Source organism: Stomoxys calcitrans, chromosome 3 (genome assembly GCF_963082655.1).
Source record: "Stomoxys calcitrans chromosome 3, idStoCalc2.1, whole genome shotgun sequence".
NCBI classification, from domain to species: Eukaryota; Metazoa; Arthropoda; class Insecta; order Diptera; family Muscidae; genus Stomoxys; species Stomoxys calcitrans.
Window position 1 is genome coordinate 115,765,562 of NC_081554.1, and position 122,102 is coordinate 115,887,663.

Genomic DNA, 122,102 nt, shown 5'->3' on the forward strand with positions numbered 1-122,102 from the left:
TTTTATGAAGATTTTTTCATAAGTAATGAGGATTATTATTTGCTGAGGAAACAGCCAGCAAATAATAATTGTTTAAAAATATTTTTCATTAATGCTATCAGTTATATTGTAAATGCGAACGTTGCAATGCGGAGATATTTTAGGTCTTGCTTTGGAAAAGAGGAAAACACGGCGAGTAAGACAAGTAATGTTATTTCAAAGCCATCTGTGTCAATTATTTTCCAATTTTAGGAAGATTTGTACATGAAACCTCCTTCACGAACTATTACTTAACGAAAAATTAATGCCAATGCAAATTTTCACAAATCATAAGGTGCAATCCGCCATCTTTCCATGAAGCTGATTGACGTTTTGCCCACACACATAAAGAAATTTGTGTCCGTGTGTGTATACGTGTCCGTACATGAACACAAAATATGCGAGAATGAAGATAACAACAAAGAGTATTTTAACAAAAAATCTGTGATCTTAATTTCGTCAAAGCTAGCCGGCTGCTAACAGCCGTTCGCGTGAGACTACCTTTTTAAATCTGACTAGATTGTTAACATGAAAAGTGCACTTCGCGAGAAAAAATTGTACTCACTAATTGTAATTATGTCATGGTACTTGGAAATTATGTCATGTGCCAGATAAAGAAACTATTGACGCACTTATAGAAAAATCCCTTAACGGCGGCGCCATCATTTCAATTAACTACAAAGACAAAACTGTACTGTACAATAATTTTACTTATTTTATGCCAAAGAAGTTTAGCGACGTCTGCCCATAATGTAGCTAAGTTATGCGGCACGCAAGTTGTTTACCAACACGCAAGTGAATTTACAATTACTGACTTAGGGCTTTGCTCAATGAAATGTTGTTGTTGTTGTTGTAGCAGTTTATTGTGTTCTATCTTTCGTCTGCTTGATTCTGTTGAGTGTCAAGACCCAGGAACTCTGCGACTAAGATGGGGTGCGTCCACAGGGATCTGGGTCTGAGTCAAGTGGGTCTGGCCGGGCAGTTAAACAGGTGACGTGTATCGTGCGGTCCCTGGTTACAATCGGGACATACATCTTGCACGTCGGCATCAATCCTAGCTCTGTGGGAATTGAGGCGGCTGCATCTGCCGGAACGTAATTGAGCCAGAACTACTCTGGTTTGCCGGGGGAGGTCGATTTCTTCGGGTGCAATGGGTGGCGGTCGTTCTCCAAGGAATACGTTCACCCGGTAGCCAATTACCGCGTCTGCTACCGTGTCTGCATGAATGTTGTTCAGACCCGCTTGATATGCCGCTTGATCTAGAGGTTCTCTCTTGTAGCGCTGAACCTCACGCTCTAGATCGTGTAGATCTACCTTAAGGCTTCTGGGCGGTGGGTATCTATCCACGAGATGTTGATTTGGATGGTTTCTGCGATAACAGCCCAAAAGGTATTGCTTAGACAGCATGTAGTTATGTCTTCGCACTGGTAGGATCTTTGTCTCCTGATGGAAGTGGTCCACATGAGAACTGAGGAGACAGCCCGTCGCAGCTTGGAGGGCGGCATTTTGACAGATCTGAATATTATTCCACTGCGGGTCACAAAGTTGACGTGACCACACTGGCGCTGCATAACTTACCACAGACCGGCCAATTGCTTTGTACGTGGTCAACAAGGATTCTTTGTCTGCACCCCAAGTGCTGCCAGCGAGTGACTTGAGGACCTTGTTCCTACTTTTGACTTTATTGCAGATTGCTGTGGCATGTGAGGAGAATGTGTAAGAGCTGTCAAATGTGACGCCAAGTATTTTGGGACACTTGATGGTCGGAACATTTCTCCATCGACCATCACAGTCAGCTCAGTATTCACCTCACGCGTATTTGTAGTAAACAGTGTGGCGGATATCTTCAGATTTCTTGCAGCGAAATATGAGGCAAGCTCGTTGAGGTAGACGTTCAACCTATCGCAGATGTCATCAATGGGTGGGGGGCCTGATGCCATGATCGCACAATCGTCCGCATATGATACGATCTCTATGCCGTCTGGAGGGAGTGGAATGGAGGATAGGTAGAGGTTAAACAGTGCCGGAGATATCACCCCACCTTGGGGAACTCCCTGTTTCACACTACGGTGTTTCGACTTCTTTTCCCTAAATTCCACAAATGACTGGCGACCACACAGATAATTCGCGACCCATTGTTTCAGGCCAGGCTGGAGGGACGTGTTGGCGATATCCTCAAATAATTTGGCATGGTTGACCGTGTCGAATGCCTTCGATAGGTCCAGTGCCACGAGGACCGTCCTATCACATGGCCTGGGTTAATTGAAGCCACGGCAAATGTGTGTAGTGATGGCATGCGAAGCTGTTGTTGCGCTGTGCAGTTTCCGAAATCCATATTGATGCTCAGCGAATGGAAATTCTCCTACGAGGCTCGGGAGGAGTAATGCCTTAAGCGTCTTTGCCACTGGTGAGAGAAGGGAGATCGGTATGTACGACTCCCCCAAACTCGGGTCTTTTCCAGGCTTCAGTAGCGGGATCACTCTGCCCATTTTCCAGACATCGGGAACTATAAGAGTGTTCAATGACAGGTTGAGGACAGTGGTAAGGTACTCAACTCCAGGTGAATCCAGTTTCTTCAGCATCAATGTAGAGATTCCGTAGGGGCCCAACGCCTTGGAGGATTTGGCGTTACGGATGACATTCGTAACTTCGCCCACGGTAAATTGTGATGGCTGTTCATCGGCTCGGAGACCACGAATACGGCGAATGGCTCTCCTCTTTGCCCTGTCTCTCTCGGGATGCACAATAAATTGACGGTTGAACAACCTGGCGCATCTCTTGGGATCAGTCACGGTTATCTCGCCAAAAGTGACTGAGGTCCTGTCGTCCCGTCTACCGGGGTTCGAGAGTGACTTAACAGTGGCCCACAGTTTGCCTACACCGGTGCCTAAGTTACATTGCTCCAAGTGTTCCAGCCACAAATTTCGCTTATGTTCGTTGACTACCCTGTTTATTTCCAGATTCAGCTCGCTGATTCTGTGGTTAGCAGGGTCCATAGCACGAATCTCATCACGCTCGTCTGCGAGTACCACTGCTTTCGCCGGGAAATTGGGTCGCACTTGGGGTATTGGACCGGCTGGTATAAAGCGTGCGGCTGCTAAGTTAATGATGTCTCGGAATTTCCTGTTGGCCACAAGCACATCCGAGGGGGTGGCAGTTTACTGATGCGGCGATTGGTATACTCTCTGAAGCCAGTCCAATCGGCCTTCTTATAATTGATAAACGTCCGGCGTTCAGAGGTTATGAAGTCGGGTGGTCGGTCGATGGTGAGAATTATGGGGAGGTGGCCTGACCCCAAAGAGATGACGGCTTGCCAGGATACGTCACTCAGGAGATCAGGGATGCAATTGAGATGTCATGAGGCGAGCTGCTGAACCTCCTCGTAATCCTAGTGGGGGAATCCTCATTTACCGTGCTCTGCCAAAGCTATGCCACGCTGGTCGTTACCTAGGGGAGAATGCCATGACGTGTGATGCGCATTAATATTAATATCCCCCAGAACCAGACGATTATGGCCAGATAGCAACCCACTAATGTCGGGGTTGTAAGCCTGGCCATTAATCGGGACACAGCTACCAACCGGCGGTATATACACGTTGTATATCTCTATCTCGGCAGTACAAGACCTGACTGCTACCCCCATACATTCCATGTAGGAGTCACTAGCGTCAAGCGCAGGCGAAATAGGTCTATACTGCACGGAAGGCCAATCCCCCACCTCCATTCCTTGAGCGATCCTTACGTAGCACATTGTAACCGTGATAACTGTGCAAGCTGCAGGTGTTGGTCAGCTTTGTCTCCTGGATCGCTGCGACGAATATGCTCTTCCGACTCATGAAGTCTACGATCTCATCGATCTTGCCACGCAGTCCGTTGCAATTTAACTGCAAGAACGATACAATTCCCGGCACTGGCCTGGCAATAGTAGGGCTAGGATGCTGTCGTTGCATAAATTGCCGTTCGGGAGAGGTCAGGGGGGTCACATAGTCCGACGACGACGACGCTTGTGACCCACTGCTGGCTATGTTCGCACAGAACCTTGCGACATAGCCAATATGACTACATATACTCCCGTAATGAAGTTGGGCCAGAGCAAGAACATGCACCGGTTACACCTCACCGACACCGACCGATGGTGAAGGCGGTTCTGGCAAACTGAACAGAACCAGGGTCCGGGGTTCTTTTCAATCCCGCCACGGACCAGAAGCGTGCGGAGAAGGCACTCCGGGATGTGCCTCTCCCATGACGAAATAAGACGAACACGTACACTGAGGCGGCAGCCCTTGCCGATGAGGATTCCATCGGGTCAATCCGGTACGTACAACCGGCTGCCATGGGATTGCTCAATGAAATGTCAAAATTAGCTGTGGTTTTAAAAATCTTACCAGCCCTTGACCTACTCAAAAAAAAATTATTCACCACACATAACGTGATATTTTTACTATTTCTACAACTTTGCTACCATTCGACACACAGCCTTAGATTTAAAATTAAAATTAAAAAAATTGTACTCAGCTGCTCGCATGACCTCACCTTATAAGTGCATCCTGATACTGCTGAAGCAATGTTTCCATGTTTCCACTAGAGCTCAAATCCACTTGATTGGAAATAATCTCCAAAACCCGTTTCCACTACGATTTATGCGTTTTTTTATCAACAGTGAATTTTTCGACAGCGTTTTTATTGTGATTAGCATTTTTATTGTGTTCAGCATATAAATAGCGGTTAAATTTTCGAAACGATTTCATTAAATTACTACTAAATTTTATAAACTAAATTTTATAATTTCAATAAGAAATTGTCAGATGTTAAGAAAAAGTGCTGCCCGAAAATCCCAATAATAGCCGGTATTCAATGCAAACGCAGTGTTGCATTTAAATTTAAAAGGAGATTTGCTGCAAATCTCCTGAAATAAGTAGATTTGCTCACATGTGAACAACATGAAAATGTTGGAAAACACGAGATCTCCGAAATCTCGTCGCAAATCTAGATTTGCCCCAAGTGGAAACATGGTATTAGGCTATAATAAGTTTTTGAATACGGCCGACTATCTTACCGTATCGTGTTTTGGCGACATTTTTTCGTGATCACTTTATTTAGATAATAGATTTTGAAGGAAAAAAACTTGCTGATTTTATTCAGTAGGACATTCCCTCATTACTTACCATGGCGAAACAATTAAAGGTGGTTTCATTTGTACAACAAACACAATTCATATAGTACAATCCGCCATGTTGCCATCAAGCTGATCGACGTTTTACCAACACACGCAAAGAAATTTGTGTGAGTGTGTGCATACTTGTGCGTAAGTGAACAGACAATATGCAAGAAAATAGATAACAACAAAGATAATATTATTAAAAACCTGTCATCTTAATACCGTCAAACCTGGTCGGCAGTTAACAGTTGTTCGCGTGAGGCCACTTTTTATTGAGATTTTTGTAGTGTTTCACAAAAGTAACCGTGTGTGTAAAAGTAACCTGTGTGTGTTTTTAACCATGGCATAATTACCAGGTAGTGTACCGTGAACAGTTCAGTAAATTTTTTTTCGTGAAGTGCACTATCTTTCAGCGGTTTTTGGTTGTGTGTGTGTGTATTATAGGGACCATTACAACCACAAATAACGAAAAATGACGCGAAATGTAAAATACACAAAATCAGAGTTGCAATATTTTGTTGTTCGGCAACTGCCACTACCCAGTATGCACTTATAAGGCGAGGTCATGCGAACAGCTGAGTAAAATTTTTTTATTTTTGTTTTGATGTTGCAGTAAATCTAAATGTCAAAGGCTAAATAAAAGAGGTGTGATTTTTTTCTAAAATCTTAAAAATATGTTCTATTTGATCCGATATTCCACACATAAGCAATAAAACAGTGTTACATTGATGGAAATACAAATATGAAACACGTTTGAAGAAGATCAGTTGTAAAACAAAGTTTATTTCTAAAACTAGTTTGGCATTTCAATTTACGGCATTCGCCATTCGAGGTAATTTCGTTGAGAGTATAGTTTTGATGTTGTGCTAATGACACTTCCTCTTGATTGTACCATGGTCACTACCTGTAAATGAATAAAACGCCGTTTACACTGCTCATCAAATCTGGATTTAAGGCTCTCGTCAGCTGATTTTATTATGGCAAAACAGATGATGGTGCATTAAATTTGGATTTAAAGAGCGGTGTAAACGGGGTTTAAATCTTGGTACCAGCCATAATCATTGAAAATCGATGACTCATTTTTGTAATCGATTGTTTGAATTTTTATCTACTAAAAGTCGACGTCAACGTGTTCATACATAATCGAATTTGGATCTCTAACCAAAACTAAAATAATAAATAACTAAATATGTCCTTGAAACTTTTGAAACAAAGCGTCGATATTGTAGAAGAAGAAATAAATAGTATTAATGGTAAGACAACCATTTGGTTAATGATAGACCTTAAGGTAGATCTACACGATCTAGAGCGTGAGGTTCAGCGCTACAAGAGAGAACCTCTAGATCAAGCGGCATATTAAGCGGGTCTGAACAACATTCATGCAGACACGGAGCAGACGCGTTAATTGGCTACCGGGGGAATGTAGTCCTTGGAGAACGACCGCCGCCCATTGCACCCGAAGAAATCGACCTCCCCTGGCAAACCAGAGTAGTTCTGGCTCAATTACGTTCCGGCAGATGCAGCCGCCTCAATTCGCACAGAGCTAGGATTGATGCCGACTTGCAAGATGTATGTCCCGATTGTAACCAGGGACCGCACGATACACGTCACGTGTTTAACTGCCCGGCCAGACCCACTCGACTCAGACCCAGATCCCTGTGGACGCACCCCATCTTAGTCGCGGAGTTCCTGGGTCTTGACACTCAACAAAATCAAGCAGACGAAAGATAGAACACAATAAACTGCTACAACAACAATAACAACAACCGAGGACCTGCGTTATTTGTCATAATTACATATTTTTCCCAGAGTTATCAACATCGGGTGCAACAGTGATGATACAGGGTCATCATTTTATCTGCCTTTCGACTCTTCGACACCGCCAACCACGTCGGAGCTGCAACAGCTGGTTAGGAAGGCAAAATAGACAGAAGATGAGGTACCAATAGGATGCGATGCGAACTCTCACCACATTTCGCGGGGTAGTACCAACACAAATATAAGCGGGGCCAAGCCCTGGCGAAATTCTTGAATACTTGCGACCTAATAACACTTTATATTTTTAATAGGTAGGGAGGAGGTTTTAAATGTGACAATATGTGCGGAAAATCTAATCGATGTGGTTCATGTGGAGGGTCTCTATGGAACAATCCTCTTACCACTGCTACATTAGGTTTAGAATGGGAAGGCGCCTTGCCGATAAGCTTTTATAATAAGTTGAAAAACAACTGGCCAAAATTCGGAAGAAGAAGACTTGGGCAAGATAATTTAGATTGTCCAAGCCTAGAAGAAATTGACGACAATGTCAACAGGATTACGACAGCACTAGTGGAGACTTTCGATGGTAGTTGTCCTCTTCGAGAAAGGAAATCAGCGCAAGGACGACCGGGGGGATTCGCAACATTGGGAAAGAGGTCCTCAGATTTTATAAAAGAGCACGTCGTAAAAAAGCGAAGGTATATTTGGATGTGTATTACACATTGCTCATGGAAGCTTTTCTGTGACAAGGTCGATAGCGTCAATGACGCCGCCAAGATAAGAAAGTTTCTCTCAAAACCCATGCCCGAACTGAATCGTTAATTAACAACATGGGCGTGAGAGCAGAGACAACGGAGGACATGTTGAGGCTTTTAATAAAAACTCATTTTTCATATGATACGACGGGACTTACGGAGACACCGGAATCTGGGAATAATGAGATTGATTAAAGGCTTATCATTACAGAATTTATGGTAAAGGAAGCCTTGAAAAGCTTCAAACCGTTTAAGTCACACGGAGCTGACCGGACCTATCGAAGGCATTCGACAGGGCCGACCCTGGCAAACTATTTAAGGACATCGCCAACACGTCCCTCCAATCAGGTCTGAAACGCTGGTTCGCGAATTATCAGTGTGTTCGCCAGTCATTTGCGGAATTTAGGGATAAGAAGTCGAAGCACCGTAGAGTGAAACAGGGAGTTCCCCAAGGCGGGATGGTATATCCGCCACTGTTTAACCTTTACCTATCCTCCATCCCACCCCCTCGAGCAGGCATAAAGATCGTATCATATGCGGACGATTGTACGATCATGGCATCAGGCCTCCCACCCATCGATGAATTCTGCGATAGGATGAAATCTGAAGATATCTGCCACCAAATCTTCAGCCACATTGTTCACTACAAATACGCGTGAGGTGAATACTGAGCTGACTGTGATGGTCGATGGAGAAATGATTCCGACCATCAAGTGTCCCAAAATACTTGGCGTCACATTTGACAGCTCTTATACATTCCCCACACATGCCACAGCAATTTGCGATCAAAAGTAGAAACAAGGTCCTCAAGTCACTCGCTGGCAGCACTTGGGGTGCAGACAAAGAAACCTTGTTGACCACGTACAAAGCAATTGGCCGGTCTGTGGTAAGTTATGCAGCGCCAGTGTGGTCACGTCAGCTTTGTGACACGCAGTGGAATAATATTCAGATCTGTCAGAATGCCGCCCTCCGAACTGCGACGGGCTGCCTCCTTAGTTCTCATGTGGACCACCTCCACCAGGAGACAAAGATCCTACCAGTGCGAAGACATAACTACATGCTGTCTAAGCAATACCTTTTGGGCTGTTATCGCAGAAATCATCCAAATCATCATCTTGTGGATAGATACCCACCGCCCAGAAGCCTTAAGGTAGATCTACATGATCTAGAGCGTGAGGTCCAGCGCTACAAGAGAGAACCTCTAGATCAAGCGGCATATCAAGCGGGTCTGAACAACATTCATGCAGACACGGTAGCAGACGCGTTAACTGGCTACCGGGTGAATGTAGTCCTTGGAGAACGACCGCCACCCATTGCACCCGAAGAAATCGACCTCCCCCGGCAAACCAGAGTGATTCTGGCTCAATTACGTTCCGGCAGATGCAGCCGCCTCAATTCCCATAGAGCTAGGATTGATGCCGATGTGCAAGATGTATGTCCCGACTGTAACCAGGGACCGCACGATACACGTCACCTGTTTAACTGCCCGGCCAGACCCACTCGACTCAGACCCAGATCCCTGTGGACGCACCCCATCTTAGTCGCGGAGTTCCTGGGTCTTGACACTCAACAGAATCAAGCAGACGAAAGATAGTACACAATAAACTGCTACAACAACAACAACAACAACAAAGATCCTACCAGTGCGAAGACAAGCAATACCACCAATTCCTTAAGCGATCCTTACGTATCACATTGTATACGTTTCAACTGTGCAAACTGCAGGTGTAGGTCAGCTCTCTTTGCTGGATCGCTGCAACCAATATGTTCTTCCGACTCATAAAATGCACAATCTCGTCGATCTTGCCTCGGGGACCGTTGCAATTCAACTGCAAAAATGATACATATCCCGGCACTGGCCTTCTGGCAAACCGAACAGAACAAGGGTCTGGTGTTCTTTTCAATCTCGGCACTCCGGGATGTGCCTCTCCCATGACGAAAAAAAGGACGAACACGTACTCTGAGGCGGCAGCCCTTTCCGATGAAGGATTTCATCGGGTTAAACCGGTGCGTACAACTGGCTGCCATGGGATTGATCCCAGACATCTGTGCCAAATATGATTCCAATCGGTCTGTATCTTAATGTAGCCCCCAAATAGACCCATAAATAGCGTATTTATTTCACGATTTTGCTGAAATTAAGTAGAGTGAGCTATGTTGAACCCCCTACACAGCATCCCCAAATATGGTGCAGATCGGATTAGTATTGGATATAGCTATATAAGAATCTTTTATTACCAGATTTTGCTGAAATTTTGAACAGTGAGTTGTGGCAAGTTTGGTCCAAATCGGACCATGTTGTTGTAGCAGTGTTATACACTAAGGCGACTTGAGATCGGAACATAATTCTATAAAGTTACTTTTGGTTCAGAATCGGTAGTTTTTACCGGATTTTAACGAAATGTTGTTTATTTAACGCCGAAAAGGTGGGTATTCAAAGTGCGGCCAGGCGGAACTTAATTCCTTTTTACTTGTTTTAATTATTATCATTAAAATGGTTTAATAATTTTGTTGTTCGTTCTTTGTTTTGCTGATCTACCTGTGCCAATATTTCTCCAAAATCTTGCAAGTTTTCTTCTTATCTCCAAACCAATATCTCACCAAAATGAGCCAATTTGCATTTACAATTGTAAATCGTTTTGAAGACTACTAACCTGCCGCCACGAAAAGTCTTTTCGCAGCATCTTTTCGCTACTTATTATTGCTATGACTCTTGTTTAAAGATGTAATTAAAGATATTTTCATTTCCTTACAGAAAAAAACACAATAAAGTTCTTTTAAACAATTGCCATATTTATTCATGATTTATTTTTTGAAAATAGAATTTCGCTAGGAAAAGCGAACTTAATATCAACATACGCCGAAAAATAATAATAAAAATAAAATAAATTTTAATACTTTTTTCAGAAAGCAAGAAACGTTCCTGCTCAAGAAATACAAATTCTTCGTTGAAATTCGTCTCGGAACATCAAACTCGAAAGCAGCACAAAAAGAAGTTGCAGGGTGTTCGTAGTCAGCTGATAAGTAACGATGCGAAGTCTGAGGAGAATATAAAACGACTTTTGGCGCTATCTATGAATCATATCAACATAAAAGATGCCGAAAAGGTACCAGCTATTGTTAAGTATTTAGCGAGATGTCATTGTTACTAATAGTATCGTCGTATATCTTTTCAGATTGTCCAAAGAGCCCATAAAGGTCGATATGTTGATAAAATTATACCTAAAGTTGAACAAGAGTCCATATTTACCGAAGAAGACTTCCGTAAATTTGAGGAGGAATATTTTAATTCATAGTACTATTTAAATGCGTTTCCTTACGGCAAAAACTTGAAAAAACAGTGACAAAGGTTCTAAACAAGACTGCAAAACATTTATTTTGCGTTATATCAAGGATGGTGACAAGTAAATGTTAATTTTTTGTACGATTGTATTTGATTTCAAAAAGTACGTCTTAAACAAAAATCTATTAGCAACAAAAATAGTACATTTAATCATTAAAATTTCTTTGAATTAACGATGCATATCTTTAAGCCATAATTTAAGTAGAAACCGACCACACTACTTTGATTAAAAGTCAAAATGGATATTTGTAATATATACTTGCAATTTTATTTTAAAGTTATTTAAAAAAAAAGGTTAATTCGTTGGACCATTATCATGATTTCGACGGGCATGGCTAATTCGACTATGAATGTCAAGGTACGTTTATCAATAATTTGAGGTGTTTCGAACCGAATGACGAGATATGTGTTCAGCGTTCTATATTGCGTATACTGAACCACCTATCGGGTGTGTTCGGAGACTTACTTTAGCAGGTGAAACGAAAACTTTTCACTTTGAGTTGTTCCTTGGCCCTTTTCCCCCTGAAAAATGTGAAAAATTTTCACACATTTTTTGTTAGGGAATGCAAACCAAATTGCTTTAATTTACGATGAAAAACAAATGTAAAAACAAATAAACACTTAATTACCAATTGTTGGTATGTTTATTATTTGTTTCAGCTATATTTTTACAATAACATCACTTTTATGTCACACTAAATCTAATTTCTTCAACATTTGGATGATTTTTGTTTAGTTAGAGGTGGTATTTAAAATGCAAATTTTGCCCATGAACATTCCACTAAGGAACAGGGGCAAACTTCTCACATATCAATGAGTGCAGACCGATTCAAGTTTAAGCTCAATGACAAGAGGCCTCTCTTTTATAGCCGAGTCCGAACGGCATGTCGACACCTCTTTGGGGAGAAGTATTACTTGGCATAGTACCTCACAAATGTTGCCAACATTAGGAGGGGAAAACCACCGCTGGAAATTTTTTTCTGATGGTCTCACCAGGATTCGAACCCAGGTGTTTAGCGTCATAGGCGGACATGCTCTGCACTACGGTGGCCTCCGGTGGTATTTAAACCGCCGGTTGGTAGCTGTGTCCCGATTAATGGCCAGGCTTACAACCCCGACATAAGTGGGTTGCTATCTGGCCATAGTCGTCTGGTTCTGGGGGATTTTAATGCACATCACACGTCATGGCATTCTCCCCTAGGTAACGACCAGCGTGGCATAGCTTTGGCAGAGTAGATAGATAGCTCCACGTTTTGCACGGTGAATGAGGATGCCCCACTAGGATTACGAGGAGGTGCAGCAGCTCGCCTCATGACATCTCAATTGCATCCCCTGATCTCCTGAGTGACGTATCCTGGCAAGCCGTCATCTCTTTGGGGTCAGGCCACCTCCCCATAATTCTCACCATCGACCGACCACCCGACTTCATAACCTCTGAGCGCCGGACGTTCATCAAATATAAGAAGGCCGATTGGACTGGCTTCAGAGAGTATACCAATCGCCGCTTCAATGAACTGCCACCTCCCTCTGATGTGCTTGTGGCCGAGATGAAATTCCGAGACATCATCAACGCAGCAGCCGCTCGCTTTATACCAGCCGAATACCACAGTCGAATACCATAAGTGCGACCCAATTTCCCAGCGCAAGCAGTGGTACTCGCAGACGAGCGTGATGGGATTCGTGCTATGGACCCCGCTAACCCCAGAATCAGCGAGCTGAATCTGGAAATAAACAGGGTAGTCAACGAACATAAGCGGAATTTGTGGCTGGAACACTTGGAGCAATGTTAGTTAGGCACCGGTGCAGGCAAACTGTGGGCCACTGTTAAGTCTCTCTCGAACCCCGGTAGACGGGACGACAGGACCTCAGTCACTTTTGGCGAGATAACCGTGACTGATCCGAAGAGATGCGCCAGGTTGTTCAACCGTCAATTTATGGTGCATCCCGAGAGAGACAGGGCAAGGAGGAGAGCCATTCGCCGTATTCGTGGTCTCCGAGCCGATGAACAGCCATCACAATTTACCGTGGGCGAAGTTACGAATGTCATCCGTGGCGCCAAATCTTCCAAGGCGTTGGGCCCCGACGGAATTTCTACATTGATGCTGAAGAATCTGGATTTACCTGGAGTTGAGTACCTTACCACTGTCCTTAACCTGTCATTGAACACTCTTATAGTTCCCGACGTCTGGAAAATGGGCAGAGTGATCCCGCTACTGAAGCCTGGAAAAGACCCGAGTTTAGGGAAGTCGTACAGACCGATCTCCCTTCTCTCACCAGTGGCAAAGACGCTTGAGGCATTACTCCTCCCGAGCCTCGTAGGAGAATTTCCATTCGCCGAGCATTAACATGGATTTCGGAGACGGCACAGCACAACAACAGCTTTGCATGCCATCACCACACACATTTGCCGTGGCTTCAATCAACCCAGGACATGCGATAGGACGGTCCTCGTGGCACTGGACCTATCGAAGGCATTCGACACGGTCAGCCATGCCAAATTATTTGAGGACATCGCCAACACGTCCCTCCAGCCAGGCCTGAAACGTTGGGTCGCGCATTATCTGTGTGGCCGCCAGTCATTTGTGGAATTTAGGGATAAGAAGTCGAAACACCGTAGAGTGAAACAGGGAGTTCCCCAAGGTGGGGTGATATCTCCGGCTCTGTTTAACCTCTACCTATCCTCCATCCCACCCCCTCCAGACGGCATAGAGATCGTATCATATGCGGACGATTGTACGATCATGGCATCAGGCTCCCCACCCATTGATGACATCTGCGATAGGTTGAACGTCTACCTCAACGAGCTTGCCTCATATTTCGCTGCAAGAAATCTGAAGATATCCGCCACCAAATCTTCAGCCACACTGTTCACTACAAATACGCGTGAGGTGAATACTGAGCTAACTGTGTTGGTCGATGGAGAAATGATTCCGACCATCAAGTGTCCCAAAATACTTGGCGTCACATTTGACAGCTCCTACACTTTCTCCCCACATGCCACAGCAATCTGCAATAGAGTCAAAAGTAGAAACAAGGTCCTCAAGTCATTCGCTGGCAGCACTTGGGGTGCGGACAAAGAAACCTTGTTGACCACGTACAAAGCAATTGGACGGTCTGTGATAAGTTATGCAGCGCCAGTGTGGTCACGTCAACTTTGTGACACGCAGTGGAATAATATTCAGATCTGTCAGAATGCCGCCCTCCGAACTGCGACGGGCTGTTTCCTCAGTTCTCATGTGGACCACCTCCATCAGGAGACAAAGATCCTACCAGTGCAAAGACATAACTACATGCTGTCTAAGCAATACCTTTTGGGCTGTTATCGCAGAAATCATCCAAATCATCATCTTGTGGATAGATACCCACCGCCCAGAAGCCTTAAGGTAGATCTACACGGTTCAGCGCTACAAGAGAGAACCTCTAGATCAAGCGGGTCTGAACAACATTCATGCAGACACGGTAGCAGACGCGTTAATTGGCTACCGGGTGAATGTAGTCCTTGGAGAACGACCGCCACCCATTGCACCCGAAGAAATCGACCTCCCCCGGCAAACCAGAGTGGTTCTGGCTCAATTAGGTTCCGGCAGATGCAGCCGCCTCAATTCCCACAGAGCTAGGATTGATGCCGACGTGCAAGATGTATGTCCCGATTGTAACCAGGGGCCGCACGATACACGTCACCTGTTTAACTGCCCGGCCAGACCCACTCGACTCAGACCCAGATCCCTGTGGACGCACCCCATCTTAGTCGCGGAGTTCCTGGGTCTTGACACTTAACAGAATCAAGCAGACGAAAGATAGAACACAATAAACTGCTACAACAACAACAACATTTTTTTTTATTTTTTGTTTTTTTTGAAAAAAGGTCCACTGTTGCGTTTAAAAGCAATGTTTGTATATATTGCAGTCTGCAAATCATATGACTTTACTACAAAAATCAAGATTTCATCTTTCAAACGGGAATTCGAAAAATTGACTTTCTGTATGATCAAATCTCAGCTCCTTTTCTCTAGGCATGACCTAATACTTCTTTCCTATAACTTGAATTTTAGAGACGAAGAGGTACAAATATGTACTTTTCGTGATTTTAGAAGCTTGAATTATACCGAATTAGAGCAGAAATTTGTCGAAATTAATTTAGAATGATTTGTATGACTTGATTTCTATTGACTGAACTTTACAATTCAACAGTTCCTCTAGTGACTAAGAGCGCCAGACATGTATAGACGCTAGGGATAGGGCATATGCCAGATGGAAGCGATATAAGACGCCTGAACTGAACGATGAATTTTGCTCGGCAAGAAGAAGGGCGAACAATTGCATGAAATCGGCCAAGACTCGGTATTATATGGGTCGTTTCAGTACTGTCATTGGCTCTAGGAGTACATGGAAGACTATAAAAGATTTGGGCGTTGGGAAATGTAAAGACGTTTCTTTTTCTCATGGCGATGCGGATGAACTAAATGAACGGTTGAGGCAGATCTCTCTTTCTATTACTCAGCGCCTGGTGATATTAGTGCCGGTGATTTTGAATTCCGATGCATCGCTCCCAAGGAGGTACTCAATTGCTTTGGATAAGGTACATCTAATGCCATTGGTACAGATAAAGTGGATCTGAAGTTTGTTCTTATTATGTCTTTAGAATATCCTATCACGTTATTTACAGGTTACCAGCAACGCAAATAAATAAAAAACAAGTAAAAGCGTGCTAAGTTCGGCCGGGTCGAATCTTATATACCCTCCACCATAAATTGCATTTGTCGAGTTCTTTTCCCGATATTTCATTTTAGGCAAACAACGGATAAAAGAAAATAATTGATTTAATATTGGAGCTATATCAAGTTATAGTCCGATTCGGACTACTAGCGTATTTCTCAAAAATGTCGTTACAATTGATAATAATCTACTTATATATTTTCTTACTCATACCAAATTATTGCTTAAATTTTAGTTTATATGTTTTAAAGTATTATTATACCCTCCACCCCCCAGGGTATATTAATTTCGTCATTCTGTTTGTAGCACTTCTATATATGCGTTTGAGACCCCATAAAGTATATATATTCTTGATCGTCATGTCATTTGAAGTCGATCTAGCCATGTCGGTCCATTTTTTGATATAGCTGCCATATAAACCGATCTTGGGTCTTGACTTCTTGAGCCTCTAGAGGGCGCATTTCCTATCCGATTTGACTGAAATTTTGCACGTAGTGGTTTGGTGTCTTTTCCAATAACTGTGTTATGTATGATGCAAATCGATTCATAATCTGGTATAGCTGTCATATAAACCAATCGTGGATCTTGACTTCTTGAGCCTCTAGAGGGCCCAATTTTCATACGATTTGGAAGAAATTTTGTACAACGGCTTCTCTCATGACCTTCAACACACGTGTCTAATATGGTGTGAATCGATCAATAGTTTGATACAGGTCCCACATAAACTGATCTCCCGATTTTGCTTCTTGAGCCCCTACAAGGCGCAATTCTTATCCGAACGAACTGAAATATTACACAATAGCACATACTTATTCAATATTCTTTGTTTGCCTAAAAAGGAGACTGCGCATAGAACTCGATGCGTTACGCCGGCGATGTTATAATACATCTCAGAGGTAAGAATCCGAACCAGCTATGCAGAAGAGCCGAAAGGGTCCTGTAGATGGCATATGACTGGGCTAGACCTAGGGGTTTCAATGTTAACCCAGAAAGACCGAAATCTGCTTGCTCACGAGGAAGACCAAGGTGGGTCAATTTAACGCACCACGTTTCCTCAATAGAACAATTTCTATATTTGACAATGTCAAATACTTAGGAGTGATCTTGGATAGGAAACTGAATTGGAAGTGTCACATTCAGGAGCGTAATCAGAAGGCTCACATATGTTGGGCACTCTGTAGACGGGTCGTAGTTTCGGAATGGGGTCGAGGATAGCCCACTGGCTCTACAGGAGCGTGATTGGACCAATACTTACATACGCCTCAGGAGTTTGGTGGACTGCTTTAGAGAAGAAGTGCAAAGTGAGGATAGTACAACAGGTTGAGAGAATATGTTGTCTTGACATAGCGATGAGGACCACGCCCACTAGGGCACTGGAGACTATTCTAGATATCCGACCCATAGACATACAGATTAAGTGCGAGGCAGCCACTGCGGCTATGAGACTTATGGCGATGGGAGAATGGATTGAGGATAGAAGCAACTCAAACCATCGCGGTATATTCGAGGCGACGATAGGAAATCTGGAAGGAATGGACGAGGTTTCCGATCGGGTACCTTAGACAACACTTGAGGTCAAGTGTGTGGAACCCTAGTATTGCCATCTGGAAGATCATGTCACACGGATCAAAGCTAGAGGACAGAGTGGATCTGGAGATCTACATTGAGAACCCAGGAACTGGGATTTGTTTTAGACTGGCTGACCATAATAAGGTCTCGCAGGCGAAGATTTGGGCGATCACCGAATACGTTGTTGTTGTAGCAGTGTGTTGTACGCTGAGGCGGCAGCCCTTGCTGATGAAAGACTCCATTGGACCAATCCGGTACGTACAACCGGCTGCAATGGGATTGATACGGAATGCGATAGGTGGTGCGGTGTTAACGCAAGGATGTCGAGTATGAACATCCTTATGGACAGTAAACAAGCCATAAGGGCAATGACAACCAGGACGGAGGGATCACGAACAGTCTTGCAATGTAAGAAGGAGATTAACTCCTTCTCTTAGGATGGCACGATCCGCATCGTTTGGGTGCCGGGCCATAGTCGAGTAACTGGAAATAAGAAAGCAAACGATTTGGCAGTGAAGGCCAGAGAACTGCCGTCAATAAACTTGTTTAACCCGAAGCCTTTCGGGTCGACGGAGTTCGAGTTAAGGGCGTGAGTGACATATGCGCATGTAACCCTGTGGAATAGCGAAACGGTAGGACAGGGAAAATCCTATGGGGAGATCCAGAACAGATACCGGCACTTAAGTGAGGACACAATGCCAAACATGAAAAAACTTAGGGGCTTGGCATGGAAAAATATTAAGGATTTTGTTAGTAGCACGAAATTCCTAACATATATTTTCTTTTTCGAAGTTACTTTTTTAGTACTAAGAGCTCACGACAAGCCGATTGCAGTCTTAGGTGTATGTCCATAGTGGCACGTGCGAATTGATAGCCGCACCCTCTTTTCAACCTAACCTAATTGCAATGGTCTTACGACGACGAGATAATGGATTTTATGAGTCGAAAGAACATATTGGTTGCAGCGATCCAGAAGACAAAGCTGACCAACACCTGCAGCTTGTACAGTTGTCATGGATACAATGTGCTACGTAAGGATCGCTTAAGGAATGGAGGTGGGGATTGACCTTCGTAATACATCATTTCGTGCAGTATAGACCTATCTCGCCTGCGTCTGGTGCTAGTGACCCTAACATGGATTGCATGGGGATTGCAGTTAGGTCCGGTACTGTCGAGATAGAGCTATACAACGTGCACCTACGGCCGGTTGGGAGTTTGGTACTCAGTTGATGGCCAATCTTACAAGACCGACATAAGTGGGTTACTGTCTGGCCGATTAGGTCAGCTTCAGAGAGAACACCAATTGCTGCTTTAGTGAACTGACACCCCGCTTAAATGTGTTAGTTGCCGAGAGGAAATTCCGAGACATCATTAACGCAGCAGCTGCTCGGTTTATACCCGTGTGGACCATTTTCCCGTCGCAGGCAGTGGTACTCGCAGGCGAGCGTTGTGGGATTCGTTGCACGGACCCCACTAACCCCAGAATCAGCGAGCTGAACGAACGTTAGAGGAATTTGTGGCTGGAACACTTGGAGCAATGGATTCTGGCAAGCTGTGGTCTTCTGTCAAGTCATTCCCGAACCCCGGTAGTTATTAGTTATTATTTGGGAGTAATGAAAATCTTCTTATATATAAAAATCAATTTGTGTTTGTTTGTAGGCTTGTTTGTTTGTTTGTGTGTTCCTTATAGAATCAGAAACGGATGAACCGATTTTCTTGAAATTTTCACAGAAGGTGCATAATGATCCCGTAAAAATAGGGTACTAGATTTTTTGATATCTGAAGGTGGGGGGGACCCTACCCCTTACCCTTATTTTCAGAAACGCCAGATCTAGGATATGGGTGGTGGGATTTAAGCGAAATTTTGTGTGGTCTCATATAGTAACCTAAAAATAAAAATTTGGTATCCAAATTTCGGATGGGGTACCTAGGGGACCGCCCCACTCTTAAACCTACCAAACATATATTTAGACCAATTACGACAATATGGGACTCAAATGAAAGGTATTTAGGATAAGAAAACGTATCTGATATCCAATTGTCGGACCAAGTGCTAGAGGACCACCCCAAGCCCCAAAACACCCCTAATCGGAAATATTTACCGACCATGGCAATATGGGACTCAAATGAAAGGTATTTGCGAGTAGAATACGAATCTGATATCCAAATGTGGGACCACGTTTCTGGGGGTCCCCCCCTTCCCCAAAACACCCCCCAAACTGGACTTATTTGGAATTTGGAACTGACCATGGGAATATGGGGCTTAAATAAAAAGGTATTTGAGTGTAGAATTAGAATCTGATATCCAAATATGGGACCAAGTGTTTGGGAGGACGCCTCTCCCCAAAAAGATCCTAAAGGGAATAAATTTACGGGGACAAATTTACGACCATAGCAATATGGGGCTCAAATGAATGGTCTTTGGGAGTAAAGCATGGATCTGATATCAATATTCGAGAAAAGTGTCTATGGGGCCACCCCACCCCTATAACACCATCCAAATAGTTTGATGACTATTCCAATATGAGGCTCAAATAAGAGGGTTTTTAGAGTGGAATCCGATATATATTTTCAAGGCCAACTCACTGAGTGGCCGCCCATCCCCCAAAATACCCCCCCAGGCCGGTATTGTTTGCCGACTATGGAAATATGGGGCTCAAATTAAAGGTAGACCACGTATCTGATATCAACATTGGGGACCAACAGTCTAGGGAGCGTCTCACCACCATAACAACCCCCAAATAGGACGTATTTGCTCACCAAGACAATTTGGGTCTTAAAGAGAGTGGAACTAAATATTGATAGTTTTTAGGGCCAATACCCCAAAGCGGACATATTTGCTGACTTTTCCAATAAGGATTTTAAATGAGATTAGAAAACGAATTTGATATCCAATTTTGAGGCCAATGGCAATATGGGGTTCAAATAAATGATATATGTTAATGGAGCACGTTGCTGATATATTTTCCGGGCTTAGTGTTTGGGGGACCACCCCAATCCCCAAAACACCCCTAAATCGCGCATATTTACCTATCATGTCAATGTGGAGCTTAAATGAAAGGTAGGGGGGTAGAGCAAGAATTGATACCCACTTTCGGAATCAATTTTCTGGGGTCTACCCCTTTCCCAAAAATACCTCACAAACAGCAATTTTTTAGTGACCATCGTAATATGAGGCTCAAATAAAGGCATTTTCGAGTAGAATACGAATTTGATGTCCACATTTAGGACCATGTATTTAGGGCATCATGCCCTCCCCAAAACACCCCCCAAAGGGTAAAAATTTTTCGACCATGCCAATAAGTGGCTCAAATAAAAGGTATTTGAGATAAGAAAAAGAATTTGATAACCTATTTTGGGGCCATGTGTCTGGGGGACGCCTCATCGTGTAAACTCCCCTAAACCAATGACAATATGGGGTTTAAATAAATGGCATTTAAAAGAAGAGCACTATGCTGATATTTTTTCAGGGCCAAGTGTCTGGGGGACTATATCACCCCCGAAAACACCCCTAAATCAGAGAAAACATGAAATAAAGTATTTTAAGAATGGAGTACACCTTACATCCAAACTTAAATTCGTAGACCAATAAAGATCATATGGTATATAAATAAAGGTACTTACTTATATTTTTAAACTGTTGGTCAAGCGATATTTTATTTTCGTAGCATGGTATTTCACTAAAAGCTCTTTAATTGTTGAAAATAAATGTCACAAGGAAACTTTTGTTCCATATAAAGTAAAAGTAGGCGCAGCGTTGCGGGCCCGGGTCAGCTAGTATGTTATAAAGTTGGGGGTCTCAGCTTTGAGTTTTGAGAACTCGAAGGGTTTTCCCAGTTTTTTTGTTAAAAAATGCCAAAATTGTACTTCACAGTTCTCCTATTAGAGTTAACACAATTTATAAAAATTACCCTTAAAACGCATCTACATTAAGACTTCTTTATAAAATTGCAAAATTGATAGTGCTGGGCCAAGTTTTCTGTATAGAGACGAAACAATAAAATTACCTTTTTTACAAAAAAATGCCAAAAATTGACTTTTTTCACTTTTTTTGATTTGTAATTGGCATACCTTTTGACTGAAGAATCTTACCTTAGCAAATATCGCGACAAAAAAAGTAAATTTTATTAGCTTTCCAAATCAGTTTTTGCGCTTTTGACAGCCCGAACAAAATTTTGTAGTGCTGAAGTGACCAAGTTTTAAGGCCCACAAATGGGCCCCTCGGACTTCTAAAATTTCATGAAGTTATCTCTATCCGTTCCAAAATGACAGACTTATTTCCAACTATTTTTTTCTCCATCCCACTGTGTGTCGTTCAATCGTCGTATGTAGAGCATGTTACAATTAAGAGGTAGGGTCATTAGCCAACAACGAAAATCTACCCTCTAAGAAACTATCTTGAGTGGCAAATGCCATAAATTGAAATGTCAAAGTGCAGTGGTTAGCATGTCCGCCTATGACGCTGAACGCCTGGGTTCGAATCCTAGCGAGACCATCAGAAAAAATTTTCAGCGGTGGTTTTCCCCTCCTAATGCTGGCAACATTTGTGAGGTACTATGAGGTACCATGTAAACTTCTCTCCCAAGAAGTGTCGCACTGCAGCCGCCATTCGGACTCGGCTATAATCGGACTGCACTCATTGATATGTGAAAAGTTTGCACCTGTTCCTCAGTGGAATGTTCATGAGCAAAATTTGCAATTGCAAAGTGGTTCCAGAAATAAGCTTTATTTTGCAACTTATCTTCTACAAATGTGTTTTATATTTGTATTTTCATCATAAGAACACTGTTTTGTTGCTTATATGTGGAATATCGGATCTAATAGAACATGTTTTTAAAGTTTTAGAAATATATCACAGCTGTGATATTAAGCCTTTGACATTTGAAAAATAATGTACTCAGCTGCTCGCATGTCTTCACCTTATTAGTGCATCGCGCATGTAGAGAATCAATATAGACAAAACGAACATGTCCAAAAATTAAAAAAAAAAAACAAACAAAATACATAAATAGTAGGAAATAAGTGGTAGTATAAGAGAATTTCTCAGAGTGAAGTAAATAAAAGGTTTTTGGTCATTAAATATGAAAGAGTAGTTTTAAAATCTTTAATAAAGATGTTTAATTTACCTATTAACGTTTACCTGGCTACATTTTTTAATCTCAAATACCTTTTATTTGAGGCACATATTGGCATTGTCCGTATATGTCTACGCTTTGAGAGGTGTTTTGGGGAAGGGGCGTTGCCCCAAATACATGGTCCCACATTTCATATCAGATTCGTATTCTACTCCCATATACCTTTATTTGAGCCCCATATTGCGATGGCCAGTAAATAATTCCTGTTCGTGGGATGTTTTGGAAAAGGGGTAGACCCCCAGAAAATTGGTCCCGAAAGTGGGTATCAATTTAGTGCTCTACTCCCCAATACCTTTCATTTCAGCTGAGCGGTTGATATGGCCGGAAAATATGCCCGATTTAGTGGTGTTTTGGGGAGTGGAGTGGTCCTCCGAATGCTTAGACTTGAAAATATATCAGCATAGTGCTCTAGGCTCATATATCTTTATATAATTTGTTTGAACACCATATTGCCATTGGCCTCGAAATTGGATATCAAATTCGTTTTCGAATCTTAAATACCTTTCATTTAAACCCCTTATTGCAACAGTCAGCAAATATGTCCAGTTTAGAGTATGGGCCCTAAAAAATATCAATATCGAGATCCACAGTCTTTAAGACCCAAATTATCTTGGTGAGCAAATACGCCCTATTTGGGGGTTGTTATGGTGGTGGGACGTCGTCTAGTTAGTTGGTCCCGAATGTTGATATCAGATTCGTCGTCTACTCCCAAATAACTTTCTTTTGAGTCCCATATTTGGCAAACATGACCGGTTTGGGGGTGTTTTGGGAATGGGCGGCCACTCAGTGACATGGCCTTGAAAATATATATCAGATTCGCATTCTACTCTAAAATACCGCTCATTTGAGCCCCATATTGCAATGGTCAGCAAACACTTTCTATTTGGGTGGTGTTGTGGGGGTGGGGAGGCCCATACACTTTTTTCCGAATATTGATATCAGATTCGTGCTTTACTCCGAGAGATCTTCCATTTGAGCCCCATATTGCTATGGTCGTAAATTTGTCCTTTTTGTGGAATGTTTTTGGGTAGGGGCGGCCCCCCCAAATACTTGGACCCAAATTTGGATATCATATTCGTATTCTACACTCAAATACCTTTCATTTAAGCCCCATATTGCCATGGGCAGTAAATAAGTCCTATTTGGGGAGTGTTTGGGGGAAGGGGTGGAACCCCAGAAACTTGGTCCCACATTTGGACATCAGATTCGTATTCTACTCGCAAATACCTTTCATTTGAGTGCCATATTGTGATGGTCGGTAAATGGGCGCCCCGGTAGCCGAGTTGGTAGCGTGCTTGGATTACCAGTTCAGGGGTCGTGGGTTGGATTCCCGCCAGAAGCATTGGTCTGTCTCTACTGTGGTATCACAATAGACTTACAATTGTCTAAGTGACTCTGTAAAGAACTGCCACTCTTACATAACCTAACCTACGGTCGGTAAATATGTCCGATTTAGCGGTGTTTTGTGGGTTGTGGTGGTCCGCCAAACACTTGGTCCCACATTTGGATATCAGATTCGTATTATACTCGCAAATACTTTTTGAGTATCATATTGTCGTGATTGGTCTATAAATATATTTGGTGGGTTTTGGGGGAGTGACGGCCTCCCTAGGTACCCCATCCGAAATTTGGATACTAAATTTTTTTATAGGCTACTATAAGAATGCCTAGAAAATTTCATCCATCTCCGAGATGTGGCGTTTCTGAAAATAAGGGTAAGGGGGAGGGTCCGCCCCCTTCAGATATCGAAAAATGTAGTATCTTACTTTCACCACGGGATCATTATGCACCATAAGTAAAAATTTCATAAAAATCAATTCAGCCATTTTTGAGTCTATAAGGAATACACAAACAAACAAATCGCGAAACAAACACAAATTGATTTTTATACCCTCCACCATAGGATGGGGGGTATACTAATTTCGTCATTCTGCTTGTAACTATTCGAAATATTCGTCTGAGAATATCGTTGCGACATTTTATGTCGATCTAGCCATGTCCATCCGTCTGTCCGTCCGTCCGTCCGTCCGTCTGTCTGTCGAAAGCACGCTAACTTCCGAAGGAGTAAAGCTAGCCGCTTGAAATTTTTTCTTATTAGTGTAGGCCAGTTGATATTGCAAATGGCCCATATCGGTCCATGTTTTGATATAGCTGCCATATAACCGATTCTTGAACCTCTAGAGTGCGCAAATCTTATCCGATTGGAATGAAATTTTGCACGACGTGTTTTGTTATGATATCCAACAACTGTGTCAAGTATGGTTAAAATCGGTTAATAACCTGATATAGCTATCTTATAAACCTGTCAAGGGTCTTGACTTCCTGAGCCTCTAGAGGGCGCAATTCTTATCAGATTTGAATGAATTTTTGCACAAAGTATATTGTTATGATATCCAACAATTGTGCTAAGTATGACTCAAATTGAGCATCTAGAGGGCGCAATTCCTATCCGATTTGGCTAAAATTTTGCATGACGTATTTTATTCTTACTGTCAACAACTGTGCCAAATAAGGTTCAAATCGGTTCATAACCTGATATAGCTGCTATATAAACCGATCTGGGATCTTGACTTCTTGAGCCTCTAGAGGTCGCAATTATTATCCGATTTGGTTGAAATTATGTATGACGGATATTCTCATGACCATCATTATACGTGTTTATTATGGTCTGGATCGGTCTATAGCCCGATACAGCTCCCATATAAATCGATTTCTCTACTTTACTTCTTGAGCCCCGAAAGGGCACAATTCTTATTCGAATTGGCTGACATTTTACACATTTCTTAAACATATAATTTAATTGTGGTCCAAACCGTACCATATCTTGATATCGCTCTAATAGCAGAGCAAATTTTTCTTATATCCTTTTTTGCCTAAGAAGAGATGCCGGGAAAAAAAACTCGACAAATGCGATCCAAGGTGGAGGGTATATAAGATTCGGCCCGGCAGAACTTAGCACGCTTTTACTTGTTATATATAAGATTACTGCCACAGCATCCAGAGCAATCAACGGATTTGTGAGGAGGTGGAAAAAGTTAAAAACATTTTTTATATATTAATAACGCCACAATATTTCCCTCCTAGTACTATTAAGTGGTGTCGCTTTGCGGCAAGCCATTCGGACTCGCCAATAAAATGGAAGTCCATTATCATTGAGCTTAACCTTGTAACGGACATCACTCATGGGTATGAGATAATTTTGGCCTCAGTTTCTTAATGGCATTTTTTATCAATACCAAGGTTATAATAATGATTTTTTTCTATTATTACAAATAAGTGCTTATTCTAGAGCTTCATCGAATGTTGTATGTAATGACAATTGTACTACCGGTAAAATAGATGGTATTCCTGTTGATAACTCGTTATATTTTAGCAGCTAGTAAATCTAAGGATAATGAGCTATCCATTATTTTACATGCCAAAAATAATGAGATGTACTTACAAGTTTTTGCTGGGAAGAGAGTTTTTCAAGTTTTTGATAAAACACATTTTTTCAAAATCGACAATTGCCAAAATTCTTCTGTTACTGTGAAATTGGTCAAGACACCTCAAACTTTTTTTGAAATTGTTGTCGCTGCTGGGTGCAGGAACTGGCCAATCGCCAGTGACATTTGGTTAAAGTCACCGGCAGTGACATTTGGTTAAAGTTTGTACTGCTTGCCAACTCACTATTTATAGGCCGATTCTAATCTTTCAAAGCCTTCAAAATGTGGTAGGCTTAGTTTTATGGTGATAGTTTTGGCGAATCACCTTCAGTTTTTTGATGAAATTTTTTCTTTTGAGCTGATTTTAGTTTTAAGATTTCAACAGATGATTGTGTCGTTCAATTGGTTATAAATGACTTTTATTTGCATAAAACTTTACGCAAACAAATTGAAAAAAATCATCAACTATAAATTTTAAATATATCAAAAAATAAATAAATTCGTACCAATTTTTATGACGAGCCATCTACGTTCTGCTTAATTGATGTCGCTTATTTCTCCTCCGAACTTTATTAAAATCGATCGAAAATTCGTTTTTGATGGAAAAGATGTCCGGTAAAAATTGCATCCAAGAGATTTCTGGAATTCATTTTAGTATCTTGTTATTTAAAAAATGGTTGAATGGTTAAAAAAATAAATTAAATTAAAATGTCAATGTAGTTAAGTCCACCTTTCTTCGCTACATGATTATGAAATAATGAAAAAAAATGTTTATTTTTATTTTCGTTGTGTAAACAATCTATTGTGGCTTAGGGAGTAAAAAAAAATTTTATTTTTTCAATTTTTTTTTAATCTTCTTTAAAATTTTTGTTGATTAAAATTTTCGACAAAAATGACTACGTCAATATATTGGGTTGCCCAAAAAGTAATTGCGGATTTTTCATGTAGTCGGTGTTGACAAATTGTTTACAGCTTATGACTCTGTAATTGCATTCTTTCTTCTGTCAGTTATCAGCTGCTACTTTTAGCTTGCTTTAGAAAAAAAGTGTAAAAAAAGTATATTTGATTAAAATTCATTCTAAGTTTTATTAAAAATGCATTTACTTTCTTTTAAAAAATCCGCAATTACTTTTTGGGCAACCCAATAATTACGCCCTCTAGAGGCTCAAGAAGTCAAGATCCAAGATCGGTTAATATGTTAAAAGGGGGATATACTAATTAGGTTAAAATTAGTATACCCCCAACCAATAGTGGAGGGTATAAAAAATAAATGTTTTTTTCATAACAAGCAATTGCCAACGCTAAGAAGGAGAAGACCCATTGATAAGTATACCGATCGACTCGGAATCACTTTCCGATTTGATATACGACCTTGTAATCACATTACAGGTCGTATTTGTTGTCGTAAGGAAATTAAGCACATGGCTTTTTTGGCTCGAGGACGAACGCTATGATTTTTGTAAAAATTGGTTCAGATTTAGATATAGCTCCCATATATATGTATCGCTCGATTTGCACTTTAATGGCTGTAGTAACTACAATTTTCAACCGATCTGCACAAAATTTGGTAGGGATTGTTTTGATAGCGATCTGAACATATCCGCAACATTTCAACGAAATCGGTTCAGATTTGGATATAGCTCCCATATATATGTGTCGCCCGATTTGCACTTGAATGACCATAGTAACTACAATTTTCAATCGATCTGCACAAAATTTGGAGATATTGTTTTGTTTTTAATCTTAACATATCTGCAAGATTTCAATAAAATCGGTTCATATTTGGATATAGCTCCCATATATGTATATGTATCGCCCGATTTGCACTTTAATCGTTGTAGTAACTAAAATTTTCAAGAACACAAAATGTGGCTTGGATTGTTCAGTTACCGATCTTAACATATCTGCAAGATTTCATCAATATTGGATCAGATTTGGATATAGCTCCCATATATATTTATCGCCCGATTTGCACTTAAATGTCCATAGTGACTACAATTTTCAACCGATCTGCACAAAATTTAGCAGGGATTGTTTTGTTACTGGTCTGAACTTATCTGCAAGATTTCATCAAAATCAGTTCAGATTTAGATATAACTCCGATATGTATCGCCCGATTTGCACTGAAATGGCCGTAGTTACTACAATTTTCAAACGATCCGTTCAAAAAAGTCGGTTCCGATTTAGATATAGCTCTCATATACAAATGTCTATTGACCGAATGTATAATTTTAGGGTAAGTGTAGGTTTCTCTTACAGGTTATTTGTACAAATAAAAGCTGAATTCATTTCTTTTTTTAAAAGTTTTGTTTTTCATTATTTATTAATTTCAAAGGGGTGGGTTTGGGTTTGGTGGGTGGTTGAAATTGCAACAACATATATGAAATTTTGAACCCAACGGGCCGCGTAGTCAAGACGTATTAAACGACGGGTGCATGACCATGTTTAATCGTTGAAGACACATAGACGAAAGCCCATTTACATCGTTGATGACATTTTCTATAGTTGTCGCGAAAATTGTGAAGGAGAATGTCATCGATGAATACATAGAAGACAGAATCCCTTATATTTTCGTTAATGACAATATTCCAAAATTTCTTCAGGTTTGTCTTCGATATCAAAAAAGAGGAAAGATCCACAAAACTGTTAATGATGAATTCATTAATTTTTAAAATTATATTTATACCCAAGAAAAAATTTATATGTTTATAAGATGAGGGATGGTTTTAGGTTAATGTAAGTGTGCCAACAAAATTTGGCAAAATCGCCCTACCCATCTCCGAGATCTTGTGTTTTTGAAAAGTATTGTTCAGGCCCGTCTTAGAGTGGGAAAGTTAAAAAATAATACCGCAAACAACCGCAACGAAGTCATAACGAAGATAAATGCTGTATGATCAACTTTGACCCCTCTGCCCTCTTTCTGTTCATGTTGGCTTCTCCAAATTTGCGCCATCTACTGGATGTTTTCAATTGAATCAACTGATGGGTCTTCTAGCCAGTAGATGAAGCTAATTTAAATGTTAGTGCCACTCGCTTGGAGTGGCTTAACGCCTATAACATTGATCATCATGTGGTAGTTGTCTATAAATGACTATATGCCTACATATTAAATAGTCACCATTTAGTCATTTTTAAATCGAATCAAATCAAATTGCCATATTAAATGATTTCCTGTGGTAAAGAACTAATTTGCCAGTCTTTATATTTAGTGCGGTGGCGATAGTTCTTACTATTAAACCATGTAAAACTTTTGAACAAAAAGTGTTGCCTAGCAGCACGTCGTTTGGACTTGTCTATCGATGAGCTAAAAATGGTAGCAATCTTACCGTTAAGGTTTGCAACTTCTCCTATCCTATCAGAAGGCTCCCCTGCACCTTCTTTAACTCTTTAATATCTTTTTAGGGTGGGGACACTTCGCCTTGAATGGGTATATCGTATTCATGCCATTGTAGCCTATGACGCCGAACGCGTTCGAATCCTGGTGAGAAAATCGGACAAAGCGGTGCTTATCCCTTCTTAATGTTGGCGACATTTGCAAGGTGCAATGTCATGCATGGTCATTTAAAAAACTTTCCGCAAAGAGGTGTCGCACTGCGGGACGTCGTTCGGACTCGGCTATAAAAAATGGTTCCTTATCATTGAGTTTAAACTTGAATCGGAAAGCACTCATTGATGTGGGAGAATTGCCCCTTCTCGGTTCCTGGTGGTAATGTTCTTCCTTAGGGTAATGTTCTCATTAGGGGAGGGATGGACCTCAGACATTTCGACGAAAATATGGATATCAAATTCGTGCTATACTTTTAAATCCATTTAATTTGTACCCCATATTGCCATGTACCGGTAAATATGAAATGTTTGGAGGGTGTTTTGGTGTTGGGGCGGCCACCGGCACATTGCACTGAAATTAGATATCAAATTCGTTCTTTATTCCCAATGGAAATTATGTTCAGTTTAGAGGGTGCTTTAGAGCGTACCCCAAAAGAATTGGCTCCAAAATTGGATATCAAACTTATTTTCTACTCTCAAATACCTTTCATTTGAGTCCCATATTGTCCTAATGGGTTAAATAAACCATTTGATGTATCTTTAGAAGGAAAAGCGCCACCTAGACTTAAACGCAAATTTTAATGTCATATTCGTTTTATGGTCTCCAATACCTTTCACTTGATACCCTTATTGTGCCCATTGGACCACTTTCGGGTATGGGTGGTGTTATTTGGGTAAGGGGAAGGGTCCGCCTCCACCCGATATCTAAAAATTATATAGCCTATTTTTACTTCCAGACACACGTACATAATCTATGAACATTTTAAGAAAATCGGGTACTTAGACTCAAATTTTAATACCATATTTGTTATATACGGAACGAACAAACAAACATACAGACACAAATTGAATTTTATATATAAGATATCCAGTTTGAAGTGAAATTATAAAAATTTTACAAAATTTAGGATTCTACGATTGAAATAAGGGGCCAAAAAAGGTTGTCTATAACAATTTACGGCAATCCCATGGCAGCCGGTTGGCCTTCATCGGTAAGAGCTGCCGCCTCAGTGTAAAACACATTGCCACATCAACAATAACAATTTGAGGACATCTCACTCTTTGGACACAAATTTGAGCTTCTAGGAGCTCCAAAAATAAAATGGTTTCCTTTGTGGCTAGAGGTTGTTGTTATTGTGGTCACATGTCTGTAAGTGGAGGTGGCGATCCTCGTCAAGTTCCATAGATGAGCAAGCTCGTTCTGGGATCGCCGCGGGAACAAAATGGTCATTGGTTATTTAAATTCTCCAATAACTCGCTTTGTTATGTCGAGCATCATTGGCACTCAGTATTTATGCCAGAGCCGGTGCCATTCGGCCCCTTATTGAGACTCTCCTCTCGGTACCGCTGGCTGTCCGCGACTGTAGTTGCAGCTAATCCGTATGAAGCACTCCACTATCCGCAACCTGTGGATGCGGCAAAGTTGGAGCTCAAAGTAATAGCCTGTGTGGTGCTTATATTTATCTCGTGCCGGGTGTGGGCTCCTCCTCACCCGTCAAAAAAGTAAACGCCAGTGGTTGATTCCATTTGTTTTTTTGAACACATCTCATTTTGTATACCCAGCACCATAGGATGGGAGTATACTAATCTAGTCATTCCGTTTGTAACACCTCGAAATATTGACCTAAGACCCTATAACGTGTATATATTTTTGATCGTCTCGACATTTTAAGTCGATCTAGCCATGTCTGTCCGCCCGTCAGTCTGTCGAAATCCAATAGCGGTCGAATATGTAAAGCTAGACCCTTGAAATTTTGCACAGATACTTCTAGTTGATATAGGTCTTTGGGGATTGCAATTGGACCATATCGGTTCAGATTTAGTTCCCATAGTTCCCATATAAACCAATTACCCGATTTGACTTCTTGAGCCCTTTGAAGCAGCAATTTGTGTTCGATTTGGCTGAAATTTTGCGTGTAGTGTTCTGTTATGACTTCCAATAACTGTGCCTAGTACGGTCCAAATCGGTCTATAACCTTATATAGCTTCCATATAAATCGATCTCCCGATTTGACTTTTTGAACCCCTGGAACCGCACGTTCAAATCGGTCAATAACCTGATTTAGCCCCCATATAAACCGATCTCCCAATTTGTCTTCTTGAACCCTTCCTAGCCGCAACTTTTGTCCGATATGGCTGAAATTTAGACGTGGTGTTCCGTTGTCTTCCAACATTTGTGCCAAGTACGGTCCAAATCGGTTCGAAACCTGATATAGCATCCATATTAAACGATCTCCCGATTTGACTTCTTGAGCCCTTACAAGCAGCAATTTTGTCCGATTTGGCTGAAATTTTGCATGCAGTGTACTGTTACGGCTTACCACAAATGTGCCAAATACGGTCCAAATAAGTCTATAACCTGGTATAGCTCCCATGTAAAGCGGTCTCTCGATCATCTTTGTTCGGTTCCTAGAAGCTTTAATTTTTGCTGGTTTGACAGAAGTTTGGTATGTAGAATAAAATTATGCCCTTCAACTAAATTTATTGTGTATAAATTTTTTGCAGAATCCACGGAGGTGGGTTCCCAAGATTCGGCCCGTCCGAACTTAGCACGCTTTTATTTTTTATACCCTCCACCATAGGATGGGGGTATACTAATTTCGTCATTCTGGGTCTCAGACGAATATTTCATTTGTCTCGAAATATTCGTCTGAGACCCCATAAAGTCGATCTAGGCATGTCCGTCTGTCTGTCGAAAGCACGCTAATTGTCAAAGGAGTAAAGCTAGCCGCTTAAAATTTTGCACAAATACTTCTTACTAGTGTAGGTTGGGATTGTAAGTGGGCTATTTTGGTCAATGTTCTGATATAGCTGCCATATAAACCGATCTTGGGTCTTGACTTCTTGAGCCTCTAGAGGGCGCAATTCTTATCCGATTGGAATGAAATTTTGCACAACGTGTTTTACTACATGGCGATTGCCAATGAATGGCACTCCAAAATGTTGGCAAGGGGTAGTAGATTAGGAGAAATCGAAAAAACACCTCCATGGCATTCCCAAAATCGTAAGCATGTGAAAATGAAAACAATGACTTCGATTTCAAGCGTTTGTTGTTTGTTCGTCTGGATTATTGTTCGACATCCACAATAGGAGAGATAAAAAAGCCACACTTTCTATTTTTCTTGATATTTTCTTTTTGTCTACTCACGCCTCTTTCTGTATGTATATGATAGAAGCGAGGCATATGTTTGACTCATTCTCACTTCTTTTCGCAATGAATATGAGTGAAAGGGAACACAATATAATCTTGATCAATGCACAATTTTAACTAAAAAATAACAATTAAAAATATGTTAAGCAAATACTTGCCGTGATACAAAAGAAAATCGAATTTCTATGTCAAAATTATTGAAGCAATTAACACCTTTTTTGAAAAGTTTTTTTATCAGTCAATACCATATTTAATCGGTCAAACATAAGTCTATATTTTTTCTGTGTACTTAAAATCCAGGCGTTCTGAGTATCCTCTTCATAAACATGTTCGAAATTTTGCGGGTAAAGCTTCATCTCTTATATAATCCTGTCCAGCTTCCTTCGACATTATTCGGACATATCAATTATCAACAGACGTCGAATAGTTGCATTACAGCCGTACGGTTGTTTATGATGGGCATAATGACATCTCAGGCGATTGAGCATCAATGATATTACGCATAGATTTGTTTTGATGACGTCAATGACACTTCTGGCATATTTGTTGATTTCTCTTTTGTATTACTCTCTTCGCTAACTTATTGTTTATGCATCCCCAAGAAACATAAACAAGAATACCGGCTAATTTGTCGGCTAACATATGTTTTAGACCCCCCTTATTCACGTGGTAGTCACAGATGTTGTCGTTCCAGCAGTCATGCGCACAAACAAACGTCAAACAAACCCCAAAATATCCCCAGAAGTCTCAGTCAGTTACAGTAGATTCTTCTCTCCGCTCGGTCGTCACATTTAAATCGGCAGTCCAATAGTGAATAACGGAAAATTAGTGTTGTCACCACCCGTTTGTGATAAAAGAAGGAAAAATAGCTCCAAAGAAAAAAAACACCAAGAACAAGGAAAGCATTTATACAACTTCTCATACCGCAGTGGTTGGAACTTATTTTCCTTTTTTGATCGCCACTCCATGCAGTGAGGAAACACCATTCCGGCAACGCGAAATAGTGAGGAATTAGGTAAAGTTAACAATTTCTATGGTATAACTCGGGTCGAAAAATGGCAGGACTGCACATTTTTAAGATACCACCCTCTCTTGAGTACTAATGTGTAATAATGTGCGTGTGTGTGTGTGTGATGATGAAATGGAATAATTACTTTCTTTCGAGCTAACGGTGGTAGTGGTGGTGGCGCTGTGGTAACCAATGTACTAGGTATCCGTTCGCCCATTCGACCCAATCGGTGGGTGTCATGGTTTCTCGGCCAAAAAGTGCTTTATTCGCTTGTTCGCTCGTTCGTGTTTGTTTAAAGTTTACTCCATCGATTTTTTCTCATGGAATTTTTCACAACATCCACAGCAAATGAAAAACGAAAAGAAAAATACCTGTGAAAAAAAAAACAATTTGGTTAAAATAAGTGTATTAAGAGATTTGGAAATAATGTTTAGTGAGATATACTCTCGAGTGGCATGTATAAAGCCCTATGTATGGTATATGCACATCAAATACAGATATATATATACATATATGTATATATATATACACATTTGTCCACCTATCTACTCTTCACCGTGTCATACAGTGTACAAACAAACACACATAAATAAAAGATGGGTAAAAATAGAATCTCCGAAAGAAGGAAAATCGGAATATGTAGTGCAGAAATTTTCCGCAAAGAAGTTCAATCAACTGTGGCCACACATGGGTATGAATTTGTGTGGTGTCATGAAAATGCAAAGGCAACAACGTAATACGCAGTGTACTGCTGCCACCTGCATATGTACCAATAATTTGATATTCCAAGTATTCCAAGAAAACTTTCTTCAGTTTTCGTGATGTTTGATGTGTGATTTTTTTCTCAACAATTTTTCTTACTAAAATTGTAGGTATTTGAGAGTGTTTATGCATAAAATGATAGGCGCAAGCGCACAACAAATGTTCGCTAACGGTTCGGCAAGCAAAAAATCAATGTACGAATCCTTGCAAAATTCACAACATCGTTCAAGGATAACATACTCATTAATCGTTGTGTATATGTGAAACCAGAGAGAAACAGCTAACAGAAAAAATAACAACGAGAATCAAAATGGCAAACAATGCTAATAGCTAACAATAATAATTGTTATTGTGTGTACTAATGCACATACATACGTACATATATATATGTATGAATTTAGAGGCACATAATCGGGTGTGTTCTGCAGTTTCACTTTTCCTCTTAAATCAATTTGTTATAATTACGCCAGTAAAGTGTTAAATTTTCATTAATTTTCATCATTAGCATTCCTTAATAAAACCAAAGAATTTTTTTTGCAACAAGCAATTAGTTTTGGCTTTAAAGTTTGCGTGATAATAACAAATTGATTTGAGGGGAAAAGTGAAAGTGAAATCGCAGAACACACCCGAATATTATAATGGTATCTATGGAGTAGATTGTATGACACCGATTCACATAACCGATCACCTAACCAAGCAGACAAGCATGACTTGTGTAAATAACAATCATATGCCAATCTGGGAATACTTTATGCACCACTAACGGAAGAAAGTCAATCTGTCCCACTTTCGAGCCAGTGAAATCTCTTCGCTGTTGAGAGTAGGCGAGAGCGAGTCTGATGTTTTACGGTTCAAAAGGAAGAGGAAGGAATAGCAAAACAGTGATGTCATGCTTCTCGCACCTTCCCAATATACCGCTAAGGGGTCCCTTATTTATCAAAATTATTTTCCTTACTGTTCAGAGAGGTCCTTGCGTATATTCGGTGGATTCTATACCACCACCAGAGTTGTAACGTATTAATGTATTCAATACAATAGCAATTTGGCTTAGTTACAGCTGTGATATTTAAATAAGTTTACTCCTATCTGTTGCACAACGCACACTACTTTTGGGGAGAAGCATTCTTCTTCCACACTCCGAATGTGTGAATATGTACTCTACACAGCGGTAGTGTTCATGCACTTTGAATACCTAATTTCAGGCCTTTTTAGACATTACAGAGGCCTGCTTGGCACATTGCAACTTCCTTTTCATTTCGCATAGGGTGAGCCAGGAATTCAGGTCTTATCTATGATTTCCAAACACAAAGGTCTTCACCAGCCATTCATATATAGAGACTTATACAGGCGTGTAAATAAGAACTGCTTTATAATTACTGGAAAATGAATCCGTCCAAAGCGCTTTTCAAGTTCAAATTAAAGGCATCTAAATAAAAAAAAATTATTGAAAAATGGTTTATTAAAATAGAAATACTTTGTGGATGAAAGTTTTTTTGGTCCCTCATCTTAATAAAATATATTTTTATAGACGAAAAATTTCTGAAATTAGTAAAAATATACAGCCCAATTCTGAAAACTCCCAGGGAATAAATTTCTCCCTCGAATAAAGTCCTCCTATTCTGATTGATTGGGGAGAGAAAAAAAATGGGAAAGGAAATTTCAAATTTTCGAAAACAGCTGTTTTGCTGCTTTTGTGATATTTGTTTTAATTTTGTGTTGTTGTTGCTGAAGCCACATTTTCATGTGGATGTGGCGATCCACGTCAATCTCCTGTAGGTCAGCATGCTCCTTCCGGTCCAAAGGACCTATCGCCGCGGGAACGGGTTGGCCATTGGTTATTTAAAGGCGCCATTAACTCGCCTTGTCATAGGCACTCAGTATTTGTGCAAGAGCCGGTGCCGCCCAACCTCTCACAGAGACTCTCCGCTCAAAACCGATGATTGTCCGCGGCTGCTGTTATATTTATGGATATATTTCTACTCCTGTGGAGTAAAATCTGCCAAATGTGGCGGCAAGTATTTTTGAAAAATTGGCCACGAATATTCCGTTAAGGAACACGCAGATTCTACTTTAAGCTAAATGATAAGGGACCGCCTTTTAGTATCCGACTCCGAACGGAGTGCCACTTAGCGACAACTCTTTATAAATATGGGTCTAAGAATATTGAAATATGAACCACATATGTATATTCGTATACCATTCTAGAATGCTCTTATTTTGTCAACAAAACCGAAAAACTTAACAAAACTTCTATGGTGGGTACATGACATATTTAAACCAGGAGAACCTAACAAAATTTCTACTTGATTTTGATGAAAAAGTGAAAAATAATTTCCGCACATTTTAAATTGTTCGTAAATATTTAGTACGAACTGGTACCATTTTTTTTATAAAACAATGAAATTCATTATTTTTTAACCTAACTCCCTTTTATTTGTTTGGGGGAATTTTTCCCAAGTTGTATCGTGTGATTCTTCCTTTTATTTCAATTCAGAACTTTTTTTCTTATTCGATGTTTGTTAAGAATGAGGGAGTAGGGAACAAACTCCCAGGGAATTGTTATTCAGAATAGGGCTAATAACAAAAAAAACATAAAATGGCATTACATGAGATTTTTTACAATTAAATAAAAACGTACTCATTTTTGAAAAAAAAGCGTAGCTCTGCACCAGGTTTAGCATTCAACTACAGAGATGGCATTTATTTGTCTTTAATGATGAAATATTTTGTTTTGTTTTTTTACATACGGTAAATGTATTTATCTTGTTGCTCAGATGACGCAAAACAAACTCAAATTGCATCATGTCATTATAAACACCTGATTTGAGGAAGTGAAAGGCAATGTGTATACATATTACAACCAGGGTTGCCAGGCGTGACGATTTTATGTTATTTTGACGATTTTGGACAAAATTTGGTCGTTTGACGCTTGACGATTTTTGCTTTAAATCAATTTAATTTTTGACGACTGTTTCTGACTTTGAAGATCACATAATTATTAAGGTCACCGAGTCGATATTGGAAAATATGGTTACATGTTTCGGTAAATATAGTAATAAGGTCCGAAAAATCGAAATTTCAAATCCATTTCATTTCTATAACCTATCAATCTAAAATTTTAAAGTCATAGAAAAAGCTTGGCTTTTCATAGAAATTTAGTTGTTAAGGAAATTTTCAGTAAAATTTTGCCTTTGGAGAAATTTTATAAAATGTTTGTCTCTAGAGAAGATTTTATTGATATTTTATGTTTGAACAAAATTTAATTGAAATTTAGGCTCTGAATATTATATATTATATATATATTGGTAAGTTGGCCTTCCAAAGGCCCTCCACACTCCGAAAAATTCTAAATCTAAATAAAAAAGTCGAATTTTAGCAGTGACGATTTGTATTACGTTTTATTTTAGAAAAATTAGACGATGTTTTCTAAATTTTGACGAAAAAAAAAAACTGTTAGCACTGATGACAACTTGCTTTAAGAAGTCGAAGAGAACATCTTGTGACATGCTATGTTAAGTGGCAAAAGCAAAGAAAACATGCCTAATAGGAATAAAAAAATAGAACTGGCTTAGGTCTTATAAACGGAACACATTGTCATTTAAAGAGCCATATGCTTCTCTGGCCAAATTTTCGTTACGTCATAAGCGAAAGTTTGGTTACCGATACCGTTACCGTAAATTTTGCTTGCAAGTACGCAGTTATTTGTTATTTGTAAATAAAACTTTTAATTTCAGTACAGTGTACTTTATAAGCTAAAAATGATTTAAAATCGGGCAAAATAATAAATCGGTGTTTGTCGCCATCTTGTAGTCTACACAGCTATTTTCCAGTGGAGACATAAATGTCTCGGTTGCAACGGAAAATTTCGCTAGAGGTGCATATCCAGCTTAAGGCATTAAACTGGTCTGAATTCGGTAATCACCTTCTTCACTCGACCGCTCGGTAGGGCAAATGATTTGCGATGACCAAGCCGACGGTGATAGTTTGCAACAAAAATACAGAAACCCCTTTATATAAGCTCTAAATGTTCGAAGATTAGCATGTAAACCAAAAATGAACATTGAGATATTGAACCCATATTTCAACTCAATAATAAGTGCTGTTTTGTATGTGCAAATTTGCCCATGAACTTTCCGCCAAGGAACAGTCGGAATAGTTTTCTCATAAAGGGTGATTTTTTTGAGGTTAGGATTTTCATGCATTAGTATTTGACAGATCACGTGGGATTTCAGACATGGTGTCAAAGAGAAAGATGCTCAGTATGCTTTGACATTTCATCATGAATAGACTTACTAACGAGCAACGCTTGCAAATCATTGAATTGTATTACCAAAATCAGTGTTCGGTTCGAAATGTGTTCATTCATGTGTTCAGCGATGAGGCTCATTTCTGGTTGAATGGCTACGTAAATAAGCAAAATTGCCGCATTTGGAGTGAAGAGCAACCAGAAGCCGTTCAAGAACTGCCCATGCATCCCGAAAAATGCACTGTTTGGTGTGGTTTGTACGCTGGTGGAATCATTGGACCGTATTTTTTCAAAGATGCTGTTGGACGCAACGTTACGGTGAATGAACACATTTCGAACCGAACACTGATTTTGGTAATAAAATTCAATGATTTGCAAGCGTTGCTCGTTAGTAAGTCTATTCATGATGAAATGTCAAAGCATACTGAGCATCTTTCTCTTTGACACCATGTCTGAAATCCCACGTGATCTGTCAAATACTAATGCATGAAAATCCTAACCTCAAAAAAATCACCCTTTATAAATGAGTGCCGTTCGATTCAATTTGCAGCTTCTTATTGGCAAGTGCGAACGGCGTGCCATAGGGTGGCACCACTTCGTAGGGATGGCACCACTTCGTAGGATTGTTTGTATGAATCGGTATTTATCATTTCTCATTATATGCCTTAGATATGCAATTTTCCGTGTTTTGTTTTAATTAATTGTCGGTCTGCATTCATTCTTCTAAGGACCTCGTTGTAAGTGAAGCGGTCTGTCCATGGTATTTTCTGTACAGCAATACTTCAAATGCCTCCAGTTTTTTTTCATCGGCAGCCTTTGGTACTGACCAAACTGGTTGCAACTCTCTGGTGCGCGAAAAAAGCTTCTCTCGTCTTCACTATACGTATCGTATAATTGGTCGTTTTGTAATACTCCCAAATACCTATTTTTTTTTTTACTTTTTCGATATTTGTATTGTTTATTTTGAACATTGTGTTGTCGCTGATGTATTAATTTTTCCTGCTGACGGTCACGTATTTTGTCGTTTTGGTGTCGATTCTTAGGCCATATATTTCACTTACTGATGCAAGTTTGTCTATGGCTTTTTGTAAGCCACCTATACTGCTTTCCAGCATTGTTGTGACATCTGCATATCTAATATTATTAATGAGTATTCCATTTGTCTGTATTCCAATTCTTTAATTTTCAATTGCTTCCATGAATATTCTTCGGGAGTAATTATTGAATAAAAGGGGCGAAAGGATGTATCCCTGCCTAAAGCCTCTCGCGACGACGATTTCATCGGTAAGCTCGCCGTTTACATGAATGCGTGCGGTTTGATTCCAGTATTGGTTTTTAATGCATCGTATCTCTTTTCCTTCAATACCGATTGAAACCAAATTTTCTAAGAGTTTGCTGTGTTGAATGGTATCGAATTCTTTTTTATAATCGATGATACACATGAAGACATCCTTTTGTACATCACGGCAGTTTTGGATCAGCAGTTGAATACTTATTAGTGCTTCCCGCGTACCCATTCCTTCTCTGAAGCCAAATTGTGCGGTTCCCATAACTTTTCGCGTTTTGAGTTTATTCTTTTATGAATTATTCTTAGGAATATTTTCAGTGCGTGACTCATTAAACTGATAAATCTGTATTCCTCACATTTCCTTGGATGCTTCTTTTTTTGAATGATAATAAAGGTTGATTTAAGCCAATCTAGACGAATCTCATCGGGACCTACAGCCTTTCTGTCGTTAAGCAGATTTATTACTTCCTGCACTTCACCTCTATCTATTCTTGTTCCTGACAGAGCGTATTGTCTCCTAACATAGGGCGGCCTTTCCTTATCTGTACAGCTCGTGGTTCATATGTCGCCTATATTCTCCGTTAACGCAAACTGGTCCATATATCTTACGAAGAATCTTTCTCTCTAATACTCCAAGCACTGCCTCATCTGCTTTCAAAAGTACCCATGTCTCAGAACCATATAACTACACGTGTAGTATCAGTGTCTTGTATAGTATAATCTTCGTCTGTCGATAGGTGGGCTTGTTTCTAAACTGCTTACTTAGTCCAAAGTAGCATCTGTTTGCCAGTATTATTCTTCGCTTTATTTCAAAACTGGTGTCATTCGTTTAGGTTACGGCGGTGCCGAGGTAGAAAAAGTTACTGACTATCTCCCAACTTTCTATATTTTCTTTATCTGCTCGCTTGTACAGGGTGTTTTGGGAGTTGAGACCACCCATTTCGTCCTATCTCCATTTACTGCCGGACCCATTTTCACTGACTCTCTTTCGATTCTTTCAAAGGCAGCAGTTACTACTTCCGGTGACAGACCTGTGATGTCGATGTCGTCGGCATAGGCGAGTAGCATGTGTTCTCTTCTGATTAGTGTGCCATATCTATTCACATCTGCATCTCGTATAATCTTCTCCACCAGGATATTAAAGAGATCACACGATAGGCTGTCACCTTGTCTTAAACCTTGTTTGGTATTAAATGGTTCGAAGAGATTCTATCCAATTCTTACAGAGGAACGCGTATCAGCAAGTGTCATCCTGCAGAGTCTTATTAATTTTGCAGGTATACCAAACGCAGACATGGCTTGAAATACCTTTGAACGTAAAGGAGTATCGAAAGCGGCTTTGTAGTCAACAAAGAGATGGTAGGTGTTGATTTGTCCTTCTCGGGTCTTTTCCAGGATTTGGCGCAGTGTGAATATCTGGTCCAAGGTGGATTTACCAGGTCTAAAACCGCATTGATAGGGCCCAATTATCTCATTGACTTTAGGTTTTAATCTTTCACACAGTACGCTTGAGAGTATGCGATGGGAAAGAGACTTACGGCCGGCTTCTGCTGCCTTGTAATTCTGTAGTCGGGTCACTGCTACCTGGACCTCATTCGGACTAGGAGGTAAACATTCTATACCATCATCATTGATTGGTTCTACGATACCCTCTTCGCCGCCAACGTCGGACAATAGCAGTTGGGTAAAATGTTCTTTCCATATCCTCAGCATGTTGTCTGTGTCAGTTACCAGATTTCCTTCTTTGTCTCTGCAGGAGGATGTGCACCAAATCCATCGGTTTGATGTTTAATTCTTTGGTAGAATTTCTGGACTTCTGACTCCTGTACATCTCAATTCGCTTACACTGACGTCTTTACATTTCCTTTTTCTTTCTGCGGAGTAGACGTTTCTCCTCTCTCCTTTTCTCACGATACCTCTCCTTCATCTGGCGCGTTGCTACTGATTGCAGGGTTGCTCTATATGTCGCATTCTTGGCTTCAGTAGATTCTCGACACTCTTGGTCGTACCATGGATTCCTTGGAGGAGGCTCCCGGTACCCAAATACGGATTTCGCGGCATTTTCCATGTAGTGGGCAATAGTTTGCCACTGCGCCATTATATCATCGGAACAAGGAGTGCTTTCATCAAGCAGTTGGGTCAGTCGAGTGGAGTATGCCTTTGCCATTTGTTGTTTGCAGCTTTTCAATGTCCATCTTCCGTGCAGTGTCAGATCGTAATTTCCTCGCCATGTTCAAACGGGTGCGAACCTTTGCTGCAACGAGGTAATGATCGGAATCTATATTCGCTCCACGGATCGATCGTACATGTAACACGCTGGATGAATGCCTTCCATCTATCACAACGTGATCAATTTGGTTCCTCGTGTTTTGATCGGGTGACAGCCATGCGGCTTTGTGAATATTTTTATGTTGAATTCTGGTGCTACTAACTACCATGTTTTTTGCCGCGGCGAAATCTATCAGCCTCAACCAATTACTGGACGTTATCTCGTGGAGGCTAAACTTTCCGACTGTTGGACCAAAAATGTCTTCCTTCCCCTATATTCGCATTAAAATCTCCAAGAACGATTTTAATATCATGGGCGGGGCAGCGGTCATATTCTCTCTCTAGGCGCTCGTGGAAAATATCCTTGGTCTGCTCGTCTTTGTCTTCCGTCGGGGCATGGGCGGGCACAAATAAGGCCTCTCATCCACCGGAGTAAAGCTGTAGACAAGGTGTTTTAGTCTCCGACTAACCACAAATCCACAGCCAAATCCATGCCTCGTGTTATGGGAGCTATAGTACAGTTCGTCACCTTTTGGTGTTGTAGTGACGCCATTCCCATTCCATCGCACATCCTGTAAGGCGGTAATGTCTGTCTTATACTTCTCTAATACATCCGTCAGCGTGTATACTGCACCTTATCTATAAAGAGTGAAAGGGGTCCGTTTTTTCTATTCCTTTGTTTTTCAAAGTAGTTTTCATAGTTTTCCGGGGGCGGGTTACTGGCCCAGCGCCCAACCGCATGGGTTTTGTGGGATTGCACATGTATCCCTCGTTGTGGCGAGCCACTTGCTCCGAATAAAAATGGAGCATACCACCATCCGCAACCTGTGGACGCGCCCGGTAGCGTTCAGCTAAGCTTCCCGTGAAAACGATGGACACCACACAAGTCGGAGCTCAAAGTTCCAGCCTGTGTGGTGCTCATAGTTACCCCGTGTTGGCCGGGATCTGTAAACACCATTGTTACATAATCTTTCCAAATCCGTCTTCTATCGGCTGTCTCAAACACGGCACGTTGTTTTCATCAATTAGTATATCTGGTGGAGAATTTCTATATATTCCTGATGCTTCTTTTAGTTTCTTGTGGAGGTTGTAGTCATCATGTAAGCTTTGCAGTGTTTCAACGATAACTTGTAATCCTTTCATTTTAGGTGTATCGTGCATTCGGCAATATTACTGTCAAGACTGCGAGCAATATTATTGTGGGACATTTTTACCCTCAACCGACCCTATAAAGGGGTCTTTTTGGTCCTTTTTTAAAAAAGCGTTAAAAATTAATTTAAAACGACACTGAACAACAAAAATGCGTATGTATGATATGATACAAACCGTTGAAACATAAAAATCAATTTTGGCAGAAAATACAACATAATTGCCAACTTTTTTTGCTTGAATTTCTGTCGCACTTTTTTCGAATTTGTGCATGAAAGTAAAATTTCACTTCCTTTTAGACAAATGGTCTCAAAGGCAAAAATTTTCTACATCAACTTTCACTAGAAGTTTCGAAGTGGACTATACATGTACATTTTCGCATATCATGCGAAAATTATCTGCTGACAACTTTAACTGTTATTTTAGCATGTTTTCGAAATTAGCCAAAATCTCCCACATTAATCCACTTAAGCAGCATATTAAGTTTGAAAGGAAGAAATATTCCACTTGAAATTTAACTATGAGTCGCCAATGAAATCTTTCAACACAATATATTTCACATAAGGACAGCCAGCAATAGGGGTGTTCTATTTACCCATAAAGTAGATTTTCTTGCTTATTTGGTATGGAGACAAATGCTAGGTAAGCGGATAATCTTACCGCCTCTTACTATCGCCGTTTATTAAAAGTTATGGTGTAATCATTCAATTTGAATGACAAAACTAAAAGAGGAAGAACGTAACATATTTATTCAGTGTTTAAACATTCTGAAGTGGCAAAATTGTATTTTATGATTTTAATAAAAGCACATTTTTGAACTCCGCGAAACATTACTTAATTTGTTTGCTTTGTTGATATTTAATTATTTTAGATGTGGTGTCAGTGCTGCCAACGTTAACGTATAAAGCATTAAGCGGAAAGAGCGTTTTATTTATCCATAAGCTAGTGAATCCGCTAGACTGGTAAATAAAAGACAGCAAATATATGTATAAAAAATAAAAAACAAGGACCATACATTTTGGTAGATTTGGTATTTTTTTGTATTCAATGCCAAAAAATCTTCACTATAAGAGGATGATGGCAATGAAAAAAATGTTCCAACTGCAATTTACTAGGGTTCCTGAAGAAAATAAGTCTGTATGTGTTAAATGTATTAGTAAAATATATAGAGTTTTTAATATGACTAATATTAAAAAAATACATCGGTATTTTTTTTTACAGTGTAATAATGTAATCAAGAATACACACAGTTCGTGGCTCATACGACGTCGACATTCACGAATAATCTTTCTGTCAAACACTCCAAGTACTGCCTCATCTGCTTTCACAAGAATCGTACCTCGATATTATAAAACAACACGGAGAGTATCAGTGTCTTGTATAGCGTAATTTTCGTCTGTCGGCAGGTGGCCTTGTTTCATAAATGCTTGCTTGATTCAAAGTAGCATCTGTTTGCCAATATTATTCTTCGTTTTATTTCAAAACTGGTGTCGTTCGTTTCGGTTACTGTAGAGCCGAAGTTGATGACTATCTCTAAGTTGTGTTTCCCAACTTTCTTCATTTTCTTCATCTTCTCCATTTTGTCTTACATCTATTTACTGCCAGAGCCACTTACATTGATTCTCTTTCTATTCTTTCAAATGCTGCAGTTACTATTACCGGAGATCGAACCATGACAACAATGCCTTCGGCATAGGCATGTGTTGTCTTGTGAGTAGTGTGCCGTACCTATTCACATCTGCATCTCGTATAGTATTCTCCAGCAGGATATTAAAGAGATCACATGATCTGTCTCCCTGTCTTGAACCTCGTTTGGTATTAGCTGGTTCGGATAGATTCTTTCCAATTTTCCTATTACTAAGGAACGTGTCCAGTCCTTCTAGGGTCTTTTTCAGGATTTGGCGCAGTGTACATATCTGATGGATTTATCAGGACTAAAGCCGCATTTATTTTCTACGAGCGCCTAGAGAGAGAATATGACCGCTGCCCCGCCCATGATATTAAAATCGATCTGGGAGATTTTAATGCGAAAATAGAGAAGGAAGACATTTTTGGTCCAACAGTCGGAAAGTTTAGCCTCCACGAGATAACGTCCAGTAATGGGTTGAGGCTGATAGATTTCGCAGCGGCAAAAAACATGGTAGTTAGTAGCACCAGATTTCAACATAAAAATATCCACAAAGCCACATGGCTGTCACCCGATGAAAACACGAGAAACCAAATTGATCACTTTGTGATAGATGGAAGGCATTCATCCAGCGTGTTACATGTACGATCGATCCCAGGAGCAAATATAGATTCGGATCATTACCTTGTTGCAGCAAAGGTTCGCACCCGTTTGAACATGGCGAGGAAAGTACGATCTGACACTGCACGGAAGCTGTACATTGAAAAGCTGCAGACACAACAAATGGCAGCGGCATACTCCACTCGACTCACCCAACTGCTTGATGAAAGCACTCCTTGTTCCGATGATATAATGGCGCAGTAGCAAACTATTGCCCACTCCATGGAAAATGCCGCGAAATTCGTACTGGGGTACCGAAAGCCTCCTCCAAAAAACCCATGGTACGACCAAGATTGTCGAGAATCTACTGAAGCCAAGAATGCGGCATATAGAGCAACCCTGCAATCAGTAGCAACGCGCCAGATAAAGGAGAGGTATCGTGAGAAAAGGAGAGAGGAGAAACGTCTATTCCGCAAAAAGAAAAAGGAAATGGAAAGACGTGAGTGCGAGCGAATTGAGATGTACAGGAATCAGAATGAAGTGCGAAAATTCTACCAAAGAATTAAACACCAAACCGATGGCTTTGGTGAAGGCACATCCTCCTGCAGAGACAAAGAAGGAAATCTGGTAACTGACACAGACAACATGCTGAGGATATATAAAGAACATTTTACCCAAATGCTAGTGTCCGATGTTGGCGGCGAAGAGGATACCGCAGAACCAATCCCTGATGATGGTATAGAATGTTTACCTTCTAGTCAGAATGAGGTCCAGGTAGCAGTGACCCGACTAAAGAACAACAAGGCAGCAGGAGCCGACGGGTTACCCGCTGAACTATTTAAGACCGGAGGCGACACGCTGATAAGGCGTATGCATTAGCTTATCTGCGCAATCTGGTTAGAAGAACGCATACCCGATGATTGGAATCTCAGCATACTATGTCCCGTACACAAGAAAGGAGACAAGACGGAATGTGCCAACACAGAGGAATAAGTCTCCTCCCCATCGCATACAAGATACTCTCGAGCGTACTGTGTGAAAGATTAAAACCTAAAGTCAATGAGATAATTGGGCCCTATCAATGCGGCTTTAGACCTGGTAAATCCACCCTAGACCAGATATTCACACTGCGCCAAATCCTGGAAGAGACCCGAGAAGGACAAATCAACACATACCACCTCTTTGTTGACTACAAAGCCGCCTTCGATACTCCTTTACGTTCAAAGGTATTTCAAGCCATGTCTGAGTTTGGTATCCCTGCAAAATTAATAAGACTCTGCAGGATGACACTTGCTGATACGCGTTCCTCAGTAAGAATAGGAAAGAATCTCTCGAACCATTTAATACCAAACGAGGTTTCAGACAAGGAGACAGCCTCTCGTGTGATCTCATTAATATCCCGCTGGAGAAGATTATACGAGATGCAGAAGTGAATAGATATGGCACACTAATCACAAGAGAGCACATGCTACTTGCCTATGCCGACGATATCGATATCATAGGTCGGTCACCGGAAGTAGTAACTGCAGCCTTTGAAAGAATCGAAAGAGTGAAAATGGGTCTGGCAGTAAATGGAGATAAGACGAAATGGATGGTCTCCACTCCCAAAAAGCCTTGTACAACCGAGCAGATAAAGAACATGGAGAAAGTTGGGAACCACAACTTTGAGATAGTCAGTAACTTTATCTACCTCGGCACCGCCGTAACCGAAACGAATGACACCAGTTTTGAGATAAAGCGAAGAATAATACTGGCAAACAGATGCTACTTTGGACTAAGTAAGCAGTTTAGAAATAAGGCCACCTCTCGACAGACGAAGACTACACTTTACAAGACACTGATACTACCCGTGCTGTTATATGGTTCTGAAGCATGGGTACTTGTGAAAGCAGATGAGGCAGTGCTTGGAGTATTTGAGAGAAAGATTCTTCGTAAAATATATGGACCAGTTTTCGTTAACGGAGAATATAGGCGACGTATGAACCACGAGCTGTATGAGCTGTATGACGACGATAGCATAGTTACACGCATCAAAATACAACGGCTGCGTTGGCTAGGTCATGTTGTCAGAATAGATGAAGAAGCTCCAGCAAAGTAGTCTTTTGAAGGCAAACACGGTGGTACACGCAAACTGGGAAGACCAAAAGCCCGATGGAAAGATCAAGATGTGGGAGACACCTCGAAACTTGGTGTCAGAGATTTTAGAATGAGCGCAGAAGATCGAGGCTGCTTCTTTTGGTGATTTAAATGCACAAATTGGCGAAGGACAGTTGATAGAAAACAGATTTAGAAAATAAAAGGGGTTGCCGAAGATAAAAAATAGCACTGTAAATACAAATGACAGAAAGTTGTTGCAAATTATTGAAGATATAGGTGGTATTGATATGAATGACAGAAAAATATGTTATACAGAAGGAGGCTATAGCTTTTGTGGAGTATTGGTTAGCTCTGTAATGTTCCTTCAACTTTACACTGGGAGATCAAAATACCTAATCGTTGTCAGATGAGTGACAACGATATCAAAAATATGCAATTACTACAATGGAAAGACAAGTTTAGGCTTCAGTACAAACATAACCTATAACCACTGTCCAACAATTCATATTTTTCTACAAATTTACCAGCAAACACCATGATTGACACAATCATATCTAACAACAGTAAATCAGTTTTCGAGCCGAGACAGAAATGGAGGTGTTCTTTGCTGGCGAATATGATGAACGTCTCATACACTTGTAAATTGGAACTATTTTTTTCATCTAGGGCTCAATTTCGTTCTCTATGCTATAAAAGAAACAGGAGTATTATAAAAGGTTAGGTCAGGTTAATGTGGCAGTCTGCCATCAGACTCACCTAGACGTTATCGTCCAATGTGATATCACAGGAACAGGAGAAGGAAGATGCCTTCTAGTTTCTACCGTTGAACCATCCAAATCGCTTTAAAAAGCCCAAAAACTTGCGAATGTTCACATCCGCTAAATCAGATAAGTTCTCACGGAAATGAGACCCAAAGTGGAACTGCTTCCGACTGTCAGTGCGAAACACAAACACAGCAGATGTTCTATTGTCTCTTCTTACTCGGCGTCCCCACAGCTTCTGTAAAAGTCGTTACAGGCAACCTTCAGTCTGTTAGCATGTTTTCCCATTAGACAGTGACCTGTCATGACGGCCACAATGATTGAGACGTCTGTTCTAGTCAATGACAGCAAAGCAGTAGCACTCATAGAGTCTAGTTTAGGCCACATTTTGGAATGCTCACAACCCCCGCTTTGTGACCATCTATCATTCGTTACCCATCGCTAGAGGCATACCCACATATTCAAGTTTCCCTAGAATGCGTAAGGTAGTTCATAGTCTCGCAACCTAATGCGCTTTACAATTCCCTGGCATATAAATTTTTAACTGCTCAGCCATCTCGTTGAGAGACCTGCGACGTTCTCCAGGGATTGAATGGCTGCTTGGCTGTCTGAGAAAATATTTAAGCCCTTCGTCGTTTTGACATAATATCTTAGCCTCCTGTTATCTCTGCTTGATACGCACGGCAGTGGTCGGGCAACCTTCTCGATACGACCAGTTCTAGTTCTTCAGTGTACACCCCAAACCCCACCTGGTCCTATAGTTTGGAACCATCTATATACAAGTCTATGTAAATTCTATTGCAAGCGATATCGTAGTTTCAAAGGGTTCAATCAGGAATTGTGGTACAGAACATTCTATCAAAAAACGGCTTGGGCAGGGTGCAATCCATACTGTCTGGAATATCGGACATTGTATCAATGATGACACATTGTTTGCTGCCGCCACATGACCAAAGAGAAAGCTCCCTTTGCTTTGCAGCAGTGGTCGCAGCAATTATTTAGCCGCAATGTCCAGAGGCATTAGGTGTGGCATTAAATTCAGTACATCCGATGATGTCGTCATTTTGAGCTATCAGTAAATGGTTGGCGTTGATGCCTAGAAATTCTTGCTCCTTCATTTACGTTGGTTCTACATTATTAAAAGCACCTCCAATGTCAAGAAATGTTACCATTCTATATTCCTTGACAGCGAGAGAACCCTCTATGTAGGCGACTAGGTTGTTGTAGTCACATTTCCATGTAGAGTTGGGGATCCTCGTCAAGCTCCTGTAGGTAAGCTTGTTCCGGTCTAAAGGACCGTTATTCGTTATTTAAAGGCGCCACAAACTTCCCTTGTCATATCAACTAACCATAGGCACTCAGTATTTATGCAAAAGCCTGTGCCGACAGACCTCTCACTGAGACTCTCCGCTCGATTCCGCTGATTGTCCGGGACTGCCGTTGCACCTACTCCATATGATGCATTACATTATTCACAACCTGTGGATGCGCTCGCTAGCTCGCAGCTAAGTTTCAAGTGACAACAATGAACACCACACAGATCGGACCTAAATGTTCCGGCATGTGTGGTGCTCACAGCTATCCCGTCCCGGGAGGCGACTTGGTCGTGATGGGCTATTTCAGTGGACTTGCCCTATGTTGTGTTTCTACCAACTTCTCTAGAGTCTCCAGCATAAAGGATAAAAGACTAATATGACGAAAATCTTTCTCCTTCGTGTGGTAATGTTTTACTGGTTTTGGAATGAAAATTACCTTTGTGTCCCTCCATCCCACAGGTAAATACAACATGCTGATACAAGCAGAGAATATCTTCCTAAGCCAAAGTTTGTCGTACATAGCTTGTAATTCAACCGGTGAAACATCATCAGGGTCCGAATTAGAGGAGTCGCAACTTTTTTTCGCGCAAAGGATTTTCGACTCAATCTCCCCAATAACCTCCGAAGGATGCTTATCGGTGACATCCTGGGGCCACGCTGTCCGTTGGAGAATTTCCCGGGAAATGTGTATCAACGAGTAGTTCTAGTGTTTACTCACCAGACATTTCCCGGGAAATGTGTATCAACCAGTAGTTCTAGTGTTTACTCACCATACATTGTTCATACATTCTTTGAATTCTGAATTTGACCCACCGAATTAGGTTTCGAGGATAGGATCTTCCTAAGCCTAGAAGCCTCAGATGTATACTCCACGGAGCTGTAGAATTCCGTCTAGGATTTGCTCTGAGCCTTTCTCAGCTCGCCCCTATATATTCTTAGCTCAGGCCTATATACGTCCCAATGGTGTGGTGCCTTCATGGCTTTAGCCCTGTTCAAGAGCTTTCTTAGACCAACCAGTTCTGGGGTCCACCATAGCGGTAGCTGTTTGCCCCTAGGCTTGGCACTAGGACATGCTGACATAAGCGTGTCATTCAGGGCCTTCGTGATCCACTTAACCGTTATGTCTATATCCTCCGCACTTCCTTTTTTGCTCTATAAGGGATAGACGTGCAGAATGCGTGCCGTAATTTATCCCAAATCGCCTTTCTGCTACTAAGCCAAGCCCAACTTGAGCCCAATCGAACCGGATGACCCACCCACACAGGGCTTGTCGGGTCCAGTTTTGACGCCTTCTCCTTCTGTAGCGGATTTTCAGTCTCCTGCAATCTGCCAGACTTTAGAGATGTGATTGATAGTTTCTCACACAAGTGTTCAGCCACAACTGCTGAGTCGTCTCTTAATTTCCCAACCCCACCGCTTTTATAGACCTTCGGTTTCAACTGGTTCAATCCGTAGGATACAACTCTTTCAGTCTTGTTGAGGGTTTGCGACAGCCGGAGTTTATTATGATAACTGCATGTCTATGGTCGCCATCAGCCTTATCGAATCTACCAATCTTCCTGTCAGTTGTTGAAAGATTGGGATTATAGTCCCTTAGTCTCTCAAGTATGGATTCAGGATCTGAGGGAATCTCTGGTATCCAAGCGTATGCCATTGGTCGAGAAGGAATCCTTGTTGACTAAATCAAGTGCTGCGCCTGGCTAGATCTAGCCAATCTTTTTTAGGGCGCAACGATACATTTCAATTGAGCGTTGATCCCCGAAGGCAATTAGTTTGTATCGACCCCAATACCAGTCTGCCTCGTCACAAACAGGAGGAGGCCCAGGCAATTCCGCAAGGACATCGGAGTACACAGGTGACAGTCCATTGACTATCCCACACCAACTGTTCCCAGGTATGCAGGTCTTCGTCAAAAACCCCTGGTCTGTCGGCTAGTGGAGCCTGGAGCACCCGCTCTACCAGTCCAGGTTTCAGTAGCAGACAACATGCTATGGCCTGGTACAACCACCGCAGCTGTTGGATCTTTGGAGTCCATTCCAAGCCTACTCCGGGGCTCTAGATCTGCCGCTCCACAGGAAACACACGTAGATCATCAACCGCCTAATGAATAACATCATCGTAGATCTCCTTGAATGACTTAAATATTTCTCCGAAAAAACAACATATTACGAGTTGCCGACCGAAATAACAAAACGTCCATTGCATTCAATGGTTCAACTGTGTTCTCGAGTATTTTAATAACAATCTAAGGAAACTGGACTCTATAAATTGCAGTAAAGAATGGTGGGGGCTGTCCAAATTCTATTTTATTAAATCGTATTACACGTTGGCTGGAATGTGAAAGCATTCTTAATAAATTTCAGCCTGGTTTCATGAAGAACTATTCAACAGTTGACAACATTTTAACCTTTTGAATACGGTATACCTCAATATGAACGATAATAAACCCATGAAAAGCTTTTTCGGCTTTTGACCTGATCCCTAGAAAGAGTTTTTTTTTACAAATTGTTATACCCTACACCACTACTGTGGTACAGGGTATTATAACTCATTAATCATGTGTTTGTCTTCAGAAATTATCAGAATATTGCAAGATATGTATGATGATACCAATATTAAGGTATTTTTTGTTAAACAATTTTGTATCTTCTATTCACTTTATATATGTATGTCTGAGTTAAAAAATCATTTTTGTTATATCGACAGACTTCTGTGCAAAGAAAGTACCATTTTGTATGTTTTCGTTCCTAAATACTCGAACTAGAAACAAATCTTCTAGCCGCCCAATATTTACTGATGTAACCGCATCTCAATTTTAAGCGCGTTAGTTCAATTCGTAAAGAATGTACTATTTTGTACGTTTTAGTACCTAAATATACCATTTTGAATAATCTTTTTTCTGAAATTATTCTAAAATTAATAGTCAAGGTGTACTTGTATCCTAATTTGGAGAGCTTTAGCTCACTCCATTAAGAAGTACCCCTTTGTACATTTGAGTACCTAAATATACGAAAAAAAATATATTGTTGCCCAATATATTCTTCAAGGTATCAATTACACCACAATTAGTAGGTTTTCGTCCACATGTGGTATATTTGTCAAGACAGCAATAATGTTTGGCAAATTGGTTAATTTTAGCAATACTCGTTCTCTGTAGGCGAAGATATGCTATTTCGTACTCATTTTCACCTTTTGGCACTTTTCATTCCGTTTGTAACACCTCGAAATATTGATCTGCGACCCCATAAAGCATATATATTCTAGATTGTCTCGACATTCTGAGTCGATCTAGTCATGTCCGTCCGTCTGTCTGTTGAAAGCGCGTAAAGCTAGCTACTAGTAATTTTGCACAGATCCTTCCTATTGATGTAAGTCGTTGGGGATTGTAAACGGGCCATATCGGTTCAGATTTGGATACAGCTCCCATATAAACCTATTTCCCGAGTTGACTTGACTTGAGCCCTCGAAGCCGAAATTTTTGTCCGATCTGCCTAAAACTTTGCACATAATGTTTTGTTATGACTTCCAACAACTGTGCAAAGTACGGTTCAAATCGGTGTATAACCTAATATAGCTCCCATATTTTTTTTAATTACGATCGTGTTTGAAATTTAGGAAATTTTCAATTGAAAAATTAATTGATTCTTTTTAATTGAACATGGATTTTTTTTATTTTTTAATTGAATCTGAATTTTTTTTCAATTACGATTGTGAAAGAAACTTTTGTCATTTTCGATTAAAAAAAAATTATAAATAATGAATTTCATTGAGCCGAGTGACAAAAAGAAACAAATGTTAGTGGTCTAGGCACTAAGTTTTTTCTTTAAATTTTTAATTGCCGCTCGAAATTTTGTTAAACCCTTTCTATGAATTTGTGTTTGTTTGTTTGTGGGTTTGCAAATTTGTTTGTTCCGTATAGACTCAAAAACAACTGAGCCGATTTCTTTCGAATTTTCACAGATTGTAGCGAGTGGTCCGGACGTAGCAATAGGTTAAAAAAATTTTTTGATATCTCAAGGGGGGCGGACCCTTCCCCTTACCACAAAAGTATCACCCAAAAATAAAAGTGGACGGTTCGGGGCAATATGGGACTCAAATGAAAGGTTTGCAGGAGTTGAATACAAATTTGGTATCAAAATTTGGGTCCATGTACCTAGGGGGCTGCCCAGACCCCAAAATCCCTTTAAATAGGCATATTGGACTATAATGCGATTATGGGACTCGATTGAAAGGTATTGGAGAGTAGATTACGAAAACGGTCAGGAAGGAAGAATAGGCTATATAATTTTTTGAATAGGCTATTATAATTTTTTGATTACATAGCCTATTCCTTCCCCGTTACCCCAAAAACTCCACCCAAAATCAAGGTTGACCGATCGGGACAATATGGTATCAAATGAAAGGTATCGGAGAGTAGAATACGAATATGGTATTAAAAGTTGGGTCCAAGGAAGCCAGGGGCCACTCCAACCCCAATAGTTCCCTAAACCAACATATTGGACGTACATATCAATATAGGATTCAAATGAAAGGTATTCGGGAGACGATTATGAATATGACATAAAAATTGATGTCTAATTATTTGCGGGTCGCCCCACCCCCAAAAGGCCCACCAAATGGGAATTTTACTCGATCATAGCTATAAAAGACTCAAATGAAAGGTATTTGGGAGTTGATTACGAATATTACATTAAAATTTGTGTCCAAGAATCTAGGTGGCGCTTTACCTCCAAAAATCGCCTCCGATAGATTATTTCACCAATTAAAACAATGGGTAATCAAATGATAGATATTTCTGAGTAGAGTGCATCATTCAAATATGTGCTCAAGTGGCGGATGGAGTTTGGCGCGCAACCCTCGTATAGACACCCTCCACCAAACGGCTGTATACACCAATCATGACAATATGGGGTTAAATAAAAGGTATAAGGAAGTTGACTACGAATTTGATGTCTTCATTCTGCTCATATATCTAGCTTATTAATCATAATGACCAAAAAGGACACTGTGTCATTTAATTAATTAATGTGTGGGGACACAAAAAAATATAGGCTGTCATACTCCCAAAGTTATGACGTTCAGGGTGATAGGAGAAGTTGCAAACCTTAACGTTTAGATTGCAACCATTTTTAGCTCACCGATAGACAAGTCCAAACGACGTGCTGCTAGGCAACACTTTTTGTTTAAAAGTTTTACATGGTTTAATAGAAAGAACTATCGCCACCGCATCATATATAAAGTTTGGCAAATTAGTTCTTTACCACAGAAAATCGTTTAATATCACAATTTGATTTGATTCGATTTTAAAGCCAGTAGATGGCGCTATTTTGGAGAAGCCAACATGAACAAAAAGAGGGCAGAGTGGTCAAAATTGATCATACAGCATTTATCTTCGTTATGACTTCATTGCGGTTGTTTGCGGTATTATTTTTTAACTTTCCCACTCTTAGACGGGCCTTAACAATAATTTTCAAAAACACCATATGTCGGAGATGGGTAGGGTGATTTTGCGAAATTTTGTTGGCACACTTACATTAACCTAAAACCAAAAGTTTGGTAAAAGAATCTGAGGTGGGGTGCCTAGGACCCGCCAAACGGATTTATAGACCAATCACTACAATATGGGCATCAAATTAAAGGTATTTGAGTGTAGAAAGCGAATCTGATATTCAATTGTGGGACTAAGTGTTTCGTGGGTCATCCCACCCCAAAAAAACCCCAAAAAAATCGGACATTTTTACCGACCATGGCAGTATGGATCTTGAATGAAAGGTCTTTGGGAGTAGAGCACGAAATTGACTTCCACTTTTAAGATTGAGTCTCTGGGGATCCACTACACCTTTAAAGAGGACTTTTACTTATTGGGATTTAAATAAGAGGCATTTGAGAGTAGAAAAATCCACAGGAAAATTGGAATATATTTTCAACTGAAATAAGGCAGAAATTTCCAAATTAAGAGTACTTTAATAAAAGAGCATTATCGGGCGCAACAGAGCGAGACGGGCTCAGCTAGTCTTCTTCTTATATATAAAAATCAATTTGTGTTTGTTTGTTGCTTTGTTTGCTTGTCTGATCCGTATAGACTAGCAAACGGCTAATCCGATTTTCTTGAAATTTTCACAGATGGTATATAATGATCCCGTGGTGAAAATAGGGTCCTCCTTTTTTCTATATCTGAAGGATGGGGGACCCTCCCCCCTACCCTAATTTTCAGAAACGCCAGATCTCGGAGATGGGTATGGCGATTTAAGTGAAATTTTGTGTACCCCCTTTAAGTAACCTAAAACGAAAAAATTGGTATCCAAAATTTGGATGGGGTACCCGGGGTGGCCGCCCCACCCCCAAAAATCACCAAATATATTTATAGACCAATCACGACAATATGGAACTCAAATGAACGGTTTTTGAGAGTGGAGAACGAATCTGATATTAAAATGTGGGGTCAAGTGGTTGACAGGCCGCCCCGGATATATTTACCGACCACGGCAATATGGAGCTCAAAAAAAAGGTATTGAGGAGTTGAACACGAAACTGATATCCACTTTCTGGACCAAGTTTGTGGGGTCCTCCCCTTCCCCAAAACACCCGCCAAACAGAACTTTTTTACTGACAATGGTAATATGGGGCTCAAATAAAAGATATTTGAGAGTAGAATACGAATCTGATATCCAAATATGGAACCAAGTGTTTGGGGGTGGGGGGGGGGGGGTACCCCAAAACAACCCCCAAAGAGTATAAATTTATCGACCATTGCAATATGTGGCTTAAATGAAAAGTCTTTAGGAGTAAATCATGAATCTGATATCAACATTCGGTAAAAGTTTCATGAGTTTCATGAAGAACTATTCAACAGTTGACAACATTTTAACCTTTTGAATACGGTATACCTCAATATGAACGATAATAAACCCATGAAAAGCTTTTTCGGCTTTTGACCTGATCCCTAGAAAGAGTTTTTTTTTACAAATTGTTATACCCTACACCACTACTGTGGTACAGGGTATTATAACTCATTAATCATGTGTTTGTCTTCAGAAATTATCAGAATATTGCAAGATATGTATGATGATACCAATATTAAGGTATTTTTTGTTAAACAATTTTGTATCTTCTATTCACTTTATATATGTATGTCTGAGTTAAAAAATCATTTTTGTTATATCGACAGACTTCTGTGCAAAGAAAGTACCATTTTGTATGTTTTCGTTCCTAAATACTCGAACTAGAAACAAATCTTCTAGCCGCCCAATATTTACTGATGTAACCGCATCTCAATTTTAAGCGCGTTAGTTCAATTCGTAAAGAATGTACTATTTTGTACGTTTTAGTACCTAAATATACCATTTTGAATAATCTTTTTTCTGAAATTATTCTAAAATTAATAGTCAAGGTGTACTTGTATCCTAATTTGGAGAGCTTTAGCTCACTCCATTAAGAAGTACCCCTTTGTACATTTGAGTACCTAAATATACGAAAAAAAATATATTGTTGCCCAATATATTCTTCAAGGTATCAATTACACCACAATTAGTAGGTTTTCGTCCACATGTGGTATATTTGTCAAGACAGCAATAATGTTTGGCAAATTGGTTAATTTTAGCAATACTCGTTCTCTGTAGGCGAAGATATGCTATTTCGTACTCATTTTCACCTTTTGGCACTTTTCATTCCGTTTGTAACACCTCGAAATATTGATCTGCGACCCCATAAAGCATATATATTCTAGATTGTCTCGACATTCTGAGTCGATCTAGTCATGTCCGTCCGTCTGTCTGTTGAAAGCGCGTAAAGCTAGCTACTAGTAATTTTGCACAGATCCTTCCTATTGATGTAAGTCGTTGGGGATTGTAAACGGGCCATATCGGTTCAGATTTGGATACAGCTCCCATATAAACCTATTTCCCGAGTTGACTTGACTTGAGCCCTCGAAGCCGAAATTTTTGTCCGATCTGCCTAAAACTTTGCACATAATGTTTTGTTATGACTTCCAACAACTGTGCAAAGTACGGTTCAAATCGGTGTATAACCTGATATAGCTCCCATATTTTTTTTAATTACGATCGTGTTTGAAATTTAGGAAATTTTCAATTGAAAAATTAATTGATTCTTTTTAATTGAACATGGATTTTTTTTATTTTTTAATTGAATCTGAATTTTTTTTCAATTACGATTGTGAAAGAAACTTTTGTCATTTTCGATTAAAAAAAAATTATAAATAATGAATTTCATTGAGCCGAGTGACAAAAAGAAACAAATGTTAGTGGTCTAGGCACTAAGTTTTTTCTTTAAATTTTTAATTGCCGCTCGAAATTTTGTTAAACCCTTTCTATGAATTTGTGTTTGTTTGTTTGTGGGTTTGCAAATTTGTTTGTTCCGTATAGACTCAAAAACAACTGAGCCGATTTCTTTCGAATTTTCACAGATTGTAGCGAGTGGTCCGGACGTAGCAATAGGTTAAAAAAATTTTTTGATATCTCAAGGGGGGCGGACCCTTCCCCTTACCACAAAAGTATCACCCAAAAATAAAAGTGGACGGTTCGGGGCAATATGGGACTCAAATGAAAGGTTTGCAGGAGTTGAATACAAATTTGGTATCAAAATTTGGGTCCATGTACCTAGGGGGCTGCCCAGACCCCAAAATCCCTTTAAATAGGCATATTGGACTATAATGCGATTATGGGACTCGATTGAAAGGTATTGGAGAGTAGATTACGAAAACGGTCAGGAAGGAAGAATAGGCTATATAATTTTTTGAATAGGCTATTATAATTTTTTGATTACATAGCCTATTCCTTCCCCGTTACCCCAAAAACTCCACCCAAAATCAAGGTTGACCGATCGGGACAATATGGTATCAAATGAAAGGTATCGGAGAGTAGAATACGAATATGGTATTAAAAGTTGGGTCCAAGGAAGCCAGGGGCCACTCCAACCCCAATAGTTCCCTAAACCAACATATTGGACGTACATATCAATATAGGATTCAAATGAAAGGTATTCGGGAGACGATTATGAATATGACATAAAAATTGATGTCTAATTATTTGCGGGTCGCCCCACCCCCAAAAGGCCCACCAAATGGGAATTTTACTCGATCATAGCTATAAAAGACTCAAATGAAAGGTATTTGGGAGTTGATTACGAATATTACATTAAAATTTGTGTCCAAGAATCTAGGTGGCGCTTTACCTCCAAAAATCGCCTCCGATAGATTATTTCACCAATTAAAACAATGGGTAATCAAATGATAGATATTTCTGAGTAGAGTGCATCATTCAAATATGTGCTCAAGTGGCGGATGGAGTTTGGCGCGCAACCCTCGTATAGACACCCTCCACCAAACGGCTGTATACACCAATCATGACAATATGGGGTTAAATAAAAGGTATAAGGAAGTTGACTACGAATTTGATGTCTTCATTCTGCTCATATATCTAGCTGATTAATCATAATGACCAAAAAGGACACTGTGTCATTTAATTAATTAATGTGTGGGGACACAAAAAAATATAGGCTGTCATACTCCCAAAGTTATGACGTTCAGGGTGATAGGAGAAGTTGCAAACCTTAACGTTTAGATTGCAACCATTTTTAGCTCACCGATAGACAAGTCCAAACGACGTGCTGCTAGGCAACACTTTTTGTTTAAAAGTTTTACATGGTTTAATAGAAAGAACTATCGCCACCGCATCATATATAAAGTTTGGCAAATTAGTTCTTTACCACAGAAAATCGTTTAATATCACAATTTGATTTGATTCGATTTTAAAGCCAGTAGATGGCGCTATTTTGGAGAAGCCAACATGAACAAAAAGAGGGCAGAGTGGTCAAAATTGATCATACAGCATTTATCTTCGTTATGACTTCATTGCGGTTGTTTGCGGTATTATTTTTTAACTTTCCCACTCTTAGACGGGCCTTAACAATAATTTTCAAAAACACCATATGTCGGAGATGGGTAGGGTGATTTTGCGAAATTTTGTTGGCACACTTACATTAACCTAAAACCAAAAGTTTGGTAAAAGAATCTGAGGTGGGGTGCCTAGGACCCGCCAAACGGATTTATAGACCAATCACTACAATATGGGCATCAAATTAAAGGTATTTGAGTGTAGAAAGCGAATCTGATATTCAATTGTGGGACTAAGTGTTTCGTGGGTCATCCCACCCCAAAAAAACCCCAAAAAAATCGGACATTTTTACCGACCATGGCAGTATGGATCTTGAATGAAAGGTCTTTGGGAGTAGAGCACGAAATTGACTTCCACTTTTAAGATTGAGTCTCTGGGGATCCACTACACCTTTAAAGAGGACTTTTACTTATTGGGATTTAAATAAGAGGCATTTGAGAGTAGAAAAATCCACAGGAAAATTGGAATATATTTTCAACTGAAATAAGGCAGAAATTTCCAAATTAAGAGTACTTTAATAAAAGAGCATTATCGGGCGCAACAGAGCGAGACGGGCTCAGCTAGTCTTCTTCTTATATATAAAAATCAATTTGTGTTTGTTTGTTGCTTTGTTTGTTTGTCTGATCCGTATAGACTAGCAAACGGCTAATCCGATTTTCTTGAAATTTTCACAGATGGTATATAATGATCCCGTGGTGAAAATAGGGTCCTCCTTTTTTCTATATCTGAAGGATGGGGGACCCTCCCCCCTACCCTAATTTTCAGAAACGCCAGATCTCGGAGATGGGTATGGCGATTTAAGTGAAATTTTGTGTACCCCCTTTAAGTAACCTAAAACGAAAAATTTGGTATCCAAAATTTGGATGGGGTACCCGGGGTGGCCGCCCCACCCCCAAAAATCACCAAATATATTTATAGACCAATCACGACAATATGGAACTCAAATGAACGGTTTTTGAGAGTGGAGAACGAATCTGATATTAAAATGTGGGGTCAAGTGGTTGACAGGCCGCCCCGGATATATTTACCGACCACGGCAATATGGAGCTCAAAAAAAAGGTATTGAGGAGTTGAACACGAAACTGATATCCACTTTCTGGACCAAGTTTGTGGGGTCCTCCCCTTCCCCAAAACACCCGCCAAACAGAACTTTTTTACTGACAATGGTAATATGGGGCTCAAATAAAAGATATTTGAGAGTAGAATACGAATCTGATATCCAAATATGGAACCAAGTGTTTGGGGGTGGGGGGGGTACCCCAAAACAACCTCCAAAGAGTATAAATTTATCGACCATTGCAATATGTGGCTTAAATGAAAAGTCTTTAGGAGTGAATCAAGAATCTGATATCAACATTCGGTAAAAGTGTCTATAGGGCCACCCCTTCCACACAGCACCCCCCAAGAGGACAAATAGAATACGAATGTGGCCTCTCAACCCCGAAACCATCCCCCACGGGCATGTTTGCAGACTACGGAAATATGGGGTTCAAAGTTATTTGGGAGCAGAGTACAAATCTGATATCAGAATTCGGAACTAACTGCCTAGGGGACGTCCCTACCCATAACAATAACCAACAGAACGTGGCCAAACCAGCCATATTTGCTGATTATTGCAATAAGGGGCTCAAATTAAGGTTATTTGACGGAAGAAAACGAATTTTATATCCTTTTCCCACCATCCAATACACCCTTAAATCGGACATGCATATTTACCAACCATGCCAATATGGGGCTCAAATAAAAGGTATTTGGGACCACGTTTCTGGTGGTTCATACCACCCTCTAAACCCACCAACCACTACTCTGGGAGCCTTCCTACTCCTTAAATCCCCATGATAATATCAGGCTCATATAAAGTCTTTTAAGAATGAGGTACATCTATCATCCTAACTTAAATGACCCTTAACCAAGCAACCTCATAGATCCATTAAAATCATGTGAGATTCAAAAAAACGCATACATATACCATTTCGCAGCCTGGTATTTCATTAATTGTAGAAACTATATATTCAAAGGATAATTTTGTTCCAAAAGAAGGAATATGACCCATTCGCCATCCTTAACGGCTTTCATCGATAAGAAATTTCTGTGCAAAATTTCATGCGGATACTTTTATTCGATCGAACGCTATCGTGTTTTCGATTACGATTTGCATAAATGAAATGACACTTTGCATATATCTTTGTCTATAGACATGAGTTCGAAGATAGCCTATATCGGACTATATCTTAATTTAGACTTATATAGGCCGATCTGTCGATCTAAGGTGTTAGGCCTTTCAACGCCTGGGGGTGCGTGGCACACCCCTTTGTCTCAGTATTTGATTGAAAATCTCAATGGTTTGACTGTTATAGGCCAAAATATCCAGAAAAAACGTTGCAAAAGTCTGAGAAATCAAAATATGGAGGCTCGATTTTCACCGTACACGTATGGTCTAATGGACATATTTGCTCAGTACAATCCCAAAAATCGGAAACGCGAAGGGAACATTAAGATTTTTTTTACTTCCGTAATCACCCCACCCTAGTATGTACATAAAAAAGCTAAAATTTTGCATGTAGCATATTGAGAACACCATTGACATTGGTGTAAAACATCAATAGGGAATTCAAGGGGGAACATAACCAAAATTTCTTGAAGCTCAGTTATAATGGCGAGATAACGTTAAAAACATAAAAATAAAACACTAATTTTGAATAACCTATAAAACAACTTAACATACACAAAACAACATAAAACTCAAGTCAATATTCGTTATAAATTTTGTCTATACAAATTTGATTTATTTTTGCTATTATTTTATTGCTTTCACTTCACTTTCGCACTTAACTCAAGTCTGAAAGCAACAATTACATCTTCTCTCTTTTGGTCAATCACATGTATTCTTTCGAGATGTTTAACCTCTTAAGAATTAATATATGCATATATGGTACCAAATATTAGACTTTAATTTTTTGAATTTTGACCAATGGCGGCCACTGTGCGTTGGCACCAGGTATGGTCTAGATGGGATAATATTTAGCTATAGCTGCCATATTGCTTGGGGTTGAAAAAGGCACATTTAATACCGGATTTCGTTGAAATTTAGCTCAATCGGCTATGTTACGCTCTTCGACATTCGTGCCAAATAGGTCTTTTTTGGATATTGCTGCCACATATGCCGTTCTACCGATTTAAGGACTCAGACTCATAATAGGCGTATTTATGTGCCGATTTCACTGATATATGGTACAATGCTGATTTCACTGATATATGGTACAATGTGTTGTGTTAGTCCTCTCGACATCCGTACCGAGTATGGGCTAGATGGGATTATATTTGGATATATTGCTGCTTTATATAACGATATTTCGTTTTGAAGACTTGCAAATGCAAACTTGTTCATGAACATTCCATTAAGGAACAGGGGTAAACATCTCAAATAGCAATGTTTGCAATCCGGTTCAAATTTAAGCTCAATGATAAGGGGCCTTATTTTTATAACCGAGTTCGTGCGTGCGTCATCTCTTTGGAGATAAGTTTTTACATGGCATAGGAGGGAAAACCCACCGCTGGAAATTTTTTCTGGTGTTCTCACCAGGCTTCGAATCCAGGCGTTCAGAGTCATAGGCGGACATGCCAACCTCTGCGCTACAATGGCCCCCATGTGATGGGCCTATAAAAGGCGCATTTATTTTCCAATTTCGCTGAAATTTAGCATAGATGTGCTAAGCTCTTCGAAGTCCGCGCCGGTATGTTTACAATCGGCCCATATACACAATGAAGGTCTTTCGCCAATAAAAGGCGCATTTATTGCCCGATACTAGTCAACAAACTACACATAAGCCCAGATAAATCAAAATGTATTGTCATCATCAGAAAACTTATAAACCTCCAAACCTTTCAGCATATTCTTAAATTGGGAATTACTTTCAACAATCGTTTTCCTTAGAACGATCGTTTAAACAACACGACCGGGGAAGTCTTTGAAAGCCTACGCACACCACACAAAACACACTACTATATACCGGTAAACATTCAAACTCTTATCGCAAAAACGTGTATGATTCCTGAAGTGAGTCCAGACTGCAAATTGCATATAATGCAGTCTTAGGTATGTCGACGGATTCATGAGACCTCAAAGCTTTTCAGCCTACTTTAAATCCCTATATGGAATAAGATTTCGAACTTTAATTGTTCTTCTTTGTATTATTTATACCTTTATTACGAACTACGATTTGGGAGTTTAAATCGAGATATTCTACTTATACGAATCCCTTTCAGAATTTTTTTCTCACAATTACATTTCTTTATCTATTCGTTCGACGTTGAAACTCGCTATCCAAGACCACTCATATTATAGGCATCGCAGTAGGGTCCATGGCCATGGGCGCCTTTTATTCATAATATTGGGTTGCCCAAAAAGTAATTGTCGGTAATATAGTAGTAATATAGTCGGCGTTGACAATTTTTTTCAACGGCTTGTCACTCTGTAATTGCATTCTTTCTTCTGTCAGTTATCAGCTGTTACTTTTAGCTTGCTTTAGAAAAAAACGTGCACGAAATTTTGTTTACATTTGTTTGTTTGGCGTCAATTTTAATATGGGTACCACATATATTGAAAGAAATTCATTTAACAAACCAAATCATCGCTTGTGATATGCACCTTAAATGCAATGAATTCGATCCGTTTTTAAAACGAATCATAAATGGAGATGAAAAATGGATTACAACAACGTTAGTCGAAAACGATTATGGTTCAAGCATGGTGAACCAGCTCAAACCACTTCAAAGGCTGATATCCACCAAAAGAAGGTTATGCTGTCTGTTTGGTGGGATTGAAAGGGTGTGGTATATTTTGAGCTGCTTCCAAGGAACCAAACGATTTATTCGGATGTTTACTGTCAACAATTGGACAAATTGAATACAGCCAAGGTGTCATATTCCACCAGGACAACGCTAGACCGCACACATCTTTGGTCACTCGCCAAAAACTGAGTGAGCTTGGCTGGGAACTTTTGATGCATCCACCATATAGCCCTGACCTTGCACCTGCACCATCAGACTACCATTTATTTCGATCTTTGCAGAACTCCTTAAATGGTAAAACTTTCGGCAATTATGAGGCTATAAAATCGCACTTGGTTCAGTTTTTTGCAGATAAAGGCCAGAAGTTGTATGAGCGTGGAATACTAAATTTGCCAGGAAGATGGCAAAAGGTTATCGAACAAAATGGCAATTATATATTTGATTAAAGTTCATTCTAAGTTTTATTAAAAATGCATTTACTTTCTTTTAAAAAATCCGCAATTACTTTTTAGACAACCCAATATTTATTTTTACAAGGCCACATCAGAGTGTAACGGCATACATCGGGTCAGCTAGTAAATAATAAAACAATTTCCTCACAGAGAGAGAGGAGAGAGGAGGGAAAAACAATGAATAGAAAATAGCTTAGTTAAAATGCTTTGGAAACTTTCATATAACGATGTCATTATTTCCATTTTTGTTCGATTTTCAGATTTAATTAATCGTTATGCGAGTTCCCGATATAACGTCAACAGCTGGTTACGCTGCAAATGTTTTTAATCCCATCAGCATCCGAGACAACTCAAGCACAAGCACCTTCATCTCAGCACTGGGAAACGAGCACAACAAGTTTGACAATACATCTCCAGCAGGCACTGCACACTACTACCGAGAGCCGACAACCTCAAATTACGCATCCACAGCAGATGAATTCGTGCAGAAGGCTTTAAGTTCGACGCCCACTGGATACTCGACAACTCACACGTTGAACGATAATATATCGCACTACTGCTGCGGAGCCATTCCAAAGAATCTGATCGAGAGTCAAAAGGAAGAGTTAAACGAGCACTACGACAAAGAAGCCAATGCTAGTGGCAACACCTATAAAAGCTTTAAGGAGATTTTTAACACAAACAAGAGTTTTTATGAGGACTGTGTACGAGACTTTGAGAATATAAATGTAGGTCTTTGAAGAGACTTTGGTTCCCACTATAAAATGTAAATCAAATTAAAAACGTTGTTTGTGTTTTTTTTTTAACAGTTACTGAAAAATGGGGCAGATCATTTGAACGATACTGATGTCGATCCCATCGAAGTGATAAACTCCGAAGAAAATCAAAATAGCAATAACGAATGTGCCCTGTATAGTAGTAAAAATTCCTTTGATAATGATTTCAACCAATACAGCGTTACAAAGTGTGAACATCTGGCACAGCAGCAAAACGGCGGACAAAAGTTTCACGAAACCGTAGAAAGTCTGCATTTGGCAGATGATAATGACTACGACGACCACTCTATGATCGATTTGTGCAGTGAAACTAAATCCAATTACGATAGTGATGAGAAAGGTAAGATATGCCAAACCATGCCGGTCTCCCTTGATCTCTTTGCATATAAGTGTCTTATGTTTATTTGCCCTCTTAGACGAAGAGTTTCTGACGTCGGCATCATCTTCGACGGTATCCTTGCATACGCAGAAACATTCCTTCTTCCCCCGAGGCATTATCAATCCTAACTACCCGGGATTTCAACACCTGGCCCACACTTTGTCGGAGCACTTTGTGACAAGCTCCCCCTCGGATTCCTTTGAGAGTGACATGTCAGAGTATGAAATGGATCTTAGTGCAGATAGCTTTGACAGTCTGACTGAAGACCGGTCCCAAATCGAATTGAATAATTTCAATAACAATACAACGCAGTCCATTACCATGAATCCTTCTGGATATCCTCACAACCGACACGAAAACTTCGACTACATCCATGAGGAGGAGGACGACTTTCACTTGGTGGAATGTGAAAAAGGACGTCACCCATCATTCGATGATGAAGCAAATCGCAACAGCCAACATTCCGACAATAAGCTTTTCAATATTTTGGAGTTGCAGGATGGGGTGCAGAGCAAATTGACTCTATTGGAAGAGGCTAAGCACGATGAATCACCCTTAAAAGAAAAAGAACAAAACAAAATGCAGGTGTCTACAACACCGGACATCCTAATAAAAAATCCACACAAACATATGGAGGCACAATTCAAGAAAGAAAATCGCCCCGATTTGTTGAGAGGCGTGAGTCCCCACAACGGTAAGGAACCAACACATCATCCGCCGCCCATTATGGATACTCAACATCGTCCAGCTTCCACTGGCTTTAGCGCTCGCAATACAGAGATAAGGGATGAAATGTCATTTGGCCTAACGCCCGTCGACATTATTGGGGACTTCGGGCAAGAGGTTGAAAGGGAATTCGGTCTGCTTGTCAGCGGCTATCGTCGTCTTGTGGATACTCAAGATAACACTTTGACTGCCATGGAAGAGGGCGATAAGGTAAGCTATTGGCCAAAGCGCCCAATATATGCGCCCAATCTAATGGTTTCTCTTTCCCAACTAGATCTCGGATGCGGTGCTGTCCCTGGCAAAAGACCAAATCAATTCTAGCAAATATTTAGAGGCCTTTAATAAACAATGCGAGGAAACTCACCGAGCTCAGATACTACCCGATTTAGCCGACGACAATGCTGTGGATGTACCAATGACCATGCACAGTCCCCCCGATTCACCTAAAAAACTCGAAAACCCTCTGGATCAGCAAGTGTCCGTATCCGTTCACTCTGACGGTCGTCTCAAACCAAAATACCAAAAATCTTCCTATGATGATAGACAGCTGCCTCCCGTAGCTATTGAATATAAACGTTGCCAGCTGGCATCTCGAGCTTCTAAGAAGTCTACTGCCCACAATGACAAACCTACAAAAATCCAAAAGATAATACATTCCAAGCCCAGCATTGCCAGTCGTTTGTTGCACCCCAAACGCAGCAGTAAACTGGACAAATCGGATGGTACTTCCAGTCGCAAACGCGAAGAAGCTGAAATGCACAAGTACCAGCAGCTGATCAGTGACAAGGAAGAGATCTTGAGCAACAGCAAGTATGCAAAGCTATCGTCTTGGGCTCAACATTTGAAGAATTCCGTTAAAGATCGGGGATCCCGCGGAAGTACGGATCTAATTTCACCAAGCGCTTTGGGTTAGTACCTGATGGCCCTCTGTATGAGTGAATTTATACTTAGCGCATTGTTGAATTTTACTTTCTAGAACTCTTTGATGCTTACAAAATAGGTTCAGAAATTGATATGGAGCAGTTACAGGAGCACTTGAAGATGGCAAAAGAAATCGAAAGACAGGTTTGTATAGCCAACGATTGAAATTGAACAGTGATATTAAATATTGCGAAAGAACATAGCAATGTAAACGGTTTATTATACTTCAAAAGATCGTAACTGTGTGTACTGGGGATCTTATTTGGCATTATTAGCATTTGGCTTTAATTATTTCAAATAATCGAAAAGTTAGTTTGTATTTGGTAATTTAGAGTTCGTCCACATTTTCCCTTTACTTGTGACATACTTCAGGTTATTTAAAAAAAAAGAAAACTCTTCAGTACATACATATGCCGATTGACAATCCACATATAGCAAATTTTGATTTAAGCACTAAAGACACTATAGACATTTTCCGGATTTCTACATCGATTCGCGATTCTTCATTTAAAATACGATTTGGCCAGAATTTGAAGAAGAATTTGTCGTAGGAAGCGATTAATAAGAACTTGGATTTTGCGGGTAGTCGCTTGTGTCAAGCTCCAAGTTGTACTGCCATATAATAAAATAGGTTTCACACTACTGTTGAAGATCCAGACTTTTGTATTTTGTGAGATGTAACTGCGTCTCCAAATTGCTTCCGATCCTCCGTCCTTTGTTGTATTGCTGCTGCGTAGTCCATGTCTCTAAAGAAGTTGTTTATATCCCAGCGAATGCCATAGATATTTGTCGTCTCTAAGACGGAATCTAGTAAACTTAAAGATAGCATCGGCGAGAAGATGCACCCACTTTTAACAGGAATGTGTAGGCATCTACCAGAATACAATGTGCCAAATTTCATCGAATTCGGGTAAAAAATTGATCTTTTGTGGCCTCAATACCCTGTATCTGGAGATCGGGCGGTCCATAGGGGAGCTATATCCAAATATAGTCCGATCTGAAACACACTTCTGAGGGGGTAGGGGTCTACCAGAAGTAACTGTGCCAAATTTCAATCGGAAATGAGAAATTGCCAATTTATTGACTCAAGACTTTAAGTCTGGAGATTGGTCTATATAGCGGTTATATATAACTAAAATCCGATTTCATGTTCTATATCAGAATATCAGGTTTATATACAAAGAATACGAAATCATCAAAAATTGTTTGGAAAATGTTTTTATACCCAAGATATTTTTTATTTCCTGTGACCAAATTTTAAAAACGCAATTAAAATGTTGGGAACCTTGTCCAGGTGGATGTTGTATGTTCGGGCTTTCCATAGGCATAAAATTTCTTCTGGTAATTGTGTTCGAGAAAGCTAAAAAATTCTTTGAATAGAAAGAGAAAGGGGAGATTGATTTTTACGCGATTGAGCTAAAATTTGGTACATATATATTTGAAGTAGGTTTATGTCTTCCAATATCCATAGAAAATTCCGCCTATAAACAAAGATAGCCCCCATATAAATCGATCACCGGATTTAACTTCTTGATCCCCAATAAGCATTGATTTTTACATGATTGGACTGGAATGTGGTATGTGAAAAACGTAATGACTTTCAACATTTATGCCACACATAGTTTGAATTTGCTCATTGTGTAATAATGGTCCTATCAGACCTATTTAACTTCCCAATCACCTGGACGACACAGTTCTTATTTAAATTGGTCGAAATTTTGCATGTTTAGTCCCATTGGTACTCAGAATCAGTCTCTAACCAAAATTAACCCACCTTATGATTTGACTACTTGATAGCCAACAGAGAGAAAATCTAATCCGAATACTAAACAAGTAAAATTGCGCTAAGTTCGAACGGGCCGAATCTTGGGAACCCACCACCCATGTGAACGTAAGCTACAAAATTTCTGCTATATCAGCTAAAAATTGAAGCCGTAGAAGACTAATCTGGAGATCAGTTTATATGGGAACTATATCACGTTATACAATTAGTTATACGATTAGAACCACACTTACAAAGCATATTGAAACAAAACAATACGTGAAAAATTTCAGCCGAATCGGATAACAATTGGGGCTTTCGGGGGCTTAAGATCTCAAACCGGTTTATATGGGAGCTATATTTTTATTTATTTATTTAACCTACAAAACAAGATTAAAGGCTAATATATATAGTGCAGGCTTATAAGAATAGCAAAATATGTTTCTTAAGAAATAAAAATACAATTTGAAAGAAATAAAAATTTTTGAATATCAATATAGGTTAAGTTAGGTTAACTTGAAAAGAGAGAGGGTGCAGATATTAGTCCGCCCCATGCCACTATGAACATACACCTTAGCCAATAATCGGCTTGTAGTGCACTCTAAATACAAAAAAAGTAACCTCGAAAAAGAAAATCTAAGTTAGGAATTCCGTGCTACTTACAAAATCCTTAATTGTTTTCCACGCCCTTGGCTCATGTCTGGTATAGTGTCCCCACCTTAGTGCCGGTATCTGTTAGACGCGACAGCCAGGCAATGACAAAAGAAATGCTCCAACGTCTCATCATCTTCTCCGCATGCCCTACACATGCTATCACTTGCCGCACCGATTTTACATAAATGAGCTCGTAGTCCTATGTGTCCCGTCATGATACCAATAGCTATAGTAATAGCCTCGTCTTCTTACGATCTGGATCCCCCTAAAGGATTTTCGCCGTCTTCCCGACTGTTTCGCTGTTCCACAGTGTGGCATGCGCATTCGTCGCCAATCCCCTTACTCGGACTGTGTCGACCCGAAAGGCTTCTGGTTAACCAAGTTTATTAACGGCAATCCTCTGGTCTTCACCGCCAAATAATCCATTCCCTCTTACTCCGTTATGGCCCGGCACACTAACGATGCGGATTTTGTCATACTCAAAGAAGGCGTTACTCTCCTTCTTACACTGCAAGATTGTTCGTGACCTTACCGTCTAGGTTGTTATTGCCCTTATAGAAATTTTAATGTTCGTAAAGTTGTTCACACTCGACGTCCGCGAGTTAGCACCACACCACTTCACGCATTCCGTGGGCGCCCGGATATCCGCCTGCCGGACCGAATTATGGTCAGTCAGTCTAAAACTGATCTCAGTCCCTGGTTTCTCAATGTATACACCCAGGCGCACTCTGTCCTCTAGCTTTGATCCATCCCTGTAACATGAACTTCCAGCTGGCAATACTAGTGTTCCGTCGATTAAAGACTGTGCCGTTGGCTGCAGTGCCTTGCACTCGGTCTCAAGTGTTGTCTCAGGTATCCGAGGGGAAACCTCTTCCCTTCCTTCCAGGTTTCCTATTGTCTCCTCGATTATACCACGATGGTATGAGCTGTTCCCATCCTCAATGCATTCTCCCATCGCCATAAGTCTCATAGCTATCTGTACGTCAATGGGACGGATATCTAAAATAGTCTCCATTGCGCTAGTGGGCATGGTCCTCATCGCTCCGCCTATGCCAAGACAACATGTTCTCTGAACCTGTTGATCCTTATGTTGCACTTTTTCTCCATAGCAGTCCACCAAACTACTGAGGCGTAAATAAGTATTGGTCTTATCATGCTCCTGTAGAGCCAGTGGACTATCCTCGGATTGACGCCCCATTTCGAGCCTACGGCCCGTCTACATAGTGCCCAACATGTGTGAGCCTTCTCAGAACGCTCTTGAATGTGACACTTCCAATTCAGTTTCCTATCCAAGATCACCCCTATGTATTTGACCTTGTCAGATATCGAAATCGTGTTATTGAGGAAACGTGGTCTTCTTCGTGATCAGGCATATTGCGGTCTTCTTTGGGTTAATATTGAGACCTCTGGGTCTAGTCGTCCAGTCATATGCCATATGCAAGACCCTTTCGGCCCTTCTACATAGCTGGTTTGGATCCTTACCCCTTAGAAGTATTATAATCCTCAAGTCAAATTTTTTGACAGTCAAATTTTTAGACTGAATATCGATTGATATTTTTCCGATGGATACTGTCGCAAAAGTTAAATTTTTGCAAAACTAAACAAAAATAAGCAATCCGACACTGAATTAAGATACATTGCGCCTATAGAGGGCGCAATTGTCATCCGATTAGGCTAATATTTTTGTACAAGGATTTTTCTCATGACTTCCAACTGACTTTATTAACCTTGGTTTTATTTAGTTAATGCGTTGATATTGCTCCAATGTAAATCGTTCTATTGATTTTTACTTCTCATCTTCGTTTGAAATATAGGTGAATGTAAATGAGCATTTTAGGAGTAGGTGATGATTTCATCGTCTTCTCCCTATTCTTTAGACTGCGTTGACTTTCCTGTCACTGCACTGCCTGATGTCATCATATTAGCTTCTTTGCCTTTCCTAGATTTCCGACTCTTTATAAAGTCGATAATGGTTCCGTGTTCGTTAGGCTGTATTGAGTTCACATTCCCTGTACTGCCTGATGTTTCAATACCACGATCTTTGCTTATCTTAGTCTCCAAATCTTAAGTAAATGGGCTTCTTGGGAGTAGGTTATGATGCCATCATCGGTCACCTGTTCGTTAGTCTGCATTGAGACTCCTGGCGCTGCGATGCCTAATGTTTCAATATAAGGATCTTTACCTTTCCTAGTCTTTCGAATCTTAAAGTCGGTGAAGGGTCTGTCGTCGGGTCCCTTTTTATTACGCTATGTTGGGTATCTCGCCATTTCACTGCCTGATACTTTAGTATTAGGATCTTTGCCCATCTTAGTCTTTCCATTATTAACAGAGGCGGGAATTGTCTCGTCGTCAGCCCCCTGTTCGTTGGGTGGTATTGAGTCACCTGCCACTGTATGGCCTGATGTCTCAATATGAGGATATCTGCCTATCCTAGTCTTTCGAATCTTGAAAAAGACAGCCTTGCTCCCGTCGTGCGACAAGCCTTTTGTCTTAGCCAAACTCGTCACGGAGACTTGATCAATCCTAACCACAGAGAGAGTTTCTTCCTCCTTCTCCTTCCTGTGGAAGACCTCCCACTTCTCTGCGACTAAACCTTGGTTTTGCTTGCCCAAGAATCCAAACATGCGTTCCGCCGCAAATTTACTGCCCCGTCCCTTGATGAAGACCGTCGCCTTTGTGAGCTGGGGGTGGTCCATCTTTCTCACCAGTTTGAGCTTTGCGCCCTCCCAGGGACATTGGATACCTCTGACAAGCAGTTTGACGGTATCAATACATTCCGCCGACGCAAAACGCAGCGCAAATATGTCCCCTCTATACTCGCAGCTTATCATTTGTATGAATGGACCCTCTACTAAGTTCCAGATATATTCGTAAACCTGATCGTTAACCAGATCCTCCACTTGGGACCGATGATCTGGTGGAATCCTACAGGATGCACTGCCGATATTCGTTCCTGCTCTGACTTTGTTTACCTCTGCAGGACACTGTCTGGAGTCTCCATTGTGGTATGGCTGGCTTGGTTTTCCCAGAGAAGAAGGAGCCTAGCCACTGCCGCAGCTGTTGGGTCTTTGGAGTCCATTTTTGGGTCTTTGGAGTCCATTTCCTACTCAAAAAAGGCTTAAAAATTTGTTCGTAATAGGTAGTAGCGGGGAGCTCTTTTCTTCTTCAACATTTTAGCAGTGTTATGCTCTTTTGGAGATCTGATTCTTTTTCCAGCTTCTCCTCTGTCTCCTTCGTCGTGCACTAGATCGATTGCGACCTCTAGAGGTTCAAGAAGTCAAGATCCTAGATCGGTTTATGGCAGCTTTATCAGGTTATGAACTGATTTGAACCTTATTTGGCACATTTGTTGACAGTAAAAATAAAATACGTCATGCAAAATTTTAGCCACATCGGATAGGAATTGCGCCCTCTAGAAGCTCAAGTAGTCAAGTCCCCAGATCTGTTTATATGACAGCTATATCAGGTTATGAACCGATTTGAGCCATACTTAGCTTAGTTGTTGGATATCATAACAAAATACTTCGTGCAAAAATTCATTCAAATCGGATAAGAATTGCGCACTCTAGAGGCTCAGGAAGTCAAGACCCTACATCGGTTTATATGGCAGCTATATCAAAATATGGACCGATATGGCCCATTTACAATAACAATAAATAACAATAAATAATAAAAAATATTTTTGCAAAATTTCAAGCGGCTAGCTTTACTTCTTCGGAAGTTAGCGTTCTTTTGACAGACAGACGGACGGACATGGCTAGATCGACATAAAATGTCCCAACGATCAAGAATATATATACTTTATGGGGTCTCAGACGAATATTTCGAGTAGTTACAAACAGAACGACGAAATTAGTATATCGCCCATCCTATGGTGGAGGGTATAAAAATGACAATTTTTAAAGAACTAATATCGAAGAAAAATAGACAGCCTTTTCATAAAAATTGACGCGTTGCTGATGATTTGACTATTGTGAGGAATACTAGGCTCCTTCTTCTAAAAGGGGCAAGATTCCTACCCCTTCTAGATCTTGCAATAATAATTTGTCATAGAGATATTTTGATGTTTGTTTCACAATTATTTTATGTAAGAATAGTAGAGATGTAGTTCTAAGTAGACTTTCGAAGCTACAGCCGTAAAGGGAAGTTGCCAAGTGAAAAATATGTTGAGTCCTTCATATACCATAGGCATACCTAATAATGCTGGTACATTTAATTTCCGTTGGCTGAGTGAATCGCAGTTTGCGAAAAGGTAACATCCATGGACCGGACCAGGAATTAGAACTGGTTGAATTTTGCAACGCATTTACTAATATTATTAACAAAGTCGTTAAGAAATAACTGAACGTCATTATCATACATAAGGATTTGGCTATGGACCAGCTGGGTGGAAGATCGTTTGAGTAAACCGAAAAAAAAGGAGGAGACCAATTATTGAGTCTTGTTTTAAGAAGTATCAGTGAAAAATCTTCTGAGCTTCACATATAAGTTATGATGATCTACCGAGTCGAAAGCATTTATATGATCTAGTAGGACGAGAAAACTAACTTTGCCGTCATCAATTTCTCCCTTTTTTTGATTCAGAAACTTCAACTAATGCCCTAACGCAACTATGATGGACACAAAGCCCGCATTATCTATCGGACAATAAAGATTCGCGATGGAGATATTCGGACAGTTGTTAATGCAAAATTTTTTTGAAAACTTTAGAGAGGTAACAGTATTGAAATCGGACGGATATCACTATTTGATTTAGGAATTGGGACTATCTTTGATCGTTTTCAAGTAGTCGGATGTGTAAAATTGCAAACTGCAAATTTTGCCCATGAACACTCCACTAAGGAACAGGGGCAAACTTCTCACATATCAATGAGTGCAGTCCGATTCAAGTTAAAGCTCAATGATAAGGACCTCCTTTTTATAGCCGAGTCCGAACGGCGAGCCGCAGTGCGACACCTCTTTGGAGAGAAGTGTTACATGGCAAGTACCTCACAAATGTCGCCAGCATTAGGAGGGGAAAACCACCACTGAAAAATTTTTTTCTGATGATCTCGCCAGGATTCGAACCAAGGCGTTCAGCGTCGTAGGCGGACATGCTAACCTCTACGCTACGGTGTACTGGAGATTAATATTGAATTTAAGAGATGCGTGAAATAAGGTATAAGGTATGGAAGTAGTATTCTAATGAATTTTGGGTCAATATTATCAAGACCAACAGCATTTGACTTGACTGACATAAGACTATGTAAAACTTCATCGTGCGATACACACCTAAACTCAAAGCTGCAATCAACATTTGTGCTTTCACGATGATAATTAAAAATCGTTTTGGATTTCGTGTTTAACGCTGAATAATATCATAATTTTGCATAATTAATGAGTGTATTAACTTTATTTTTGGCTGTGCGGAGTTCCTCATGTAGTTCAGGCGTTTTAAAACGTTTCCACCTGAGTAGGCTAGGATCCGGTTTCATATAAAATTCTTAATAGTGGAATTAAGGCCTAGTATCCGATTTCATATGTCTAATTCTAATGGAGTCTGTTGCATTATAGATACGTCCAATGTTTCCTTGAAGAAAGCTTAATTTCTCATCGATAGATAGAAGGTCATATAGTTCAAGTCTTTGAAGTCGCGGTATGAAAATTTGTGCAGTGAAATTGTAAGCCAGATAAATCAAATCATGTCTTGAGAATCAAGTGTAAGATATTTAGTCATAGAGCAAAATATTGGAAGTATTATTCACAAAGAACATATCCAAGAGGGTAGTGACAGTTGACGAGAAATGAGTGGGGTTTATAGATAAGGTAGGGAAGAGACCTAACCTTCTATTGGTGAATCCTGGGAAGAGACCCAGTCTTAACATATTGCTCATTAATTGCGAATCTACAAGAATATTGGAATTAGAGTTTCCACTTATAAGAATATCGTTATATCCCATTGATATGGTCTCGAAGACGTTATGTATTTTATTCAAATCAATTGTATTGTTTGGCCGGTAGACACAATCAATAAAGACTTTTTTCAAGTTAGATAAAACTCCACGAATATAAATTTCGTTTTATCCTCAGGTTATAAACCGATTTGAATCTTACTTGGCATAGTTGTTGGAAGTCATAACAGAGCACCACGTGCAAAATTTTTGCAAAATTGAATAACAATTTCGGCTTCCTGGCACTCATGTTTTCAAATCAGGTGATTGGAGTGTCAGGTTATAAACCGATTTGGAGCGTACTTAACTCAGTTGTCGGAATTCATAACAAAACACCGCGTGCAAAATTTCAGTTAAATCGGACAAAAAGGCCCCAAAAACTCGCCTTGTCATATCGAGCATCATTGGCAAAATTGTAAGCATGTGAAAATTAAAATATTGTCTTACGCATGTGCAGGCGAAAAATTGAATTCGACATACAAAAACAGAAAAAACTAGATTTCGAGCGATTGTTGTTTGTTCGTCTGGATTATTGTTCGACATCCACAAACCGGCTATAAATGTCTAATATTTTATAGGGTTGTGTGTAAAGATATTGCTGAATATGGATTTACATATATAGCAAGGAAGATTAAGAAAATAGATCTGCATTAAATGCTAGATCACTTATTCAATTCTTTTTATTTGAAAGAGAATTTTATACCCTTTCGAATGGTGCGTAATATTCAATAACAGCTTGAAATTTCAATTTTGAATTAAACGACACTTTTGATGTAAAATTCCCCACTATGCGCTGTTCGGACTCGGATATAAAAGAAGGTCCCTTGTCATTGAGCTTAAAACTTGAATCGGACAGTACTCATTGATATGCAAGAAGTTTGCCCTTGTTCTTTAATGGAATATTCATGGGTAAATTTGCATATTAAAATACTGAACTGCACAGAAAGACCAGATAATGATTCTGAATCCTATGAAGTGTAACAAACAACTGTACTTAGTAAAAATACCCAGGTGTAGGGTGTTGCAGGATATAATGATAGTTCTTGTTTGGTATCCAACATCTATACCCGAAACGTTAAAGAAAGTTTAAAGTTCGAGCTTACTGAAAAGTTTATAAGTGTCTTTGCCCACTGTGCACAGACTTAGGAAAATCAATGCATGTACTTATGTACACAGGAATGTGTAGGTATATGTGCATTTGTACTTCATTTAGATTTACTCGTGTATTGTACATAAGTCTTCAATATTTGGTTCATACTTTCATTTTAAACCAGCCAAATTAATATTCGCTTGTACAGCCCATCTAGTCGAGCGTTTTATTGCGCCGCATCACAGCAAAGACTCAGTAACTCTTCAGGCAATACATCAGTAATTTGGCAGCTTCTGAAATGAAGAAACAGATCGTAGTAGATTGTGTTCATTTCCTCTCTCTCTCTTTCTCAAAAGCTCTCTTTTCTCAATTGGCTGCAACCAGCTCGTGCCTTTTGTTTTTGTTTTCCTCACTGAATTTATGGTAAGCAACATGAAAGCCAATTGTCGATTGTTCCAACCAAGTCAGTAGTCATTTGTTTCATGCCAAAGACCGACTGGCTTTTCGGGCAAGTGTTGCGCGCGGAGTTATAAACCTCGAAATTGGGTACGCGCTTCGGTGGTTTGATGATTATTTGGCCAACAAGCAGTTGATTCATAACAACATTCAATTTTCCACACATACATTCTTTGCCATACTCGTGTAATAACCGCTTTGTATACAAACATTCGCGAAATAAGCACGCTTTCGAATAGCAACAAAACAAAAACCATTACTATATTACACAATTGGCCCCAAAACTCCCATATCCGCTCCCTGGGGAAAAAAGTCATTACCGTTCCTCACCAACCACTTCAGTTAAATAGAGTGACCCAAAGCGTGAAACATACATACTCACCATAAGGTGTCATTGTGTATGTGTCATCAGTGAACCATCACTGAAAAATTAACAACCAAGCAATATCTGCGGATGCAGAAAATGCCCAAACTGAGTTGAAATCTTAATGCAACAACGCAGAAAAAATAGTCAATATTTTTCACAAGGAATATCTTTCGAGGTAGAGAAAACAATTCGAGGCTATAAACTAAGTCAATGCCTTTATGGTGCAAGCCTGCGTTTTGACCATGGCCACCAACGCCACTGACATTCCACCACCAGACTTGGATTTCGACAACGCCAACGACCCACTAAAGACACACTCAAGACGACACTACAAAAAGGATTCTCGCTTCGTACTGGACTTGTACACCCTGTGTTATGATGAGAACGAAAGTGTCGACACCGTGGAATTGTTTACATCGATTGTCAACAACACAGCGGGAAATTGGATTGAAGAGGTACTGCCCTGAATGCGTGGTAATGTTTGGTAATGTGACTGTAGCTAATACCGCCAAATTATCTGAGGAGCGATCTTCTGGTCGGTCGGTCGGTGAAATTAGGGTCTGTGCTTATTCAATCGAAAAAGAGAGAATTTTGGCTACACTCTACGGATTTGAAAGACACTTGTTATTGTAATACCCTGTAGTGGTGCAGGGTATGTAACACCCAATAGATACAAGTATAGAACCAACGAATCACTTTTTGTGTCCACTTACACTAAAAAAAAGTTACCTCATGGTTCAGTAAACATTAGCTAATTTTCAATCAACTTGAACTTCATACAGCGCTAAAGACATTTTTATTCAATTTGTGTGTATGTTGTTGTTAAAAATAGCGAAAACACATAAACTTCTGGCTAGTTTAACGATAACTATATCCAATTAATTTTGTCATCATTCTCTACGTATGGTATTTTTTATTATAAAACAATTGTAATATACAAATATTTTGCAAAATTTGGTTTTCTATTTTGGTAAATTTTAACTAAATCACAAGAAACAATTTGTTAAATGGAGCATATGGCAAATCCCTCAAAAAAATTTTAACTTATATGAAAGTAATTGTTGGAATAAAGTTTTTTAAATTTTTAACTATGCTTTAAAAAAAATGCTTATTTTTAACCATCACTATCACCCATTGCCATTTAAATATGCAGTTTGGATTTAGACAAATGTTGCAATTTGCAGATAAGTCGTAAAAGATTGTAACCGTTGCCGCCATATAAAGAAGTCCCATAGACTTCTCTCCCTGTGTTTTTGTGTAATGACAAATTTTTTTTCAGTGACAATTACTCTACCACATGATTCTGTGTATCTGTTGGAAGTTGTATTGATGGCTTCGAACGCTAGACAACGGCAGCGGCCGTTGCTCCATGTGCCCAGATTCTATTTATTTTCGGTTAAATACATACCCTCCGTCAAAATAGGTTTATGTTTGACTTTTATTACTAGTAGAAAATCCATTGGGCAAGCATCAATATTTTATCAGTGCATCAATTATCATTTAAAATAAAGGGTGATTTTTTTGAGGTTAGGATTTTCATGCATTAGTATTTGACAGATCACGTGGGATTTCAGACATGGTGTCAAAGAGAAAGATGCTCAGTATGCTTTGACATTTCATCATGAATAGACTTACTAACGAGCAACGCTTGCAAATCATTGAATTTTATTACCAAAATCAGTGTTCGGTTCGAAATGTGTTCAAATTTTGACAAATTTTGTTCAGCGATGAGGCTCATTTCTGGTTGAATGGCTACGTAAATAAGCAAAATTGCCGCATTTGGAGTGAAGAGCAACCAGAAGCCGTTCAAGAACTGCCCATGCATCCCGAAAAATGCACTGTTTGGTGTGGTTTGTACGCTGGTGGAATCATTGGACCGTATTTTTTCAAAGATGCTGTTGGACGCAACGTTACGGTGAATGAACACATTTCGAACCGAACACTGATTTTGGTAATAAAATTCAATGATTTGCAAGCGTTGCTCGTTAGTAAGTCTATTCATGATGAAATGTCAAAGCATACTGAGCATCTTTCTCTTTGACACCATGTCTGAAATCCCACGTGATCTGTCAAATACTAATGCATGAAAATCCTAACCTCAAAAAAATCACCCTTTACAAGTGGGATTTTAAAAATTTCTGAAAACACAGTTAATAAAAAAAAATAAATTGCTGCAAATACTTCGTACTTCGTAAAAGTTTTAATGTTTACCGGACCATGTCAATGAACTCAGAAGCAGTGATAATCATTACATTCAGTTTCTTCTAGTTCTGTTCTTGAATAAAAGAAAAAATTATTTGAATAGGAACAAAGCCTTCACTTTCCACGGAATTTAACGCAAAATGTCATATACATCCTGATTATTTCTATAAATTCGCATTAAACAAGTGATTATTTTTTTTCAACTATTAACTTGAACTTTCAATGGGAACATTTACATGTTCATTGCCGCGATCAGAATTAAATTTTTTTTCAAAAATTTCGAAAATGGAAAAATTTATGTTTTCGCGATTAGTACTCATTTTTTTTTTATATTTAAGTTTGAAGATCGTTTATTTAAAATTCTTTTTTTCAAATATAAAGAAGCTATATTAATTGATTTTTAACATACCGTTCCACTTTATTCCGCTATAAGGGAATGTTGGCATTGGTAAACAAATTTAAGTTGTTTATTGGAAGATAAACAATTTTATATCAGGCAGTATATAGATTTACATTTAACTATGGAAAAGGGGCAAACCTTTCCAAACTTTAAGTACTAAAAATCTCATCTTTAAAAAAATTGGTATGATAAACGATCTACTGCTAAAAATTTGTTTAAACAAACATACATTATGTGAATTATTTACAGATCATTAAATTTCCTTTCTATACACATATAATTTTGTATAAAATGATCTCCATTTCCCCATTTTTAGCCCAAACAAAATATTTTGCAATAAAAACCATAATAGGTGCTTTATCCGATTTTCGCTCCATATTATTCTTATCTTTGATTAAAAGCTGACTAATGTCAAACGATTACACAAAACAAATGTATGGTTAATTTAAACTTTTTTAATATCAATAATTGGTAAATTGCCTCAGGTACTTTAAAAAACATGGCATATTCTTCGAGGTGATGGATCATCGAGTTGTAGTTGGTATAAACCACTGAATGTGTAAAATATAAGTTCAGGTAGTTGCCGACAACAGTATCGCTATGAAACGTCCTTTTCCCCAAACATTTTTTCCCATCAACCAACACTCAGGCGATGTCCCTATGAATGCAGCGCATTGCGTTGGCGAATGAAAATTAGGAATTGGAGGGTGGGAAAAGGATGTAGTGTTTATTGACACTTATCTTAAATTTCTGGATGTCATAGTGGGTGCGAAAAACATTATCCAGAAGTCGATTCCACATACGAACGGTTCGGGCGAAATAATAATTCTCTCTATAATGCATTGTGCGGTCCGCTGGCCAATCAATTACAAACGGTGTGAGTTCCTGGAATGCCTAGTATCTACAAAGATGATCGTAACGGGTCAGCGAATAGTTTGTGTGACAACAAACATCACTGAGTCTTCCGTTCATTAAAATCTATTTGATTCATTCGGCCCCACTCAGAAGTGGCCAGTAAATCCTTGCAGATTGTATCGTCCATAACCCGCCTCTTGTCCTCAATCTCTCGAAGACTCGGCCTATGGTCGAATGAGTACGAATGACAGAGATAACTGTCATCAGCAAATGGGTACATCGGATTCGATGTCTGACTCAAAACATCGTTGATGAAAATAAGAAAAAGAGAAGTAGAAAGAACAGAACAGAACAGAACCCTGGGGTATACCTGCGGTCAATTTATGCTCACTGGATGACTACCCATCTATAACGACTGGTATAGTGCGATCTCTGAGAAAGCTCGAAATAAATCGAACGAAGCCATTACCGACACCAAAATGTGATAAGCTTTGATAGTTATATACCGTGCCAGATATCCAGATCCACTACCATACTCTCACCAAACTGGTGGATTGAGCGACTCCAAAGTTTTTTACTTCACGAGTTCCAAAAAATAGCTGGGGCATGAAACCAGATACATTTTGTATTAAGGGTAGTGGTTGATTGCTATCCGCCAAGGAAGAGTTCTTTGCAAATATATCAGCCAACAGGTTAGCCTTATCAACCGGGTCAGTGAACGTTTAATCATCCTTAACAAGAGTTGGGATAGATGAAAAACTACCCTTTTTACGAACGACCGAAAGCTCTTACTTCCTCGTGTAGAAGCAAGAACCTTGGTACGCAGGCGCTGTTAGAAAAGAAAATTTTCGCGCCCAAGCACTTAGGCTTGCCTGCTTGAGCAGCAGTTCAGTATTGGCATTTTTATCCAAGCGCCAGTTCCTGAATGCCACCTCTTTCAATCCGACATACATATGTACGTCAAATTGCCAATTTTTTTCGCAGCAGAGTTAAACATTTGTCGACAATTCAAAATATTTGTTATGGTTGCCTAATTAGTCTTGATCATTGATTTCATATTGTGTTGCCTTGTGTTCATTCTCATGGTCAACAGCCCGTATCCTTGCCCTTTGGGAGATTAATGAAGAGTATTCAAAATATAAACAAGCCGATTTTGCTTTGTAAATGAGAACCCGTTTTGGAAGGAGTATACAAATATCAATTCTCCCCTATAATTTCAAGTAATAAACCAAACTTTTGAGTTTTTCCAATTTTTAAGATTTCGAGAGATGATTGCATGAATGCTTTAAAAACGTACATGTGTATGTGGAAAATACTAAATGTTATGTTGAAAACAAAATGACATATTGAAAACAAAAACTTGTGTTTTTTTAAGTTGCACAAAACTATTTATATTATAACATTTTATGAACTATGTAATTATTAACAAATTTATATGAAACTTCAACAAAATCTATTTTACGGATCGTTGAACTGAAAACAACGAAACTTTTATCAAGAGTTAATAAAAGCTTCCGGGTTCTCCAGATAAATCTTCACCTTTGTAATGCCGCTTCGGCGGTACTAAAGGTCCTCCTGATGGCAGGGGGATTTCACGTGGTTCTTATCCAGGAATCATGTGTGTGTGGAGGAATGTTTCGTAGACTAAGAATTCCGGGGTTTAAACTACTCAAGGGTACGGCAAATGGGAGACACAGAGCCTATATTCTTACAAAGAGTAGTCTAAATGCTTCTCTTCTTCCGTCACTAAGCACTGAAGATTCAGTAGTTGCCATCCAGTCTCAGTACTGGCTAGCTTCCCTTTATATGGCACACAATTCACAGATGCCCTCTTGAAACTTTAAGCTGCTGGTTGCGGCCGCTCTGCGAGAAAAAAAGAGTAAGTCATGCGGTGACCGGTCACAAAAAATTTTTGGGCGTTGTGTCCCCTGTCATTATGTAGGTTTTATGACCTACATAATGACCTCGCAAAGATCGACCAGAACGCCCTTTGGGCTTTATGTCCTTTTTTTGTTTTTGTTTTTAAAATAGTAAAACCTATTTCTATTATTTTCCGGAAAATTCACAACGACCAATTTTTTCGGACTTTCTGCCATGTTTGTTATTGGGGGTTACTTCCGCCTCTATGTAGGTCTCAACGCCCGAAAAAAAATTGAGCATTATGACCTCCTTCACAGTGGACATAAAGCACAAAAAAATGTTGGGCGTTATGACCGGTCGTCAGTGATGTTAATGCACATCACCAGATATGGGAAAGTTCGGATGTCAACGAAAGGGGTGAGTTGCTTATTGAATAAATTATAAGTTGCAATCTGGCGATTTGTAATAAAAGGAAAATGCCGACTTTTATTACCAGGAACAGGCAGGAGGTACTAGATATTACCTTTGTATCGGAATGTGTATGCGACTGGGAAGTGTTGGATGACCACAGCTTCTCTGATCATCGTTAAATTAGTTTCAGCCTTGGAGAAAATACTGAAATAGTGGTCCCTCGGCCAAACAGAAGAAAGGGGGATTGAGATAAATTTCAGCACAAATTCTGCACGCCTAGAAAAGAAAGTTGAAACTGCGGAAACATATTGGTCAAGCAGATCACGAAGGCCCTGAAATACTGGCTTGTGTCAGCACGTCCTAGTGCGAAGCCAAGGGGCAAACAGCGACCGCTATGGTGGCCCCACAGCTGGTTGATCTAAGGAAGGACTGCAGAAAACTCTTTAATAGGGAGAAAGCCATAAGAGCACAACACAATTGGGACATATATAAGGCTGAGTAAGGGAAATATAAGGGCGATCAGAGAAAGGATCAAAACTAATCCTGGGTGGAATTCTGCAACGGACAACAAAGAAGAGGTTGTCACTGGAATGCATTGTGTCTGAGCCGAAAATTCTTTGGGCGATAAGAAGTTTCGACACCTTTAAGTCGCCAGGTCTTGATGATTTTTCACCGGGTGAATTACATGCTGTGTCTGATAGACTGGCTCTTTGGCTTAGGGAGATATACCCTGCTTGTATCAGCATGTTATATACAGGGTGGCTGATGAATATTGCTACAATGATGAATATTGCTACATTTTTTTTTCGGTGTATGGAATACATTTTTCTTTTATTCATGTTAAATTAAATTATTAAATTAATTATTAAATTATTATTAATTAAATTAATTAATTAATTAATTAAATTAATTATTAAATTATTATTATTAAATAGAAAAAAAGTTATTACATTTTTTTTTGGTAGCGGCTTTCATCAGCCACCCTGTATATCTGTGGGATGAAGGAACACAAAGGTAATTTTCATTCCGAAAGCAGTAAAGAAAGATTGTCGTCCTAAGAGTCTGTCATCTTTTATGCTGAAGACTCTTGAGAGGTTGATAGAAACATTTCTTATGGCAAAGATCCCTGAAGATAGCCTGTCGCGGCAGCATCATTCACATAGTAAAGGCAAACAGCCCTTCACGACCTAGTCGGCTACATAAAGGGTACTTTCGCTGTCAAGGAATATACAATGGTATTATTTTGAAACTAGAAGGCATCTTTCGTCTTCTGTTCCTGTGTTATCGCAATGGGCGAAAACGTCTGAGTGAGTCTGATGGTAGACTGCCACTTAAACCTAACCTAATTATAACGTTGTCAACCAAAGAAATATTTTAGTTGTTGAATAGAATTTTGGTTTAGTAAAATTACATACCAAATTCAAGTTTATGAGCTATTTGCAACTAATTAATTTGTGTAAAATTTATTTAACACTTGCAATTTTTTCCTTGTTTTACGCAAAAGTTAACCAAATTGTATTAGGATTGACTTACTTAATTGGAATAAGTTTTTCAATTATTTCTGTGAATCACTTTTCTCTGAGTGCAGCTATGTCTGTCCATCTATGTATTTTTGAGATTAAAGTACATATAACAACATTCGTTGTTTAGAAAACAAAGTCCATTGAAATTGGGACATCGGTTCAGATATCATATACACCCAGGAGCAATTTTTTAGTAAAAACAGCAAAAACGTTTGCTTGAAAGACTCCAGAAAAGGGATAATAGTAAATTTTTGCTTAAACAGCAAATATTTTCTGCTGTTTCAGATAGTAAAATTTTGAAAGTAGCCTAAAAATTTCATTAACAATGAATAGATGTGAATAGTTGTATCTTATCTATAATTTTTAGGGGATATATCTTAAAGCGACAATTTTTTCCAATTTGCAATACTTGATAATTTTTTAACAGTCTTGAATAACATCGGAAAAAATAACTACTAAAATCTTATTTATACATATGTATACAACAAATGATTTAATTGTTGTTAAAAAGTTAAAACATTTTGTATCGTTTTCTTAAAATGTTAACAAATCTTATTTAAAATTAGCCGACGTGTTTGCTGATATGTGCAAACTTATTGCTCTGTGTCTATTTAGAATGCACATTCGCCAAATTATCTGCACGAAATTTAACACGTAGACTTCACGAAATTCTTAGCAACTAGTTTGTTAAACGAAAGAGTTTGCCCAATGTTAATCGAACAAATATTTATTGGTTTAGCAAACATTTGGATCAGCTATTTCAACAACTAAATCTGCTGTTTTAACCATAAATGTGTTGAAATAACAATCGCCTATTACTGTTGAACCGAAAAACAAAATTTGCTACTATAGAAAAAAAGTAAATGTGTGATAAGTTCGGTTGGGCCGAATCTTATATTTAAAAATCAATTTGTGTTTGTTTGCAGGTTTGTTTGTTTGTTTGTATGTTGTGTGTTCCTTATAGACTCAGAAACGGCTGAACCGATTTTCTTGAAATTTTCACAGATGGTGCATAATGATCCCGTGGTGAAAATAGGGTACTAAATTTTTTAGTATCTGAAAGGGGGGAGGACCCTCCCCCTTACCCTAATTTTCAGAAACGCCAGATCTCGGAGATGGGTGGTGCGATTTAAGCGAAATTTTGTGTGCTCTCATATAGTACCCTAAAAATAAAAAAATTTATATCGGGGCCGCCCCAACCTAAAACCTACCAAACATATATTTAGACCAATCACGACAATATGGGACTCAAATGAAAGGTATTTAGGATAAGATAACTTATCAGATATCTACAATAATTGTCGAACCAAGTTCTAGGTGGACCACCCCAACCCCCAAAACACCCCTAAATCGGACATATTTACCGACCATAGCAATATGGGATTCAAATGAAAGGTATTTGCGAGTAGAATACGAATCTGATATCCAACTGTGACCACGTTTCTTGGGGTCCACCCCTTCCCCAAAACACTCCCAAACAGGACTTATTTACTGACCATGGGAATATGGGGCTTAAATAAAAGGAATTGGAGTGCAGAATTATAATCCAAATATGAGACCAAGTGTTTGGGGGCCGCATATCCCCAAAAACCTCCCCCAAAGGGGACACATTTACGACCATAGCCATATGGGGCTCAAATGAATGGTCTTTGGGAGTAAAGCACAAAACTGATATCAATATTCGGGAAAAGTGTCTATGGGGCCACCCCACCCCTACAACACCACCCAGCCCCCAAAACACCCCTAAATCGGACACATTTACCGATCATGGCAATATGGGACTCAAATGAAAGGTATTTGCGAGTAGAATACGAATCTGATATCCAAATGTGGGCCCACGAGTCTGGGTCCTTCATAGCAATATGGGATTCAAATGAAAGGTATTTGCGAGTAGAATACGAATCTGATATCCAACTGTGACCACGTTTCTTGGGGTCCACCCCTTCCCCAAAACACTCCCAAACAGGACTTATTTACTGACCATGGGAATATGGGGCTTAAATAAAAGGAATTGGAGTGCAGAATTATAATCCAAATATGAGACCAAGTGTTTGGGGGCCGCATATCCCCAAAAACCTCCCCCAAAGGGGACACATTTACGACCATAGCCATATGGGGCTCAAATGAAAGGTCTTTGGGAGTAAAGCACAAATCTGATATCAATATTCGGGAAAAGTGTCTATGGGGCCACCCCACCCCCACAACACCACCCAGCCCCCAAAACACCCCTAAATCGGACACATTTACCGATCATGGCAATATGGGACTCAAATGAAAGGTATTTGCGAGTAGAATACGAATCTGATATCCAAATGTGGGCCCACGGGTCTGGGTCCTTCCCCAAAACACCCCCCAAACAGGACTTATTTACTGACCATGGGAATATGGGGCTTCAATAGAAGGTATTTGAGTGTAGAATTAGAATCTGATATCCAAATATGGGACCAAGTGTTTGGAGGGCCGCCTCTCCCCAAAAACATCCTCCAAAGGGGACAAATTTACGACCATAGTCATATGGGGCTCAAATGAAAGGTCTTTGGGAGTAAAGCACGAATCTGATATTAATATTTGGGGAAGTGTCTATGGGGCCACCCCACCCCCGCAACACCACCCAAATAGTAAATATTTGCTGACTATTGCAATATGAGGCTCAAATTAAAGGTATGTGGGAGTAGACCACGTATTTGATATCAACATTAGGGGCCAACTGTCTAGCGGACGTCCCACCACCATAACAACCCCCAAATAGGACGTATTGGCTCACCAAGACAATTTGGGTCGTAAAGAGAGTGAAACTAAATATTTATAGTTTTTAGGGTCAATACCCCAAGCCGGACATATTTGCTGACTTTTGCAATAAGGAGTTTAAATGAGATTTGAAAACGAATTTGATATCCAATTTTGAGGCCAATGGCAATATGGGGTTCAAATAAATGATATATAGATATAAGAGAATAGAGCACGTTGCTGATATATTTTCCGGGCTTAGTGTTTGGGCGACCACCCCAATCCCCAAAACACTCCTAAATCGGCCATATTTATCGACCATGTTAATGTAGAGCTTAAATGAAAGGTATTGGGGGGTAGAGCAAGAATTGATACCCACTTTCGGGACCAATTTTCTGGGGGTCAACCCCTTTCCCAAAATACCCCACAAGCAGCAATTTTTAAGTGGCCATCGCAATATGGGGCTCAAATAAAGGTATTTGGGAGTAGAATACGAATTTTATATCCAAATTTAGGACCATCCAAATTTAGGACCCATTCTCCAAAAGACCCTGCAAAGCGTAAAAATTTTTCGACCATGCGAATATGTGGTATTTAAGATTAGAAAACGAATTTGATAACTTATTTTGTGGCCATGTGTTTGGGGGACGCCTCATCGTGTAAACTCCCCTAAACTAATGACAATATGGGGTTAAAATAAATGGTTTTTGAACGAAGAGCACGATGCTGATTTTTTTCGGGGCCAAGTGCTTGGGGGACCACCTCACCCCCGAAAACACCCCTAAATCAGATGAGAGTAGCTGGTTGAAATAAAGAATTTTAAGAATGGAGTACACCTTACATCCAAACTTAAATTCGTAGACCAATAAAGATCGTATGGGATTCGGACAAAGGCACTTATATTGTTAAACAATTAGTCAAGCGATATACTATTTTCGTTGCATGGTGTTTCACTAAAAGCTCTTTAATTGTCGGAAATAAATATTCCAAGGAAACTTTTGTTCCATATAAAGTAAAAGAAGGCGCAGCTGAGCGGGCCCGGGTCAGCTAGTCTTATATAAAATTCACCATGGATCGCATTTCTCAAGGTCTTTGCCCCGCAGCTCTGCATAGCAGCGTTGATGCTCAATTCACACATTTTCTTATTCTCTTGACGTCTGTTGTTGTTGAGACAGCAACGAATGATCACACCCGTGGGTCTACACATCAGTTTTATTCCCTCCACCATAATAATTTCATTTGTAACTCATCGACATATTTATCTGAGACCTATCAAAGTACATATATTCTTGATCGTTTGACGTTCTAAGTCGTTTAAGCCATGTCCGCCTGTCCGTCCGTCTGTCGAAAGCGCTTGGAAATTTGCGCAACTACTTCTTATTAGTGTATGTCGGTTGGGATTGTAAATCGGTCCTAGTTTTGATAATTTTTGACTTTGAAATTCTATTTTCAATTGGATCATGATATGTTATTGGTTCAAAAGACTAATGAAAATACATTTGGCAAAAAAAAAACATCGAGAAACCGAAAGATATTTCTTACGGCTTCACAAAATTTCATAATCTTTAAATAAATTGAACTGGAGGAGTGCAAAGCAGAAAAATCGATAACGTGAAAATATAAATGGAATAATTATACATGCAAAACGCTTTTCAAAATGGAGAACGTGGTAGAAATTAAATAGGTATGTATGTATCTTTGTGCATTAAGGTTACAATATTGCATTTGAATATTAATACAATATTACAACATTGTATTGCAATATTAAATTATTCATGCATAAATTAGGTTTCTTAATATCGACTTACAGAAACACAACTACATCCCTTCACGTGGTTTAATACTTAGAGATGTTATATACGAAACGCTAAGGTTGGTATTCATTATGAATTAAATGAAGTTAATGCCCGAAAGAGCGAAGTACAGTCCAATTCCTTTCCTAATATTTCATCTACCTGCACATATTGCTAATTCAATGATTTGGTTTTAAGCCTCAATGACAGCAGTAGAAAATGCAATCATTGTTTGAAAAAGTTGTTTTGGGTGTTTTCCTTTCATAGTGCCCACACAACTAAAAGATTTTGTTAGTTGTACCATTTAGGCCTTTTCCGCTTGTAATATCAATTAGATTTTTGTTTTTAATAAAAAGACAAAATATTTTAATGCATTACATTCCATTTTGTGTTCGCAATTAATCGACTGAAGTAAAAAATGGTTTATTTATGGCAAAAATACCAATTATTTATTTTAATTGGGTCAGTTAAACATGTTTTTGAATGAATAAATAATTTTCTAACAAATTGGTTTTTTGAGTTGATAACCGCTTAATGAAATCGTTTATTAATAATACAATTTTTTTATAGGTCCGATTTTACCAAAATTTTTAATTTATTACACAAATTTCTTAATTAAACCAGGATTTCCATTTATTCTGTGTATCCTCCACGGAGCTATAAAACTCCACCCAGGATTTGTTCTGAGCCTTTCTCAGCTCACCTTTGAATTTCCTTAGCTCAGCCTGATAGACGTCCCAATCGAGTGGTACCCTTGTGGCTTTCGCTCTATTGAATAGTTTTCTGATGTCTTTACTCAGACTAACCAGTTCTGGGGTCCACCATAGCGGTCACTGTTTGCCCCTTGGTGATCCGCTAGACCATTATGTCTATATACATTGACCATTATGGCTACAACAACAACATCCTCCGCAGTTTCCACTTCCTTTTCTGTTCTAGAATGGATAGTTGTGCAGAATGTGTGCCGAAATCTATCCCAATCCGACTTTCTTTTGTGGTCATCCAACATTTTCCAGTCGCATATCCTTCCGCTTAGATCTGCCGATGCAAAGGTTATATCTAGTACCTCCTGCTTGTTCCTGGTAATAATGGTCGGTTTATTAATTGCATTTACCAAAGCACAATGCGCTCATTCTGTTTTGGCCTTTAGTGCCGCCGAAGCGGCCTTTCTACCACTGTTACATAAGCCTCGCCTTCTAAGTCCACCTGGAGTTCATCCTCACAAGATTCGTTCGAACTTGTCAAGGTGACTTTGCTTGCGCATCCTGCAGCAGTTGAGAAGGCATTGGAATTACTTTTCCTCGGAAACTGCACAAAAAAATATTTAATTAAATTTGATCAATTAAACTGGGTATTGATTAACAGAACATCTTTAAGTGATTAATTGAGACTAATATTCAACAAATTTCGAATTGTATTAATTAAAATTGTTATTTCAAGGCATAAACAGTACGTATCTGTTTTTACAAAAAGTAATGGTTTTGTGTTCGCTTTCACACACATGTAATCCGAATAGAATGCCAATGAGACAAATAAATGTACGCATACACCACTGAATGCAAAAACAAAATTCTTGCTTCTCATTTGTGCATCCCTTAGTTAATATATTTATTCATTTGATGAATACCTACACAACAAGATTAAATCTTATAGTTATAGTGCAGGCTTAAAAGAAAATTTTTTTAAGGAATAAACATTTTCAAACATCATTTTAGAAAATTGTGAAATAGGTTAAATAAAATTTAGAATAGGTTAGAAAATAATATTGTCTAAAAGAAAAAAATTAAATGTTAAAACAGCTAATTACGAAGAAAAATGGAAAGTCTTTTTTTTTTAAATTGACGCGTTGCTGATGTTTTGGATATTGTGAGGAAGAGTATTCTAAAGACGTATGGTACTCGCATAAAACTGTCATTCAGATACTAAACTCCTTCTTCTAAAAGGGTCAAGTTTCCTACCCCTTCTAGATCGGGCAAATATTAATTTGTCAAAGACGTATTTAGGTGTTTGTTTTTATGTTTGATTTTATGTAAGAATAGCAGATATCTAGTTCTTAGTAGATTGTCAAAGCTCCAGCCATAAACGGAAGTAGCCAAGTGAGAAACGTGTTAAGTCCTTCTTATACCATAGACATACCTAATAATGCTGTTGAATACTACATTTGATTTTCGTTGGCTTAGTGAATCGCAGTTTGAAAGAAGTTCACACCCATAGATCAGAGTAGGAATTAGATGTGTCTTTGTTAACAGAATTCGTTTTTCAATTGGTGTATAAGAGTGTGTTATCCATAGTGGAAGCAGCTTTGCATATGTCTGCCCGGCAATAGCATTTATATGATTTGATCAAGTTAAAGAACTGTTAAAAATCACAATGAATTCTTAGCACTAGACACAATATCAATTTTCTGTTGATTTATAGTGATATCCAGGTCTCGCAAACTAAATCTAAATCTTAACACGTGGCTAGACGAAAATAAAATTGCCAAAAAAAACTATGGAAAATGTACAATAAATGTACCTATAAGTTCAATAATTTTGAAATAAAATAAATTTATAGTGTGAATTTGAAAAAATAAACGATTTCCATTGAATTGTTTTATTGAGTTCATAACCACTTTAATTGAATTATTCAGCTTGCCATAAATACAAATTACAAAATCGTTTATTAATATTACAAATTACTTTATGGGACCGATTTCAGCAAACATTATAATTCAATATATACAAATTTTTTAATTCAACCAAGATTTACAGTTTTTCTGCGTGGAGACTTGCAATTACAACAAATTTGGCATAAACATTTTCTGCATTTTCTTAAACCTAGATTTGTTTCGTAGTATTAACATTTCGCACTTTTGTGAGGTGCATTTTCAAGATGATGTTAAATGGCAAAAATATTCTGCAAAATTAACACAATAAGTTGTCTTTCCTGACTTCTCTCTCTCTTGTATTGACTGTTTAAGAACTTACCGATATTTTCAAAATTTCTATACCACTGTCTAAAATGAAGCACTGCTAGTGGCCAACTTGAATTAATCGCAAATCCTCAACAGCAGCTACTCCAATGTATTGGACTTGAGCATCCCATTCACCGATTTTACCTAAGACCAAACAATTAAAACCGAAAGAAACATTGAAAATATGCATCCCAACCCTTAAGATGCAGCCCTGTCGAGTGCAGTCTTTCACTTCGCATTTTATACATCTGCTTGTGTGTGGGTACATATTGTAAAGTGTCTTACGCTGAGGTATATAAGATGTTGTTACATCCGCTCGTCTGCTTCTGCGACGAAAAATATTTGTGGGAGGTAGTTTTAAGGTAGACTACACTATTGCATGCATATGGGTCATTACATGTCAAATGGAAATTCTGTTACAACGTTTGTTTGTATCCACAAAAATGTGGCAGTCCTTTTTCAACCAGACGGCCAAATTCATTTTTATGCATAGGTGCGACAATTGCGACAAAATGAAAGCTAACTAGCAAAAAAAGACATACATAGAGATATGGTCAAAATTTTTGAAATGCCGTAGAAAAATACTCAAGAATATATATGTCTTAGAATAATTCTAGCTCATGTTAGCAAAGAGGTTGAGGTTGCTTGTTAAAAAATGCCCCTCATATTAGGTCATGTTTTGGGGGAAAATTGCCATGTCAAGGGTCCGCAATTTTTTATATAAAAAAAAAATCAAACAAAAATTTTCCCAAAATTCTTAGGAGTGCGATTTCTGAAAACATTTTCAGTGTCCTGTTGCGTTTGATGGTTTCTATATTAGACACTATGTTCGGCAGGGCCGGATCTTATATACCCTCCGCCATGGATCGCATGTGACAAGTTCTTTGAATGACAAATAAATAAGGGCTTTATCAATTTATAGACCGAACTTTTCATGGTTGTTATAATTCATAGAAAAATACCACCTTCAAGGTGCAATATTTGCGCCAGGAAGTCAATTTGGGAGATCGGTTCATATGGCAGCTATATCAGCTAATGAAGCGATTTACAATATACTTGGCACAGTTATTGAAAGTTAAAACAAAAGGCTACGTGCAAATCGTGCAATTCGGGCAAATCGAATCAGAATTGCGCTGTCTAGAATCTCATGAAGTCAAATCGGTGGATCGGTTTATACGGCACATATATCAGGTTATGAACTGATTTGAACCATAATTCGCACAGTTGTTGGAAGCCATAACAAAACGACAGTTGAAAAAAAAAATTAAGTCAAACTGAGCCCTCCAGAAAGTCACGAAGTCTAATCGGGAGATTGGTTTATATGGCAGCTATATCAGGGTATGAACCGATTTTAACCATACTTGGCACAAATATTGAAAGTCATAAAAAAATGCGACGTGCATTTCAGCCAAATCGGATAAGAATTGCGCCCTCTAAAAGTTGAAGAATTCAAGTCGGGAGATCGGACTATATGGCAGCTATTACGATGCGTTATTTACGCATGTCACATGTCGTACAGTGGGATAGAACCGAAAAAAACTAGTACAAAATATGACGGGTGAGTACGGGTAGAGATATCTCTTTTAACCGTATGCAAAATTTTAAGGCTCAAGGTTGTCTGGGTGCATTTTGGTAGGCCTCTAAATTTTGTCAACCATAAACTTGTTGGGCTGCCAAATCTTCATTTGAGGTCCGATTTTTTAAAGTCCCTATAAAAAAGTTCGATTGAAGTCTACAATATCTCGTCTTGTTTCGGGGATTATCGACTTTTAATGTTTTTTTCCAATTTTGTCCGAGACCTGCTTCATATTTTTCAATTTACTAAGGCATTTTTGACTCGATTTTCATTTTTATGCTTAATTTGGACTTGTGACAAAACGACTTTACACACTTTTTATGACTTACAACGACTTACAACTATACAGTTTGGAAGTCAAAAAATGTGAAAAAGTGTATTTGTTGCAGTTTTTGATCAAAAAAAGTATTTTCATTGCCTAGTCTTTATTGAAGAAACTTGCTTAAATCCTTACATTTTTTTAGGAGCCACCGAGGCGCAGAGCCTCTATGATGCTGAACGCCTGGGTTCGAATCCTGGCGAGAACATTATATAAATTTTCAGCGGTGGTTATTCCCTCCTAAAGCTGGCGACATTTGGGAGGTACTGTATCATTTGGTATGGCAGCCATATAAAAACTTCTCCACAAAGAGGTGTCGCACTGTGGTACGCCGTTCGGACTCGGCTATAAATGGAGGCTCCTTATCGTTGAGCTTAAACTTGAATCGGAAAGAACTCATTGATATGTGAAAAGTTTGCTCCTATTCGTCAATGGAATGTTCATGAAGAAATTTGCATTTTTTGATTTTTTTAGAGCTATAGGAAAGTTTAAAAAAAAAAAACATAAAATTCAAAAAAATATATGAAATATTTATTTGAATTGTTAGTAAGGTACATATAATTTAATGTTTGAAGATTATTAAAAATGTTGAACGTGACTGCGTCTCAAATGATCCATCCGCTTAGTTCAATTTTGGCATACTCTTTCCAACATTTCGCCCAGTTTTCACGAATAAAAGCTTCAATGTGTCTTCCAATGTGTCCATTGAAGCGAGCTTGTCTGTATAGACATTAGCCTAAAATATGGATATCATCTTACTATAGCGCTCACCATTCACAGTTACGTTACGATTCGCATCATCTTTGAAGAAGTACAATCCAATGATGCCACCAGCCCATAAACCGCACCAAACTGTGACTTTGTATGCATTGGTAGCTCTTGCAATGCTTCTGGTTGATCTTCACTCCAAAATTGGCAATACTGCTTATTTCCATACCCATTGGGCTAAAAATTAGCTTCGTCGTAAAATGGAAGGAGCGCGCGATGAACTTTCTAAACAGAGCACGCATTTGATAATAAAATTGAATAATTTGCAAGCGTTATTCGTTTGTAAGACGATTCATTCATGGTAGCTTCCACTGCAAATTTACAAAAAAATGCCGATGTGGAAACTATCTTTGCCCAAAATGGGTATTTCTATGAAAAATTTCGGTCAGTATTTATTTTTGGTTTTAAAGACATTTTTATCTACAAAATTCGAAAAGAATTATGAAGATATCTCCACTCTTTTTTCTTTAAATGTTTTCAATTTTAATTTTCGTTTTCATGCATTTTTCATTATTTTTTGTTTTTATACCACAATTATTTGACATATTCATTTCTTTGACAATCACTCAATGAAAAAAATTGTAAGAAAAAAACTAAATAATTACCCAAATGGGGTATCTGGGCTTTGGAATGTGAGAAGTCGAGGGGTTTTTCGACTGACATATTTTGTTAACATTTCACCTTCTACGCGGGCAGCTATTGGTGGATTTTTAACATTGGTCGTTTTGGCACTAGAAATTTTGTTCTGAATTCGAAAGGCTCATGCAAACCGGGAAGACCAAAAGCCTGATGGTAAGATCAAGTTGTGGAGACAACTCGAAACTTGGTGTCAGAGATTTTTGAATGAGCGCAGAAGATCGAGGCGCTACGTTCGGCTAGTGGAACAAATATTCTGTCATAGCCAATTAAAGTAAAGCAAGTAAATACTCTTGTAGTTTCCAAGACATTTTTCTTTTGGAAATTTCGACGAGGCTGCTCTCTTATTTTGCCATCTGCGTAGGCATGGGCAAATTTAGTATATTATTGCCACAATACATTTCAATGGCCGTCACAAATCAAAAAATTTTAAAAAAGTATTAATTTCCTAATTTTTTGTTTAAAGCCGATACCAACCCTTCAAAATGTTTTAGTATTTAAGAGGATCTAATACCTCTTGTTTTTGTTAAGAGGATCTTATGCCCCCTGTTCTTTAATGAAATGTTCGTGATAGGTTTAGGTACAGTTTGAATCATTGGCTTTAGCCAGATATATGTGCCGTACAGAATCGATCACTTTTATTTATAAAAAAAAAAATTGGAAGACCCCTTTGAGTTTATAACCTATTCTACTCAAATCACACCTGTAGTTTTTTCGCGTAAAGTTGGGACAAATTTGTTAAAAGTTGGCTGAATCTCCCACGTTAACCCATTAAAGCACTAAAGGTCTGAAAACTGCTCATTTTTGAGTTGAGATCTAATCACAAATGGTTCAAGTGATATTCCTGATTGTTCCATTATGGTAGTCTAAGTTTTTACATGCCACTGGCAACAACATTTTCTGGTACAGCGATGACAATTTTATGGCAAAGGCCTGAAAAGGCCATGGAAACGCCCTTATATAGCAATGCCGTGCAAACATGAGGGCGAAACATCTGCTCGATGTTTTTGATTAGATTTTGTGTTCGGTGTTCACTCTTTTAGCAAAATTGCTCGCACAAAAAGGGGCTCTCATGCATTTTATGGTACTCCGGCCTAAGATCAGGATTGAATATAAGCATCAGGTAGTACTGAAGATACACATGTACATATGTATGGAGATGTGTATCTGTGTGAAGCGGCTTTGTGCTAATGCACGATGAGGTCTATTCGACGAAGGATATAATCGCTTGTGTGTTTGGTTTGTTCAGCTCTCAATCAGTACTGAACTGTTGGTGGGGTGACTACACATTCCTACGGACACAAACAAACAGCGAACATAGAGAATTCAAATCCTCAGCCAATATCAATTTTTTATATTACAACTTTCGAATTACTTAAAATGTTGGACAAACTAATATTCGATGTTAAATTTAAACTATTGCCGCGTTTTAATCGTAGATTTTTGCACAAATACAGTTCGTGCGCCCAGGAAGAGGGTAACTGTGTTGATGGCATGTTTCCTCGGGTCTACAATCACAACAAATTCACCAACATTGAGCTGACTTTGTTCACAAAGGATGCCTCATTCTGCGATCCCGAATTTCTTTACAATGTTGTAGATAAATTCCTAAGGGTTACTAATCCCAATGTGGAGGATTCTCAGAGATATAATGTAAGGGGTCGTTTTGTTTGTGGTTTCAAAGTTTCGCCGGATTAAAAAATTCCTATAATTGACACTCATTTAATAATATTTCACCTTTGCAGAGACGCAGTGATCGAGAGGAAATTCGACGCAGACTAGCTATGGGAGCTGAGGAAATTTGCCATGATCAGCAGGACAGATCCCCCTGGAAATCCGGAACGCAATCATGTTTACAAAGTGGTCAGTATGCCTAGCAATGTGACTCCATCGTGTTTGCATTGTTTATCGATTTCTCTTATAGATTTTTCCCGTATTACAGAGATGTCATCAGACACAGAAAGCCATAGCTCAGATTCGGAGACATGCCCCAAACTATCGAAGTCGAAGACACAATATAACTTTGGAGGCACACCCGTAGCACCACCAATAGCACATACCACTGAAAATACTCAATTGCATCCATATCACGGACGGCCATTGTCCGTCAGTTGTTCAAATAATGTTATCAACAATAATCCAACAAACAAGCAGTCACCAAAGCAGCAACAGCAAATATCTTCTGCCCTTTATAGTAGCGAAGACTTGGAATGCGACTTCTTTACCAAACAGGCCAAATTGCAAATCGAGGCAAGAATGGCATTAGCACAGGCCAAGGAAATGGCCCACATGCAAATGGAGGTAGGTGTAAATAATGTGAAGACATTTTTTTTTAACTTTTGTTAATATGTAAAGGAATGACCATGGTAGAATAACATAAAAGCTATAGCCAAATGCCCAACAACAAAAAACTGGGATGCAGCTCTGTTCCATTGACTTTTTTTTAATACTTTTTATTCATCTAGTAATATTTAGCAAATAATATTTCATAGTAATTTAAATATTCCCTAAGAAATAACACAATAATTACCCCATGCAAATATTATCGCAGCAGGTCCATTGATAGTGTCCGCTGTAGTTGGCGTGTTACTGTGTGTGAGGAGGAAATTCTCTTCAGCTCGGTTTTATCATGATTTTGCAGTTTTGATGCATGCCTTTGGGCCTGAAGTATGGCTTCTTCTTTAACAGTACTGCTTCCCAAGTCTCGGTGCAGATCCTGGTTACGGATGTACCAAGGCGCTTTTACTATCGACCACAAAATTTTATTTTGTTGTTTTTGAATAATGTTTACATTGCTAGATTTGTTGTCTTGCGATAGTTTTGAGTAGGGAACCAGCAGCCATTTCAGTTCTAAATATTTCAATTAAACTTCCTGTTTTTCTTTTTGAGATGCTCTTTCCACCTAATTTTGGTGTCAAGAGTCATTCCGTAGTATTTTGCTGTAAGGGATTGTAATGTTATTTATTTGGAATGGGTAATAACAAACATACCTATTTATGTATAGACTTTGTTTTGTTTAATGCCATTCTCCATTTTTTCAGCCATATTACAATGGAAAGGAGGGAGGTTGCAGTTTATTTGTAACTTCATTGAACTTTTTTCCTGTAGCTAGCACTGCAGTATCGTCTGCAAATGTTCCAATTGTACTTGAAATGTCGGAAATGAATATCTTGCGTGTAGAGGAGGTAAAGGATGTGGCGTAGAACACTCCCTTGTGGTACTTCTGCTTCAAATTTCCTCAGTGACGAGTATGCCTAACACGAAAATGACGTTTTGTAAGATATGATTCTTACTTACTTTAATTGGCTCTGACAGAATATTTGTTCCACTAGCAGAACGTAGAATATCGTTCCAAGCTCCCGATCTTCTGCGTCATTCTAAAATCTCTGACATAAAGTTTCGAGGTGTCTCCCAACCGCTTGATATTTCCATCGGGGTTTTGGTCTTTCCGGTTTACGTGTACCACCGTGTTTGCCTTCAAAAGACTTCCTTGCTGGAGCTTCTTCATTCATTCTGACAACATGACCTAGCCAACGCAGCCGTTGTATTTTTATGCGTGTAACTATGTAATCGTCGTCATACAGCTCGTGGTTCATACGTCGCCTATATTCTTCATTAACGCAAACTGGTCCATATATTTTACGAAGAATCTTTCTCTCAAATACTCCAAGCACTGCCTCATCTGCTTTCACAAGTACCCATGTCTCAGAACCATATCACAGCACGGGTAGTATCAGTGTCTTGTATAGTATAATTTCGTCTTATCTCTATTTACTGCCAGACCCATTTTCACTGACTCTCTTTCGATTCTTTCAAAGGCAGCAGTGACCGACCTATGGTGTCTATATCGTCGGCATAGGCGAGTAGCATGTGATCTCTTCTGATTAGTGTGCCATATCTATTCACATCTGCATCTCGTATAATCTTCTCCAACAGGATATTAAAGAGATCACACGATAGCCAGTCTCCTTGTCTATACTCATCGCCGCCAACGTCAGACACTAGCAGAAGGGTCAAATGTTCTTTTCATATCCTCAGCATGCTATCCGTGTCAGTTACCAGATTTCCTTCTTTGTCTCTGCAGGAGGATATGCCTGCACCAAAGCCATCGGTTTGATGTTTAATTCTTTGGTAGAATTTCCGGACTTCATTCTGACTCCTGTACATCTCAATTCGCTCGCACTCACGTCTTTCCATTTCATTTTTTTTCTACGGAATAGACGTTTCTCCTCTCTCCTATTCTCCCGATACCTCTCCTTCCTACTGATTGCAGGGTTGCTCTATATGCCGCATTCTTGGCTTCAGTAGCATCGCGACACTCTTGGTCGTACCATGGCTTTCTTGGAGGAGACTTCCGGTACCCAAGTACGGATTTCGCGGCATTTTTCTTGGAGTGGGCAATAGTTTGCCATTGCGCCATTATATCATCGGAACAAGGAGTGCTTCATCAAGCATTTGGGTCAGTCGAGTGGAGTATGCAGCTGCCATCTTGCATCAGCTTGTTTGCAGCTCTTCAATGTCTAGCATCCGTGCAGTGTCAGATCATAATTTCCTGGCCATGTTCAAACGGGTGCGAATCTTTGCTGCAACCAGGTAATGATCCGAATGTATATTCGCTCTACGAATCGATCGCACATCAAACACGCTGGATGAATGCCTTCCATCTATCACAACGTAATCAATTTGATTCTTCGTGTTTTGATCGGGTGAAAGCCATGTGGTTTTGTGAATATTTTTATGTTGAAATCTGGTGCTACTAACTACCATGTTTTTTGCCGCGGCGAAACCTATCAGCCTCAACCCATTACTGGGCTTTATCTCGTGCAGGCTAAGCTTTCCCTATTTCTTTGTTTCTCATAGTAGTTCTCATTGTTTTTCGGTGGCGGGTTACTGGCCCAGCGCCCCAACCCAACCCCATTTTGTGGGATTGCACATGTATCCCTCGTTGTGGCGAGCCGCTTGCTCCAAGATCCGACGCTCGCCCCTAAACTGGGAACAGACGCTGACTTTGGCCATTGATTATTTGAAGGCGCCAATAACTCGCCTAGTCATCTCGAGTATCATTGGCACTCAGTATTTAATGACTCGAAAATTGCTGACTGTTCGCGGCCGCATTTTCAGCTGCTCCGCATACAAACGGAGCTTTTCACCATCCGTAACCTGTGGACGCCCCCGATAGCTTTCAGCTAAGCTTCCCGTGATAACGATGGACACCACAGAAGTCGGAGTTCAAAGTTCCAGCCTGTGTGGTGCTCATAGTTATCCCGTGTCTGCCGGGATTATAAATTTTAAATACTTTTTTATATCGTCCAAGCGTTTAATCAACAAAAATCATTGTTTTTAAAATAAAAAACAGAAAAACCATTAAGATGAAAGTGGAAGATGAAGAAGGCATGGACCTTTTAATGGACGAAATTAAAAAAAAAACTCAATGGAAACAGATTTATCTTTTTCAAAAAATTTTAAATTTCTGAAGATATTCACACGATATTTTTGTTTTGTGCATTTACTGTCTAAATTTTGTCTTCTAGTACAAATTAAGAGGGTTATTAAGAAAACAAGCATAAGCGGGTTAAGTTCAGCGGGCTGAATCATTGAAACCTTCCACAATGGATTCTGCTAAAAATTTGGTTTGTATTTGAATTACAGACGTCGGACATGCTAACCACTGCGGTACGGTAGACTCCATCGGTTTATATGAGGGCTATAGCTAATTTTTTAACTAACTGGGTGTGGTTATTTGAGTACATAGTGTATGTCACGTACCAAATTTCAGCCAAATCAGATAAAAATTGAAGCTTCTAGCGGTATGGTACAGAAAAGTATGGTAAATAAATTTGAAGCCAAATCCAGATAAAGAAGTCAGATCGGGGAATCGATTTATATGGGCGCTCAATCCGAAACGATATGGACAATTTGCAATCCGTACTAACTTCACCAATAAGTTTAAAATACCACATGGACACCTTGTAACTCATCCTAAAAATCTACATATATCCTATCTATGCTAACAAGTCTCGCCACGCTTGGGAGAAGATGAGCTATCAACGTAGTTCTTAATATTGCCATTACATATCTATTTTCGATGTATCTAGAAAGTTTAATAAATTCTTTTTATTCTGCAATTTTATAATGCTCTCAATTAACATATTATTTCAGATCGAACGCCAAAACCAATCAGTGTCCCCAATTACAGCTATAATACGCGGATCCTTAGAAAAAGTTGGCGTTCAGATGACTGCAGATAAGCGTCGGGTGTCCCGTCAAATGCTAACCGAAATGAACATTGCGCAATTACAGATTCTGGTCAATAGTCTGCATACACATATTGAAGAATTGAATGAATCACTTGTAAACTATCTCATGGAACGTGATGATTTGCACGACAGTCAGGATGCGATGCTAGTCGACATTGAGGAGCTCACACGCTATATGTACGTAGACCATAAGTCGCAGATGAGGAAAAGTACAATAATTTTGGGTATTGTCCTTTTGTTTTATCTTTTCAGCGGAGCAAAAGAACATATCGCCCAGCAAGAGCGAATATCATCCCTAAATAAATGTTCAAAGTAGACATGGATGGCATAGTTAAAGCGAAGGAGATGAGAATCATAGCAAAGTTTAAATTATTACGAATACTTCTTACCTATATTTAAAAAATAGATAAAGGCAATGTTTATTAAGTTTCTTTATTTAATTATACTTACATCATTACTCTTATACATACAAATACATATATAGATTATATATAAATACCTATGAAAAGATTACTTATAAAGACATACTAACGTACACATATGATATACACAAACGAAAACAAAAACAAAAATACATACACACATACATCTACAATACATAATTATTTCCATATTCAATATAATTTAAAATTATGCAACAAAAAAACAAGGAACAACAATGAGAAACTATTACCAACAAGACATCAAACCAACATAAATAAGACAAATTACATATAATTAGAGTGTTCTGCGATGCATCTCTCTTTAAATAAAATTTAAATGAGTTACATTCAAAATTCAATGCGGCGCTTTGTATTTCATTATACCCTACACCACTACTGTGGTACAGGGTATTATAACTTAGTGAATTAGTTTGTAACACCCAAAAGGAAGAGAGATAGACCCATTGATAAGTATACCGATCGACTCAGAATCACTTTCTGATTCGATTTAGCTATGTCCGTCTGTCCATGTTAATTTGTGTACAAACTACAGGTCACAATTTTCATCCGATCGTTTTCAAATTAGGTATGGGCATATTTTTCGGCCTAGAAACGAAGCCTATTGAAATTGTCTTATGACTCCCGATGTTACTGGTAAATTTCATAGAAATCGGTTCAGATTTGGATATAGCTCCCACATATATGTTCGTCCGATTTCCAGTAATACAGCAGTAAAATGGTCATTTGTTGACCGATTCTCCTGAAATTTGTTGAGAAGGATTTTCTTCTGACTGACAATATTACTGGTGAATTTGATAAAAATCGGTTGAGATTTGGATATAGCTCCCATATATATTTTCATCCGATTTGAAGTAATACAGCAATAAAATGGTCATTTGTCAACCGATTCTCTCGAAATTTGGCAGGAAGGATTTTCTTATGACTCTCGATGTTACTGGTACATTTCATAAAAATGGTTCAAATTTGGATATAGCTCCCATATATATGTTCGTCCGATTTCCAGTAATACATCAGTAAAATGGTCATTTGTTGACCGATTCTTTCGAAATTCAACAGGAAGGATTTTCTTATGACTCTCGATATTACTAGTGAATTTCATAGAAATCTGTTCAGCTATATATATATGTCGCCCGGTTTTCACTGCCTCACAGTTAATCTGTATGTCAAGGGTCGGATATCTAGAATAGTCTCAAGTGCCTTAGTTGGCTTGATGCTCATCGCTCCGCCTGTGCCAAGCCAACTTGTCCTCTGAAATTGTTGTATGGTCCTAAAACTGTACTTTTTCTTCATAGCAGTCCAACAAACTACTGAGGCGTTAGTAAGTTTTGGTCATGAAGGAACATATTCCTTCTCGACCAATATCGCATGCTTGGATACCCTCACATCTTGAATCGATATTTGAAAGACTATGGGAATGCGGACAACGTGGCGCCAGAAGAGGTTGTCACTGGTATATATTCGTAAGAGGCTATTAGGGAAATTGTGTCTGAGCTCAAAATTTATTGGGCGATAAGAAGTTTCGACTCCTTTAAGTCGCCAGGCCCTGATGATGTATCACCGCCTTCTTAGTCTGTCATCCTTTATGTTGAAGACGCTTGAGAGGTTGATAGAAACATATCTTAGGACAAAAATCCCTGGAAGGCAATCTCCAGGGATTTTTGTCCTAAGATATGTTTCTATCAACGGAAGCAGCATGCACATAGTAAAGGCAAATCCACTGAATCAGCCCTTTTCGACCTAGTCGACAACATAGAGGGTTCTCTCGCTGTCAAGGAATATACAATGGTAGCATTTCTTGACATTGAAGGTGCTTTCAATAATGTAAAACCGACATCAATCATGAAGGAGTTCTAGGCATCAACTCTTCCGGAAGAGAGTTTATTAATAACATATTTGCTAAAAGATGCATTACGGCAGGCTTGGGATCTGTGGATCTAGAAAGATGGGTCAGCAGAGGAACTCCTCAAGGAGGTGTACTGTCTCCTCTACTTTGGAATATAGCCATTAACAATTTATTCTTGTCTCTAGAAGAAAAAGGTGCAAAAGTGGTCGCGTTTGCTGATGACGTGGTTATTGCAGTTAAGGGATAGTTTTCCAGCACTCTAAGAGATATACTTCAGGAAGATCTACGTGTAACAGCAAAGTGGGCTACCGAAAGTGGTCAAGGTATAAATCCGTGCAAGGCAGAAGTAGTTCTTTTAAGCAGGAGAGAAAAGTTGCCTACAGTGGAACCTGTCTCCTTGGGAGCAGAGAATGTTTTATTTAAAGATAGCATAATAGAGGAAATTGAACTTCAAATTCAACATTTTGGAAAGGGCAAGAAAGGCAACTGTTGCCCTATACATCTGCAAGAGAGCCATTGGCAAAAGTTGAAGGTTTAAGCCGCGTGCCATGCATTAGGTATTGGGTTGCCCAAAAAGTAATTGTCGGTAATATAGTAGTAATATAGTCGGGGTTGACAAATTTTTTCAACGGCTTGTGACTCTGTAATTGCATTCTTTCTTCTGTCAGTTATCAGCTGTTACTTTTAGCTTGCTTTCGAAAAAAAGAGCGCGAAATTTTGTTTACATTTGTTTGTTTGGCGTCAATTTTAATATGGGTACCACATGTATTGAAAGAAATTCATTTAACAAACCGAATCAACGCTTGTGATATGCACCTTAAACCCAATGAATTCGATCCGTTTTTAAAACGAATCATAAATGGAGATGAAAAATGGATTGTTTACAACAACGTTAGTCGAAAACGATCATGGCCCAAGCATGGTGAACCAGCTCAAAACACTTCAAAGGCTGATATCCACCAAAAGAAGGTTATGCTGTCTGTTTGGTGGGATTGCAAGGGTGTGGTATATTTTGAGCTGCTTCCAAGGAACCAAACGATTAATTCGGATGTTTACTGTCAACAATTGGACAAATTGAATACAGCCATCAAGGAGAAGCGACCAGAATTGGTCAATCGTAAAGGTGTCATATTCCACCAGGACTACGCTAGACCGCACACATCTTTGGTCACTCGCCAAAAACTGAGTGAGCTTGGATGGGAACTTTTGATGCATCCACCATATAGCCCTGACCTTGCACCTGCCCCATCAGACTACCATTTATTTCGATCTTTGCAGAACTCCTTAAATGGTAAAACTTTCGGCAATGATGAGGCTATAAAATCGCACTTGGTTCAGTTTTTTGCAGATAAAGGCCAGAAGTTCTATGAGCGTGGAATACTAAATTTGCCTGGAAGATGGCAAAAGGTTATCGAACAAAATGGCAATTATATATTTGATTAAAGTTCATTCTAAGTTTTATTAAAAATGCATTTACTTTCTTTTAAAAAATCCGCAATTACTTTTTAGGCAACCCAATATATACTGCAGTTGTCAGATCTATAATGCTATATGGTGTTGTGGTCTGGTGGACGGGGCTTTAAAAATCCACCTACTGCTCAATACTTAAACGGATCCAAAGAATGGATTGTTTGTGCATCAGAGCCGCACTGAGGACGACACCATCTGATGGACTGAATTTAATGCTTCATCTTACTCCTCTGGACATTGTGACTAGACAAATGGCAGCGACCACTGCCGTGAGGTTTAGAAAGCTTTCTCATTGGTCAAGTGGCGGCTACGGACACTGTGTTGTCCTTGATACAATATCCGATGTTGCAGGCGGTGCGGATTACAACCTACCTGAGCCTTTTTGATAAAAATGTCTGTACCACTATTCCTGATAGAACCGATTGGAACTACGATATCCCTGGTAACATAAGATACATAGACTTCTATACGGATGGCTTCAAACTAAGCGACCAGGTGGGCTTTGGGGTGTACTCTAAAGATCTAGAACTGGTCATATCGAAAAGGTTACCCGGCCACTACAGTTTGTATCAACCAGAGATCCTTGCAATTACGGAAATGGTGAAATGGCTACGATATAAAGTCATTACGACGATTTGCATAAATATCTTCTCAGACAGCCTGGCAGGCATTAAATCCCTGGAGAACGTATTTCTGAACACAAAAATCGCCCTTGACTCTTTCTTTCCCGGTCACAGATCATCTCGTTGGCTGAGCATTTCAAGTTTTTAGGACCATTCCCGGACAAAAAAAACCCCTCCCAGGAGCGTTTCCCTGTCACTCGCTGTCCGCTTAAATAATCCTGCTACGTAGCATACAGTCCGACATGGCGGTGACTATCGACCCTACATCCACGATGTTAAATATCCTTTCAATATTAATGAAGGCTACTATCGCATATTCCTTAAGTTGGAGAGACGATTCGATTTTTCCCATACCACTACTTCGTGGAGGGCAGTCTCCTTCGGCCTGTCCTTAGGTTAGTTTTAAGTGGCAGTCTGCCATCAGACTCACTTAGACGTTTTCGTCCATTGTGATACCACAGGAACAGAAGAAAGAAAAGCCTTCTAGTTCCTACCGCTGAACCATCCAGATCGCATTAAAAAGCCCAACAACTCGCGAATGTTTACATCCGCTAAATTGGACTGGTTCTTAAAGAAATGAGAACCTAAAGTGGAACTCCTTCTGACTGCTAGTTCGGGACACACACACAGAAGGTGTTCTATAGTCTTTTCTTCTTCGATGTTCTCACAGCTTCTGCAAATGTCGTTGCTGGCAACCTTCAGTCTGTCAGCATGTTATCCGATTAGACAGTGGTCTATCATGACGGACACAATAACTGACACTGACACAAACCGGTAGGCCTCTTCAAATCTAGTTTTGGAATGTTCAAAGCGCCCTCTTTGTGACCATCTATCATTCGTTGTCCTTCGGGAATGGTCCTAAAAACTTGAAATGCTCAGCCAACGAGATGATCTGTGACCGGGAAAGAAAGAGTCAAGGGCAATTTTTGTGTTCAGAAATACGTTCTCCAGGGATTTAATGCCTGCCAGGCTGTCTGAGAAGATATTTATGCAAATCGTCGTAATGACTTTATATCGTAGCCATTTCACCATTTCCGTAATTGCAAGGATCTCTGGTTGATACAAACTGTAGTGGCCGGGTAACCTTTTCGATATGACCAGTTCTAGATCTTTAGAGTACACCCCAAAGCCCACCTGGTCGCTTAGTTTGAAGCCATCCGTATAGAAGTCTATGTATCTTATGTTACCAGGGATATCGTAGTTCCAATCGGTTCTATCAGGAATAGTGGTACAGACATTTTTATCAAAAAGGCTCAGGTAGGTTGTAATCCGCACCGCCTGCAACATCGGATATTGTATCAAGGACAACACAGTGTCCGTAGCCGCCACTTGACCAATGAGAAAGCTTTCTAAACCTCACGGCAGTGGTCGCTGCCATTTGTCTAGTCACAATGTCCAGAGGAGTAAGATGAAGCATTAAATTCAGTCCATCAGATGGTGTCGTCCTCAGTGCGGCTCTGATGCACAAACAATCCATTCTTTGGATCCGTTTAAGTATTGAGCAGTAGGTGGATTTTTAAAGCCCCGTCCACCAGACCACAACACCATATAGCATTATAGATCTGACAACTGCAGTATATATTGGGTTGCCTAAAAAGTAATTGCGGATTTTTTAAAAGAAAGTAAATGCATTTTTAATAAAACTTAGAATGAACTTTAATCAAATATATAATTGCCATTTTGTTCGATAACCTTTTGCCATCTTCCAGGCAAATTTAGTATTCCACGCTCATAGAACTTCTGGCCTTTATCTGCAAAAAACTGAACCAAGTGCGATTTTATAGCCTCATCATTGCCGAAAGTTTTACCATTTAAGGAGTTCTGCAAAGATCGAAATAAATGGTAGTCTGATGGGGCAGGTGCAAGGTCAGGGCTATATGGTGGATGCATCAAAAGTTCCCATCCAAGCTCACTCAGTTTTTGGCGAGTGACCAAAGATGTGTGCGGTCTAGCGTTGTCCTGGTGGAATATGACACCTTTACGATTGACCAATTCTGGTCGCTTCTCCTTGATGGCTGTATTCAATTTGTCCAATTGTTGACAGTAAACATCCGAATTAATCGTTTGGTTCCTTGGAAGCAGCTCAAAATATACCACACCCTTGCAATCCCACCAAACAGACAGCATAACCTTCTTTTGGTGGATATCAGCCTTTGAAGTGTTTTGAGCTGGTTCACCATGCTTGGGCCATGATCGTTTTCGACTAACGTTGTTGTAATCCATTTTTCATCTCCATTTATGATTCGTTTTAAAAACGGATCGAATTCATTGGGTTTAAGGTGCATATCACAAGCGTTGATTCGGTTTGTTAAATGAATTTCTTTCAATACATGTGGTACCCATATTAAAATTGACGCCAAACAAACAAATGTAAACAAAATTTCGCGCTCTTTTTTTCGAAAGCAAGCTAAAAGTAACAGCTGATAACTGACAGAAGAAAGAATGCAATTACAGAGTCACAAGCCGTTGAAAAAATTTGTCAACGCCGACTATATTACTACTATATTACCGACAATTACTTTTTGGGCAACCCAATACCTAATGCATGGCACGCGGCTTAAACCTTCAACTTTTGCCAATGGCTCTCTTGCAGATGTATAGGGCAACAGTTGCCTTTCTTGCCCTTTCCAAAATGTTGAATTTGAAGTTGAATTTCCTCTATTAAGCTATCTTTAAATAAAACATTCTCTGCTCCCAAGGAGACAGGTTCCACTGTAGGCAACTTTTCTCTCCTGCTTAAAAGAACTACTTCTGCCTTGCACGGATTTATACCTTGACCACTTTCGGTAGCCCACTTTGCTGTTACACGTAGATCTTCCTGAAGTATATCTCTTAGAGTGCTGGAAAACTATCCCTTAACTGCAATAACCACGTCATCAGCAAACGCGACCACTTTTGCACCTTTTTCTTCTAGAGACAAGAATAAATTGTTAATGGCTATATTCCAAAGTAGAGGAGACAGTACACCTCCTTGAGGAGTTCCTCTGCTGAGCCATCTTTCTAGATCCACAGATCCCAAGCCTGCCGTAATGCATCTTTTAGCAAATATGTTATTAATAAACTCTCTTCCGGAAGAGTTGATGCCTAGAACTCCTTCATGATTGATGTCGGTTTTACATTATTGAAAGCACCTTCAATGTCAAGAAATGCTACCATTGTATATTCCTTGACAGCGAGAGAACCCTCTATGTTGTCGGAATGCGTGAGGTGCTAATGCGAGGACGTCGTACGTGTGTAAACATCTTTACGGACAGTAAAAATGCCATAAGGGCAATAACAATCAGGACGGTAAAGTTACTAACAGTCTTGGAGTGTAAGAAGGAGATTAACGCCTTCTCTGAGGATGGGAAAATCCGCATCGTTTGGGTGCCGTGCCATAACGGAATAAGGGGAAATGAAAGAGCAGAGCAAAAGACCAGAGGACTGCCGTCAATAAAGTTGGTTAACCCGAAGCCTTTCGGGTCGACGCAGTCCTAGTTAAGGGAGTGGGCGACGAATGCGCATGCAACATTGTGGAACAGCGAAACGGTCGGTAGGACTGCGGAAATCCTATGGGGTGATCCAGATCGTGAGAGGACGAGGCTATTACTGAAAGGAAGTAAGAAGGGGGTCAGTATTGCTTTTGGTGTCATAACGGTACACATAGGGCTACAAGCTCACTTATGCAAAATCGGTGCGGCAAGTGATAGCATGAGTAGGGCATGTGGGGAAGATGATGAGATGTTGGATCATTTCCTATATCATTGCCCGGCTTTCGCGGCTTAAAAACACCGGTACTTAGGTGGGGACACAATACCAGACATGAGCCAACATGGGGAGTGGTTTGAAAAACAATTAAGGATTTTGTAAGAAGCACGGAGTTCCTAACTAAAAATTTTCTGTTTCGAGGTTACTTTTTAGTTTTTAGAGCGCACAACAAGCCGATTACTGGCTCAGGTGTTTGTTCATAGTGGCATGGAGCAGGTTAATATCTGCATCCTCTTTTCAACCTAACCTAACACATAACTAGGTCTTCAATCAAGTGGCAGCTGTAAAAAAACCAACTTCAATTAGAGAAAGAGTCAAGAGTAGGCTCAATTCTCTTTCTAAGAAAACTTGAAATCAAAAAAAAAATCATTTTTGTTTTCATATGAAAACATGCTGCCAAACCATCTTTTTGTTTTTGCGTTTACCCAAAGCAAAAATCAGAAATGCTATGAAAATGTAAAAAAAGCTTTTCATTTTGTGTTTTCATAGAAAGAGAATTGAGCCCCAGCTTTGATCACAATGTCTGAGATACCGGATAGAGTCAATGACAACACAGTAATCATTGCCTTGATCAAAGAGAAAGCTTGCTTATCCTCACGGAAGTGGCCGCAACAATTTATCTAGCCACAATCCTCAAAGGCATTAAGTGTAATGTGTAATCTCAAGGCATCATAAGAAATGCTACCTTTGTAAATTCCTTGACAGCGAGAGAGGAGTGAGCGTCATATACTTGTGTCTGTATGGCTCGAAAATATTGTAAAAAATGATATGTTTAAATAGTGAAATAGCAATATGAGGATTAGGGTGATGACTTTTTCATATCCCTGTATCATATCTGGATGAGCCTTTATTAGGAATTAGATAAAATCTTACATATAAGGTGATTCGATAAAAAGAACCTCACGCACAAAATGATTTTGAAATTCTTATTTCAGCATTTTGGGCAATTTTTTGAAGTCACTATTAGCAGTTATCTAATTGAACACAAGCTTTAGACTTACATGTATGTAGCATTGCGTAGGATCATCAAACACGCAAGTAAGTTTCATATTCACGTCGCCATTGGAATGGATGAATCTCTGTGGGAAGTTGTCCTTGTAGCGGCAGGAGTTGCATTTATAAGTCTTGCATGTCTTTGATCGCACGCTTACAGCACTGGTTGTTCCGGGCAATGTTGTTTGAAGATTCATCTTTTTTCCAGTGAGTCTACAAGCATTTGACTGCTTTTGGGTCGTCATTCAGAGCTACAGATGGTTCTTCAATATCATAGTTCTTTTTGTCGTCTATGCGTTCAAGATTAGTTATTTTTGGATGGCATCTACCACATTTTTTAGTTGACAACCGTGGGTGATTTTATTTATTAATAAAATATCCATTTGGTTTCAAATTTGGTCGAAAGGTTAACCGGACTGCAGTTTCTGGGATTCTATACCTTCTTCATCGGCATTCTTTAACGAATTTCCTAGCCAATCATCAACGTTATGAGTTTAGACAAAAATAGACGAAATGAGAAAAACTCTATTGCTCATAACTGCGAAGAAAGCTGTCAGTAACAAATTTGAAAACATTTTTGATTTGCATGCAGCTCAACTATTTGTTAAGCATTTCCTTTGTCATTGCTCGGATTCCGCGTCTAACAGATGACGGCACATAGGTGGGGACACAATACCAGACATGAACCAACTTAGGGGAGTGGTATGGAAAACAATTCAGGATTTTGTAAGTAGCACCGAATTCCTAACTTAGATTTTCTTTTTTGAGGTTACTTTTAGTTTTCAGAGCGCACAACAAGCCGATTAGGAGTATGTCCATAGTGGCATGGGGCTGATTAATATCTGCGTCCACTTTTCAACCTAATCTAACTATTTGTGGAGAGACTGCATAAGGTTTGTTGTTGTCGCATATGCGAAGCCAACATCGTCGTACACCATGTTACTGGCAGCTTTATTCGAAGTTATGAGCAATAGTGTTTTTATACCCTCCACCATAGGATGGAGTTATACTTATTTCGTCATTCTGTTTGTAACACCTCGAAATATGCGTATAAGACCCCATAATTTATATATATTCTTGATCGTCATGACTTTTTAAGTCGAACTAGCTATGTCCGTCCGTCCGTCTGAATGATAACTATCGAAGGAGAAAAGCTAGGCGCTTGAAATTTTGCATAAATTCTTTCTATTAGAGTAGGTCGGTTGGGATTGAAATGGGCCAAATCGGTCCATGTTTTGTTATAGCTGCCATATAAACCGATCTTGGGTCTTGACTTCTTAAGCCTTTAGAGTTCGCAATTCTCGTCTGATTTGGCTGTAATTTCGCACGTGGTGTTTTGTGCTAACAACTGTGCTAAGTATGGTTCAAATCGATACATAACCTGATATAGCTGCTACATCAACCGATCTGGGATCTTGACTTCTTGAGCCTCTAGGGGACGCAATCGTCATCCGACCTGGCAAAAATTTTGTACCACGGCTTCCCCCATGACCTTCAATATACGTGTCTAATATGGTCTGAATCGATCAATAGCTTGATACGGCTCCCATATAAACCTATCTCCCGATTTTGCTTCTTGAGCCCCTACAAGGCGCAATTCTTATCCGAATGGACTGAAATATTACACAATAGCTTCTACAATGTTCAGCATTCAATTCATTTATGGTCTGAATCGGACTACAACTTGATATAGCTCCAATAGCATAACAGTTCTTATGCATTATTCTTTGTTTGCCTAAAAAGAGATACCATGCAATGAACTCGTTAATGCCATCCATGGTGGAGGGTATATAAGATTCGGCCCGGCCGAACTTAATACGCTCTTACTTGTTCTATTTGGAATATTATTGTCTAAGCTCATAACATTGATGATTGACTGGGTAATTCGTCCAAGAATGCAGCTGAAGAGAGGATGGAATCTCAGAAAATCTTACGCAACATGTTCAGGGCTTCAGGCATCATAATAAACTAGAGTTCCAGCGTGCGTTGCAGGTATTTGAGAGGAGGAATCTCACTCCTCTCAGTGACGTGACGAAAGACACGAGTGAGGTGGAAAAGAAACTTCATGTGGTCTCTCCAGACCTCTATTTCCTTAAGCTCAATTTTACCAATGCTGAAGGCAGCTATAAATTGGTCATAATTTTTCTTAAAATCCTGCCCAAAGAAGTACTCCATGTTTGGTGATTTGTACTGACTGGCATGGGGTTTGGATTTTAATGCTTTCAGCGGAAAGCTCATGCTGCCCAGTGGGACAACAGCTTAGAACTTGTTTCACTGCATTTTCCGTTACATCTCTATGGAGATGGTGAAGCATTCTTTAAGTATTCATACTTTTAGAAACCACAGCATACCATGCTTTCCGGCCCGGCATCCAAAACAGATGAATTTCGAACTGTTCAGCCATCTCGTTGAAAGATCTGCGGTAGTCGAGAACGGTCTTTGAATTCAGAAATATATTTTCCAGGGATTTAATGACTGCCTGGCTGTCTGAGAAGTTTTATATCTTTACATTTACATCTAAGCCATTTCACCACTTCTTTAATTGCAAGGACCTCCGTTACCTCAGTCACCAGTAGACTCTAAAACCCATCTGGTCGTCTAGCTTGGAACCATCCGAATAGAAGTCTATGTAACTTCTATTACCAAGGATATCGTAGTTTCAATCGGTTCTATCTGAATAGTGGCACCGTACTTTTTATCAAAAAGCGGCTCGGGCGATGTGTTATCGACAATGCCAGCCACATCGGGAATTGTATCTAGAATAACTAAGTGTCTGTAGGCGTCGCATGACCAAAGGGAAGCTTCCTTAGCATCACAGCAGTGATTGCAGCAATTTATCTAACCACGATGTCCAGAGGCTTTAGGTGTATCATTTAATTCAGGGCAACAGATGGTGTCGTCCTCAGCGCGGCCGATTTGCACAAACAAACAATTCTTTGGACGTGGCTGAGCATTGCACTGTAGGTGGACTTTTGAAGCGGCGTCTACCACCATACACCATATAGAAGTATATACCCAGTACATGACACGCGGTTTAAAACCCATTCTTTTGCGAATAAATAAAATTTGATGTTCAATTTCGTGTCCATAAAAACACCCAGGTATTTTGCGCTTTCATTAAATGGAACATTCTCTCCACCCAAGGAGACAGGTGCCACTGTAGGTAACTTGTATATCCTGCTGAAAAGAACTGATTTTGTCTTGCACGGATTTACAAGTAGATCACTTTCGGTAGCCCACTTCGCTGTCGCACGTAGGGCTTCCTGAAGTATATTTCTAAGAATGCTGGGAAACTTTCCCTTAATCGCAATAGCCAAGTCATCCACATAAGCGACCACTTTTACTTCCAGACACAATAATATATTTTTAACGGCTATATTCCAGAGTAGAGATAACAGTACTCCTCTTTGAGGTTTTAGTTCCTCTTCTGACCCATCTTTTCAGATCCCAAGCCTGGCGTAATGCATCTTTTGGTAACTAAGTTGTTAATCAACTTTCTTACGGCAGAGTTGATGCCTAGAAACTCCAGGATGTTTGAGGTCGGTTTTACATTATTGAAAGTATCTTCAATATTAAGAAATTCTACAGTTCTATATTTCTTGACAGCGACAGAACCTTCTGTAGCCGACTAGGTAGTGAAGGGTTTCAGTAGAATTGCCTTTACTATATGCATGCTGTTGGCGAGATATGCCCTAAAATATGTTTCTATCAACCTCTAAAAAATTGTCAACATGAATGATAATAGACTAAGAGGGCGAAAATCTTTCGCTTTCGTATGGTACGGGTTTCCTGAATTTGTATGCCTCCATCCCACGGAGTATATCGCCCTTTAGCAAAGGAGTCAGTCTGTCGGAATCAGCTTTTAATTAAACCGTTTATATATCATCAAAGCCTGGCGACTTAAAGGAGTCGAGACTTCTTCTCGCCCAAAGGATTTTCGGCTCAGACATAATTTCCCCAATAACCTCCCCCAATAACAAATGCATACCAGTGACGAAACCTTCTAGAGCCGCGTTGTTCGTTTTAGAGAAATGTGTGTCAACGAGTAGTTCTATTGTTTCCTCACTAGACATTGTTCATGCATTCTCTGTTTTCTGAACATTTCCCACCGTAATAGGTCTCGAGGACAGGTTCTTCCTTAGCTGCAGAATTCAACCCCGGATTTGTTCTGAGTCATTCAGGGCCTTCTTACTTTTTTGGTCTAGAAGCGATAGACGTGCAGAATGTGTGCCGAAATGTATACCAATCCGCTTTATTCTGTTTAGCCGAGGGACCACTTCTGGAGCCAAGGCTGAAACTAATATACCAATGAGCAGTAAAGCAACACTTCCCAGTCGCATATCCTTCCGCTTAAATCTTCCGATACAAAGGTAACATCTAGTACCCAGCAAATTCCGCAAGAACATCGGGGTATACCGAGGACCGAGTTCATTGACTTTCCCACTGCAATTATTCCTAGGTATGCAGCTCTGATATTCTCCCTTGTCGAAAACTACCATCACTGAGCTGTCCTTAGCGACATTAGAATAGGCCTTGGATCCATATTGTGTGTCTTCCAGGTGACCGCAGCCTTTTGGCGGACAGCGGTGACTTTTGCAAATCTGGTCTTGTATCCTATCGGGTAGCCCGTTCAGCGAATCTCCGAGCCCAATATAGGAGTCTTCCTCCTTACCGGTGGGAGTTTTAGGATCAATTGCGCCAAGCCTTTCAATAAACCTGAGGGCGATTTTATTATTCCAACCTCTTAAAGAGCATATTGGTTTGCCAGAGAAAGCCGATGGCCTAGACAAATTATAGACTTGCCTTGTCGGCCTTGTCCTTAAGACTCGAGCCAGGTGTCTTCGTTAAAAGCCCCTGCTGACCAGTTGTTTGTCGGCTAGTGGAGTCTGGCGCATTCGCTCCACCAGTCGAAGTCTCAGTAGAAGACAACATGCTACGGGCTGATGCCACCACCGCAGCTGTTGGGTCTATGGAGTCGGACAAAAAAATAGGTACAAATTTTGGACACATTTCATGACGAGTGCTAAGTTGCGGCATCTTTACAATTTCTATTCTACGTCCGTTCATCTTATTTTATCGTATTTTTGTCATACCGAACTCAGTCCGCCAGTTATAAGTTTTCGGTATTATCATCTTGCCTATTTTTAAGGTTGTTTCTCTAGGATCAATTTCTGGGCCTTCTTCTTAATGTACAGTTCATATGTACGCTGATGACGCACTGATACATATTGACAGTCTGGATGAGGTTGCTGAGAATTTACGTTTGCTCATTCATGATCTGACAAGGGTCAGGACGTGGGCGAAAGCCAATGGTCTGTGTCTTAATCCCGTTATGTCTAAGTATGTTGTTGTTAGAAACAGATTGTCTTGTCTTTCATGTGATATCGGAAATTACGGGGTCTATGGTCCACTCAGTTGGTTACACTGTTGGGGTTTACGTCTCTCTTGGTAAAGACATATTGTTCCCGCGTTCTCAACGGCTGCGAGTTGTTTGCTAGTGGGGACTCGTTAAGTAGGCGAAAGCTGAACACATTCTTAAAAGTGTTGCACGTTATTCGTTTGGCTTGGGACGACGCGACTCAATTTGTGAGTACTCTACATCCCTGTACGGCGTTTCCTTCCAACATTTGTTGTACTTGAGATCACTTTCTTTCTTGCACAAATTGATATTCACGCAGGCATGACAATATCTATGTGGATTCATTGATTACGCCTGGTCTAATAGAGGTAGAACAAGTAAAAAGGCGTTAAGTTCGGCCGGGCCGAACTTTGGATACCCACCACCTCGGCTATATATATAAACCACCTTTCGTCAAAATCCGGTGCAAAACTCATAACTTATGTCCCATAGCAGAAATATGTGGAGGGGCTTAACTTAACTCTTTGTCCCAAATTTCGGCAACATCGGACAATAAATGCGCTTTTTATGGCCCCAAAACCTAAAACCGAGAGATCGGTCTATATGGCAGCTATATCCGAATCTGGACCAATCAGTGCGATAATGCAGAAGTATGTTAAGGGGCTTTTCTTAACTCACTGTCCCAAATTTCGGCGACATCGGACAATAAATGCGTGTTTTATGGGCCTAAGACCCCAAATCGGAGGATCGGTCTATATGGCAGCTATATCTAAATCTGGACCGATCTGAGCCAAATTCACAGAGGACGTCGGAGGGCCTAAGACAACGCACTGTCCCAAATTTCAGCAAAATCGGATAATAAATGTAGCTTTTATGGGCATATAACCCTAAATCGGAGGATCGGTCTATATGGCAGCTATATCCAAATGTGAACCGATCTGAGCCAAATTGACGAAGGACGTTGTAGGGCCTAAGACAACTCACTGTCTCAAATCATAGCAAAATCGGCTAATAAATGTGGCTTTTATGGGCCTAAGACCCTATATTTGAGGATCGGTCTATATGGCAGCTATATCCAAATCTAAACCGATCTGAGCCATATTGACGGAGGATGTCGAATGGCCTAACACAACTCACTGTCCCAAATTTCAGCAAAATCGGATAATAAATGTGGCTTTTATGGGCCTAAGACCCCAAATCGGAGGATCGGTCTATATGGCAGCTATATCCAAATCTAGACCGATCCGAGCCAAATTGACGGAGGATATCGAAGGGCCTAACACAACTCACTGTCCCAAATTTCAGCAAAATCGGATAATAAATGTGGCTTTTATGGGCCTAAGACCCCAAATCGGAGGATCGGTCTATATGGCAGCTATATCCAAATCTAGACCGATCTGAGCCAAATTGACGGAGGACGTCGAAGGGCCTAACACAACTCACTGTCCCAAATTTCAGCAAAATCGGATAATAAATGTGGCTTTTATGGGCCTAAGACCCTAAATCTGCCGATCGGTCTATATGGGGGCTATATCAAGATATAGTCCGATATAGCCCATCTTCGAACTTAACCTGCTTATGGACAAAAAAAGAATCTGTGCAAAGTTTCAGCTCAATATCTCAATTTTTAAAGGCTGTAGCGTGGTTGCAACATACAGACGGACGGACATGTCTAGATCGTCTTAGATTTTTACGCTGATCAAGAATATATAAACTTTATAGGGTCGGAAATGGATATTTCGATGTGTTGCAAACGGAATGACAAAATGAATATACCCCCATCCTTCGGTGGTGGGTATAAAAATCATTCCCAAAATTCATAGGAGACTTGCTTCACAGTGGCTTATGTTCATATTCGCTGTACGTCTCGGGAATTCACTTCCCAACGCAATTACTCAGTAAAGGCTGGTAATATATTCGTTTTTCACAGTTGAAAACATAAATTTTTTACGTTTACTTTTTTGAAAATCAATCTCTCATCTCAATGAAAACATATTATGTTTTAGCGAATGTCCTACTGAATGAAATCGGCAAATTTTTGCTTTAAAATCTATCATCTAAAAAAAGTAATCACCAAAAAATGTCGCGAAAAACGAATATATAGTACCAGCCATAAGTCGACAACTTTAAAAAACAAAACTTTGAAAATATTTCACAGAATGATGTTGATGAGTGTTAAGGCCCATTTTTTTATACCCTCCACCATAGGATGGGGGGTATACTAATTTCGTCATTCTGTTTGTAACTACTCGAAATATTCGTCTGAGACCCCATAAAGTATATATATTCTTGATCGTCGCGACATTTTATGTCGATCTAGCCATGTCCGTCCGTCTGTCCGTCCGTCCGTCTGTCTGTCGAAAGCACGCTAACTTCCGAAGGAGTAAAGCTAGCCGCTTGAAATTTTGCACAAATACTTCTTATTAGTGTAGGTCGGTTGGTATTGTAAATGGGCCATATCGGTCCATGTTTTGATATAGCTGCCATATAAACCGATCTTGGGTCTTGACTTCTTGAGCCTCTAGAGTGTGCAATTCTTATCCGATTGGGATGAAATTTTGCACGACGTGTTTTGCTATGATATCCAATAACTGTGCTAAGTATGGTTCACATCGGTCCATAACCTGATATAGCTGCCATATAAACCGATCTTGGGTCTTGACTTCTTGAGCCTCTAGAGTGCGCAATTCTTATCCGATTTTACTGAAATTTTGCACATAGTGTTTTAGTATCACTACCAACAACTGTGCTAAGTATGGTTCATATCGGTTCATAACCTGATATAGCTGCCATATAAACCGATCTTGAGTCTTGACTTCTTGAGCCTCTAGAGTGCGCAATTCTTATCCGATTGGAATGAAATTTTGCACGACATGTTTTGTTATGATATCCAATAACTGTGCCAAGTATGGTTCACATCGGTCTATAACCTGATATAGCTGCCATATAAACCGATCTTGGGTCTTGACTTCTTGAGCCTCTAGAGTGCGCAATTCTTATCCGATTGGGATGAAATTTTGCACGACGTGTTTTGTTATTGTATCCAACATTTGTGCCAAGTATGGTTCAAATCGGTCCATAACCTGATGTAGCTGCCATAAAAACCGATCTTGGGTCTTGACTTCTTGGGCCTCTAGAGAGCGCAATTCTTATCCGATTTGCCTGAAATTTTGTACGACGGATCCTCTCATGACCATCAACATACGTGCTTATTAGGGTCAGAATCGGTCTATAGCCCGATACAGCTCCCATATATTTTACTTTTTGAGGCCCCAACATATAATTTAATTGTGGTCTAAACCGGATCATATCTTGATATCGCTCTAAAAGCAGAGCAAATCTTTTCTTATATCATTTTTTGCCTAAGAAGAGATGCCGGGAAAGGAACTGACAAATGCGCTCCATGGTGGAGGGTATATAAGATTCGGCCCGGCCGAACTTAGCACGCTTTTACTTGTTCTTCTTTACCTACCTTATTTAGCCAATTAAATCTGTTTTCTTTTCAATTAATTAATACTTTTTTGTTTAACTTTTTGTTTAACCTCAAATCTCAAAAACCACAAATGCTCCCTTTTATTACGTTCTTAATTCCTTATATTTATTTTTATACCCACCATCATAAGATGGTGTATGGTTATACCGTTTGTAACACCTCGAAATATAGATTTGCGAACTCTTAACGTATATATATTCTGGATCGTCTCGACATTCTGAGACGATCTAGCCAAGTCCGTCCGTCTGTCTACCGAAATCAGGATAGCGTCGAACGCGTAAAGCTAGCCGCTTGAAACTATGCACAGATACTTCTTATTGGTCGTTGTGGATTGCAAATGAGTCATATCAGTTCAGACTTGGATATAGCCCCCATATAAAGCGATCCCTGGTTTTGACTTCTCGAGCCCCTAGAAGCCTCAATTTGCATCCGATTTGGCTGAAATTTGGAACAAAGACTTGAGTTATGACTTACAGCATCCATGCCAAGTATGATCAGAATCTGTCTATAAACAGATATAGCCCCTATATAAACCGATTCCCAGTTTCGGGTTCTTGAGCCCCTATTTAAAATTTTCACCAAATTTGGTTGAAATTCGACCCAAAAACCTATCTTATGACTTACAACATCACTGCCAAGATTTATCAGAATGGGTCAATATGGTGATGTAGGCCCCCCTAACTACCGAGACCGTTGAAGCCTCAATCAATTCCCGATTTGATTGCTACAAAGTAATTCAAATACAAACTCAGTTAATAAGAGTACATTTTTAGCGGAATACATGGTGGTGGGTACCCAGGATTCGGCCCGGCCGAACTAAGCACGCTTTACTTGTTTAATATTATTTTTAGTTTATTTACCAATTAATTTCTATTTGTTTTTATTTAATGTTTACTTTAAAAGATGCGATGTATTTGATGGCCACAAATTTTTAATCTTAAGTCTAAACTATGTAAAATTGTTGGAGAAATTATCCGTACTTTAATCATAAGAATTTTATATTCTTCTTGCGCGGGTGTTAATAAAATTACAATATAAATTTAATTTGAAATAAAATAAATACCCAAAATGCCCGAACTGGGGAAAGATGTTTTCCAAATCGACATTTAGATAGAGGGAGATTTTTTAGTTATTATCTTTCTGGCAATACTGGTTTAACACTGTCAAACATCCACAGTTTGGTCTATAATATAACCATGAATTGTTTTACAAACGAACAACACTTGCAAATTATTGAATTTTATAATCAAAATGCATGCTCTGTTAAGAATGTTCATCGCGCTCTTCTTTTATTTTACGACGAAGCTCATTTTTGGCGCAATTGGTACGTAAATAAGCGGAATTGTCGATTTTGGAATGAAGATCAGCGAGAAGCATTGCAAGAGCTTAACTTGCATGACATGTGGTTTCAACAATACGGTGCTACATGCCACACAGCACGCGTAACCATGGACTTGCTGAGAGGCGAGTTCTGCTAACAAATTTATTTCACGTTCGGCCGCCTAGATCTAGTTTTAGACAGTTTTGTGGGGCTATGTTAAAGCTCATGTTTATACAGACAAGCCTGCCGAAATTGACGCATTAGAAGATAAAATTGATCCATTTATTTGTGAGATACCAGCCGAAATGTTGGAAAGAGTATGCCAAATTGGACTTCTCGGATGGACCATTTGAGGCGCAGTCACGGTCAACATTTGCATGAAATAATCTTCAAACATTAAATTATATGGACCATACTATCGATTCAAATACTATCTCGAAAGGAAAACAGCCTAAGAAAAACCCTGGATGACCGCAGAGATTCGTAATATTGGGAAAGACTTCATAATAGAGCACGTCGTAAAAAAACGGAAGATTATTGGGATGTGTATTAAGTTATAACCCAAAATAAACTACCCTTTCAATAATGACTCATCCATCAGATGGTCATATTACA

At 39.5% G+C, this 122,102-nt stretch overlaps 2 protein-coding genes across 5 annotated transcripts; both read left to right on the forward strand.

Moving 5' to 3' along the window:
• Positions 1–6,295: 6,295 nt before the first annotated feature.
• LOC106088587 (active regulator of SIRT1-like) lies at positions 6,296–11,288 on the forward strand. The gene is made up of 3 exons (XM_013254176.2): positions 6,296–6,429; positions 10,597–10,796; positions 10,866–11,288. The coding sequence occupies exons 1-3, from the start codon at positions 6,366–6,368 to the stop codon at positions 10,983–10,985; spliced, it is 384 nt and encodes a 127-aa protein (XP_013109630.1). The 5' UTR covers positions 6,296–6,365; the 3' UTR covers positions 10,986–11,288.
• Positions 11,289–33,340: 22,052 nt separating this feature from the next.
• LOC106088589 (uncharacterized) lies at positions 33,341–102,976 on the forward strand. Of its 4 annotated transcripts, none has more exons than XM_013254179.2 (10): positions 33,341–33,589; positions 65,112–65,579; positions 65,661–65,967; positions 66,044–66,942; positions 67,007–67,640; positions 67,709–67,797; positions 97,684–97,801; positions 97,863–98,239; positions 102,098–102,372; positions 102,448–102,976. In XM_013254179.2, exons 2-10 carry the CDS (start codon positions 65,127–65,129, stop codon positions 102,509–102,511), a joined length of 3,216 nt encoding a protein of 1,071 aa, XP_013109633.2. In that variant the 5' UTR covers positions 33,341–33,589; positions 65,112–65,126; the 3' UTR covers positions 102,512–102,976. The 4 variants fall into 4 exon arrangements, with proteins under 4 accessions (XP_013109633.2, XP_013109635.2, XP_013109634.2 ...); XM_013254181.2 differs by having other exon boundaries at positions 97,881–98,239; XM_013254180.2 differs by lacking the exon at positions 33,341–33,589 and adding an exon at positions 33,842–34,059.
• Positions 102,977–122,102: the final 19,126 nt, after the last annotated feature.

Excerpts from the sequence above, each read along its gene's own strand:
- LOC106088587 (XM_013254176.2), top strand. The coding sequence starts at position 6,366 with ATGTCCTTGAAACTTTTGAAACAAAGCGTCGATATTGTAGAAGAAGAA. Across the intron at positions 6,430-10,596 it reads AGAAATAAATAGTATTAATG|AAAGCAAGAAACGTTCCTGC; the intron begins GTAAGACAACCA and ends TACTTTTTTCAG. Across the intron at positions 10,797-10,865 it reads ACATAAAAGATGCCGAAAAG|ATTGTCCAAAGAGCCCATAA; the intron begins GTACCAGCTATT and ends ATATCTTTTCAG.
- LOC106088589 (XM_013254179.2), top strand. The coding sequence starts at position 65,127 with ATGCGAGTTCCCGATATAACGTCAACAGCTGGTTACGCTGCAAATGTT. Across the intron at positions 97,802-97,862 it reads GCAATCATGTTTACAAAGTG|ATTTTTCCCGTATTACAGAG; the intron begins GTCAGTATGCCT and ends TTTCTCTTATAG. Across the intron at positions 102,373-102,447 it reads GAGGAGCTCACACGCTATAT|CGGAGCAAAAGAACATATCG; the intron begins GTACGTAGACCA and ends TTATCTTTTCAG.